The sequence below is a fragment of the Nuphar pumila genome, chromosome 5 (genome assembly GCF_984573655.1).
Source record: "Nuphar pumila chromosome 5, dmNupPumi1.hap1.1, whole genome shotgun sequence".
NCBI lineage: Eukaryota > Viridiplantae > Streptophyta > Magnoliopsida > Nymphaeales > Nymphaeaceae > Nuphar > Nuphar pumila.
Window position 1 is genome coordinate 99,469,932 of NC_143253.1, and position 144,179 is coordinate 99,614,110.

Sequence of the window (144,179 nt, forward strand, 5' to 3'; positions counted from 1 at the left end):
TGAATGTAAATGTCCGGCACCAAAATTTGGACATATTAATTTTAAAAAAATGAAGAAACTTATTGAATTAAATCTAACACCTGATTTTAATGAATCTTCTTTCCACATATGTGAACCTTGTATTTATTAAAAAATAACAAGAAAACCTTTTCCACATAATGTAATTAAAGCATCTGAATTATTAGAAATCATATACATTGACATTTGTGGCCCCTTCAGGATTCAAACTCATAAAGGAATGTAATATTTTATATTGTTTATTGTTGACTTTTCAAGATATAGTTATGTATACCTTATAACATATAAGTATAAAATATTAGAAAAAATTAAAGAATATCATCAAGAAGTCGAAAACCAACTTGGTAGAAAATTAAAGTTTTGCGGTCCGATCGAGGAGAAGAATATATCTCACATGAATTTTTTGAATATTGTAAGGCTAATGGGATCAAACCTCAAACTATGACTCCAGCCACTCCTCAATAAAATGGTGTGGTTGAAAGATTCAATAAGACCCTTCTTGCCATGGTTAGATGCATGTTATATAATGCTTTATTAACCAAAGTATTTTTGGAAGAAGTGACACTGTATGAAATGCATATCATTTTATCACACTTTATACATTTATATATGGTTTTATGGCTTAAGTATCCATGTTTGTGATGTTATAAGTGCAAAGCGCCTTTTGTTCGAATTTCGCTTGAAACTGAGTTAAAATGAGAGAGATACAGTCATTTCAAGGTCATGAAAATAGTTTTTGAAGAGATTTGGATTCAGATCTGACTTAAAGCCTTCACCATGGACCTTGAATCAGATTCATACTCGAACCCATCCAAGATCTGAAGATCCAATGTGAGAAAAGACTAAACCACCCTCAAAGATGACGCCTAGAGGTAAGTTGCAAATTCTAACAAGTTGAAGGTGGTTCTTGAAAATAGCTTAGGCTGTTTTACAAAATAGGGTAAATTTTTTATATAAAAAAAAGCTATAAGAAACCTAAAACTCGTTCAGTAGCCTCGGAAGTCATGCCATCCTCTTTTCTTCTTCTTTACTTTTTCTTCTTCCACTTCTCCTTCTTCTTCTCTATCGTTTTTCTCTTCTTTTCTTCTTCTTTTTTTTGTTTTTTCCATGATTCTCTTCGTATTTTTTGCATTCTCTTTATTATTCTTGTTGTATTTTGTATATAATCACTATAGGTACAATCTTTTTGAGCTTTAAATCGGATTTGGCATGAAAACACTAATTATTGTCGGTAGCCAAGAATCCCATCTAGCAACCATCGACCATCTTTTCTTCTCTATCAATCTTTCCCTTCGTAGACTCAACTACGGAATGTGTGCAGCAAGAAGATATCAATGTTGAAATAAGAGAAAAATGTGGGTACGTGTTTTCAAGAAAGGTGGATTGCTCTCTTCTTTCTAAAACTTGTCGGAAAACCCTTGAGGTAAATCTTTTCACCCACTGCTTGTAGTTAGACATAGAATAGATTTAAGTGGATTTAGCGTATATTTCTTTGTTAGTTTATTAAATTGATTTATTCATTAAGTTGTTTTCCAGTTTTTTAGAAATTTTAATGAGATTAAACTGATTAGAATGAAGGTAGAATAGATTAATTGAATAGTATTAGCGTGTCCTGCGGTTTTGACGTGTCAGTTAATTTTGGTTGTTTATTAATTTTAATTTCATATTAGTCAGATTAAAATTTATTTTCATCTTGTTGTTTTGTGTTAGATTATGCCATCATCATCATTTTTAGGATTAATTTAGTCAATATGAGCCGAGTTCTTGTTCACATTAGCGGTAGGTGATTATATCGTGAGGTTTAGTTTCTTTTTATATTTTTAATTAATTTTCAGCATTTTGTCATTAAGTTAGTGATTATTTCTTAGTTTAGAATTAATTTTAGTCTAGTCTGCATTCTTATTAGTATTTAATTAGATTGAATTGCATTGTTTTAATTAATTTATAATTGCTTTATCATTAAGAATAGAAATTGGTAAAGGGAATTTCACATTTTAACTCATTATTTCATCTGAGTTTTTGTAGAGTTTCATCCAGGAAGAAGGCAGACACGTAACTAGAGGATATTGGCTAGGTCTATGCCAAATTTGAGGAGATTTTGATTTGTTTTGACCCTTTCCATCCTCTGTCCAAAGTTGACAGGTCCTACCGAGTTTGGGTTTTCTTTATTTGCAAATCATGTAGAATAGTTTAGTTTTTTTTATTATTTTCGGGTGTTGCTTTGTGTTATCCGATATATTAGTGTTAGTTAGGTCTGGTTTGTGTGTGTGTGTGTTGAGTTTCGTCAAGAAAAATAGAGGTGTTTTTTTATTTTGTTTTCTTTTTAGTTGTGACCATTATTATAATCTTCTTGTTTTTGTTTTTTAATAGTGATAAATTAGATAGATTTAATGTTGATTATTTGATTAGTTGTTGATTTTCTTTTAGTTATTCTCAAATTTAGTTAGGTTTAATTTGTTTGAGTTTTTAATTGTTAATCCAGCGGCCTTTCTGGTTATTTTAATAATAGTCTTGCTAGTATAGGTATAGTTGTGCTATTTTGTTTTGCAAGAATTTTCTCTTAGAAGTTGCTACTTACGGATAAGGATATCTATCATTGCCTCTTTAATTGAGCCTGAAGAGAGAGAGTCATGAGCTTAGTTTAGGATTTGCTTTCATTTTAATCGTGTTTACTTTTATCGCGTTGTAATTGTAGAGATAGTATAATTTTTATTTTTATTTTCTTTTGAAGTATTAATAAAGTGAGGTTTTCCAGTGAAATATTATGTCTTATTTCTCATTCCCTGAGGAGACGATCTGACTTGCCACTCTACACGAGTGCAAGGACTGGTTTTGAATTTATTATTTGGTATGTAGTTATTGTTTTAAAATAACCATTTGCAAAAAAAAAAATCACACCAAATTTTTGGCATCGTTGCCGGAGAACGACATAGATAAGGTCTAATTCATTACTCACTTTATTGATATTTTTGTTTAGATAGTAAATATAGGCTTTAACTTAGTTAGTAAATATAGGTACATGATTTTTTACATTGTCGTATTTAAGATTATTTGTTTAGAATAGGTAGCGCACTCATACATGACAAAAATGTCAGTGTATGCAAGGGTGTAGATCTTTGGGCTTCCCGTTGCATCATTTTGTTGAAGATCTTGAGAAACTACTTTGTTCTTCTTGAGGTCAAAGTGAAATTGATGATCAAATGGAGCCTACTAGACATACACGCCCTTTGAGGGAGTACTTTCTACCCATAGAGTGCACCCAAACATCATGCATCAAGAGACCAAATGTAGGGGCACCACATTACAAGATTAAGGCCAGTATTATTCAGATGTTACCTTTCTTTTATGGCCTTAGTCAAGAGGATCCCTACAGGCATTTAGATGAGTTCCTCGAGGTATGCTACACTATGAAAATCTAGAATTTTGGGAATGATGCCTTAAAATTGACCATGTTCCCGTTCTCGTTGAAGGACAAGGCCAAGTATTGACTTAAGTCCTTAAATACATAGAAACATGGTCTTGGGATCAAATGCAGAAGGAGTTCCTTAAAAAGTATTTTCTGATAGGTCGTACTAATCAGTTTAGATGAGCCATCACGAGCTTTACAAAGTTCGATGGTGAACAATTTCATGAGACCTTTGAGAGAATGAAAGAACTCCTTAAGAAGTGTCCCCACCACCAGATGACAAAATGACAATTGGTTCAATGTTTTTATGACAGTCGATCTGAACAAAATCATCAGATGATCGACTCTTCATGTGGAGGTACTTTCATGTTAAAGAGTGAGGATGAGGCATGGCGTATGTGTGACACCTTGAGCGAGAATTTGTTACATCATGCCTCCACCTTATGGGCTGAGAGGGCCACAACAAGGATCATGAAAAAAGGTAGTGCTCTTGAGGTGGGTACAACGGTTGAGTTGTAGAGCAAACTGGACTTGCTCACTCAGAAATTGGATTAGTTTCTTGCTAGCCCACCACCTACTCATGTGGTGTGCGCTCTATGCACTAGCCCGATACATGTTCTTGATGAGTGTCCTTTGGTATCTTAGTACTCTAAATTTATCCAAGAACAAGTTCAGGCTGCTTAGAGGTTTGCCAAACCCGTGAACAACCCATTTTCTTCTACTTATAATCGGGTTGACAAAACCATCCTAATTTCTCATGTAAGGATCCACAAGCTTCGATCTCTGTCCCTCCAACACATCAGGTTAGGCATAATGCTTTCACTCAAACCTATCAGAGGCCAAGCTATCCCCAGCCCTCTCCTATGTTTTCCATGGTAGCTCCACAAGAGACCACCCAACAGTTGTCCTTTGAAGAGAGACTTCTTCAGGCATTTCAAGAGGTTAAAACCTCCAACCTAACTGCCTTTGAAAAGTGCAACCAAGTGCTAAACTCTCATATGTAGTCCATAGCCAAGTTAGAGACATAGATGGGGCAGTTAGCAGATGTATTGACTAGGAGGAATGAGGGTAGTTTACCAAGCTAACCTGTAGTAAACCCCAAGGGCAAGGATCCCATGTCTTTTAGTCTGCGTATGACATATCCTCACCAACAGCAGTCTAAGGTAGCTATGATCTTTAGGAGTGTACAAGAGTACCAGTCATTTCCGAGAGAGACGATAGATGAGCTAGGTGAGACCATGCCTTCTACTTCTGCACAGTCGTCTAACCTTGATAAAGGCAATGGTGTCCTCAGAAAGAAGAGGATTCCTCAGTGTATGTCCTGAAACCACCCAATCCTAGAGCCCCAAAGTCCCTAGGAGGCATTAGCAAGCAAGGGGTTAAAATGCAAGAGATACTCAAAATTTTTAAGCAAGTGCAAATCAACTTTCCCCTGCTTGATGCAATTTAGTAAGTGCCTGCCTACGCCAAGTTTCTAAAAATATTGTGTACGTAGAAATGTAAATCAAGAGGCAAGGTTCCTACCAAGGTCTTTCTGAGAGAGAAGGTGAGTTTGGTGCTTCAATACCAAACTCTATAAAAATGCATTCATGATTATCATAAAATACATGCATTTATGTGTCTTTTACTGTGTTAAAGCCCATGTTTATATTGTTTCAAGTGTCACGGAGCTACGATTCAAATTCCATGCAATTCAGAGTTAAAATTATCAAGTTATAACCATTTTATGATTTTAGAGAAAACTTCAAGGCAAATTGGTTCCTGATATAGTCCAAATCACGTGAAATGGATTATGGACCCATTCCAAATGTGATTAGCATGTGTTAAATCCATATTCAAGTGAAAAATATCCCCAAAACCCCCTTTTGGGTGGCTCCAACCTCTTTTTGTATTTTTTAATTAGCTTAGGTAGTATTTTGAAATAGGAACTAGTTTTTGTACTAATTTTGTAAATTATACTAAAACCTAATTAAGTATTATAAAAGCCCACTTAAGGGCTGCGTGAAAGGGGTCTTGAAACCTTCAATTCACGCAGCCCTCTTCCTCTCTCTCTCTCTTCTCCACGCCACCCTCCTCTTTTCTTTTCTTTTTTATTTTTTTTCTTTCCTCCTCTTCTTCTTCCTCATTTCTTTTTCTTTTTCTTTTCTCTTGCAATTTTTGTGTGGGATCCAAGCCGAAGGTGCTGCTGTATGTAGAATGAGGTAAAGACCGCTCTCTCCTCAACCCAGGCCATCAAGAACTCTGGATCTACGGTTTGATAGTTCTTTCCTCTCTTCTTTTTCGATTGTAGAATAATTTTTTTTAATATCGTTTTGATTATCGTGAGTCATTTTTGTGTATTCAATTATATTAGAGTACATTGGTTAATCTGGTTGCATTGTACAAGTTCGTTTTCTGCAATTCATTTATTTTTATTACAGCAAAATTTTAATAAGAATCGATGGTTTGAATTGACCATTATTTAATCCAAAACGTCGATCAAGTAGAATAGCAGTTTTCTTTTTTGTTTTGTCATTTTTAATTTGTAGTTCAATTCTAATTGCTGCAAATTTTTTGATCTACAATATTTTTAGATTCATTCATTTTTTTTAGATTAGAACAAAAAGAAAAAAATAATATTAGATCAAACGTTGGTTTGAATTGATCTTTATTCAATCCCAAACCGCAGTCGATCTTAAATTCTTTCTCGTTTCTTTATTTTATGTTTTCTTTCATAGTTATTTCGTAGATTTAATTACTTTTTGTTTTGAGTGAATAAGTTCCTGTCAAGTTGTAGATCTATGTTGTTACTTTGTTGTTTTATCAAAAAAATAAAAAAAAATCTCAGATCAATGGCTCAGATTGTCCATCATCCAACCCAAGCCTAGATTGATCCTTGGATCATCATTTTTTTAGTGTGTGTTTTTTGTTTTAGTTTTGATTTAATGTTTTAGTTTTCTGTGTTATTTGGTTTATTCATTTAAGATCTAAATTAGTTAGTTTCATGTTTTATTTATTTGATTAATTCAAATTAATTTTCTGGTTTAGTGAAAAGTAATCGTAATATAGATTTTCGTGCAATTCATTCTTGTTTTTTTTCTGTTATTTTAATGTTTTTTTTTTGTATATCTAGAGCTTTCGAATTCCAAATTCTAATCTGTAAAATGTGTTGGATCACTGGACAAGTTTATTTTCATCTTGGAAATTTTTGTCCAGTTCTGATCCCGAATGATAGACTGTCACAGCAGAATACGTGAAGCTATCCAGAATACACATTTTTCTATCATGTTTGATTTTTTTTTTGTTCTTTTGTTCATTTTTGAAGTTTCGCAAGAAATTTTTTAATTTCGTAAATTGGGTTAGGTTTCTGATTGTGTCAAGAACATTCTTACAAATTTTCAGCATGAACCAAACAGATTTATTAGTCTGTTCTATCGATTTCCATAAACCTATTCTGATAGGGAATTGCGAAATCACGTAGGACAAATTTCAAAAATCGTACTCTGTTTGATTTCTTGATGTGAATCCCATACATCGTGTTGTGTCCTGGTACAGAGGACACTCTGTACTAGACTAGATCCCAGTGCTTCCTTTGAGATCTGTGTCTAGAGATTGTAGCTTTCTCATTTTTAAATTTTTTTATTTCTGTAATTTTGTGTTTTCATGTCTTGTGTTTGTTTTTTTAGTTGGCTTCCATAGACAAGTTGCACAACGCTTAAGTGGATAAACAAGTGGAGTCTGCAAGGATTTGGATTTTTGTGCTCGAGCAGAGGCGGCTTCTCCATTTTTATTTTTTTTATTTTTAATTTTTAGTTAATTAAGACCTTAGGCCATATTCAGGGTTGTATTAAATTTACTTTCTGCTCGCCATATTGTAATAGGTTTTTACGCACTTGTGTTTTACATTTTTATTTAATTTTTATTTTTATTAAGGCAATAAAGATGTGTTTGTGTGGAATACAAAGTTTTTCACTTTGTTCCTTGAGTTTGACCTGGATCTCACCCTAGTGTGAGCCGATTTTATTATTGGGTGTCTGGCTTTCTCAAAACATTTTTGTCAAAAAAAATATTTTATTAACATATATTTTTCAAAACTGACACCACTCCACCTAAACTCAAGGACGCTTGTGCTCTTATTATCACATGCATTATAGAAAATATCCAGATGGAGCGAGCATTGTTAGATTTTAGGGCAAGTGTTAATCTCTTGGCAGAGCATTTCTATGATTCATTTGGATTAGGAGATATGAAGTCTACTCCTATGACCCTATAGCTGGCAGATCATTCCATCAAGGTTCTGAGAGGAATCCTTGAGAACGTGCTAGTCAAGGTAAATGAGTTCTATTTTTCAGTCGACTTCATTATCTCAGATATGAAAGGCGTACACAGCCAGCACCAGACTTTGATCATTTTAGGCCGGCCATTCTTGGCAACGACTAATGCATGTATCAATTGTCGTACTCGAGATGAGGCTTGCTTCCATATAGATATTGTTTAGGATTTGATGGAAGAAGACTCTAACTTGTTGTTGATTAGAGATCTACTGGAAGCTTATTGTACAGTAGGAGATAGCCTAGATAGGGAGTCCTTAAATGTGTCATTGATAGTTTTCAGCACCCTTCCTTGGAGAGAAGGATTCGGGCCTCTCCCCGCTTTAGCTGAGACACTGACCAAGTCTTCAATAGAATATCCCCCAGATCTTGAGTTAAATCCCTGACCGGCTTCACTAAAGTATGCATATCTTGGAGACAACCATATGTTACCTGTGATAATCTCTGCAAACCTCATAGAGGATCAAAAGACCAGATTGATTAAGGTTTTGCAAGAGCACAAAGCAGCTATAGGTTGGGTAGTGAGAGATCTTAGAGGATAGATCCATCATTTTGCATGCACATAATCTATTATGAAGAAGGATTTAAGCCTATGCAAGACATGCAGAGGAGACTGAATCCCAACATGAAGACAGTTGTCAATAAAGAAGTGGTCAAGTGGCTTGATGTACAGATAATTTACCCCATCTCGGATAGTTAGTGGGTGAGTCCAATTCAGGTGGTCACTAAGAAGTCTGGACTCATAGTAGTTAAAAATAAGAAGGGGGAGAGTATTCCTATGAGGACCACGACAGGGTGGAGAGTCTGCATAGACTATAGGAAGCTGAATGTTTCAACGCGGAAAGACCACTTCTCATTACCATTCATTGACCAGATCCTTGATAGACTCACAGAATAGAGCTACTTTTATTTCTTGGATGGCTATTCAGGATACAATCAAGTAGCAGTACACACTGATGACCTGGAGAAGACGATATTCACATGTCCCTATGACACCTTTGCTTTTAGGCGTATGCCGTTTGGGCTTTGTAATGCCCCAGTTATATTTCAGTGATGCATGATGACAATCTTCTCCGATATGGTGGATAATGTTATGGAGATTTTCATAGACGGTTTTTTAGTGTATGGTTCTTCTTTCGATGATTGTCTTCATAAGTTGACCAGAGTGTTCAAACGTTATATAGAGATAAATCTAGTTCTCAGTTGAAAAAAGAGTCACTTTATGGTTTAGGAGGGGGTTGTGATTAGACATATTGTGTCTAAGAGAAGGATTGAGGTGGACCGACCAAGGTGGAGTCGGTCTCATGATTGACCTCACCTACTACTGTGAGGTAGGTGCATTCTTTCTTAGGGCATGCGAGCTTTTATCAACGATTTATTAAATATATTAGCAAAATCTCTAGATCATTGTGTGTTTTATTGTCCAAAGATCAACCCTTTGATTTTGATGAGGAGTGTAAGGAGGCATTTGAGACACTCAAAGATTCCTTGACCACTGCACCAATTTTGAGGTCTCTGGAGTGGATGCTCCCATTTGAGATCATGTGTGATGCATCTGCTTATTCCATAAGAGTCATTTTAGGACAAAGGATTGATAGAAATCTCTATATGATTTACTATGCAAGCAGGACTCTTTCTGATGCTCAAATGAATTATACTACGACGGAGAAAGAGTTGCTCATCGTAGTGTTTGCATTAGACAAGTTTCGGTCTTATTTACTTGGCTTCAAGGTGATTGTCTATTTTGATCATGCAACATTGAAATACCTGTTGAGCAAGAAAGACACCAAACCTAGGCTCATTTGGTGGGTCTTGCTACTACAAAAGTTTGATCTCGAGATTCGAGACAAGAAGGGCAGCGAGAATATAGTAGTTGACCATCTTTCTAAGCTGATTATGGATTCCACAATGGATCAGAGACCAATCAACGATTCTTTTCAAGATGAGCATATTATGGCAGTAAGATCATTGCAGTTGCTTTGGTTTGCCAATATTGTAAACTATTTGGTGACCAGACAGCTACCTGTGCATTGGGGCAGGAATGAAGAGACTGATTCCTAGTGCAGGTCAAGCACTATTTTTGGGATAAACTAGAGTTGTTCAAGTATTGTGCCGACCAAGTGATAAGGAGATGCGTCCTAGAAGAAGAGTATGAGTCTATTCTTACTTTTTGTCATTATTTGGCTTGTGGAAGGCATTTCAGTAGTAGGCAGACTGCAGCCAAGGTTTTGCAGTCTAGATTTTATTGACCCACCCTCCACAAAGATGCTCATGAGTTCGAAAAACACTGTGTTCATTGCCAGTAGTCAGGGAACATGTCCAAGAGGGACATGATGTCCTTGCTCCCCATACTTGTGAAATTTTTTTATGTTTGAGGCATTGATTTTATAAGCTCGTTCTCGCCATCGTTTGGAAATGTGTATATTCTTGTGGCGGTTGAATATGTTTCCAAGTGAATCAAGGTCGTGGCAACCAAGACCAATGATCATAAAGTAGTACTTAAGTTCATTAAGTATAATATATTTAGTCGGTTTAGTGTGCCCTGAGCGGTGATTAGTAATAGTGGCAAGCACTTCAAGAATGTGCAAGTTGCCTCTCTTCTGCGAAGATACTTTGTGCACCACAAGTTCGTCACACCTTATCATCCTTAGACCAATAGACATGTAGAGGTTTCAAATAGAAAAATTAAGAGGATTCTTAAGAAGATAGTTCAGCCAAACAGGAAGGATTCGTCTCAGCGCTTTGATGATGCATTATGAGCCTACTGAACTGCCTTTAAGACCACTATTGGCATGTCACTTTATCATTTAGTCTTCAAGAAAGCTTGTCACCTTCCTATTGAGTTGGAACATAAGGTCTATTGGGCAATCAAAACGTTCAATTTTGATATGTCCCAGGCTGACAATTACAGTTGAGTGAGCTCAAAGAACTTAGAAATGATGCATACAAGAGTGCAAAGATCTATAAAGCTCAAACCAAGGCATTTCATGATAAACACATTGTTAGGAAAGTGTTCGAGCCTAGGCAAAAAGTATGGTAAATCAATTCTCGTCTTCAGCTCTTTCTAGGGAAGCTAAAATCAAGATTGGATGGTCCATACGTAGTGCATGAGGTCTTTCTGCATTGTGCAGTGACCCTGTATAATCCTTACACATGAGGTACTTTCAAGGTCAATGGGCAAAGACTCAAGCCCTACATTTCAGATGGCTTACAGGCAAGAGAGTGTGAGGTCTTGAATTTTGCAGAGAAGTAGGACCAGCGCAGGGACTTTGTATCATAATCATAAATTAGGAATAGATTAGATTACTTTACTTTTTTTTCGTTGTTAGTTCATTTTTTAATAAACTGTTATGAATAGTTGCTTTAATATTTTGCGTTTTTTGTGTTTATGAGTTGTAGGTTACAGGACATCATGGAACCTTAAGGGAGCAATTCATATGTCAAACCAACAAGAAATAATGTGTGTGGCGGTGGTGCACGAACGATGCAACATTCAAATCATCGGGTTCTACGCATAAACATGTTGTAGCTTTCCTTTCTCCCATCTTTCTTTTATGTTTCTTAGGTGTGCATGAACATTTGCATTGTAGTATGCCAATGAGAACAATATCATTCAAGCATAGGGGAGGGTATGAGATGCACACCCCAAATTTTTTTGTCCATATAACTGTCTTTGGTAAAAACTCATGAAGTTGGGCTTTTGAGAAACAAGTTGTAGCATTATATGAATGTTTTTACATGATCTGACAATTTAGAGAATTTTTAAGCCCTATATAAAAAATATCTGAATCCAATCTAGAAAGAGTGGTTATTTATGTGGATTTCAAAGAAAATATAGGATATGATTGTTAGAGTTTGTTTTGAATTACATGAATGAATATAAATAGTTATTTTATGAAAAAAATAAGCTATGAAAATATAAAGTGATAAAAATAAAAGCGTATATGTGTAGTTTGTCTTAAATTTTATATTTGTTTCTTAGTAGCTGGGTTAAAGCACAATGCAAATTGCTTGCGCCCACACGAATAGGGAAACTGGGAGGGTCAAACTTCTTTGTCTAGTCAACACTTATGGTCTGGTAGGTTCAAGCAAGTAAGCATGATGGATGTTCTACACTTGGTGCCCTAAAGTTGTCTAGTTTGGGAGTCACCGACACAACACTCGTTACGTGGATCCATTAAGAAGCCTAAGAGGTGTAGGCATTGTACATGATAGGAAGAAAACTATGTATAACTATAAAAATCTAGAGCTTAGTGACTTGAGTGATTAAGTTTGAGGGATACTTTGTATCTGGTATCCTAAGGTTGTCTGGCATTGGAGTCACTGACCCAAAGCTCGCTACATGGGTTGCAAAAACTTGAAAATTGACATAATGTTTGAATTGGAAAAAAAAAAAGAAAAAAAGAAAAAAAGAGAAAAGAGCCTAATGAAAATTCATTCACTACAAGAAAAACGTTAATTAGCAACGGTAATTTGCGACAAAAATAATTCATCACAAATTTACGACGGATTAGCTAGAGAAAACTAGTCGTCCTTAAAATTGGAATTAGTTGCAGAATTAGCGATAAAAAAAATTGTCTCAAAATTCATCGCTAATTAGCAATAGATTAGCGGCGGAAATATTTCATCTCAAACTCTGTCGCAACTTCGCAACAGATGAGTGACAGAATTTTTTCGTCGCTACGTTGTCACTAATTTGCGGCGGCGTTTGAGATGGAATATTTTTGTTGCTACTTTTCGATAAAACTCCTTGTAAAACCCTAATGCGAGCCTCTTTCTTTCTCTTTCTGTTTCATCTCTCGCACGCAGTTGCCGCCCACCGCTCGAGTTATCTCCTTCACCTCCTCCTTTCCTCACGCCATCTCTCTCGCCGTCGTGTGCCGCCATCGAGAGCCCGGTCTGCCATGCCATCTCCTCCCTCTTCTCTTTTGCCTTTCCCTGTCTGCGGCCTCGCTGGAGCAGCGTCATCGCTGACACCCCCAACCGTCTGCGGCCTCGCCCGATAACCATGTGAATGGTGACGTCAGTTACATTTTTGAGTCTGTCTCCTTATTTTATGTACATTTCAAGCGACTTCTGTACCTCCATTGGTTATCTTTGTTAAAGTGTGGGTATAGGATCAGAATGTACTTCTAGCCTGTCCAACCGAGGAACCACTTGCGATTAATCCCCAAAATCGCTCCTCGCCGGAAAATCATGGCTGCTCCTCGCCGATAAATCGTGCAAAACCCCAAACAGAAAGAGTATTTTCATCGCATAAATGGTAAGTTTTTGCTGTGACAAAGGTGCGTTTCCTAATTTTGATGAAAAGCCTTAACCCCCTTCCATTTCAATGATAATTTTGCTTTTCAACAAAATTTTCTTTCTTTTTTCTTTTTTCTTTTTTCTTTTTTTTGTTCAACGTCTGAAGATGCATTTTAATGGTGGAGGAAATGAGGGTTTCTTGGTTATGGTCTTCCGCTATTGCTGTTGCAAATTTGAGGTTGAGGAAGCCAATGTGTGAAGTAGATTCTCTAAGACAGGTTTTTAGCTAGAAGCAGAGATTTTGTTGTTAATATTTAATATAATTCGTCCTGAGGATGTTTCATTAGAAACCTAGGAATATATTTTGCTCTATCCCTGCTCTCTCAAAATAGGCACTCCCTTGCAGGCCCTTTTAGTTGCAGGTCACAATGGCGAATCTTTGTTAAGCTTTGGTTATGCTGCAAGCAGACCTTCATATGAAATTGGTATCTTGTGCTCATAAATTACCGCGATTTTCTGTTTTTCTTGAAGATCTAGGGTGCCAGTCATTATTTAGGATTTTGGTTTTTCTTCTTTTATCTGGCTTATGCGGGATTTATTGAGTATGGTGCTGATTTCACACTCATGAAAGATGCATGTATGGTGGATAACATTTTGTGTAAACTCTTTGGGTTATGTCTGCTGGATCATTGTTCTTCTATTTCTCCTCTTTTACAGTAGGTTTTTAACTTTAATTCTTGTCATTAACCTTGTACTATTTGGCATTCAATACTGTCTAATGGTAGAACATTAAACAAAACTTGGGCCAGCTTACATCTACTGGCTTATGTTTACGTGATGGGGTTTAATCTCAAATTGTTGTTTTGTGTTATTGAACCCTTTCTTTTTCCTTTTTTTTAATTATAAATTTAATTCTGATTATTTTATTCATACAATGCAAATGACAATTTTTTTGCTGATTAATCATGATTTTTTATCATATCGAATGATCACGATTTGCCTAAGAATATAAATGTTGAGGATGGCCGATCTTTTTGCCGATTAGAATACTTCCAGAGGAATTGCTGAGGAAGAGTTTGGCTGCTATGATCCGTGGTGTCATATCCTGGCTTATCCAATTTTCTGGATGAGTTGGTGCATCCGACCATGCACCACTTTGAACTAGAATGAGATAGTGATATTATCTTTGGCATTTATTACTTGGTTTGTTCAAAGTACAGTCACCGGTAGAGGTATTGGGATAACAATGTTGATGCGATAGAGGCACCTGGATAACAATGTTAATGTGATTTACTAGGAGATTTCAAGATAAATTGCTTTTTCAGGAAAAATATTGGCAATAACTATTTCTCAATAGGCTTGAAATTTTATTGCAGCTTCAATATTTTTTTATTTTTTATTCTTTTAGCTTAGATATGTTCTCTTTTCTTCCTCCAAATATATTGTCATTAATGCTCAACTATTGAATTTATCACATTATTATCATGATATATTCTTGTTGCCCAAAAAATCGCAAGAAGTTCCATTGATATCGATTTCATTGGAGTTTTGTTGCCAACAAAGATATCAGTTTTTCGTGGTGAATGTTTGAGAAATATCAGCTTTTGCATCACGATTTGGTCCTTTCTCTTGGTATATCTTGCAAAAGATAATTAGTTGAATGTTTCCTTTATGTAGCTGATATAGTTTGGTATTGTAGGTGATCCTTGTTAGCATGAACACAAACTTTGTGATGTACTTTGTTTTATAAATTGCTTGATGATCTTATGCATACCGGCCTTATTCAAATTGCTTTTCCTTTATTAGTGATTTTGGTCATTTTCTTTCTTTGAATGAACTGAAGTTATCATTAATAGATCAAGAGTTATCTAACTGATCCAAATAACATTTTTATTTGTTAGAATATGGTTCGTGGAGGTCGCAGTGATCAAGGACCAAGTGGAGGTTGTGGGACATCATTAGGTAGATGTCTTTGTGTTATATTTAAATATAGGCATTCATTATGTTTTTTCTTATATGTTGATATAAAAATTGTTACTTATTAATCGTCTTTATAGGATCCCAACTCAATGATTGTCAGTTTCATCCTTCGTCTTCGCGTACAACTTCGATAGGTATATCATTTAAATAATTATATACTTGATTAGTTTAAATGTGCATTGTGTAAATTTTTAACTCATTGTTTTATAGGTAATGTTTTGCCTGCACATGACCTACCTACACCAGCTACTCATACACATCACGAGTCAACGTCAGTTGGTATGTATAGTTCTATAATGGTTAAAGTTGTTTACTCAACATATGTAGATAGAATGTGTACATGAATTTTTTTGTTTTTGTACAACAGTCCAAGAGATTCGTACGGATGTTGAGTCTTCTCAGTCTGATACACGATGACTCATTGAAATAGTGTATATCGATAGTCGATCATAAATATTTTATTGCCACTTGTCTAATACTTATCTTATAAATAGTATATATCGATAGATGATTGTTAATGCATACAAATTTATACGCAATGCGAGGTTCGAGACACAAGAAGTGATTCGAAAAATTAGGAAGTCACTAGTTCAGCATCTTTTAGGACCAATCGCTTAATAAAAAGAGTACTCAAAGGAGGTGTTGGACAAATTATGGTCATCATTCATGGTATACAATCGTTTATCATAGCTAATGTGTTTCATATTTAATTTTTTGTTATAGTCATGTGTACTAACTTTCTGAAATTATTTGTAGGCTTTGAATCGCTTCGCGACTGCGAAGAAGGAGCAGAACGCGAGGCTAGTATGGCAGAAGGTAGTTGTCAGTCGATTTGCCGACATACTTCACAATATGAAGACTGCAGCAATAAAAGCAGCTTGTGGGATAGATGATCCACTGCAGTGGAAAGGTCATGACCCTTCTACTATCATAACAGATTATTGGGATGCAATGTGCGACAAGTGGGCAAGCCAGGAATTTTGAAATCGCTCAGCAAAGGTTGCACAGAACTGAGCGAAGATGCCCGATGTTCATCTACACACAGGTGGTTCTAGGACTTTTGGAAGCCATCAGAAGAAAATGGTAACTCATCAATATATATATATATATATATATATATAATCAAATTTATAAGTATTTTTGCATACTTTTTAATTGATTTTTTTATCATTTAACCTTACAGGAAGCCAAAAAATGAGGCCTCGTGCCTTACATGGATGTGTTTGTTGAAACACATAAACGTAAGAGCACGAAAGAGTTCGTATCAGAGAAGGCAAGAGCGACAACGGTATGTATTTATTGTATTAATAAACATTGTAATATATAAGTTACCATGAATTACATTATCATAAACATTGTAATTCTTAATTATTAATTCATACTGTAATCATTACTTTGTAGGAGTCATACGAGCAGTAGATGGTAGAGCGATATGGCGGTGACTCCACTCAGCATCCATCTTTTGATCCTGCAGCATGGGTGATTGCAACCGGTGAACTCAAAAAAGGTCGTGTGTTCGGGTTTGGGAGTAATATGAACACCACAACAGTGATTGCCTCCTCCAGTCAGGGCTCTCAGAGTTCTCCCGCCAGCATCAACTCTCAGCGTCCGATTGACCCTATTATTTCTTGGGATAGTGTCTGCCAGCTTCTTTAGGACACAATGCGTAACTTTTTATATGAAGTCATTCTCAACCTTGTTTATAATGAGTTGTGTAACTTTTTTTGGGACAGGAGAACTTTGTCTACCTTCAACATAAGCTTCGGTGCCCGTCAGGTACATATAACATTTATTTCAATATATATCTAAAGTTTCATGTCATTAGTTTCATGTCGTTAGATTTCAATACGTATATGCCTATAATATTTCATTATGATTATATTGCTTAGAAAGAATTTTGAAAACTAATTAGAAAACATACATGTGAGTATAGATGGGCAATAATATGAATGTGCTTGATTTTTTTAAGAAAAAAGCATAGATAATGGCAAACTCTAGAAAGGTAGAAGGAAAATCTTTATTACTATGGAGGCGTGTTAGACTCTAAACATGTTATGAGAATGCATTTGCATGAAATATATATTCAAACTCGTTTTCTTGAATGTATATTTTTTGGAAAAGACTATATATTAATAACAGAGATGTTTGTGGATAGCTTTACTGTAAACCCTCACGAGACAAAACTCACCCATCGGAGTAACCCAAGGGTTTAAAGGGCTTGATTCATATGCTAAATAGAATTGTGATTCCTATGAAAGTGAGTTAGGCTAATTAGGACTTGTACTTGTATTGATTTTGAATTTATGCATTGCTATTTTCAGTTTATTAATGTATCTAGTTAGAGGTTGCTTAAGATTGGTTTGCTTAGGGACTAGCAAATAAGCAAGCATGGGGGAATTTGCTAATGCATAAAATGCATATCATTTTATCATACATTCATATATCCATGTTTGCGATATTTTAGGTGCAAAGAGGTTTCAGTTCGAATTTTGCTTGAAACTAAATAAAAATAAGAGAGATAGAGATATTTCAAGGTCATAAGAAGGGTTTTTAATGAGATTTAGATCCAGATATGACCCAAAGCCTTCACCATGAACTTTGAATCTGATTCATACTCGAACCCATCCAAGATCCGAAGATCCAAGGTCAGAAAAGACTGAATCAGCCACAAAGATGGCGCCTAGAGGTAAGTTTCAAATTTTAACAAGTTGAAGGTGGTTCTTGAAAACAACTTGAACTAAGGGCTGTTTTAGAAAATAGGGTAAATTTTTTATATAAAAATAAAGCTACAATAATCCTAAAACTCATCTAGCAACCCTGAAAGTCGTGCCATCCTCTTTTCTTCTTCTTCATGTTTTTTTTCTTCCCCTTCCTCTTCTTCTTTATCATTTTTTTCTTCTTTTCTTCCTTTTCTTTTTTATTTTCTCCGTGATTCTCTTTGTGTTCTTCACTTTTTCTTTTTTCTTCTTGTTGTATTTTGTATCTAATCACTGCAGGTACAATCTTTTGGAGATTTAAATTGAATTTAGCATGAAAATGCCGATTACCTTCATTATCGACGATCAAGAATCCTGTCTAGCAATCGCTGGCCATCTTTTCTTCTCCATCGATTTTTTCCTTCGTAGACTCGGCTCCGGGACGTGTGCCTAAAGAGGATATCAATATTACAGCAAGAGAAAAATGTGGGTACGTGTTTTCAAGAAAGGTGGACCGCTCTCTTTTTAAAACTTGTTGGACAACCTTTAGGGTAAGTCTTCTCACCCACTGCTTGTAGTAAGGCATAAAATAGATTTAAGTAGAATTAACTTATAGTTCTTTGTTAGTTTATTAAATTGATTTATTCTTTAAGTTGTTTTCCAGTTTTTTAGGAATTTTAATGAGATTAAACCAATTAGAATGAAGGTAGAATAGATTAATTGAATAGTGTCAATTGGCGTTAGTGTGTCCTGTGGTTTTGACGTGTCATAGTTAATTTTGGTTGTTTATTAATTTTAATTTCATATTAATTAGATTAAAATTTATTTTTATCTTGTTGTTTTGCGTTAGATTATGTTGTCATCATTGTTTTTAGGATTAATTTAGTCGTTATTAGCTGAGTTCTTGTTCATGTTAGCGGTAGGTGATTATATCATGAGGTTTAGTTTTTTTTGTATTTTTAATTAATTTTCAGCATTTTGTCAACAAGTTAGTTATTATTTCTTAGTTTAGAATTGATTTTAGTCTAGTCTTCATTCAGATTAGTATTTAATTAGATTGAATTGCATTGTTTTAATTAAATTTTAATTGCTTTATCGTTAAGAATAGAAATCAATAAAGTGAATTTCATGTTTTAGCTTGTCATTTCATGTGAGTTTTTGTAGAGTTTCATCCAAGAAAAAGATGTACACATAACTAGATGATATTGGCTAGGTCTATGTCAAATTTGAGGAGATTCTGATATGTTTTTACCATGCCCATCGTCTGTCCAAAGTTGGTAGGTCCTGCTGAGTTCGGGTTTTCCTTATTTACAAATCGGGTAGAATAGTTTAGTTTTTTTTTATTATTTTTGGATGTTGCTTTATGTTATTCGATATATTAGTGTTAGTTAGGTCTGGTCCATGTATGTGTGCGTTGAGTTTCATAAAAAAAAAAACAGAAGTATTTTTTATTTCATTTTCTTTTTAGTTGTGACTGTTAGTATAATCTTCTTTTTTTTTAGTAGTTAGTGTTGAATTAGATAGATTTATTGTTGATTATTTGATTAGTTGTTGATTTTCTTTTAGTTCTCAAATTTAGTTAGGTTTAATTTGTTTGAGTTTTTAATTGTTAGTCCTGTGGGCTTTCTGGTTATTTTAATAATAGTCTTGCTAATATAGGTATAGTTGTGTTATTTTATTTTACAGGAATTTTCTCTTAGAGGTTACTACTTACCGAGGAAGATATCTATCCTTACCTCTTTAATTGAGCTCGAAGAAAGAGAATCTCAAGCTTTGTTTAAGATTTGCTTTCATTTTAATCGCGTTTACTTTTATCGTATTGTAATTGTAGGGATAGTGTAATTCTTTTATTTTCTTTTAAAGTATTAATAAAGTGAGGTTTTTAAGTGAAATATCATGCCTTATTTCTTGTTCCCTGAGGAGACGATCCGACTTGCCACTCTACACGAGTGAAAGGACTAGTTTTGAATTTATTATTTAGTGCGTAGTTCTTGTTTTAAAATAACCATTTGCAAAAAAAATCACACCAAGAAGCAATACATACAACAACATATGTTTTAAATAGGGCTCCTTATAAGGTTATTGTCTCTACACCTTATGAATTATGGACAAAAGAAAACCTAACCTAATTTACATTGGTAGATGGAGTTCAGTAGCTCATATAAAGGTTATAGAGCGATCAAGAGATAAACTCAATACAAGATGTATTTTTATTGGATATCCCAAAGGATCCAAAGGTTATAGATTTTACCACCCTGATAAGGGTTTAATCGAAAATAGGGATGTTATATTCTTTAAAGAACAAAACATGGAAGAAATTATTCCTAAAATAAATATAGATGACCCTCTTGATTTGTATTATAACTCTGATGACTCACAAGAACATTTAAATAATAATGAATCATATGTTAGTTCTTCATCTTCTTCTCATCAGATTCAGGTTGGTCACAAAAGGTATAGAGTTTTCTCGTCTTACTTAGATGACTATTATGTGTACCTGTCGAGTGAGATGTGTTATGCTTTAGACTTGGATGACATGAAAGATAACATGTCATATGATGAGGCAATAAAACCACACGAGTCAATTGACTGGGTAAAAGCCATGTATGAGAAAATTGAGTCTATTGAGAAAAAAACAGGTATGAGAATTGACTGATTTACCTGAGAAAAGGAAAGTCATTGGATGTAAATGGATTTTAAAAAAGAAATTCAAGTCTTATGGTAGTATTGATAAATTTAAGGCAAGGTCGGTAGCTAAAGGAATTTTTTAGAATGAAAGGTTAGGCTATGTTGACATATATTCACCTGTTGAAAAAATTGCATCGATAAGAATAATTATCTCGGTTGTAGCTCACTATGACCTAGATTTACATCAAATGGATGTTAAAACCGTATTTCTTAATAGTAAGCTTAAGAAAACTTTTTTTATGAAACAACCTGAAAGGTATATAATAAAAGGCAAAAAAGATAAAGTATATAGGTTTAAAAAATCTCTATATGAACTTCAGCAATCACCACGCCAGTGGTATTTAAAGTTTTATAAGGAAATTATGTCATTAGGGTTTGTGGCAAATAAATTTGACCACTGTGTTTATGTATGAAAAAGTGAGTAAATTTGTTATTCTCTTACTATATGTGGATGACATTCTTTTGACTAGAAACAACAATGATATGACTGTCAAAATCAAGTCATGGTTAAATACTCAATTCGATATAAAAGACATGAAAGAGACATCCTATGTTCTTGAAATTAAAATCACTCGAGATAAAAATTCTAAACTTTTATGCTTGAATCAAGAAAGACATAAATCATATATTAAAGAAATTTAAAATGAGTGAATGCAAACCTGTTAGAACACTTATGGTAAAAGGTGTCAAATTGAGTAAGAATGATAGTCTTGCTGATGGACAAGAAAGATTGAATGTCCCTTATGCACAAGTTATTGGAAGCATATTATGTTATACATAAGGCCTGATATCCGTTTTGTTGTTGGCCTCGTTAGTCGCTACCAAAGTAATCCTGGTTGGCCTCACTGGCAAGTAGTAAAAAGAATATTTTAATATTTAAAAGGGAGTGTAAACTTGAAACTATATTTTTAAGATGATGCTTTAGAATTAACCGGATATTCTGATGTTGACTTTGTAGGCAGTAGAGACGATAATAAATCCTCTTCTGGATATATTTTTCTCCTTCGAGGAGGAGTCGTTTCCTGATTTTGTAAGAAACAAGGTTACGTAGTTCAACGTACTCAAAAAGCATAATATATTGCATGCAATTGAGCTATCACATTTGTTGTTTTGGATAAGTTATTTCATTGATTATTTGAATCAGGATATAACCAATGGGCTAGTTCAAATTTATTGTGATAATCAAGTTGTCATCTCTCTTATGAAGAGTAGAGTAGACAATTCTAAAAGCAAACATATAATGGTAAAATATCATTATATTCATGACATGATTAAAATGAATGAAATCAAAGCCAGTTACTTACCAACATTTGATATGATTATTAATCCATTAACAAAGGGTATATCAGAGAAAATGTTCTCAAAACATGTATCTTGTATGGGATTAAGATATGTCTGAATAAGTAATTAAAGTACATAACTCATTTCAAGAGCATTGATGCAAGTGAGATACTCTCATAGTAGGAGGTAAAACCGTGATTATTTTTTTCATATAGCCAAGTGAGAGATGTTGGTCATACATGACCGTAGTGGCTATATTTTTACACATGAGGGCCCACTCTCTCTCCAACATATGAAACCGTTCGATAAAGAGCCTTATCCAAATGAAGTACATTTAAATGTGCTTCATTTGGATAAACATAAGGTGAAAATAGTTACCAGTTTTCTTTTCTTAGAAAGAAAATCGGTAAGTCCCAATAGCTGGGTAACTGCTACCCAGGAGGGTGAAAACAGCCTGCACATCGCTTCCTTATAAGGGAGAGGTTCTCACTCAGAAATAGAGACGAGAAAGTGAGAAGACCCCCTCCTGAAGAAGGCCTGTTACATACCTTTTTATATTTGAACACTTAGGCTCATCTTCTCTACAGAAACCACAACACAACCTCCTTTTCAATGCTCCCAAACATAGCCTTAGTAGTTTTACACAAAATAGGTGCATTAGATGGTTGGTTCTCAAGCACAATTTATTTGTTTTAATCCCATTGCACCGAAATTTATAAAAAAAAGGGCAATAAGAACAATAAATCGTCGGAGAATGATTAACTGCAACGGAGGGAAGAACATAACTGCAGTTAGGCAAGAAGTTTTAAAGGATTGGGGCTGTTGCTGTCTTCTAAGGGTATAAATTGGTCGTATGTAATGCAGCAATTAGTAATTTCGTCTAAATTTAAAGGAAAAAAATACGCAGCTAAGTGTAATACCCAAAAAGGTTTCTTGAGTTTTTTTTAAATAGCTGATACGTTCAGTGATTTTTGAATAATTTACCAAACACGTAACTTTTAGCATATTTGTAATTGAAATATTACAAAAAACCGTTTGCTTTTTGCGGCTCTATATCAAGTAACCGCTCCATGTCACCACACCACTGTTTACCCAAGTAAAACATGGGGTTAGTATGAAAATAGGATGATTTTGCCCCTGTTAACCTCTCTCTCTCTCTCTATATATATATATATATAACTGTTTACCCAAGTAAAACATGGGGTTAGTATGAAAATAGGATGATTTTGCCTCTCTCTCTCTCTCTCTCTCTCTCTCTCTCTCTCTCTCTCTATATATATATATATATATATATATATATATATATATATATATATATATATATATATATATATATATATATATGACGGTGATGGTGATGCCCTTGCAATTGAGAGTGAAGCCAACTCTTGTTTTCCAACCTTTACGGGCCTTCAACTTTGATGGTGCTGATTGCGAAGGTGCTGGAGGAAGTGAAGGTAGAGATGGAGTTTCAAGCGACGGGAAAGGGGTTGATAGATAGCCAGTTAGAGGGATTGGGTGTTGGGGAGGAGGGGAGTTTGGTACCAGAAGTGGTGGAATTGAGGAACTGGAGTGGTGGGAGGTTGGTGGCCAAGAACCAGGAAAAAATTATCTTCCGAATGTTGAGAAGGATCGATTGCTTGTTTGAGCAAACTGGGGACATTTAGGTCCAAAGGTTTACAAAGACTTATTTTTTTAATCTGCTAGAAACATGAATTAGAATGTATCAGATCCACTTTTGAAGAGTGAATACGTTAAAAACACGGATTGAAATATATCCTTGTTGTAGAAACCATAGAATCAAATGCAGCGAAGGGGGGGTGAGAGAGGTTAGTGGTTTCAACATAAAAACTGAGTTAGCAGTCAAACCTTCCAAGAATAGGGATAACACGACCATTTCAGTGCACGTTTCCGTCACTCACTGCTGCTCGGCGGTGATTCGAGAACGTGTGCTTAACCAGGTTGTTAATTGTAATATCTCAAAAGGTAGGCGTGTGTTTGTAAATACATCAAAAAACCTTTTCGTAAATTGTTCTTAGATTTTTATCATTTCTCAAAAAGAGACGTCGGTCAAGCACAGGAAATGTGATGGGTGGGTGGAATTTCCCATAGAATTGGAGAGTTGGAATTTCCCACTGGCTAAATATCTGAACAAAACTCTACTCTCTCTGTGCATGGGTGTGTGTATTTGACTCAATTCAAATCTGATTTGTTAGATTAGATAAGGCAGATACCATCCAATTAATAATCTGAAATGGATTTGGTAGGCGGCTTTGCGGTAGAATCTGAATCCGACAGATAACCTGTGAATCCATCAATCTCTCTGTGTATGGAGACAAGGGTGGGTCAGATTTAAACTCTTATTGATTAGAGCCATTTTTATGCACTTAAAATCTCGTTTGGAACCAGAGTCCCCCACAGCAACGAAGAGAAGAGAAAGCCAAGAGTTTTATGCAAAAACAAAACAAAATCAAAATCATTACCATAACAGCAAACCCAGTTCGACTCCAGCCCTAACGTGAAGCGAATTGAATCACACGCTGTGGTGAGAGCTAAACGCAGGGCAGAATCAATGGGAATCAAATAAATGCCAAAGGGATCCATACTTTTGGGTGTGTGAGAAAAGGGTCTGAGAGGCTTAACCAACAACCGATTTCCATCACAAGAAACAGCTGAAAGCTTATTTGCACAAAACCAGATCGAAATAGTACTGCTTAACCAAATTCTTGTTTCGTACACCTTGCATCACAGAAGGTTGAATCTGGGACAATCTCAGACAATCCTGTCAAACCAAGATCTCTCTCTCTCTCTCTCTCTCTCTCTCTCTCTCTCTCTCTCTCTCTCTCTCTCTCTCTCTCTCTCTCCAGCATAACGAAAGTTGTCTCAGACAGCCACCTGAACCCAATTCAGTGAGCGCCATCCACCCTAGATGATGCAAGCCAAGTCAGCATTGTGATAGCATCATTCCAGGGGGATGATAAACAGCCAAAATGCAAGTCAAAAACCCAACACCTCCAACATACAGGACACTCCCCAAAGGTCCATGCTCTAGCCTGACTTCAACTAGAAGGCCAAAACCCGGTGGAAAAGGGAAACCTTTTTTGTCAAATAATGCGCTCTCTCTCTCTCCATATATAAGGGAGACCGTCCAACCAAAGGTCCAAAATTTATAACTAACGATGCTCGGACAGCTCCCCTTCTCCAATGTTTGAGCATCTTATCGATCAAACCTCATATATTTGTTCTTTATAATTTATTTAGTAAGAAATATGCTTTACACAAACTTTACGACATATATGCATGTTTTTCGAAACTTGAAAAATTGGCCGCTCAGAATGCATTTAAAACTTTACAACACAGCATTGTGTGCTGTTGATTTTTAGTGCTTTCAAAAACACATCTAAACATTGAAAATTCATAATCCAAAACATGTCCCTCACTAAATGAATGATAAAAATCTAATACCTGAAAAACGATAGAGAAGGAAAGCAGTCCATAATCAGATTGCAGATTTTGGACCTTCCTTTGGTTGGATGGCCCCCCTTCCTATATATATATATATATATATATATATATATATATATATATATATATATATATATATATATATAATTGACCCCTGCTACCAGCTTAGTGCAGGACAGATAAATGGACAATTTAGTTTTAAGGTTGTAGGTGGTTTCTACTTGATATAACCCTACCGATGGGGTTATTGTTTGTCTAATAAAAAGAACATGTTTTGGATCAAACCATGTTAATGAGAAAAACCCAAATTTTTTGTTGTAAAATAAAGGTGCAATAAAATGTATAAACTCAAACTCTAATCTAATGCATGTTTTTCACTAAGTTGTGGGGATCACATTTGTAGGGTCTGATTTACAAAACATGACAAAATATTGAAAACTAAACTGCTCATTTATTTGTCCGCATTATAAGCTCATGGTTGCTCCCCCTACCAGCTTAAAGTATGGATAGCTTAGTTTTGAATGTCACAAGTGGTTTCTGCTTAATCTGAACTTGCAGATGTGTTTATTATTGCTTCATTACTAAAACAGTGCGTTGTATCAAACTATTCTAATGAGAAAACCAAAACCTTTTCATTGTAAAATCTAGATGCATTAGAGCCACAATTTAAAAAACATATACGCACATAAAATTTCCTAATCTAATACATGTTTTTCTCTAAATAAACTATAGAAACTACATTTCTAGGATCTGATTTATGAAATATGTGATAAAGCATTGAAAACTAAACTGTTTGTTTATCCGTCCGTAATATAAAAAAATATGAACTAGGTTCACACAGCCGGAGATCTGTCACATGGATACGGCTGTGGATATCGGGACAGCCATTTTTATGAAGTTTTCAATATGACTAGTATACAAGTCATATAATACAGGGGCCAAAATGAAGTATCGGTGTGACATAGCCAAGTTTTCATTTCCATAGCAGCAAAATAGGGCAAGATAGAAATAACATGACCAGGAATCAAAGATCCCAGATTATTGCTTATCACAAAGAATGAATAAAAGTTCCGGAAAACCCACTAATACCATCATGCACGGCAGGTCTACTTACATTATAGGCGCAACAGACACCGTCACCCAACTATCGCTTTTGTTCATTCCATGTTTTACCCTCAAAAAATTCATTCAGTATTTGCTCAAGGTTCTCCGGTGTATACCTTATATATTTCTGAGGATTTTTTCCATTCTCAATGAGCGGTCTGCATTCAAAAGATGGACCTAAAGTCAACAAGTGGCAAACATAGAAGATATAGCACTAACAGTGACAAGCTATCATCCAGTTCAAACTAATCATTCATATCACTGACAGCAAGCATATCTGCTAAACCTTTGAAATTCCCTCTTTGATAGGGATGTCAAAGAATCGGATTTGAGCCCAATGTTAGACCGAAACCAGACTCATTTAGTCATATTCAGTAAAGCAAATGAAATCTGATTGATAATCAGATCCAAATTCAGCATGCATTCTTACATCTGAATCTGAATCTAATCTGATTGGCGAGTCAGATCCAGATTCAGTATCACCTCTTTTCCTATTCAACTCCCAATTCAAATCTGAATCTGATTAGGCAATATCCTACTAGGTCAGATTCAATAATCCTTACATCTGAACTGAATGTGGCCCTTTTACATAGGGGTGGGCATCGGGCTGGCCCGGCCCGGGCCCGTTTAGAGCTCGGCCCACCGGGGTTTAAGTGCGGCCCAGCCCAGACATGGCTCGTCACGTTTACTAACGGGCTGGGTTTTAGCCCGGTTCTTAACGGGCTCGGGTTTGAAGATGGCCTGGCCCATTGGCCCAACGGGCCAATGTGAAGCTGGCCAGGTCCAGCTCGACCCGGACCAAATCTATTTGTAAATAGTAATAATTAACAAGTTCCCAACTTCTCATGTACCCAATTAATTATCTTTCTAGTTTTCATAAAATTAATGTAACTAATTAAGTAAATAGTAATAGCTACCAAGTTATTATGCAATAGTTAATTTTTTAATTTTTATATTATTAAAAAATAATAAATAACTCAAGCCCATCGGAGAGGGCCAGCCCAAGCCCGGCCCAAGTATATAATGGGTCAGGTTTCGGCCCAGTACCTAACTGGCCTGGGCTTAAAACCTTGGCCCAAACCCGGCCCATGGCGGGCCAGGTCAGCTTGGCCCATCAGGCTGCCCAGCCCATTGACCACCCTGACTTTTACATCCCTAATCTTTGATGGCAAAATATCACATTGCAACAGCTTGTGTCCAAAATTCAAGCAATTGTACTACCTATAAAGAATAACTACAAACTAATGCAAGCTGTATTCTTCATGAAATATCTTCATAATCAATAAATAATTAATGAGAAAAAGAAAGGTTATGATAGAAAGAGCAAATGACTAACCCAAATCGTTTGATGAAGGATCTGTATGCAGGTAAGAGAATTTCTGCAACTGAAAGCCTTAGAGACTCACGAAGCTCTGCATCCGGCACAGTCCACTGAGATTGTCTTTGATGAAGATCCTCAAACATAATGTTGAAATTCTTAAACCTGGTGCCATCCAACATTCAACCCAAAAGGAACAATAAGAAATATAAATGCAGAAAACCCTTTAGAGATCCTTTTATTTTACCTCTCTTTCACCATCGACCTTGAAACTCCACTGCTGTTTCCACTATCGGGTCCAGCTGCACTACCACCACCTGATGAAGTCAAACCTTGAACCGAGAGGCTCTGTACAATCTGCAGCATATGGAGATGCAAACGGTTTATAAAAACATCTCCAATCTAGCAAGAGACAATTTTAGAGAACAAGGCCTGAAGATGCTTGGTTGGTTCCACAAAAATCAGCGTTCACAAAATTTTAAGGCATTCCAGGACCATGAGACCAAACTTAGTATATTTTCACACTCAATCAAGAAGCTTTTTGTCACAAACAGAATTAACCTCATGGGATTGATGGCAGGGACCTCTGTCATCAAGTAAGCAAAGCTAGAGAAAAAACTGTGCTGACAAAATGAAGGGACCTTGCCTGATTAGGGCTGGACAACAGGCGGGCTGGGCTGGGCTGGGCTGGCCCGGCCCAATTAGTGGCTGGGCTTGACCAGACCATTGACAGGCTGGGCCTGGTCAAGCCCGATCCATTGACCAAAAAGGACGGGGCTAGGCCCGGTTCCGGTCAGGCCAGGGTCTAATATAAAACCCACAACCCGCCCATTTGGCCGATAGGCCTAATTCGGACCAGACCGGGCCGGGCAGGGTTACAAGTCATCTTATATTCACGATATTCTGCATTCATTTCCTTGAAGGCATAGCCTTTTTTAGTAAATTTTTGAAAAAAAAAATGGGACCCAAGTTGAATCCATTTTTTGAATCACATACTTGACTCGATAAATATACAACAAACAACAACAACTACGCTTTCGTCCCAAAACAATTGGGGTCGGCGATATGAACCAAAAAAGAAAATCATTCTGGGTCTTCCACATGAATTCTTCTCCTCCAATCATTTCTATCCAATGCCATGTTCATGGTGAGGTTCAAAGCATTCATATCCTTTCCTATCATCTCCATCCAAGTCTTCCTAGGCCTACCCCGACCTCTTTTAACTAATATATTTTCCCATTTCTCCATCCTACTAACTGGAGCATCATTAGGCCTTCGCCGAATATGTCCAAACCACCGTAAACGATTCTCTCTCATCTTATTTTCAATGGGTGCAACACCTACCTTCTTACGTATCTCCTCGTTCCGAATCTTATCTTTTATTGTATTTCCACACATCCATCTAAGCATACGCATCTCAACTACACTCATTTTTTAAATATGATTTCTCTTGGCCGCCCAACATTCCGTACCATATAGTAAAGCAGGCCTAATAATCGTCCTATAAAACTTTTCCTTCAACCGCAATGGCATTCTACGATCGCACAAGACTCCAGTTGCACTTTTCCATTTCATCCACCCAACCTTTATCCTATGATTTACATCTCCATCAATTTCTCCATTCTTTTGAATGATAGATCCCAAATATTTGAAACAATCATCCACCGGTATTTCTTGCTCACCAAGCGTCACTACACTCCCATCACTACTTCGTTGCTTACTAAATCGACATTCCATATATTCTGTCTTACTTTTACTTAACTTAAAACCTCTTGCTTCCAATGTCTGTCTCCATAATTCTAACTTAGCATTAACCCCAGCTCTAGACTCATCAATCAAAACAATATCATCAGCAAACAACATACACCACGGCACATTTTCTTGAATTGATCTCGTAAGCTCATCCATCACTATAGCAAATAGAAAAGGGCTTAAAGCAGATCCTTGATGTAACCCAACCGTTATAGGAAAATTGGTTGTCACCCCTCCACAAGTGCGAACATTGGTTACTACTCCTTCATACATATCTTTAATTATACTAATGTACTTGAGAGAAACACCTTTCTTCGTCATATATAAAAGGGGAACCTACAATATATGTATAAGGCCCACAAGCCAGCCCGTTAACCTGAAGGCTGGCCCTGCCCGAGATTTTTTCCGGTCAGATTTAAGCCCGGTTCGGGTCTGAACTTCTATCAAAATTTAAGCCCAAGCTTGACCCATTCGGGCTGGGGCATAGGCCTCCCAGCCCGTTGTCGAGCCCTATGCCTGATAATAGAAGGTGAACTCACTAGATAATAGGAGAAACTACATTTATCAAGGAGGCCCAACAGCCTAAGGAAGGAGCCTCATGGAAAATAGAAAAGGAACTTGAACAGATTATAGAAGGAGCTTTGCCAAATAAGTGTTCTTTAAATAGCAAATCCACTGGTAGACAGCCCACGTTTACATTAAAGGAACACAACATAGACATGTTGCCCATCTATTACAATTTCTATGTGGACCACATTCACCAAATCAGAATGTTAAATAATTACTTTTTTGAGAAATCCATAAGTCTAATAATAGAAATATAAAAGGGGAAAATATTTGCTACTAATGAAGGTAAGGAACTACTAAGCTAGAAATCATAGGTGCAAGTTGCATCGACTCAATCTAACCACATACATGTGTTCAGTGATCATGCACAATTTTATGCAATACACATGTTTACGTGCATGATTAATTTCAAAAAGAGATTAATAACCCTTGTTTATCAACTTTTGGCAGGGTACTTTCTATTTTTCAAATAAGAGAAAAAAATGATTAAAGTGAGCCACTTCAGTGTTTTTGAGAATTTTAATTTTTGCTAACAGTGTTTTTTAAATAGTTTTTTTATAGGCTTTTTTTGAAATTATTGAGGTTTTGGGAGTGTTTTAGAAATTTTCTTAAAACACACCCCAAAACGTAATCCATCATTATAAATAGTAATACTCAGAAGAGAGGGGGCATCTTTCCCTTGGGATTCAAGCATATCTCTCTCTCTCTCTCTCTCTCTCTCTCTCTCTCTCTCTCTCTCTACAGCCGGTTTCCCCTTCTTCTTCTCCTTCATCCTTCTCTTCTTCTTTTTCCTTTCTTTTCCTTCTCTCACCAGCTACTTCGTTCCTTCATCATCGGAGTGTAGGGTACACGTGCGATCTCATAGAAGGACCGCTATTTTCTCAACCTCTCCGTCGGAGGCGAACCATCAGGTACGCTTCTTCTCCCTTTTATCTTTGAGCAGTATTGCATGCATTAGTTTTTTTTTATTTTTTTATTTTTCTTTGTTTGATGCATAATAGAAGTCCCTGATTAATTAATTTTTTTAACATAGGTAGTTTGCTTTAAGTTTGATTAAATTGAAATAGAAAAGAAAAAAAATCGAGCAGGCTACTTGTTTTGTTTTTTATTGGCCGATTTGATCACTTGATCAGATTGACCAGATCTGATCAAGGCTGATGCTGGTAGCAGGCAGACTGATTTGCACATTTTCGGTTAGAGCAACCCGGCATAGACCTGATCAAGTCTGCCAAACGTTAAGCCACCGATCTGGTTGGCCAGGCAGCGTTAACAAGCACCAGACCCAACCTGATTTGATCTGCCTGATCAATCAGGTTGAGCCTACTCGGTTTGTCCCATTCGATCAGCGTTTCAGACTTGCTGACAACCGAGCCCAAGCCTGTTGTCTATATTTTTTTCTGGCAGTAACCTGACTAGCAGAGTAGCTGGATCTGTTTAGTCTGCGGGTCAGCGATATTTGCGAAATACGAAGATCAGTGTAGACTGCATCATAGTGTGCGTGGATCAAAAATTTTTAGCAGATTCTTCTTTTAGGTCACGCACACGCATGCAAGTTCTAGCGATTCAGCAAGATCACGCTGATAATCGTGTTCAGTTCAGCAAATCCAGCAGATCAACGTGATCTGTCATTGCCAATTTGAATCCAAGATCACACCGATCACCTTTTGCTTTAGGTCTGCATATTTGAATTGCATGCATCAGTTAGAATATTTTAATTTGTTGTGTTAGGCATTTAGTTTTTTTTTACTAGTTAGATTTGTTTTAAACTTGCGCACGGTCAGTTAGATTAGATGTGTTTTATTTCTGTTCTTTGGTAATTAATTAATTAGTTTGCTTTGATTCTATTATAGTTAAGTCATTGTTAATTAGTTAGGTTGATGCAATTCCTTTAGTCAGTTTGGTAAGTCAATACTTCATAGTTAATTAGTTAAATTTATTTAAGCTAGTTAGATTAGGTCTGTCTTAATTCTTTTCGTTAGTAGTTAGAGTGATTTCACGTTTCTTTTTCCTAGCTAATTAATTAATTCAATAGTCCATTGTTAGTTAGTCAAATTTGTTCTATTTTGACTTTTTGTTAATTAGTGTAGACCACCAGTTGATTTAATGCTTCATAGCTAGTTTGTTACATTGATAGTTGATAGATAGTTAGGTTGGTTTTGATTTGCTTTATAGTTAATTAGTTATGATCTCTATTTGTTACATTTTAGTTAGCTAGTTGAATTATGTTAGATAGTAGTTTTGATTTAGTTGATTTTTATTTTTTTTGTACTAACCTTCATCCATAGAAATTGTTCCCTGCGTTTCCTCTTTTCTTGTGTTTTGTGTTTTTGTTCTTCATGTTTTGCAGGTGGGTTCACATGTGCTAAAGGAGTGCCATCGTTAGGGTTATGCCCTTGCGAAGTAAAAGAAATCGAGTTCGTGAAAGTGAACAGAGCCCTCAAGTTTTTGCTTTTCTTAATTTTAAATATTTTGGGGGGCCACGGGACATTTCATTTGGGTTATAATAATTTAATTTCTGCTCAATAATTGTAATAGGGTAGAACCCAGAGTTACCGGAAACGCATATGCATAAGGGGAAGCGCGCTTCCCCGAGACGCGCTTCGGAAGCGCGAAACGCGGCGCTTCCGAAACGCAAAGGGAAGCGTACGTAAAAAAGAAGAAGTGTGTCCCCCTTTAAAGGGAAGCGCGTCCCCCTTTAAAGGGGGACGCGCTTCTCTTTATAGGGGGATGCGTCCCCCTTTAAAGGGGGACGCGTCCCTCTTTAAAAAGGGACGTGTTTCCCTTTAAAGGAAAATGTGTCCCCCTTTAAAGGGAATCGTGTCCCCCTTTAAAGGGGGCGCGTTTACGAAATACCATTTTTACCCTTTTTCAAAACGAAATTGACACGTGAAAAACAAACTAAAAAAAAATTCTGAATAAGGGCAAAACAGACATTTTAAAAAAATCGTGAAAACTTAAGAACGAAGGCTCAGGGTTTTGCTTTTTCACCCGACTCCTCTCTCTCTCTCTCTCATTTTCGGCCACCGACGACCGGCGACCTCCGACGATCTGCGACCTCCGACGATCGGCGACCTCCGCCGATCTGCTACCTCCAACGATCGGCGACCTCCTCCTTTGTTGACATCCGAAGACCTCGATCGTCGTTGGCAATGTCTTTGTTCAGGTATGTTCCTCTCTCTTCCACTGACGTCTGGCGACCTCTCTCTTTCGATTCGCTCGAGGTCATCCAAAGGCGTACGCCTCAGTACCTGAGGCGTACGCCTCAAAGGCGAAGCGCAGGCTCAACGTCTCGCTTCGCCTCATCGCATTTAACAACCTTGCCCCGAACCCCCGACTGTCACACAATATTTTTTTTTTTGCTACACCCCTGTTTGCCCCCCCCCCCCCACATGAATCCTAGCTACGCCACTGCACTGAATCGATGAGGCGAAGCGAGGTTGTAAATGCGATGAGGCAAAGCGAGGCATTGAGCCTGCGCTTCGCCTCTGAGTACGCCTCAGGTACTGAGGCGTACGCCTCTCACAACACTGGTTCGGAGACAGCGTCCCCGATTTTTTTTTTTGACATAAAATAAAAAATGGCTACAATTATTAATAAAAATCTATTTCATATGGAAAAATCGAACTATTTGCTGCAGTTAGGGCTGGGTAGGACTGGGTTGGGGTACAAAAATGGATAAAAATCTATTTCATATGGAATCAGGGCTGGGCTAGCTGGCTAGGACTGGGCTTTTAAAAGAAAAAAATAAATAACTGTTATGGTAGCCTCCCGAAATAGTTATTTATTTTTTATTTTTTAAAAGCCCAGTCCTAGCCCAGCCCTGATTCCATATGAAATAGATTTTTATCCATTTTTGTAGCCCAGCCCAGTACCCAGCATCCTCGTTTTTTTTTTGAGATAAAATAAAAATGGCTACAATTATTAATAAAAATCTATTTCATATGGACAAATCAAACTATTTGCTGCAGTCAAAGTTGGGCTACAAAAATGGATAAAAATCTATTTCATATGGAATCGGAGCTAGGCTAGGAATGAGCTTTTAAATTTTTTTTTTAACTGGACCGGGAGGACCATATTTTGCTTTGATGAAGAGTTTTCGAGTGATATAGTGTCGGTGTTTGACTTGTGTGGTGTGAGGTTCAGCTCGTGAGTAGAGGTTTGATTCCTTCTCTCTAGAAAGTACATTTAGGGAACAGGGGATTGTTAGAGACTATTTGTTTCATTTTCCCGTTGCAATAACATGATGGTCTTTATCTTTTGTGTTATCAATATGATGATCATTTATATTCTTATTTGAGTCCCATGAATGAACAGTATATTGGTTGAGAAACATTTCACATTTTGTGGTTTAACTGAGTTTATTTGGTCGTCTTTTTTAGAAATAAGGGTTAATGCAGCATTTTTTTATCATTCTTGTAGGTTTTAACTTTTAAGTCATTTTGACGATTGCTTGAATCCTGATTCCTGATCAGATTGACTGGATCACTTTTATTATTCTTTTACTGCTGGATATATATGGATTATTGATTTATTGTTTTCAATTTCAAAGTCAATGAAAAACATGTTCTGCCTCCACAAGTTGTCTTATGGTTTCATTATGGTGTGTGATCTTGCAGACTTCTAGAATCTATTCTCTCCTTGATCTCTTGAAGTGATTTTGCTTTATGTGAATTCTGAACTTACATGTTGATCAAGTGAACCAAGCATGATAAAAGAAACAAAACAAAAGAGATACTTATAAGTATCCTATAATATATAAAAAATATATTATAGGAAAATTCTTGAATTCATATTATAAAAACATATTATACAAAATGTATACCAAGCATGATTGAGCTTATCATCCCTATTAAGTATGAATTCTTTGATATACCGAGCGTGGGCACACCCAGGCTCGGCTCATTTACTCTATCAGAAGAGTGGGGCAACTAGTATGCTGCAGCTAGTTGTTTAAAATTTTAAATAAATATCATTATTGCTAGTAACAGTCGGCCAATATGAATTTTGTTTTTCTTCGTTGTTATGTTATCTTATTTTGACATTTTTTCATAAATGCAAACTTTTGAAAGAACTTTTTTTTTTTAAATTTTGTTTGCTTTATCATAGTATATTATAGAATCATAGATCTTTCACCTCCTTAAATGATGTTTATTTATTTGTTTTAGTAATTGGTAAATTATGAGTACTGATTTGTGTTCTTCACTCTCCATCATTTACTGTTAATAATAGCTTTTTTAAAGTGTTTTAGGCTGATTCTTATACTTTTATGATGCAAATATATTTGCATGTTCTTTGCTTCATTAATGACCATCTCAAGCTATGATCACGATAATTCTGATGACGATGACGATTCTTTGTACAATTTGGAGCATGAATCATCTAGTGGTGTTGGGAAGGGCAAGAAGAGGTCTTCTGCTTGTCCATATCAGTTTGAGGACAGAAACAAAAATTGTTTTGATGAGGAAGATGAAGAAGAATATCACTTGGATGACTACTATTCTGAAGATGACCAAGATGATGAACCACCTAGCATACATAAAACAATAGTGCTATGGCGCCATGTATTGAAACAAAAGAAGAGTGGGCAAGGAAAGCAAGGTGGAACCCAAGTTTTTATGTGCAGGCACTGCAAAAATATTTATCATAGGTCATATACTCGAGTTTTTGCACATCTCATGGGATCTCCAAAGGGACAAAGTGTTGGGATTGCCTTTTGCCCTGTAGTTGCAAAAAATGCAGAATTGGCAAAAAAAAATAAGAGGCAAGTTCGGCGAGTGGAGGTTTCATCAAGTGCATTTGAGTTGAGGAGATCAAGAATTGATACTCCGAAGAAGCCTATTAGTATGACTACATCATCTAGTGGAAGCCGAAAAACAGTTGATATTCGTGATACCTTTAAAAAGGTAGAAAGAGATGATGTAGATCACAAAATTATCAGATTTTTGTGTGCAAATGGCATACCTTTCAATGTGCTTCGATCACCATATTAGAAAGAGATGATATCTGCAGTTAGTAAAGTGCCCGGATATAAACTCTCATCATATGAAAAAGCGCGAACAACGTTGCTTGACAGTGAGAAAGAGTGTCTTCACATGGAGTTAAATGAATTTCGAGAAAAGTTTGAGAAGTTTGGAGTTTCCATTGTCTCAGACGGTTGGACAAATATCAAAAACAAACACTTGATAAATATACTTGCCTCAAACTGTTTTGGCTCGATGTTCTTATATGCAAACGATTTTTCTAATGTGCAACAGTCAGCTGCAAACATTGTCGAGTTTTTGAAGACGGGATTTAAACTTGTGGGGCCTTCTAATGTAGTGCAAGTGATTAGAGACAATGCAGCAAATTGCAAGTTAGCAGGTGAAGAATTAAAACAAACGTACAAGTATATTTTTTGGTCACCTTGTGTTGTGCACACACTTAATTTGATTTTCAAGGATTTGGCACATGAGTTTCATTGGTTGGGAGAAACATATTTGCAGAGTAAAGAAATTGTGAAGTATATCACAAACCATTCAAAAGCACTAGCAATCTTTAGAAGCAATGAAAAATTAGAATTAATAAAGATTGCAAAAACAAGGTTTGCTTCACATTATACTACTTTGAAACACTTGCTTGATGTGAGGGAGAGTTTAAGGCTCACAGTAATTTTAGATAGATGGAGCGATTGGGAGCAATCATGCACGGATGAAATTATGAAAAAAAGGGTTGTTACAACAGAAACAACTATTCTTAATGAAGAATATTGGGATTTTGTACGTTTAGCATTATTGATTACAAAACCCATCTATAAGATGATTAAATTTTATGATCAGGAAGGCCCTATAATTGGTGAAGTGTATAAAGGCATGAACAACATGTTGGGGGAAATCAAAGACAATCTAAAAGGACAACTAGATTTATATGAAAAGATTCATAAGATTGTCTCAAATAGATGGGATAGAATGAATGTGCCTCTCCATAGTCTAGCCCACATGCTTACTCCAAAATATTACGAGTCGGAGTATCTCAAAATCCCAGCAGCAGGAGGGGTCAAACGAGTTTCTCCTGGTAAAAAATTAATTATATCTATTTAATAAAGTTTAAAGTTAAATGATTTAATTATTTTATTATTTCATTTGCATTTTCTTGTTATAGTTACTAAACATTTTTTTTTTGCAGAAAAGGATAATGATATCTTAGACGGTGCAATGCTCGCGCTTAAAGTCATATCTTCTAGAAATGAAGAGTTATCTACACTTTATAGGTCACAACTTGTGGCTTTTGCATCAAGAAGTGGAAGATTTAGCCAAAATGCAGCACGAATAGATGCACTGAATCCTACAATGTCAGTGCTTAATTGGTGGCGTTTTTATGGTGGTGATACACCGGAGTTGAGAGCATTAGCCATTAAGGTTTTATCTCAACCTATTAGCACATCTTCTGCAGAAAGAGTGTGGAGCACCTATAGTTACATTCACAATGTTAAAAGAAATAGGCTCAATGAAGATCGTGTTGATACCTTAGTGTATATTCATTCCAATCTTCGATTGATTGACAGGTATAATTAAACTGTGTTGTACTTTTGTTTTGGTATTTTTTTTTTCTTTTTTTATCATTGATTGTTTATTAGCATTCATATTTTATATTCTTGTTATAAAAGGTGCAACAATCGCTATAAAGAAAAGCCTAGTCGAAAATGGGATATCAATCCAGAACTTCCTATTGTAGAAGAAAATACGTTGAGATTAGAGGATATGCGATGGAGAGATTTGGATGATAGTGCACAACAATCAAACATTATTTCCAAATCCAAACATAAAGATGCACAACCAAGAGCTTCATTACCTCCAATAATTATACGTACAAATGAAGTTGAAGATGATACAAATCAATCCATCAGAGCTAGTAGAACTGCAGATATACAAGAGCGACCATCAGTTCCTCATGGTCAGATTGATCATTTCTTTAGCCAGAGACCTAGGCAAGGTATGTTGATATTGTGTTTTTTATATTTTAAATTATGGTTTTTGAACATTTTAATTTTTTAACGTATTCATTATAGGAAATGAAGGAAGGAGCAGAAGACATGGTCGTGGAGGACAAAAAGCACGTGATGATGCAGAAAGTTCGCGATCTATTGCTGACTTGAAGGGGAAGAGAAAGATGACAGATTAATGAACTCTTGAATTATTAATTGTTTTTTTGATGATGTAGTTGGAATAGTCCAACTTAAAAACTTTTTTGTCATGGTCTTGTAATATTTTTTTGGTATACTTTTATTTTGAATCTTGCATGATGAAGTGAAGGAGTGGATTATGTTAATTTTAGGTTTAGAGTTTAGAACTTTGTAGCTTATAATTTACAATTTAGAAATTTATAGCTTAAAAATTTAACCATATCTCGATGTAATCTTTGAGTTTATTGATTTCTCATTTTTTATGTTGCAGAGATGACAAGATTTACAACATCAAATAACAAGTCATTTGATTCTTTCGTTGAAAAAGGTACGCTTTTTAATTAAATTTATTTGTTTTCTTAATGCATTATTTAGTGTTTGCATGCATTTGTTAAATGGTTGCAACAAGAATGTGAATTATGATCTTCTTTTGATGTATAATTATTTAAATGCTTGACAGTTGCAATATGATGCATTTGTTAGATAATTACAACTTATATTATTTATTGTCTATATACATGTTTTATTTTGTCAATAATGACATAAATCTTAGTTTTTGATAAAATAAAAATATATAATTACATTTTCGCTTCCCTTTCGATTCTTATTCGCTTCTCACTTGAATCCTATGTTGCTTCCTTCTTCGCTTCTTAGGTCACTTCCGGTTCGCTCCCTAAGTCGCTTCCGAGACGCTTCCTAGGTCGCTTCCGAGACGCTTCCTGGTTCGTTCCTAAGTCGTCCCGCGTTTCTCGCTTCCTAAAATTTTAGAAGTGCCTCGCTTCCCGCTTCCGCTTCCCGCTCCCGCTTCCTCAACTGGCAACTCTGGTAGAACCTATGTCACATGGCTGCGGGTACGGGTGCGACACGGGTGCAGAGCAATTTCAAAAATTTTGGACACGGGGACATGGCTATATATATATATAAAAGATCCGACCCCGATATTGTCTTGGATCTGGGTCGGGTCTGGATCCGGACCCGACCCGAGTCCAAATTAATTTTAATAAATGGACGAAAATAGACTTGGTCAAAGTTGACCGAGTCCAAAACGTGGATGGACTCGGCCTCGGTGCGTTGACTGAGTCTGACACTTAGTTGACCGTGTCCACCCCGTGTTCGGGCATGTCGACGCAGGTGCGTCGACCTTTTAGTCGAGTCGGTGTGACTTAAGGTAGAACGTTTGAATTATTTTTTTAGGGCAATAAAGTTTATCTTTGTGTAAAGTACAAAAGTTTTTAAGCACGTTTTCTGTGTTCAAATCAGACTTCGCCACTAGTGTGAATCAGAATTTGAAATTTGATACACGGTTTACACAAGCAAATTTTACTAAAAAACATCTTTTAAAATACTTTCTCGAAAAGTTGCATCATTCAGCATGGTATGTTTGCTAAGGATCAAGCCTTGAATTATGTTTTTATGATGTAATAATGTGATTTTTTGAGTAATGAAATTTTGCCACAATGCGGGCCATTGATTTTTCAACTCCTTTAAAGACCTAATTACTTGTCATAATCACATGATTCATAACAAGTTTCCTACTAAACAAACCATATAGATCACATATGTAACATTTGATATACAAAAAATTGATTTTTTTTATGAAGAGTGATTCTACTCAATAGTTTTGTACCTTCATTAGTACAAAATACTTACCCATAAAAAAGCAAATAGGAAAATGGATTTCACTAATGTCTTTTTACACTAGTAACTATTTACAAACAGAAAAAAGAATAAGAAGAATCATATTAAATAGTATCATGAAATTTAATTCAAAATTTTCAAACTGTTGATATGTTGAGAAATTCAAATTATATCTAAATAGTGCTGCAATAACAGACACTTTGCTCATCATAAACTTATACAAGTTTGGCATCTACAGGGCAGAAATGGTAAAAGCAGACTAAGCAGTGTTTCAAGAATTCTATTACCTTTAATTAACATAAAGGTTTCATGTGGTGACAAAACAAGATTTTGAGACCAAGTTATAGCATAGGACCATTTCAATTCATTTGAAAAGAATTGTTCATCGTTTTAACATGCCTTTCAAGCTCGAAAAAGCAAAAACTGTAAAAGCCATGCTTTATATACATCATACTCAGGCATCGATAAATAGCTAATAAAATTTGGAAGAACAAATGGAATAAAATGTCATATAAGATTCTGATATTCTTTAAGAAATTATTTTTGTTATATTGATGATAAAGTAAAACCTAGAAGCCTTAGCACCTAATCTTTTGTGTAGGGTCCGATTCAGACAAGCAAATAAAGCTATCAAATGCTGGGAACCTGCTTATGAAACATAGAAAAACTGCACCTTGTTCCAAGTAATCCTCTTATACTGGTTGGCATGTTGTTGTACTATCCTGCGATGCCTTTGCACCCAGTCATCACCCAACAAATCCTTTGCCTCAGACCTGAAAAGTATCATGGGCATTCTGTTGATATGATCCTGAACTAAGTCATGCCTTCATTCTTTAAATAACAGGTAAATACTCACTTTCGAACAGATTTGACCATATAGTGAATATTGTTCATAAGAAACAGTTGTGTCAATGCAGGATCCTTATATTGCTTAGATTTTGCATCCAGATTGACCTGAAGGGCAGACATTATCCGCGTTGTTACAGATGCCAACTGAGAATTTGCCCCATCATTGTTGTCAATTTCCTGAAAAAGCTGTTTCAATGTTGACTGGTAGCTGCACATTTTTTTTACTATTGTTGTCAGATTGCAAACCAAGCCACACACACACATATACACACATACAATATAAAATAAAGTTTATTTAAAAATACAGAAGGGATACAAGCTAATTTAATTTCTGTCTTAGTTTAATATGTAATAGCAATCTTAAAGCTCAAGTTCCAAACAGTAACCTAATAACAATTGGAAGTGGCCAACACAGAATAATGTGCACGATATTGAAGAGCACCTTACTGTCACATTTTTTGTTGGAGTATAATAAAGCCCCATACTGCATTTATTTCACTTCATTCTGTACCACAGATTTGGCATCCATGCATGCGGACCCAAGGTTACCCATAGTGTATGTGTGTGTGTTCTCAAGTTATTCTCTCTAATTCTATAAAAACTGACTAAGCAAGATACTTGCTTCTTTTTACTTTTTTTTCCGGACAGTGGGTTGGGGGTGTTGTGGTTGGTGTTTAGGGGAGACATGTGATATATCACAACGAGAAAATTGGTATTTCACAACAAATTTAACTCACTTCATTAACCATTCTTGGTGATTTTAAACTTTGGGTGTGTTCTTTAAAATGCTCACAAGTCACAACCATGGTGCATGTGTGTGTGTGTGTGTGTGTGTGTGTGTGTGTGTGTGTGTGTGTTCTCAAAATACCCTCTCTGATTCTATAAAAAACTGACTACAAGCAGGATACTTGATTCTCTTTACTTTTTTGGGGGGTGGGGTGGGTGTGTTGTGGTTGGTGTTTGGGGGAGACAGGTTTGATATATCGCAATGATAAAATTGGTATTTCACAACAAATTTAATCATAAGGTTCATCACCTTCATTATCCACTCTTGGTGATTTTAAACTTTAGGTGCAATCTTTGAAATGCTCACAAAGTTAGGTATGGAAATTTTCAAAAAAAATAACAATAAAAAAGAAGTGGTTTATATGTTTAAAGATAGACTTACATTCTTCTGTCACGTAATACAAACTAATGACATAGCCTGACAAAAATCTGAGTGGTCAAATGGAATTATATGATATAACATGATTAAAGTAATCTGATGCAGATACCAAAGAAACAAATAGAGAACATGAAATAGTATGCAAAAAAAATATTAAAACTAAAACTAGTACAAGCACTACTTAGCAATGTTGTCAGAATCGGTTTCTGAATCAAATTGGTTTTCTGAAAAAATAAAAAACAAGCCTGAATAGGTCTGAGTCAAATTGAAGCTGAATCATTTTGAATTCATCTATTTAAACAAATGATTTTTTTCATTTAAAAAAAAAAACAGAAAATATATATAGGCCAATTCAGACCATATCAAGCTGAGTTGGCCGAATACGGATTAGTAAGGGAAAACTGAATCAGCTCTGGAATTAAATTGAAAAAGGGCAATTTGATTTGAATCTCAGGCCGATTTGAATTCATTTTGATAATACTGCTGCTAAGGTAGTTGAACAAATTCATTAGGAAAGGAAAGAAATCCAAAAATGGCAACCAAATAACAGAAGAAATGAGAGCATGTGGCCTTACTCAAATAGAAATTTGACGTAATTAATAACATAACTAGTCAATGGATGCACTGTTCCATCCTGAACTGTTGTTTTTGTAGCATCTTTCTCAACTGCCTCCACAAAATCACCAAAAGTTTCATGGGCTGTCTGTGCCAATCGTTTTGTCAAACTTGATGCTAAATCACACATGTCAGTGCACGCTTTGCCTTCAAAAATTGCTTCAAACTGACAAGTAAAACCATGTAATTGTAAGAATGAAGTGAACAAATACACCAGAGCCCTCTGAGTCAGTCACATAAGCAGGTAAACAAGCATTGTTTCTCCAATAAGATCATGAAGAAATGAAGATACAGCACTGACACAATTGAAAACCCAAACAGTATTGGTTCATACTTTCACGGAAAGCATCAAACCTTCAAAGCAATAACCCATAACAATTAGTGGAAGCTTATCTGTTTTTATGACTGTTCCTACTCTGTTGCTTAAGTTAAGCTCTGTTATGTTGATATTTTGATTTTTCTGATTCGTAGGCTTACTAAAAGATGCATATTGCATACAATCATTAAACTTCTTGATGTAGATGCTCAGTAAAATCGCAAGTATGGGCTCTACATTGTTCTAAGAAACATGACCATATGTTCCAGGAAAAAACATCCAACATCCCAATGGGTATCTACGTTGATCAGTTTGCAAATTATGCAAGAGTATCTTCTACAATCTAACAAGAAGAGAAGTCAAACAAGATACCTTCCTAGTCAATTACTTCCCATGCCATTTGATTGTTTTACCAGAGTGCCAGAAATTGGCAATCCATAGCATAGTAAGGTGACTCAGTTCATGCATACACATCAGAACTTTCACAAGTCAATGTCAAATCATTTGACTAAATCTGACTTCCTCAGTTGTTCATTCAACACTTCAAACGAATTTGTTTATCAAAACATAACAAGCTACTAATTTATTGGAGAAACATTCTGAGGATGCTACTGAGCCTAACATCATTTTGACTTGATTGCAGTTCCTAGAGGACGAATAATGCACAATATCTCATGCAGGCTAAACATAACAAGCCAAAAGTCAATCACGTTTTCCAAGACAAGTGGAGAAGGTTTAATAATAAACAATTGGAAACAATCTACTCATGAAACAGAATAGATGACAATCATAAAGGGGAAGCTTCTCAAATGATGTTAAACTCTGGATAAGTGATAAAAGAGTTTAAAGTTTATACATCATCCTAGGATGTTGCACAAAAACACCCAAAAATCATCTAAATATCTTCCAGACAACTCAATTTCTTTATCAACAAACAAATAAGCAAAGCAAGCATGAACTCAATGGTGATACAAAATTTGCTTATGCCATAACACTACCACATACTGCCACATTCTGGGAGAAAGGAGTAGTGTACATACTTCTGGCTGAAGTTCATGCATTACTTCATACATATCCAGGAGTACAAATAACTTCTCTGGTGATCTCTTACTTTTTGCAATAGCCTCTCCAAAACTAAGGAGCATAGCAACACTACTTGCAGTCACTTCTGCAAAGCACTGATCCTTGAGATTGCTCATACCTTCAAATATCTGATCACAAACTTTTCGTTCTCCTGCAAACAGTATCTTCACCTGATCCAAAATATTCAGATAGTTAGGCTGAACAAGCATTTCCAAAAGCAAAAGTTCACAACTTACAGCAATACGCATGAAGTGAATCCAGTTCCCGATTTTAGCCTCCAAAACTTCCCATTGCAACCTCTGAACTTCATCTTTACTTAACCTTTCTACACCAAGCTTCCGAAGGCTCTGTTCCAAAACTGTAGCACGGCTATCCCTGGATGCATATAAGCAAATACCATAGCCATGAGCACTGCTGAATGTTTCACATATGCATGAAGTTAGCAGCAGCAGAGTGACAATGGTAAGAGGCAGCACAGGACATATTTAGGGTTCTTGGAGAACACTAGCAGAAAAAAGAGAAAAAGAAAAGTTCAACAAAAGATAAAACATTTGAACATGTATGTCCAAATGCTTAATAGTCAATACTCAATAGTGTGCTCAGGCACCCGAGATGATGGATGCCCAGGTGCTAGGCCCTAGGCGAGTGCCTAGGAATCTTAGGTGACCTGGGAAAAAAATTAAATTATTTTGATTGACCAATTCCTAGAGTTACAAAAGATCCAGGCTTTTTTCAATTTTTTTTGTTTGACCAAATACTATGCCATTGACTTCATCTAGGCTCTGTTTGGGAGCCAGTGTTGGAGAGGAGATGAGAAAGGTGACAGGAGTGGAGAAGAGAATGGGTGATGACATTGGAATTGTCAACTACACCCTTGTGAAGATGTTGAAATGGGAAGATTGGAGGCCATCTGCAATCCCATCACCACTCACGACTCCCAAATCCAGGCTTCCAAACAGCAACACGGATAGGTGGGATAGGTAGGATTCACTGAATCCCCACCTCCCCTTTCATTGTAGCTCCCAAACAGAGCCTCTGTGTATGCGTGCAAGTATTCATGTGTACACAAGAGAGAGAGAGAGCAATGATTGGAAATATGCAAATATTAAAAAAGAAGAAAAAAAGAAAATACTAAACATACAAAAATCATGTGCTACTACTGGTGGTCACTACACTATTCTAAGAGCAAATAAATAGATTTTCACATTTTATTATAAGGTAAATTTTGCTCTAGACTCAGCAATATATTGGTGACATAATTTCTTGAGATATTATCTTCCAATAAATCCATATAAGATCTTAGTATTTCTGAAAATAAAGGTAGGGAAGTTCTCAAAATATATAAAAACAAGAAATAAGAAAATCCTATTTGAAGTATTAAAAAAAAGAAAACTAAAAGTTAAGAAAAATTATATGATGATATTTTCACTTTTAATTTATTTTTTCATTATACCTTAGTCGTATTGATATACTTTTTTCTGCTCGCACATTTGCAAAGTAGCATGCATACAGACTCACGCATGTGTGTGCACATGCTCACCCACACACACTCCCATGTGCATAAACGAACATCCATGCATGTGCATGCACACATTTACGCGCACACACATATGCACACAAATATATGAGATATAACATACAAACATACATATACAGAGAGAGAGAGAGACAGAGATGCACGTTTTCACATCTTAGACATTCTTCTAGTGTACAACCTCTATTTATATCCTACTAAATTCGCAGAATGAAGCATATTTGCTTCAAAAGTAAAGGAATGGCTAGTGCTACATTTTGGCAGCAAAATTGCTGAGCTTTCTAATCTTTTGATCATTCACAGAGAAAGTTTGCCCAACTAAAGTTTGACAGAACATGGAATCATTTTTTTATGACACAAAAAAAAGATAACTACCACCAGTATTGAATGGAGAATAATGCAGAAAAAACTGCAAAATCAACAAGGCAAAGCTGATTACCTGTACATCTTTATGCATTGCTGCTGGTGGCCTGCTTGTACCATCCGTTCAGCCAAATCATGAAGTGATGGCATTATCCTAGGAGGGATGAGTGTTGGAAGTGTATGCACTGTAGCATCTGTACTTTTCACTTGTTCTGTATGATTTGCATTTGATGCAATCTTGCCACTTGAATCACCATGTGGCCCAGGTGATCCGTTCGATGGCCGCAAAGAGTTGGGAAGACACTCAAAAAGGCGATCAGGCTCCACAACTTTACTGAAATTGAGAGAAAGCCATAATGTTAGAGATAGAGTGAATTCTTAAAGCCTAAAAACTATTCTGCAATGCAATATGAACTATTTGTCACCAAGAAAATAACACATCCATGAGGAACAATAGAATATTTGTATAAACCAAGAGTAAGCTAGGAGATCACATCAGTATGATTATCACTTACATGAGCTGCATCAGCAGACATCTAAAAGGTAACACAACCACAAATAAAAGGACAGCACCTAAAAATTTTTCACCACTGGAAAACCTAATAGAAAGTTGGCAGCATTTTTAAAATGCCCAGCAACATCAAATGCAGGATAATCAAATAACCCCCTCAGAACACACATTTCATTTTGGCATATGAATAACATCTGAGCAGTCCAGAATAAGATTAATAGTGATATCTATCCTTCAGTTTTCAAAAAATACAAACTACTATGAAACAAGACATAAATACCAAAAAATATCAAACTGCATTTTTAGTAAATAAGCAGTTAAACGCACCTATAAGAAGACAGCAGTTGCTTAAACTCTTCTTCAAGCTTAAGCAAGGCTTTAGTTAGCAAACCATTTGCATGGTTAAGAACACCATCATTATTCCTGAAGCTTTTGTTAGAGCTGAAGAAATTGACATTGTTTCTCAGCTGATCCACTGCCTCCAAAAAGTTACTAAGATCATCATGTGGCCCCTTCATTATCTTACTTTCTGCCTGCCATTTTCCAAATGAGACAAACTTAGCTCTCAAAGATTATATCAATACAGCAGAAGTTTTAGAAGACACTTTGCAAAAGAAGATACTCCAAACTCTACACACACAGTGTATATAATGTAATGAAACACAAGTGAAAAGAACAATGTCACAAAGTGATTACAAAAAAGGCACAAACACATAAACAAGATGCCACTAATGAGCAAAATACAATAAGCCACAAAGGGCAAATCACCAAACACACACAAAGTGAGAAGAGAGAGAACTAAAATTAAAGAAACGATATATTGAAAATTCTTGAAAAAGCATTAAGAATGAGGGGGTCTTTGACCCCTATTTATACAACTATGGGTATCAAGGGGAGCTCCCATAGAGTTGTTGGGAGCTCCCCAACGACTCTAAGGGGTGGACCCTTTTACCCTTGGTCAAATGGAAAAAGAAAAAGAAAGAAATAATAAAGAAAAGACAAAAAAGTCCTTAGTGGACGAATATATACATAGGAACAAAAAGACTAAATTTCCCCTAGTGAGCATTACAAAGACATAAGTATATATAAACACACACACACACACATATATATATATATGATAACCATATATTTTAACATATATATATATATAGAGAGAGAGAGAGACTGTTTCTGCTGAGAAAAAAAAAAGTTAGTGGGACTTTTAAGATGGGCAGGGGTGCTTTTTTAGGAAAAGGATTCTCTAGTGTTTTGCATTGGAATCAAAGGGTAATGGGTGCATCATCCCCACAAAGAAAATGCCATTTCCTAGTGGGATAGAAATGCAACCTAAGAATTATATCAAATTAGAATACTAAACATGATTAGACAGTAAGAAAAACATGCTATCAAAGCAAATAAGTAATTCCTTCTATGGTGGAAAAACTATTCCAAATCAAACATCTTTAAATAAATGCTAGAAAGTGGACACAAATCCAGTCCAATCAGTTGACTTTCACTATTACATTTAACAAGGGCTAGTGATACAGTACTTTGTCCAAAATGTGAACAAACTTGTGGGCAGATTAAGATTTCCAGAAATAAGACCCCTCTCTCCCCTTTGTCCAACCAAACCAATTACAAAATTAACTTGAATGCATCCTTTTAAGTACCCATACTAATGATGAAAATATTAGAAAACACGTAACATAGGACTCACAATAAAAGAATCCCGCATTAGTCACCTTGTGGAGTGATGGAGAAAAAGAGACTATATAATAAGCAACTAGTTTGTTGCATTTACATATAAGCTATTATGTCTGAATATCTGTACACCCAAGACTATCAAAAATGTCGTTTGTGTGATTTTATCAAGAAGGAAATTTCTTAAAGGATTACAGAAAATGCCCTTTCCTCAGAAATATATTTGGTAAATTTTATGAAACAAAATATGGGAAGCTGTCTTATCTTTTACCAACAGTTGGAGAATAACATGATAAGCTTGTCACATGATCATAGTGATACTCTACAATGTTGGGTACTGGCTCCCTTTTTTCTCATCTTGGAAAAACTTACTGAAAATATCACAATTTTTTCAAAATATTTGATACAGTCACAAAGAAGATTTTTTAAAGAGGCTGATAGGTTTTTAAATATTTTTCACAAATAACCACCAATGAAAACTGCAATAAATATTTAGTGTAAAAACTGTCTGAAACAAGAGGAAACGAAGATCATTGATGATTCTTGAGGAAAAGGGAAAAGGGAAGTAATATTACCTGAGGATGGCTAAGCATAGTAATTCCATGGAAAATAATAAAAATTCCAGTCCGCACCATGACACAGATAATACTTGTGATTTGTGCAAAAACATGCTGAAAAAACAGGACAGATGAGATATCTCCACAGTAAAATCTGTTATTCATTAAAGAACCTTCCTAACATCGCCAAGAATGCAATATGACAAGACAAATCCTACAATCAGATCCTGGTTATGTTAGATAATTGACAAGGTTGGAGGAAGCAAGAATGATCCATTAAGAAGAGTAAGACAAGGCCTGAAAGTGCCCTTACTAGTTACTATACAGAATATGTAGTCCAAATAAACAAATAAGGAGTTTTTCCATATTGATCCCTACATTATGGGCCAAAGAGAAGTCCATCTATGCCGCACAGATTATTCCAAACAAAATCTTAAGGCATAAAAATCTTACTGTCAAGTGCAATCTAGTTAACCATGGTAAAACATTAATCACAGTTGGTTAAGACAAAATTTCAGAAAGCACCTCCTCCCTTCATTTTAGTATTTTACCTTTCACAATCCCTTCACCCTTCACTTTACCATGGTAAAAGGTCTGAACCCACTCTTATTCCATTACCATTTTCCTTGCTCTCATTTCCTTTTGCCCTCCGTCTCTCACTCTCAGACTCTCAGCGTTCCCCAGTGTCTTCTCTGGCATCCACTTCAGTCATCTCACAGATTTTCATTGCTGCATACTTTCTGGAGAAAAGCAGCAGCTCCTCCTTTATCTGCATTTTGTGTTTAAGTTGAATAATTTTTGTCAACTCTTCCATTTGGTTGGTACATTTGCTGTTTTCAAGGGTGGTTAACTGATTTAGAGGACTGATGTGTTAAGCAGTTCCTCATTGATCTCTGAAAGAAAGCAGCATTAGCATCTGAAATGTGTTTCGTTGTTCTGACTTCTGAACTTCTGAGCAATATTCTGGTGGTGGAGTAGGGGTAGGTTGTCACTGTAGAGTCTCAAGAATGAAAATATAGCATGGAAATTGGGGCATTTACAACTTCTATGGATAAAACCAGGTTAAGTACGTGGAACAACTCGCCGAATCATCAACTTTGATTTATATCTAGTAAATCCTTGCACCTTTCTGTAGTCATCCAACTATTACATTATAGTTGGGTCTATATGAGAGAGTGAAATGTCGAATAGGGGGTTTTCTAAAATGGTCCTCCACATTATTGTTTTTCCAAAATCAAGCTTGACGGTATATGTCATTTTACAAAGGGATGGCAGTTTCCGCCAGCTGATCCAATCAGAGCTAACCCCAAGGATGTTTCCTGAATGATCAATAGAAACTCAGGGATGTATTTAGAATAAGCCACACGGCAGGAACAGATTTGTCATTGGCCGATAAGCTATGTCACAGGGACTCTCCAACTAGGTGCCGCACCCGCACCCGCACCCGAAGCGGTCAACCTGACCCTGGGTGCAGTCAACGCACCCAGGGTCATTTATGTCCAACTTTTGGACTATATATATATATATATATATATATATATATATATATATATATATATATATAATTTTTTATATTTTTGCCGCACCCCCGCACCCAAGTTTTTTGAAAGTGCCGCACCCCCGCACCCGCACCCATGTGACATAGCCGATAAGGTAAGGATGAATATGGAAAAAAGAAAACCAACAAATAATATGCATTAAATGGAAAAGCAATTGAAGTTGCAGCAACTCTGCAAAACCAAGCGAGACAGCCAAACTAGTCCCACAAGGACAAACTTCACTACAGGCAAGAAAACCAAAGACATAAAAAATGGCCTTATAGCACCCATCCTTGGGACAAAGCCAAAATCCTGCACATAATTCCAATAGCAACAATTCACTGCAGTGGCCACAGTGCATTGACTCCCATTCAAGCAACTTCATCATTGTGAAAACAAAATGTTGAAAACCACCGCTTTTAAATGGAAATGATATACCGACTTCTCCATTGCTAATCAGTCTAGCAAGTCTGAGTTGTTTCCATTTCTATTTGTCATAACAAATACACTCATTGGCATATCAATGCCAATAGAATCAATATAGTAGCAGGGCTTGGTTGTCAAAGGCAATGCATAGGCGGCCTAGGCACAGTCCTACAGCCTGGATGATAGGGTTTGGGTGGTAGGGCCCTATTTTAGTGCATGGGTGTCGACTAGCTCGCCTAGGCTGAAAAGCCTATTTTTGTCTTTTTTATTTAAGTAGGTTGACCGCAGATTATAAAAGGGGAAAGAGCCATTTTCACTGTCTCCCTCTCTCGCCCATTTCCCTCTCCTGGTGGTGAACAACAACAACAACAGCTTATTTTTGTAATGAAATGGTGGTCTTCAACAAATGCACAAATAACTCACAAACAAGTGTCTATTGGAGACACTACAAGCATGACCCTTGAAAGGGTATAAAAGGAAGAACACTTGAAAAATAAATAATACTTTATTCATGAACAAAATGCTTAAGAAGCATTGTTTTACATTGAAGGGGTTCACCCCTATATATACAAAAAAGTGGAAGAGAGAGGAGAGCTCATTTTGAGCTCTCCAAAAGAGACGTTGGATTCCAATGTCTCTTAATATAGCTGTTGGACTACAGTCCAACAACATTTATTATTATAGCTGTTGGACTATAGTCCAATAGCATTTATTATAGCTGTTGGACTACAGTCCAACAGCTATTTGCACAGGAACTTGACTGGATCAAATATCTAGTTTCTATTGAACTAGATGCTAAAAAAGAAAATAAAGACAAATAATAAAAGAAAATAATAAAAGAAAATATAATAATATTAAATAATATATATATATATATATTACAGTTTACATTTTAACACTCCCCCTCAAACTTACGGTACAATGAGCGAAAGTTTGTCTAAGAGGAAGTGAAATCTGAGAGCAGCGAGAGGCTTGGTGAAGAAGTCTGCTAATTGATATTCTGATGTAACATATAGCAGATCAATGGCTCCATGTAAGTATTTCTCTCTGACATAGTGACAGTCCATCTCAATGTGTTTAGTGCGCTCATGAAATGTCTGGTTGCTTGCAATGTAGATCGCACTTTTGTTGTCACAGCACATCTTTGAAGCTTATGTTGATTTAGCTCCCATATCCGCTAGCAATCGTCTGAGCCAAACAACCTCCATAGTGGTGGTTGTCATGGCTCTGTATTCAGCTTCGGTGGAGGAAAGAGAGACTTCTGATGTTTCTTGCACCTCCACGAAATTAAGGTTTCACCTAGGAACACACAAAAACCAGTATTTGAGTGTCTATTATTGGGATCACCTCCCCAGTCAGCATCAGTATATGCAATTAAATTTAATGAAGATGAAGCAGACAAGAAGAGTCATCGTGAAAGAGAGAATTTTAAGTATCTAATAATACGCAAAATCGCTCCCATGTGCACGGAGGTGGGAGCATGCTGAAACTGACTGACTGTATGAACCGCATGAGTTATATCTGGCCTAGTAATGGAAAGATAAGAAAGAGCTCCAACAAGTTGTCTATAAGGAGTAGGATCATCAAGAAGTTCTCCATCATCAATTTTCATTTTAACATTGACAACTTCTGGAGTGTCTACTTTCTTATCATCTGTAATTCCAGACCTAGAAACGATATCAAGAGCAAATTTAGATTAAGATATCAAATACCCCCGAGGGGAAAAAGCAACTTCAATGCCTAAAAAATATCTTAATAAACCTAAGTCAGTCATTTCAAAGTGAGTTTTAAGAAGAGATTTGATATTTGCAACTCCCTGTTTGTCGCCTCTGGTGATGATCATATCGTCCACATAGAGAAGAAGAATAATGATGCCTGCATCAGATTTCTTAACAAACAAAGCAGTGTCAGTAAAACAAGGTTGAAAACCAATATCAAGCATAACATGACTAAATCGGTCATACCAGGCTTTTGGAGCATGTTTAAGACCATAAAGAGCTTTTTCTAGACGAAGAGATTTACCCTTAGGGATACTAATACCAGGTGGGGCTTCCATGTATACTTCTTCAACGAGATTCCCATTCAGGAAAGCATTTTTGACATCTAATTGAAAGATAGGCCATGTTTTAATGGAGGCCAAGGCTATTAAAGTTCTAACAGTGGTCATACGAGCCACAGGAGCAAATGTTTCTTCATAATCAATGACATACTCTTGGGCATATCCTTTTGCTACTAAACAGGCCTTATATCTTTCCAGGGTCCCATCACTTTTGGTTTTGACTTTGTATACCCACCTACAACCTATAGGTTTCTTACCCGAAGGGATATCTTGTATCGTCCAAGTATTGGCCTTTTCTAGCGCATCCAATTCTATTTTCATGGCTTCTATCCATTCTATATGATTTTTTGCTTGAGAATAGGATGATGGTTCAACATATGATTGTATTAATGTAATGGTGGCCCTATACGTGGGTGAAAAAGATTCATAAGACACAAATTTTTCTGGAGGTTTAGAGATTCTAGACGTTCTTCTAGGTGAGACTTCAGAGTATTTTTGTAATGCACATGGAAGATTTTGCTCTCTACATCTTGAATATTGTAGACTAACATCCCTATGGATTTGCTCTTCATTATCATCATTTTCAACAACAATAGGACTTTGATCATTGTCAAGGTCACATCCAACATCACATTTATTGGATTTTGAAGTTGGATCAATTAAAAACGAGTATTCAGTGACATCCTTGGATTTTTCAAATTCAAAGAAGCTTTCTTTTTCCAAAAAAGATACATTTCTTGACACATATAATTTGTCATTTTGAAAATCGAAACACCTGTAGCCTTTTTTATTATCAGCATATCCTAAAAAGGCACATGTGATTGCACGAGGAAAGAGTTTGTCATTTCTGTTGGTGAAAACAAAACATTTGCATCCAAAGACTCTTAATCTAGAATAATCTGGAGTTAAATTAACAAGCTTTTCTATTGGAGTTGTATTCTTTAATGAGGAAGATGGCATCCTATTAATGAGGTAGGTGGCAGTTAGGACCGCTTCAGCCCAAAAACTTTTTGGAACTTGATTTGCAATTAGCAATGTCTTAGTAGTTTCCATAATGTGTTGATGTTTGCGTTCGGCTAGGCCATTCTGTTGTGGAGTGTGTGGACATGATCTTTGATGTGTAATACCATGTAAATTGAGATAGTCTTTGAATTCGTTGGACATAAATTTTCCCCCTGAATCAGTGCGAAAAACAGAAATATCATTTTGAAACTTATTTTTAACCATTTTATGAGATATTTGGAAGTTAGCAAAGACATCAGATTTATGTTTAAGAAAATAAATCCAAGTATGTCTAGAAAAGTCATCAACAAAAATGACATAATATGTATAACCACCTTTGGAAATAAATGGTGCGGGGCCCCAAACATCCGAATGTATTAACTCAAGTGGTCGTGAGGAAACAAAAGTTCTACTAAGAAATGGTAACCTTTTCATTTTGCCAAGAATGCAGTCTTTACAAGAAAAAATTTCAGAATTACAAAATTTTTCCAAACTTGAAAAATATTGAATTTTAGACATATGAGGATGGCCAAGCCTTTTGTGCCATAAATTCAATTCTAATTTCTGAATATTATAACAAAATGCATTCTTGGGTAATTCCAAAAAGTCCATGTAATAAAGTCCTCCTTCTCTATGGCCTTCCCCAATCAGCTTCCCTGACTGGCGATCATGTACCCAACAACCATGAGAAGAGAAGGAGATATTACATCCATAATCAGATATTTGCGAGACAGATAAGAGATTCAAATTAAGTTTAGGGATATATCTAACTTCTGGGATAAAAAATCTTTTGGATTTTTGAAGATTTTCAAAACATCCTATTCCTTTTACTTCAAGAGATGTGCCATCGGCTGTAAAAACCTTTGACACACTTGAGTTATTTTTAAGACATTCGGATAGACTACTAACATTTGGGGTCATATGAAAAGAAGCACCAGAATCTAAAAGCCAAGGAAAGTTACCTGGACCGGAGAAAGATGCAACTGTCGCTCCAATTGAGGCTTCGGTTGAGGAGGATACCCCTTTGAGAAGAGGTTGAAGGATTTCCATTAATTGAGCCATAGACACAGGTGCATCTTGATCTTTTGACTCAGATTCAACAGATGCAACTCTTTTTTCTTCTCTTCTTTTTAACTTTGGACATTGAGGCCTATAGTGCCCCGGTTCATGACAATAATGACAAATAACTTTTCTTTTATCAAAGTCGTCGTTTTGCCTTCCAAAATGAGGCGGCTTGTAAGTACGAGTATGATTCCCCGGTCTAGATACAGCTAAAACAGAGTCATCATCAACTTTTGAAGTACTTTTTCTAAGTCTATTTTCCTCTATAGTGAGCTCTTCTATAGTATCAACAATAGAAGGAATTTTTCCACGATGTAAAAGGGCCGATTTGGTGGATTCAAACTCCGGCCTTAGACCATTCACAAATTGATAGAAATGTTCCATATCGAGTTGCTTTTGGCGAAGCTCGATGTCTTTGGCACAATGTCATTTGGGCTCAAGAAGAGCCAACTCTTCCCAAAGTTCGGACAACTCATTATAATATTCTCGAATAGTTTTATCTTTTTGAGTCATTGTCCGAACTTTATCTTGTAAATTGCATACATGTGCAATATCTTTAAGGGATTACATGTTTTTGAGGTATTCCCAAACCTTATCGGCATGCTCAAACTTAGCTAGACTAGAGCATTTTTTAATGTCTATGCTATTGATGAGCCATGACATAATTTTTGCATGCCCTATCCTCCATTCTTTCCATTTCTTTTCATAAGTGACTAACGCCTTACTCTTCTCTTCTTCCGTTAGAGGAACCTCTTTATCACCCTCTTTCTTGGTAAGAGATAGTTTAGGTTCCAAATCGGAACCATCCACTATACCCCATAAACCTTTTCCCTATGTCACAGGGACTCGGCAAAACAGGTGCCGCACCTGTGTCGACGCGACGCGACGCGACACGGGATCGCGTGCGGGTGCGGCACCGGGTGCGGTCAACACGACCCTGGGTGCGGTCAACGCACCCAGGGTCATTTTTGTCCAAATTTTTGGGCGAAAAAAAATTCCCCCCCCCCCGATGAAAAGGAGGAGGATTAGGGCAAAAAAAATTTTTTGCCCTAATCTCTCCTCTCTCTCCCCCTGAGCTCGAGCTCTCCCATCGCCGCCCCAGCTCTGCCGCCCCAGCGTCGCCGCCCTCAGCGCCGCCGCCCCCAGCTCCGCCTCCCAGACTCCTCCTCTCGGCTGGCAGGTATGTCTCTCGTCTTCTTGGGTCGGCTGGGGAGGGGCCGAGCACCCCCCCCCCCTCTCTCGGTCTCTTGTTGGGTCGGCAGGGGAGGGGCTGAGCCTCCCCTGCTCCCTCATTTTTCGGCACAGGAGGGGCCGAGCCCCTCCCCCATCTACCTCTTTTTTTTTGGGTCGACAGGGGAGGGGCCGAGTCCCTCCTCCATCTTTTCTTTTTTTTGGGTCGACAGGGGAGGGGTCGAGCCCCTCCCCCATCTTTTTTTTTTTTGGGGTCGACAGGGGAGGGGCCGAGCCCCTCCCCCATCAGTTTTTTTTTTTTGGGTCGACAGGGGAGGGGCCGAGCCCCTCCCCCATCTGTTTTTTTTTTTTGGGTAGACAGGGGAGGGGCTCAGCCCCTCCCCCATCTTTTTTTTTTTTTTTGGGTCGACAGGGGAGGGCCGAGCCCCTCCCCCATCTTTTTTTTTTTGGGTCGACAGGGGAGGGGCCGAGCCCCTCCCCCATCAGTTTTTTTTTTTGGGTCGAAAGGGGAGGGGCCGAGCCCCTCCCCCATCTTTTTTTTTTTGGGTCGACAGGGGAGGGGCCGAGCCCCTCCCCCATCTTTTTTTTTTTTGGGTCGACAGGGGAGGGGCCGAGCCCCTCCCCCATCAGTTTTTTTTTTGGGGTCGACAGGGGAGGGGCCGAGCCCCTCCCCCATCTTTTTTTTTTTTTTGGGTCGACAGGGGAGGGGCCGAGCCCCTCCCCCATCAGTTTTTTTTTTGGGGGTCGACAGGGGAGGGGCCGAGCCCCTCCCCCATCTGTTTTTTTTGGGGGGGGGGGGGGGTCGACAGGGGAAGGGCCGAGCCCCCTCGCTCTCGCTCTCTTGTTGGGTTGGCAGGGGAGGGGCTGAGCCCCCCCCCCCCCTTCTCCGTGTATTTTCGAATTGATTTGAAAATTGTAATGTATTTTTTTTTTTGTTTTCAGGATAAAAATGACGGATAAAGGGAAAGGACTTGCGTCATCCTCATCCCAACATGTGAGTTCTGCTGCTAGTTTTGCTGATAGTTGCAGTGGGATTGATGATGTGGGGCCACTATGGGTACATGTAGATAACTTGCAAAAACTGGAGAAGGAGGTGGTGGAAACAAAAGATTTCGATGCAAGCTCTGCGAAAAAGATTTTGTTGGGTCTTACACAAGAGTGAAGGCTCATTTGTTGAAGATACCAGGACATGGCATTTCATGCTTGCAGAAAAGTTGATGAGGCAATGCGAAGGCAATACAAGAAAATACAAGAAGAATATGAGAAGAGAAAGGCAATGGCCGATTCTTCTGCACTCAGTGTGCCATTTGCAAGCCACCAAGAAGATGCTAAAAAAAAAAGAAAAGTCAATCTAGGAGGTAGAGGAACGATACAAGCAGCATTCAATACATATGGAAGAGAAGAATTGGATAGAAAAGTTGGGAGGTACTTTTATTCTGGTTCACTCCCATTTAATGCGGCTAGAAATCCTTATTGGAAGGATTTAGTAACATCCTTGGCAAATTGTAATTTGAGTGGTTATGTGCCTCCAAGTTCAGAAAAAATACGAACCACACTTCTTGCAGAAGAGAGGGCAAACGTGGAGAGGTTGCTAGAAATTAAAAAATATTCATGGGAGCAAAATGGAGTTTCCATTGTGTCTGATGGATGGACAGATATTCAAAGGCGTCCATTAATCAATTTCATTGCTTGTTCGCTTAGTGGCCCAATATTCTTGAAAGCAGTTGATGCATCTGGGGAATATAAAAATGCAGAGTATTTGAAGAGATTGTTTATAGAAGTGATAAAAGAAGTGGGTGATCAGAAAGTGGTACAAATCATTACAGACAACGCTCCGGTTTGTAAAAGTGCAGCGTTGAGTTTGGAGAGTGAGTACCCTAATATTTTTGGACTCCCTGTGTAGCACACAGCTTAAATCTAGCCCTAAAGAGCATATGCAACCCCAAAGAAGAAGAAAATTCACAAGCATATGCTTTATGTTCATGGATTGAAGATTTAGAAAGAAATGTCAAAAGCATTAGGAATTTTGTTGTTAACCACCATCGTGCTAATGCTATATTTAATAGGCATTCTGATTTGAAATTGTTGAAGGTCGCTGAAACACGTTTTGCGTCCATCATTGTGATGATGAAGAGGATTAAAAGAGTGAAGAATGCTTTGATTAACATGGTGACTGATGAAAATTGGACATTCTATCGTGTTGATGATGATATGAAGGCTCAAGAAATTAAGAAATTCATTCTTGATGATGAGTTTTGGGACAGAGTGGTATACTTCCTTCAATTTACGCAACCTATTTGGGAAATGTTAAGAGAAGTTGATAAGGATGAGCCCATGCTTCACAGAGTTTATGAAATGTGGGATAATATAATTGAAAAAATACAAGCTATAGTTTTCATGCATGAAGAAAAAAATCCTGCATTGGATGATTCAGATTTTTTTAATCATATTCATTCAATTTTAGTCAGAAGATGGGATAAGAGCAACACTCCTTTGCATTGCATGGCACATTCTCTTAATCTAAAATATTATGCAAATAAGTGGCGGGCTGGTGGTATTGGTCGTGTCCCTCCAAATTTAGACCCAGAGCTATCAAGACATAGAAATATGTGTATGACAAGACTTTTTCCAGAAGCACATCTTCTACATCAAGTCACACAAGAGTTTGGAAAATTTTCATCTTCGAGATTATATGCACCGGCATTATTCGCGAGAGAAGAAGATAATATAGATCCTATCTCATGGTGGTCAACATTTGGATCGGAAACACCTCTTCTGCAACGTCTTGCATTAAGATTGCTATCGCAGCCTGCTAGTTCATCTTGTTGTGAAAGAAATTGGAGCACATATTCTCAAATCCACAACATGAAGAGAAATAAACTCACCAGCAAGCGTGCAGAGGATTTAGTATATGTTCATTCAAATCTTCGATTACTTTCGCGAAGCAATGATGAATACAGGTACTAATTTGCTCTCTTAGTTATTTGATTATTTCTTAGTTTTCATTTAAATATACTTGTATTGTATTTATCATTTTCAAATTGGGTTTATAATGCAGACAAGGAACATCCAAATTTTGGGATGTAAACCCAGAAGAGTGTGACTTCGAGGGAGAACATGAATTCAACGTAACAAACATGGATTTAGCTGAGCCCAGTATTCCTTCTAATGATGCATTTCATGATGAAGAAGAAAATTATTAGCATCCATTACTTCATCAGGATATACTTTGGTATGTAATTTAGTTCTTTTATGCATACTTATTTGATTGATATTTAGGTCGATTTATGTAATTGCTTTACTTATTTGATTGATAATTTGATATTTAGGTTGATATACTGCATGCATGATGAATCATATTATGAGTTTATGACAATGTTTATTGTTAAATGTTAAATTGTTAAAACTTCAAAATTTTATATATATATATATATATATAATTTTTTTTTTACATTTTTGCCCCTGCCGCACCCCCGCACCTGGGTTTTTTGGAAGTGCCGAATCCCCGCACCTGCACCCGCACCCGCACCCGCTCCCGCACCCGCACCCATGTGACATAGCCTTTTCCCCAAATGTAGTGCTTCATAATCGAAGCCCACATTACATAATTAGTATCATTTAGCTTCATAGGAATGATGGTGATCTTATCATTGTCATCCATCTTTTACAAGGGTAAGAGAGGAATAAATAGGAGGAGAGAGAGAGAAAAATAAAAAGAAAGAAAAAGAGTAGATAAAGGAATAAGAGAGGATACAAAACCAAATTTTTTTTAGCACAAGTTCGCCTTTCTTCAAACAAATCTTCTTGAGCCAAGAACAAGGTGATGAAACACCTTTTGTAAATGTGGCACGAAAATCGAGGCAGAAGCACTTCAAGATCTAAGGATTTCGTAGCTCTGATACCATGTAATGAAATGGTGGTCTTCAACAAATGCACAAATAACTCACAAACAAGTGTCTATTGGAGACACTACAAGCATGACCCTTGAAAGGGTATAAAAGGAAGAACACTTGAAAAATAAATAATACTTTATTCATGAACAAAATGCTTAAGAAGCATTGTTTTACATTGAAGGGGTTCACCCCTATATATACAAAAAAGTGGAAGAGAGAGGAGAGCTCATTTTGAGCTCTCCAAAAGAGACGTTGGATTCCAACGTCTCTTAATATAGTTGTTGGACTACAGTCCAACAACATTTATTATTATAGTTGTTGGACTATAGTCCAACAGCATTTATTATAGCTGTTGGACTACAGTCCAACAGCTATTTGCACAGTCAAGTTCCAACAGGAACTTGTCAAATATCTAGTTTCTATTGAACTAGATGCTAAAAAAGAAAATAAAGACAAATAATAAAAGAAAATAATAAAAGAAAATATAATAATATTAAATAATATATATATATATATTACAGTTTACATTTTAACAATTTTATGTCAATTGTTGTTAATTTGTTTGCATACATGATTTTATTTTTTATATATTTGTCATTCACATTGTTAGTTGTATAGTTTGTTTATTCAATTGTTCATTTATTCTTATTTTTTTGAGCAGGTTATTTAATATAATTGCTTTATAGTGTTCGATGACATTGTGTTTTGTCTATTGCTTATTGTTGATTGATTTTATATTGTTTACATGTTTGTTATTAATTTTAGCAGTTTCTTTACATATTTTATGTATTTTTTAAATTCTTTAAATTGGGGTACCTACTATGTCACATGGGTGCGGGTGCGGGTGCGGGTGCGGGTGCGGGTGCGGGTGCGACACGGGTGCGGCACAATTTTAAAATTTTTGGACACGGGGACTCGGCAAAAAATATATATATATATATATATATATATATATATATATATATATATATATATATATATATATAATTTTATTTTATTTTATTTTTAAAATGCCACAGGTGTCTGTGCACAGTCACAGACTGTGACTGTGACTGTGCACAGTCACAGACTGTGACTGTGACTGTGCACAGGCACAGCACTGTGCACTGTGTACAGGCACAGCACTGTGCACAGTCACAGACTGTGCACAGTGCACACTGCAAAGACTGTGCACACTGCAAAGACTGCACAGTCACAGTGCCCTTTTTATATATATTTTTTTAAATAAAAAATATAAAAAATTAGTTTTTTAGGGACATTTTTGGACTCGGTCAAAGTTGACCGAGTCCAAAATGTGGACGGGCTCGGCCTGGACTCGTTGACCGAGTCCGACTCGGCGTTGACCGAGTCCGGGCCGAGTCCGAAGCCGCACCCGAGTCCGCACCCGTGTCGGGGCGTGTCGACTCGGGTGCGGCACCTCCTTAGCCGAGTCCGTGTGACATAGGGTACCTACTAGTCTGCTTAGTCCAGCCTAGTCTTTTTAGGGGCTCACCGCCTACGCTCCGCCTAGCGCCTTTGACAACTCAGAGCAAGGAAGGTCAATCATTCTACCATTAGTAACATATTGCAATCTATGTTGGTTCCGGGGGACTTAAAATTCCCAAACAGTCCATAATAAATTCCCAAACAGTCCATAATCTTCCAAACCAACAACATCCAATCAAATGGATGAGAATCTGAACACTTACATAGTTGGTCGTCCTTTATTGCAACAAATACAGCCAATCCGCCAACCCATACACAAACCTTTATCAGCTTAATGATTCAACCTGGTTGGTTCCAACTCAAGCAGTCATATTCAACAGAAAACGCTTTCATGCGTCATGGACAAGTCGACTTCTCAATTACATGATCCGGTATTCTTCAATGAAGGGCAACAAAACTTGGTGCTAAATCAACTAAGGAAGCTCCAATTGAGCAGTCATTCATTTCAACATTAAGAAACAGCTCGTGCCCAGTTAAAAATCACAGCTTAAAAAGATATTAAAGCTAGATAGCACTACAATCATCAAAGGGCACGAAATGGAGACAAAAAAGAAAAGGCCAACAAAATAAGCTATAACCAAACTCAAGTTTCTTCCTAACTCTTAGTTATTTAACTCCCCCACGTCACACTTGAAGTGATAATTCTTCATCAAAACCTCTTCATTCCAGTTTCCACCAAGACAAGCAACATAAACGCGTCAAATCAACAGAAAAAGGAGAATCAAATAAAGAAAAGGAGATGAAACCTGTCTGCATAGATCGAATTGAGCTAGAATAACCTCAGCCGACTTCAGCGTCTTGTCGATATTCTCGTGCGCCCTCCTGATCGCATGCGTCCTCACCTAAAACCAAATCCAAACAGCAAAAAACACAAAAAAAAACAAAACCGAGCGTCCGTCAAACCCTAATTCGCAACCCGAACAACTAAAACGCCGGATCGACAAAACCCCTTAGAATCGAAGCTCGATGAGCCGATCGAAAGCGAAAGAAGAGAGGAAAGGCAAAAACCCTAGATGCGATCGCGAAGAAACGTCCGAGAATCGAGGAGATCGGGGGGAATAGGGAGAGGTACCTGGGTGGGCCGCATGGCGGACTCGAGGGCGGAGAGGCGGTGGTCGAACGAGCCGAGGATCGAGACCATGCTGTCCGTTATCTCCTGGCTCTTCTGCAAGCTCTCCCTCATGAAGATCGCCCGATCCCTCAGGCTCTCCATGGCGACGTCCACGCCCATCTCCTCCTCCTCCTCCTCTCCACTGTGGATCCTAGGGTTTCACTCCTCCATTCTCGTCCCTCCGACCCTCTCTCTCGATCGACCGATCGATAAATCCCTCCGACGATAGACAGAAAAAACAAAAACAAAAAAATTGAAAAGGAAGAAAACGAAAAAGATAAAGAAAGAAAGAAGAGATATCAGAGAGCCAGGCAGGACCGCAGGAGGGATCGAATATTTATTTTTCGCAACGTATTTACGAAAATGTACAACTTTAGCGTATGATTTACGAAAGAGCCTCGCGCGTGATTGGGTTTTCTCGGCAATGGTTGAAGGGTATTTCTGTCTCTTTCGATTTTGTTCGTATCCTTTTTGCCGAGATCCAACGGTTGGAGATGAGCGATCGTACATCGGACGGTTGAAAACTGAACTGGTGGGAGTCGTGATCGAGGGGCCCTCGTGCGGAGAGTATCGGAGATCCGGGGATGTTGTCTACCGGGAGGGGGAGGTCAAAGTCACAAGGGTCAAAACACGTCGATTGGTCGGATCGTCAAGTAGGATAATGATATAAATCGACTCTCTCTCTCTTTCTCTCCTTCTTAAAAAAAAAAGAAAGATTATTGTGGGGGGAGGGGGTATGGTTGTTTTCAGCATGGTGGGTGATATGGACTGAAAAAACGATATCTTTTTCAAGGGCATCAAATTCAATTTTGCACAGTCACCATCTAGATGATGGTTGTCTTACTCTTATGTTCCTCTCTCATCCAGTATTCAGTTGGATAGTATTCAGTTGGATGTATTTTGGTAATGTTGAATGATAAATGTTCTCGCTCTTTATATATATATATATAGTAATGGGTCCGTGTTAAACCCCTTAGATGTTAAACCGTTTGTTAAATAGGTTTTTGGGGCTCCTTTTATTTTACTTTCAGATTCGACCATACAGATTTTATTAGGATTAGCTCTTGAAGCATTTGATTCCAACACATGGGTGGGTTTTTATAAAGTTTGAAAAATCAATAGTCTAAATTCTTTGTAAATTTTTGAAGCTCCTCATTTTTTTTTATAGAAAACACAAGATCCAGGTGTAGATTCTTAGTAACTTGACCATGACTAACACATTTATGAAGCTAAAACTGCATAAAAAGCACCTGAGAAGCCCGAAAAACCCATTTAGCATGCAGTTTAGCACCAAATGGGTTTAGCACTTACTAATTTTCACACATACACACACATATATATATATGAGTCAAGCTCAAGTTGAACTAAATGACCCTAGTTCTAAATTGGTTAGTTTGTAAAAAAAGGTTTTGTTGCAATATTAGAATTAATAGGATTTGAACTCTAAATTCATTAAACTAAGCTCAAAATTGTCCTCTTTATTAAAGACAATACATTGTTTCAAAGCTTTGAAGCAATGCAAGCCAAATATTGACTGATTTATATGATATAAAATGTGAGAGAGAACTATAAAGAGTCATGCCCTAAAGCCATCTATGCTAATCATGGCACAATTTTCCTTCCCATACATCTAGGTTAAGTTTGCAAACACTGAGGTGGACTTTCTTGAGTTTTCTAAGAAAATGGATGCTTAATCCCAGCTACTTTTTCAAGTACTTGCAAGTTTGATGAAGGGAAAAATGAAAATGTGAATCTTATCCGAGAAAGCTACTCTTCTTATTTTACATAAGAAAGGGAGCCATAGGTGGACCCCAAGGATTGGAAAACAAGACGAGCAGCTTGTGTTCGGCGCTCAAAAGTCTTCTTCAAGATAGGACGTCCATCAGTCATTCCAAGAAGCTTGTTGTTGAAGGGACATGTGAGAAGAAGAAGCTTAACCTAACTAATACTCTTACAACAAAAAAGACTCACCTCAATTATGACTCTCATGTATATAAGAATTCTAAAGAGATTGAAATTAATAGAGTCATCTTAACTCATATATGAAAAGGTTTATAAATACTCTCTCTGGATTAAAAGAGAGAGTGTTTATTCATGGACGCAAGTCACATTGACCGAACCACGTTAAATCTATGTTTTTGCATGTACATGTTTCTTATTCCAAACTTATGAGCCCTCTTTACATTCATTATCCAGAATCAATAAATTGGTCCTCCTTCATAAATTCATATATTCCAATCTTTTTTGAATTCAGGCCTAAAATTTGGGACATAAGCACATATAGGTATTAACCAAATTTTTGAATTTTTAGTGGTATGTATCTTGAGATATGATTTTTCTACTGCAACCTGGTTTCTTATGACTGTGGCAAATTGAACATACCTTAGTATATCTGATTTTCATTGGTAAACCATCAAACCCAACTTCAACCTCACCCAATTGACCAATGACCCTTAGTGATCCAAGTGTAATTGAGTTTTTGTGAGAAGTGACAGAAACTGCTAACCAAGAAAGGTCACCGAAAAATTTCAGGACCTTTGTCGTCCAAGAGAGGATACTACATGCCTTGTCATGAGAGTGAATATCAAAGTCATGAAATAGGCTTGGCAAGCTAAACATAAACAATGAGTGTTCAACTCATCTAAGCTCTTATAAACTAGAAATACATATATTTTATGTACACTTTTACATTATAGAAGATGATTGAAGTGTTTGGCTTATAAGCATAAGCTTAGAGTTCAAATACTATTACTTGAAGTTTTGAAACAATATATTTATTTTTCAAAAAGAATATATTCAATAAAGTTTGTACATATAATCTAGTTGGAATCTCATGATCCAAGTTGTTTTGACTCAAATGTAGATGTGTTTAACATGATTAATTTAGTTGGAATCGATCATGTTTTTTTTAAAGATAAAATATATTGTTTTGAGTTGGAAAAATTAGATGCATTTTACAACAATCGGTTTTCACATCATCAGGAAAACCTGTACACAGGTCGGATCCTGAAATTTAAAGCATGGTTTCGACTAAAAACAACATCTACATTACATCCATAGAGTTATTTTGGCTAAAAAAACAATGTTGGCTAAGTCTTATGTACATGCAAATGATGTAGCAAACTTTAATGCTTTTAAATAAGCCAGTTTTGTGCTATGGTTCAGAGTCCATTTTATCAATCTTAATTTTGATTTGTTTTTAAACAATCCAACTCAAGCTTGACTCATTTAACTCAGGCTTACCATGAGCCAATGCTCAACTCAACTCACCACAAGAATGAGCCAAGCTTGAACACTTCCTGTTCAGTTCTTCGACTTGTTCACCAGCCCTACTTGTGGCACCTTCCTTGGAAAGGGGAATCACAGGATACAAGCTGTACAAGGGGTTGCATGTAAACTTTGTGATGTAATGTTCAACCCATTGATCACCTGCTAACCGAAGCTTGTAGGATTTTTCGAGAGTCCCATTATGTTTTTGCCCAAAAAGGAGCTCACCAGAAATTAGGGATGTCAACGAATCAGATATATGTAGTATCTAACCCGATTCTGAATCTGATTAGTCGGATTTGGTTAAGAAAACTGAATCCATTACTAATCAGATTTGGATTCGGCACAAGGATTCCAGTGAGCTCATTCTGAGCTGAGAAGGGCTAGTCAGGTTTCCAGTGAGCTGCACGTTCCGTTTTTTTATCCAAAGGGGAGCTCGCTGGAAATACATAGCCCTCTTTTGTTAAAGTTGGGGCTCGCTAGAAACCGGTGAACCCCTCTCCACAGAAATGTGAATCAAAGGCAAGCAATTTTGTTTTGAAGCCCCTTCGTGCAAACATGAGAAAGTTGTGCTTTGAAATGTGAGTAATGTGATTCACATTCTAAAGTAGATTCACCTAGACGGTTGCAAACGTGTCTGAAGTGTACAACATTAGCAACAGTTGATTTTGAGAACTGACAAATGGGAAACAAAAGCTTGGGCTTCTAATTTGAATCAAAGAATTGAAAATGATGTGAACATAGGAACACTTCGGTTCACAGAACAAATAATATCGAACTGCACAAACGAACAAGAGAAGGAAAACAAAGAAAACTACGAAAAAAAGCGTTCTGGGTTCCCCGATTTATTCATGTAGCACGTCCAGGATTCGCCTCATTCATTCCCTTCAGGCTCTTTGCCAACCATATTGCAGTCTCCCTTGGGGAGACCTTGTCCTTGCCAAATGGTCTCAGCACCACTGCAAGCTCATCCAAACGCTTCTGCTGTAGCAGATCTGCAGAAAGTTCCAGGAGCCCTTCAAGTGCATCTGCTCTCTGTCTGTACGACTTCACATCCAGTGCCTCTTTTGCCGGACTCTCATCCTTGTCTGCACTCTCATCCTTCTCAGCCTTGTCGGCGATGTTCTCCACCAAGCTCGGTTTCGCAGCTTTAGCTTGCACGTCCTCCCTCACCACATTCAGGAGTTTCCCCACACCCATGTTCTGCACACCCACTTCCACTGTTTCCAGTACTGGTTGCTCGCTTCCTACTCGAAAACTGCTATGCCTTATCACATGTATGACGTCATCAAATGCTGGAGGGAGATGTGCTAACGGCTTCTCAGAAACTTTGCATTCATGTTCAGGTTGCAGGGTCTTTGGTATAGCTGCAATTGAGCAAGCAGCAGTCTCAGGAATAGAGGAACGGAGCTCTGCGACTGTGAATTTGTCGTCCCCAGTTGGCGTTGAAACAGAATTATGTACAGGTTCAGTTTTCACGTCTGGCTCGCTAGATCTGCTTGCAGAAGGTTCCTTTTTCCGAGCACCATACAGTTGAACACTAGGGGGGAAAGGGTGTGAACTTAACTCCACCTCGTCATCAATGCTAGCATTATTTTGAAGATCCGCATTTGCTTGTGTTTCTCTGGTCTTGGATAAGAAATCACTATCCATGTGTGCAGTGCTTTCGATGGACTGGTTTTCAGACCTGGCAACAGCAATACATGAAATAGAACATGCAGATGGGTCAGGTTCTGTGATTTTGGAGCTCAGAACGTGATCTTGACAGTTAGGAACAGAGGGTGTGGAGTTCAGAACACGATCTTGATAATCAGGAATGGAGGGCCCGCAGCATGGATTGCTCATTTTCTTCTCAGTACAAAGTTCAGGACCATGCATCACTGGCTCAGAAGATAATTTCAAGCTGCTATTAGATGTTTGTATTCCAACACTTAGATGCAACCCTGAATTTTCAGTATGTAATGGTTGATCACTCTGACTCGGTATCCTCTGTAGATGGTGCTGCTCATTCCCCCTCATGGCGCCACTCTGTCTACTGACAGAAGAAACATCAGCAGGAATTTCAAAATCCTGAACATTGTTAGATGACGATTTTGAACTTGAAATATCTGTTTGTGTTTCTTTGCATGACTCCATTGGAGCTCTTTTCACCTCCTGGTTGAGTTCACTGGTAGCTTGATACATGCCATGTTCTGTAGGTTTCATCTGTGCAGGACATGATGTTCTTCTTGCCAGACTGGGTGCTGGAGGTCGAAGTTTCGGCTTTCCAGAAAGTGCATCTTCTGCAACAGGCTTTATGGGGCCAGATGTTGGTCCTCCTTCAACTCTAGCTTTACTCTTAGGTGAAGCCTCAAATGCAGGTAACTGTAAAATAAAGAAAACAACATGAAAGATGAGAAATTTTCCCTTAAAAGCTGTTTTACTGAGGAAAACTATTACGGACTGTTGGGGCCAGCTTAAAACTATATGGTAGAATAAAAGAAATAGAGAAAAACATGTGAACATCTCACCATATGCTTCAATGGTTGTGTCGTCAATGCCTTCTTCGCTGGATCAACATTGGTTTTGGGTGCAGCAACAGCAATATCATTGCTAGGTTTCGGAGAGGAAGACACTGCAACAGAAGGCTTGCAAGCTGCAGGTGATGCCTCGGCATTAGTCTTCTGGCTAGGTACACCACCTGTCTTAGAACGGGTGCTTCTCACAGGTGAGCTGTTTTCCCTAGCTTTGGCCCCCTCTTTTAAGGCCATCAATATAGTCCTGACACTTTTTTGTGGCTTGACATCAACTTTAGGTTTCTGATCATCACAAAGAGCATTATTTACATTTTTCTTTTCTTCTGTATTCTTCATGCTTGTAAGACACCCTTGGTTTGACAAACGAGTTGTTTCTGTTGGTGAACAAGTGCAGCTATTAGCACAGTCCAAGAAATCATCAGTTGAGCCTACTGCTGTTTCACTAGCCTTGTGATCATGAAGCCCAATATGTTGACTGCTTGTCCCACAAGAATGCACACTCTCCCTGTCGCTGCTAGACACGATACTGTTTTGGCTTTCAACCATGCCACGATTATGGTGTGTATTGTAGATGGGCTTCTCAGGTGAAGCAGCTGCCACAGGATGGGCAGGGACACAGTATTGATCAACATATGGTTGAAAGTAAGGATGCCTCAAGATTTCAGATGCCTGAAATTTTTAGGAACTTATCATAAGAAGGTCAAGAAGCAACTTTGGCAAAGTTCTTCGTATTAAAATTAATAAAAAAAAGGCACTTTGGCAAAGCATTTTCAGGCAAGATCTTACACTAGGCCGATGCTCCGGATTCTTTCTCAGCATACTCTTGATTAGTGTTTTCCTGCATTTTATGGCACTCTGTGATTCCTCTTGATGAAATCAATGATCTATAAGATAAAAAATTATCAAGGATTCAAGCAACTCATGGCATGGAATCAGTGAATAGATCTGCAGACGTACTAAGTGTTGATGTATGGAACAATCAGTGAGAAGGTTCTTGAGCTAATTTTGATGAGGATGATGTAGCTTAAGAGAAAAGGTATTTTATAAAATTAATTGCACAAGTTATATTTGCTGAAAAGTTGTCTCTAGACAGGGATTCTCCATCAACCGTGCACTGTTTGGAATCACCTTACAATATTGTTAGTAAAAAATAAAAAGTTATTTGGAGTGTAGTAAGAACAAGAAGTGGAGAGGAAAAATAAAGTCAGAAGGCTTAACTAGAGAAATCATGCTAGATCGAAAAATAAAGAGAGGAAAACAGAAAAAGCTATAATTACACACATACTTACAAGGAAGAAGAATAACATGCAGGCAGTGGACCAATTGAAGACCGATTTATTTTGCTTATAAGCCCAGCCATATCCTAAATCAGATGCAAGACCGAGAATCAGACACTTGTAAGATCCAGGGCAAGCATAGGAGCTAGAAAAACATTAACATGACGTAATTGCACTTGTGTACTATATCCAAGCAAACAACTAATAATAATATTCAGAAGAGAATATGACATTGAATTGAGGAATAAGCTCACCAGGGAGCATTTAGCATAAATACTTGGCAAAAATAAGAACAAGCAACTTAAACATTCTTGAAAAAACCATTCTGTTTATGAAAAAGCGAAAAATCTGCTGCAAACGTACAGTGCTGACTTGCATGTAAACTATAACCTAAATTTCCTTCAAAGAAGGTCATAATGAAGGATCTGTATCAGAGGAGTAGCAAATGTTCATTGAAATATTATTTTTTTTCCAAGGTGTACATCACTTCAATCTAAAGCTTAATCAATTCTTTTGAGAAGAAGAATCCAGGAATTTCATGGTATTTCTTAGAGCAAGCTGACTTACTGCATGAATATCCATTATCTAGTATGGAGGAAGGCTCATATTAGCCAACTGGGATTTGGTGGACTTCTTGCTTTAATGTACAGCCTAGGCGTTAGAACATATGGTGTACTTGGCTAAGCAGTGGTCACCAAAGTTCATGGATCATTTTCACAAGGAGGAAATAAATGGCGTGTGAAGAAACTCGAAGCCAAATACACAATCCTCCAAGGTATGTGAGAGAATATGACAAGATTTTGGGCTACTAGATAAATCCCTCTAATAATATCCAAGCAAACAACTAATAATATTCAAAAGGGAAAAGACTGTCATGGAAGAATACTGAGCTACTAGATAAATCCCTCTATTTTCCTCATTTAGCATTATGTGCCTAAAACACGATCAATAAACCTGAACATACAAGACTATTTTTTTGAGATGGTCTTTGGCACATTACACTTAAATGAGTTATTAGGGAAAACAAATTCAAGTGTGATGACAAGATTTTATAGCAAGACTTGAGTTTCTTTTAAAAAGCCTCCCAACATTATTCCCTCTCAGACACACATGCAGAGACCCAGGCAGACATGGTTAGAATGACAATTGATATTAGAGAACCACATGGCCTGCAGTTGAATTTGTATGTCCTAAAATAAGGAAAGACTTTTTGGGATAGTGTTTCTCATCAATCATCAAATCCCCTGGAGCAACGTATATAAGGTGTACAACATTACAAGACTGAAGAATGACAGAAGATATTGCCTGAACAAAACAAAACAAAACAAATATACAGAGGCAGAAGTAGTCAAATAATTTATCAACCTTCAGTAAAAATTTACATAAAGAAAAGAAGGTTAGTTTCCTGGAAACAACAAACACAGGATGGTGTTCAAGAGACAAATTGTAATAAAAAAACACTAAATAGCTTTCAGCAATCAGCAGCATAAGACATAAACAGAAAAAAACACAATCAGCAATCTTCTCTACCTTTCTGTCATTTTGTAGTTAACATGTTTGCTAAGACATTAAGATATAGTTTTTTTTATATTTACATGGAGAAACCACCCCCAGGATAAGAGACCTAGCAACACAGGATCAGCCTGCCGTAATTATAGTCACTGTCCTGGCAGTGTAAAACTCCATGGGCTTACCCCTTTCCCCAGAGAGTCGCCATGATTTGGCTTGCGCAAGGGGTGACACCCATGGGACAATCAAGGGCAGTTGTAGAAAGATACTAGCCATGAGCACGTCTAAAAGTTAAAAAACAGGCCATAGAATGCAATAAAGGAAAATAAGCCTTACAAAAGCTTTAAATGCAGGGCGATGTGCCGCAATCTCATACACACAGCAGCCTGTGAAAGCATAAGAAATGAAAATAAAGTTCTGTATGATAATGATCATGCAATGTGGAGAGAGAGAGAGAGAGAGCACCTAGGGACCAAATATCAGACTTGAAACCATATGGAATATCAGCCAAAAGCTCTGGACACATGTAATTAGGAGTGCCCACTACCTGCAGCAATCATGCAGAGAGAAAAGAAGACTGTTAGCTTTTCCTCTCAGCACTTTCCTGTTTCCAAATTGAGATGAAAATAAAATATTCGTAGGTTTTCAAAAAGTTAGTCTAGGTTTGAAAAGTTTGCCACAATTGTGCAAACATTGTCATGGGCCCAAAAACCAAAAATTGATAGATCAAAAGAATTATCCATTCAATAGAGAGCAAAGTTCTATGAGATGCATAATGAAAAGAAAAGTAACGAAATGTTTTAGTTCAGCTACTAAAGCAGTTAATGTTTGAAGAATTGGTTATTGTTACAGACTGTCCCAGATCCGACCTATCTCAAATCCAACCCTGAGAAGCCATTCTAGATCCAGATCCACCAGAGACCCTTAGACTGGAGGATGCCTTTTCCTATTTGGATTCTTATTTTTGGTCTCTCCTCTTATATATCTTCCTTAGCAGCAGCCCACCTAGAGGGATCGGTATTTTTCCTCTACCCTCGTGCTGACCCTATCTAATGCAGAGCCTAGCCAGATCGGGAACAAATTTCTCTCTTTCCCGGCTTTTCTTTGCGCCAGAACCTTCTCAAGGCCGGATTTGTAGAAACCGCCCATCTCTAGGGGTCAGGATTCTAACAGTTATATGCCCCACTATGCAAAAAAGGTGATTCATTAACTTACCTTCATAACTTATAAAAAAAATATGGAGCCAATAAAGAGCGTCTACACACACACACACACACACACACACACACACACATACATATATATATATATATATATGGGTTAGGTTTATATTTGGTAGTAATGAAGGTACAAAACTATTGAGCTGAAAATAATAACTATATCACCTCAATCTGATTCTGACCCCATAAATGTGTTCAACATGGTTTGCTTACTATCATAGCTTGGATCATGTTTTTTCTATGTAAAAATATGATTTTTTGAGCCATGAAACTTTTGTACATTGTGGGCCGTTGATTTTTGAATCCATTGAAAAACCTGCTTATATGTCACTATCACATGATTCAAAACCCATTTCCTACTATACCAACTTTGTAGATCACATCCCTAGGGTCTGACCTACAAACAACAACAACAACTACGCCTTCATCCCAAAACAATTGGGGTCGGCGATATGAACCAACAAAGAAAATCTTTCTGGGTCTTCCACATGAATCCTTCTCCTTCATTCATTCTTATCCAATGCCATGTCCTCGGTGAGGTTCAAAGCATTCATATCCTTTCTTATCACCTCCATCCATGTCTTCCTAGGCCTACCCCGACCTCTTTTAACTAATATATTTTCCCATTTCTCCATCCTTCTAACTGGAGCATCATTAGGCCTTCGTCGAATATGTCCAAACCACCGTAAACGATTCTCTCTCATCTTATTTTCAATGGGTGCAACGCCTACCTTCTTACGTATCTCCTCGTTCTGAATCTTATCTTTTATTGTATTTCCACACATCCATCTCAGCATACGCATCTCAGCTACACTCATTTTTTGAATATGATGTCTCTTGGCAGCCCAACATTCCGTACTATATAGTAAAGCGGGCCTAATAGTCGTCCTATAAAACTTTCCCTTCAACCGCAATGGCATTCTACGATCGCACAACACTCCAGTTGCACTCTTCCATTTCATCCACCCAACCTTTATCCTATGATTTACATCTCCATCAATTTCTCCATACTTTTGAATGATAGATCCCAAATATTTGAAAGAATCATCCACCGGTATTTCTTTCTCACCAAGCTTCACTACACTCCCATCTCTATTTCGTTGCTTACTAAATCGACATTCCATGTATTCTGTCTTACTTTTACTCAACTTAAAACCTCTTGCTTCCAATGTCTGTCTCCATAATTCTAACTTAGCATTAACCCCAACTCTAGACTCATCAATCAAAACAATATCATCAGCAAACAAAATACACCACGGCACATTTTCTTGAATTGATCTCGTAAGCTCATCCATCACTATAGCAAATAGGAAAGGGCTTAAAGCAGATCCTTGATGTAACACAACTGTTATAGGAAAATTGGTTGTCACCCCTCCACAAGTGCGAACATAAAGGTGATTTTTACTCAATAGTTTCATACCTCCATTAGTACCAATACACACGCATATGTATATGTATATTTATGTAAAATGTTTGATTATCATGAGATTTTGAAAACATCAGTATTCTCAGAATATCAGAAAATATCACAATTCAGCAAATTTTTCTTAAATTATTTGGTTTTATTGATATTTGCCACCTTGTTAATGTTTTTGTACAAGACACCAACAAAAAGCAGATTCCTGTTTTATATTTTTTAATATTATTTTTTATATACACACACTAACAGAGAGTAATGTGTCAAGCACAAAACTAAGAGAACAACCTTCCGACATCTGATGAACAAAAACTTCAATATGATACCTACATTCTTGACATGTTTCACCCTTATTAATAATATAACCAAGTGATGCAAAATGACAAGCAAGGTCATGTTATTTTGCTATGCTCATTGATTTGAGAGCGTTCATGCATCTTGCAAAAAAACAATAACAGTATAACAGCAGTTGATGTATGAATCACATATAAATCATAAAAACATAAATTCAATAACAATATGTTGCTTCATTAGAAAATAAAAGAAACAAAAAGAAAGGATACAGACTACATTCTGCTAATGACAGTAACACACTAAATCATGGTTAAGAGGAAGTCTGACATACAGAAGAAGCCAAATCATCAGCCTTCAAAGTTTTAGCAAGTCCAAAGTCACCTGCACACAACCTGAAGTTAGAATCAGGATGTTCACTCTACTGAAAATAGCAGGTTGGAAGAAAAAAATGCAGCTATGGAAGAGTTGTTATGGAAGCACTTACCTAGGCGAACATCCTGATCCTTAGTGAGGAATATATTTGAGCACTACAAGCCAGGGATAAACAAAATCAGCCAAATGTTCATTCATGTAATAGATGCATTTTCTAACATGTACTGTGTGCATAAATTTCTAGTTCGGCTTTGAGAAAACATGTCCATGCATCAAATATTACAATAAATAACTCTGTGATTTTGAATTTCTTATGGTTTCTGTCACAGAAACATGTTTTCTCACCTCATGCATCCTGGGTGAGACAAAATAACAACTGGAATGCCAAGACAGGATCTGGGCATGGTCAAAGCCAAGTCTAATACTTGAAAACTATTTAATTTTCAAAACTTAAATTCTTAAACAATGAATTGTACAAATTTTGAGGTAAAACTTTTGACCCCATTGACAGAATGTCATTTGCATGAATGATGAAAGTGTCACATGTAAAAAAGACATTAGAATAAACTATAAGTAGTTTATTTACAATATCTGTAAATTTCTAATAGATTAAAAACTTATACATGTACCCATGTCCAAATTTTGATAAAAACCTGCATTCATGTTCCATGTATGTCATGTCCATATTTGTGTCAATGTGCACATCCATGCCTATCTGGCATGGCTGATGACAATCTCTGCAGCTTCTATGCACAAGAAATTCAAGAACCATTTCCGGAGAACCCAAAGTTTTAAAGTTATGTTAACATTTGAAAGATCTTGTTCCCAACAAATTTACGAGTCCCATGAGATTTTGCATTATATTCTCAAAGTTAAAACTTAAAAGTAAAAGCAAGAATATTTTCCAATTCCTTTATTTTTTCTTTATTATTAAATCATACTGTGCTTTTTCTAGAGAAAATGCATGCCTGTATAAAGGCCCCCCCTGATGGCATCCCAAAAATATGTTTATTATGATACCAAAGAAATCTCATTAATGGACTGTACACACACAAAAAAAATCTCATCATTGACTCATGGATAGATCTGCCACTTTCTAAAAATGATGGAGTGCACTAAATACTATCAAACTTACGAGTCTTGATTCCCAGCTACAAACCTTGAGATCTCGATGCATAACAAAATTTGAATGCAAGTACTCCACAGCCAATAATAGTTGTGTGAGCCATTTGCACAATTTCTGACAAGTATTGACAAAAGATCATCAGTACCACTAATTGAAATTAAGGATGGACATTGGCAAGAAATAAGTCCAAGCATTAAGCATAAATGACAATCTCATTTACAATATCCTCTGGATAAATCAAGATGAGAATACCTCCTCTGGGAACAGTGCACCATTTGATCTCTTCATTAACTCGGCCCTAAAGGCAAAAGACAATTACATCACTAATAATAAATTATGATTTCGAATTAATATGATCATTTCCTGTGGTGGTAGTGAACCATTGCTGGTTGGAAGTTGCACTCACATGTCTCCGCCTTCACAATATCCTGTAATAATGCAGACATAACAACCCTACATCCATGCAAAAGCTCACATAAGCTTCCCATACAAAACTGAAATAGATACACAAGAAAAAGAAAAAGTAATTGTAAAATATAAAAGAGCAGCACCACAGCTACGGAGCTAAGAAAAGAAATGTTGTCTATGTTAAATTATGTAATCTAATCATGCAATGTAATATATATATTTTATATATATAAGGTAATACATATACATATATTAATATATATGTATATGTATCTACTTATTATATATAAAATATACATTTCTAACTGTTTAGCCGTAGGGGTAGTTTAGTGTTTTTATAACATATTCTTTTTAGAATATGTTTTTGTAATTTCCTTTTATTCTTTTTCTTTTTTCTTTTTGTTGTTTTTTGTAAAATGTGGAAAGCACCTTGGAGGGGCCCACCATCTAGTCATTGGGCCCCTTCCAATGGTCACATTTGTGACCGTTGGAAGGGGCTCCAACGGCCAGAGGTGGAGCCTCTCCAAGGACTCCACCTCTTCTATTTAAAGGGGCTCTCCCCTGTGTATTCCTCAAGCTTTTGGGATTATAGCCCAAGCTCCTTTTCAATCTTATGACTCTTGGGTATGCTTTTGCGCATTTGTGAGTTTGTGTTGTGCTTTTTGTGCACAATTGTTTCAAGTGTTCCTGTTGTGTGCATGCTATGTCACATGGGTGCGGGTGCGGGAGCGGGTGCGGGTGCGGGTGCGGGTGCGGAGATTTGGCACTTCCAAAAAACCCGGGTGCGGGGGTGCGGCAGGGGCAAAAATGTAAAAAAAAAATTATATATATATATATAAAATTTTGAAGTTTTAACAATTTAACATTTAACAATGAACATTGTCATAAACTCATAATATGATTCATCATGCATGCAGTATATCAACCTAAATATCAAATTATCAATCAAATAAGTAAAGCAATTACATAAATCGACCTAAATATCAATCAAATAAGTATGCATAAAAGAACTAAATTACATACCAAAGTATATCCTGATGAAGTAATGGATGCTAATAATTTTCTTCTTCATCATGAAATGCATCATTAGAAGGAATACTGGGCTCAGCTAAATCCATGTTTGTTACGTTGAATTCATGTTCTCCCTCGAAGTCACACTCTTCTGGGTTTACATCCCAAAATTTGGATGTTCCTTGTCTGCATTATAAACCCAATTTGAAAATGATAAATACAATACAAGTATATTTAAATGAAAACTAAGAAATAATCAAATAACTAAGAGAGCAAATTAGTACCTGTATTCATCATTGCTTCGCGAAAGTAATCGAAGATTTGAATGAACATATACTAAATCCTCTGCACGCTTGCTGGTGAGTTTATTTCTCTTCATGTTGTGGATTTGAGAATATGTGCTCCAATTTCTTTCACAACAAGATGAACTAGCAGGCTGCGATAGCAATCTTAATGCAAGACGTTGCAGAAGAGGTGTTTCCGATCCAAATGTTGACCACCATGTGATAGGATCTATATTATCTTCTTCTCTCGCGAATAATGCCGGTGCATATAATCTCGAAGATGAAAATTTTCCAAACTCTTGTGTGACTTGATGTAGAAGATGTGCTTCTGAAAAAAGTCTTGTCATACACATATTTCTATGTCTTGATAGCTCTGGGTCTAAATTTGGAGGGACACGATCAATACCACCAGCCCGCCACTTATTTGCATAATATTTTAGATTAAGAGAATGTGCCATGCAATGCAAAGGAGTGTTGCTCTTATCCCATCTTCTGACTAAAATTGAATGAATATGATTAAAAAAATCTGAATCATCCAATGCAGGATTTTTTTCTTCATGCATGAAAACTATAACTTGTATTTTTTCAATCATATTATCCCACATTTCATAAACTCTGTGAAGCATGGGCTCATCCTTATCAACTTCTCTTAACATTTCCCAAATAGGTTGCGTAAATTGAAGGAAGTATACCACTCTGTCCCAAAACTCATCATCAAGAATGAATTTCTTAATTTCTTGAGCCTTCATATCATCATCAACACGATAGAATGTCCAATTTTCATCAGTCACCATGTTAATCAAAACATTCTTCACTCTTTTAATCCTCTTCATCATCACAATGATGGACGCAAAACGTGTTTCAGCGACCTTCAACAATTTCAAATCAGAATGCCTATTAAATATAGCATTAGCACGATGGTGGTTAACAACAAAATTCCTAATGCTTTTGACATTTCTTTCTAAATCTTCAATCCATGAACATAAAGCATATGCTTGTGAATTTTCTTCTTCTTTGGGGTTGCATATGCTCTTTAGGGCTAGATTTAAGCTGTGTGCTACACAGGGAGTCCAAAAATATTAGGGTACTCACTCTCCAAACTCAACGCTGCACTTTTACAAACCGGAGCGTTGTCTGTAATGATTTGTACCACTTTCTGATCACCCACTTCTTTTATCACTTCTATAAACAATCCCTTCAAATACTCTGCATTTTTATATTCCCCAGATGCATCAACTGCTTTCAAGAATATTGGGCCACTAAGCGAACAAGCAATGAAATTGATTAATGGACGCCTTTGAATATCTGTCCATCCATCAGACACAATGGAAACTCCATTTTGCTCCCATGAATATTTTTTAATTTCTAGCAACCTCTCCACGTTTGCCCTCTCTTCTGCAAGAAGTGTGGTTCGTATTTTTTCTGAACTTGGAGGCACATAACCACTCAAATTACAATTTGCCAAGGATGTTACTAAATCCTTCCAATAAGGATTTCTAGCCGCATTAAATGGGAGTGAACCAGAATAAAAGTACCTCCCAACTTTTCTATCCAATTCTTCTCTTCCATATGTATTGAATGCTGCTTGTATCGTTCCTCTACCTCCTAGATTGACTTTTCTTTTTTTTTCAGCATCTTCTTGGTGGCTTGCAAATGGCACACTGAGTGCAGAAGAATCGGCCATTGCCTTTCTCTTCTCATATTCTTCTTGTATTTTCTTGTATTGCCTTCGCATTGCCTCATCAACTTTTCTGCAAGCTGAAATGCCATGTCCTGGTATCTTCAACAAATGAGCCTTCACTCTTGTGTAAGACCCAACAAAATCTTTTTCGCAGAGCTTGCATCGAAATCTTTTGTTTCCACCACCTCCTTCTCCAGTTTTTGCAAGTTTATCTACATGTACCCATAGTGGCCCCACATCATCAATCACACTGCAACTATCAGCAAAACTAGCAGCAGAACTCACATGTTGGGATGAGGATGACGCAAGTCCTTTCCCTTTATCCGTCATTTTTATCCTGAAAACACAAAAAAAAATACATTACAATTTTCAAATCAATTCGAAAATACAGGGAGAAGGGGGGGCTCAGCCCCTCCCCTGCCAACCCAACAAGAGAGCGAGAGCGAGGGGGGCTCGGCCCCTCCCCTGTCGACCCAAAAAAAAAAAAAAACAGATGGGGGAGGGGCTCGGCCCCTCCCCTGTCGACCCAAAAAAAAAAGATGGGGGAGGGGCTCGGCCCCTCCCCTGTCGACCCAAAAAAAAAACTGATGGGGGAGGGGCTCGGCCCCTCCCCTGTCGACCCAAAAAAAAAAAAGATGGGGGAGGGGCTCGGCCCCTCCCCTGTCGACCCAAAAAAAAAAAAGATGGGGGAGGGGCTCGGCCCCTCCCCTGTCGACCCAAAAAAAAAAAAACTGATGGGGGAGGGGCTCGGCCCCTCCCCTGTCGACCTAAAAAAAAAAGATGGGGGAGGGGCTCGGCCCCTCTCCTGTCGACCCAAAAAAAAAAAACTGATGGGGGAGGGGCTCGACCCCTCCCCTGTCGACCAAAAAAAAAAAACTGATGGGGGAGGGGCTCGGCCCCTCCCCTGTCTACCCAAAAAAAAAACTGTCGACCCAAAAAAAAAAAAGATGGGGGAGGGGCTCGGCCCCTCCCCTGTCGACCCAAAAAAAAAAAAGATGGGGGAGGGGCTCGGCCCCTCCCCTGTCGACCCAAAAAAAAGAGGTAGATGGGGGAGGGGCTCGGCCCCTCCTGTGCCGAAAAATGAGGGAGCAGGGGAGGCTCAGCCCCTCCCCTGCCGACCCAACAAGAGACCGAGAGAGGGGGGGGGGGGTGCTCGGCCCCTCCCCAGCCGACCCAAGAAGACGAGAGACATACCTGCCAGCCGAGAGGAGGAGCCGAGAGGAGGAGTCTGGGCGGCGGAGCTGGGGCGGCGATGGGAGAGCTCGAGCTCAGGGGGAGAGATAGGAGAGATTAGGGCAAAAAAAATTTTTTGCCCTAATCCTCCTCCTTTTCATCGGGGGGGGGGGGGGGGGGGAATTTTTTTCGCCCAAAAATTTGGACAAAAATGACCCTGGGTGCGTTGACCGCACCCAGGGTCGTGTTGACCGCACCCGGTGCCGCACCCGGACGCGATCCCGCGTCGCGTCGCGTCGACGCGGGTGCGGCACCTGTTTTGCCGAGTCCCTGTGACATAGTGTGCATGTGTACGCATTTGTTTCCAAGAATATTGTAATATTGCTATTAGTATCTTGTTGAAGATACTTTTACATGGTATTAGAGTTTAGTTGAAGAAGGACGTTTGTGCATTTATTTGTTTTTTGAGTGCCTCGAAAAACATGCCTTCAAGCTATTGGTGTTTGAAGTGAATAACCTTCTTTGGGCAATATTTTGATGAGAGCTCTTTTGTTAAGGAAGGCGTGAAAGTTTCTTGAGGTACATATTATTTTTCAACTTCTATCCTCTCTAATGGGCAAAAAAAAACTCTCATTTCTCTCTTGGCTTCAAATTGAATGGCTCAAACTATCATGTTTAGGCCAGAAACATGGAAGCTCAAATAAAAGGTAAAGGTCTTTGGGGATACGTTCTTGGTTCTATACCGGAACTCGAACCAAAGATTATTTTGGTAGAGAAAGGCGAAATCAAAATTCTCGAAGGAGAAGGAGAAATAAAGCTCTTGAGGAATACTCCAAGAAACATGAAGAATGGGAAAAGAAAAATTTCAAGATTCTTTCTTGGAATTTTTCAACGGTTGAAACAAAGATAAATGCCAACATTATTAAATTCAAGAAAGCATCGAAAGCTTAGCATTATCTAGAAAAAATGTACACGTCAAGAGACTTGTCACACAAGTATTATCTCCAAAAAAGGGCTTTGACCCTTCAACAAAATGAGATGTCCATAAGGGAATACTTTACGGAATTGTCGTCTATATGGGATGAACTCGCAATGCTTGAGCCTAAGTGAAGTGGAGAAGCTATTGAGCTTAGATACAAACAATTGAAAGAGGACCACTTTTTTAATTTTTTGAATGGCCTTAGACCCGAGTTCGAGCAAATTCGGTCCTCTCTCCTTTCCTCTTTCGTTTCCCCCTCTCTTGAAGATGTCATTACAAAGCTAAGTGAAGAGGAAACTCGTATGAACTTTAGCAAAAACAATTCAAGTATTCTTACTACTTCTAGTAATGAAGAAAATGAAGGCGCTAATGTCATATCAAGAAAGGGGAGCAATTTGAAAATTTATAAGCCTCTTCACTTTAAGAATCAAAACTCAATTGGTCAAGGAGTGAAGGACTATAGCAAGCTTACATGTTGTTTTTGTAAAGAATCGGGGCACATTAAACCTATATGCCCAAAATGGAAGAAAATACTTGCTATGGCCATGACATCTCAACAAGAGGAACGACCATCATCGTCAAATGGGTCTCTTTCTCTTCATCAAATTGTAGAAGCTTTGCAACCTCTTCTCAAGGGAGGAACTTCCGGAGCCGCTATGTCTATCTCTTCACCTTCCGGTAAAATATCTTGGCTTTTAGATTCCGACGCATCTTTTCATATGACTCCAAGTGTTTGCTCCCTTTCCGAATTTTCTAAAAATCCTCTTCCATCTTTTGTCTCAACGACGGATGGTACACCTCTTGAAATTAAAGGAATAGGAAATTTTGAAAAATAAGTTTTTTTTATCCCTACAATTCGTCTTATACCAAAACTAAATTTAAATTTACTTTCGGTCTCTCAACTCTCGGATCATGGTTGTGATGTATAATTCACTTCTGATAAATGTTGGATTCAGGATCGCCAGTCCGAGAGATTAATTGAGGAAGGCTCTAGGAGAGGCGAACTCTACTACGTTGACTTTCTTCAAGTTCACAAGAATCAATTTTGTAATGTTGTTCAAAACAAAGATATTCATGTATGGCATAAGAGACTGGGACATCCCAACATTGTTAAAATTTCTTATTTGCCTTTTATTAAACATCTTTGTAAATGAGATTTTGTTTGTAATGATTGTATTCTTGGGAAAATTAAAAGTCTACCTTTTTTTCAAAGATCCATGTTTTCAACAAAGTCCTTTGAAATTGTTCATTCCAATGTATGGGGACCTGCTCGTGTGATATCTAAAGGAGGATTCTCGTATTATGTTATTTTCGTGGATGATTACACTAGGTTTTGTTGGATATACTTTCTTAAACATAAACACGAAGTTTTTTTAATGTTTAAAAGGTTTTATATGATGATTTTAAATCAATTTAATGAAAGTTTAAAAATTCTTAGGTTTGACTCTGGTGGTGAATACCTTTCAAATGAATTCAAAAGTTACCTTGAAAGCTATGGTATTATCCATCATAAATCTTGCACGAAAACCCCACAACAAAATGGGTTAGCCGAACAGAAGCATATGCATATTATTGAAACAACTAGAACCTTGCTCATTTCGCAAAACATTCCAAAGAAACTATGGGCTGAAGCCGCCCTTACCTCGGTATATTTCATAAATAGACTTCCATCGAAGAATTTGAGTAAAATTTCTCCTTTTGAAAAGTTGCATGAAAAAGAACCTGATTACAGCAGGTTAAGGGTGTTTGGATGTAAGTGCTTTGTCCTTACATATAAAAATGATAAGCTTTTCCCAAAGACCATTCTGTGTGCCTTTCTTGATTATTCTGAAACCCAGAAGGGTTTTCAATGTTATGACATTAAAAATGACAAACTTTATGTTTCCAGAAATGTGATTTTTTTGGAAAATCTTAGTGGTTTTGAAAGTCCGGAATTACATAATGAAAATGTTGATTATTCTTTTTTGTTTGAACTATTAGCCAAAGATGATCATTTTAGTGATGATGAGTCAAATCAGAATGACTCAAGTGATATTGATATTGAGGAAATCATTTCTCCGCTTTACTCCTCTCACCAATCTATTGATGAAGGGCCATCTAGAGATCCCATCAATTATACTCATAGAAATAGGAGCACTTTTAGAAGTGCTCTTGAAAGATATGATGATAGTCAGACTATTCCTCAAGGTGTAGAAAATCAAGGTGAGGGTATTTCTTATCTCAAACTAAGCTTGCTTTTGAGATCATTGACAGGTAAAGTATTATAGATGAAAAGGTTTGTGAAACTCCTGTCATAGTGGGAACTAAAACGAAGATTGATGATGGTGTTCCTCTTTCGGATCTTACTCCCTATATACAGCTTGTAGAATCATTGATGTATCTGAGTATTACCAAACAGTTTCAGCATGCACCAACATCCATCAACATGAATGCTATCTTACGAGTCGTAAGATACATTAAGGGTACTCTAAACAAGGGAGTTTTTTTATCCTCTTCGTCTGATTTAAAGTTAATTGCTTATACTGACTCTGATTGAGGAGATAACCCAAATAATTGTCACTCCACCACTGGTTTTTGTGTGTTCTTAGAAGATTCGCTAATTTCATGAAGATACAAGAAACATCAAAAAGTGTCTCTACCATCAACTGAAGTCGAATATCGTGCCATGACAACTACTACCATGGAAATTGTATGGATTCATCAGTTGCTGGAAGATATGGGGATCACAATCAAAGGACCTACCAAGCTATGCTGTGACAATAAAAGTGCAATTTATATTGCTAAGAATCACACTTTTCATGAGCGGACCAAACACATAGAGATAGATTGTCACTATGTTCGTGAGGCGTACCTCAAAGGAGTCATTGACCTTCCATATGTCACGTCAGAATATCAGTTGGCGGATTTCTTCACCAAAGCTTTGTGTGCTCCGCGCTTCAACTTCCTTCTTAGCAAACTCTCGGTCATAATGCCCTAAGTTTGAGGGGGGGTGTTAAATTATGTAATCTAATCATGCAATGTAATATATATATATAAGGTAATGCATATACATATATTAATATATATATATATGTATCTACTTATTATATATATAAAATATATATTTCTAACTATTTAATCGTAGGGGTAGTTTAATCTTTTTATAACATATTCTTTTTAGAATATGTTTTTGTAATTTCCTTTTATTCTTTTTCTTTTTTCTTTTTGTTGCTTTTTGTAAAAGGTGGAAAGCACCTTGGAGGGGCCCACCATCTACTCATTGGGCCCCTTCTAACGGTCACATTTGTGACCGTTGGAAGGGGCTCCAACGGCTAGAGGTGGAGCCTCTCCAAGGACTCCACCTCCTCTATTTAAAGGGGCTCTCCCCTTGTGTATTCCTCAAGCTTTTGAGATTATAGCCGAAGCTTCTTTTCAATCTTATGACTCTTGGGTATGCTTTTGCGCATTTGTGAGTTTGTGTTGTGCTTTTTGTGCCCAAGTATTTCAAGTGTTCCTGTTGTGCGTATGTATATGCATTTGTTTCCAAGAATCTATGTCACAGGGACTCGGCTAGCAGTGTGCCACACCCGCGTCGACGCGGGTGCGGCACCGGGTGCATTGATTGCACCCAGGGTTATTTTGGTTCATTTTTTTTGGTTTTTAAAAAAAAAACAAATTTTTGCCCTATGAAATGGGCTGCGGAATTTTAAAAAAAAATTGGGGGGGGGGGGGGGGGGGGGGGGGCGCTGCCCCCCTATAACCCCGCGTCAGGGGCGGGCCCCCTGGACCCCCGCCCACTGACCGTGCAGCGGGACCCGCGCCGGGGGGACCCCCCTTATATATATATATATTTACATTTTTGCCCCTGCCGCACCCCCGCACCCAGGTTTTTTGGAAGTGCCGAATCCCCGCACCCGCACCCACACCCATGTGACATAGCCAAGAATATTGTAATATTGCTATTAGTATCTTGTTGAAGATAATTTTAGAGTCTATTCCCAACAATTCAAATTTTATTACACTTATGATGTTATTTGAATATCTGCTCCCTCCTCTCTACAGTCTATGCAAATTAGAAATTCCCAAGAATAGTTGAATGAGACAAGCCATCTCAGCGTCCTTAATCCCTATCCCAGATCGGGAAACCATAGATAAATGGTACACATGGTTTGCAAACAATATCAGATAGTTCTGGCACTATACATGCATAGCGTGCTTTTACCGTTACATTTTCTCAAACATTTACTAGGGGTTCCTTTCAAGTTCTTGTTTGCTTCCTTGCTATTATGAGAGCATTATATCATCCACAAGCATACATCATGGGACATATTCTTATACTGCAATGTCTCACCTACGATTACTGCAACTAAGCATTGCCAAAGCAAGCTCAGTAGTTGCTTAGTTGACTGGAAACCCCTTGGTACCTAGTCAACCCTGATTCTGTTGACTAATTTCAAGGAAATTATGAGACCAACTAGCTGCTAATTGCCTAGATTGTTTTCTAGTAGTACTTAGTTCTTGTGCAGACACGATATGATGGTTTTATGTTGGTATTTTCAGGTTTCATTCTGAATTTAATCAATTGTTATATTCTATTATTTAATTGAAAAAGTACCTTTTAACAATTTTCACCTATTCACGACTATGAGTAGTGTCATGCTTGCAGCCTAGACAAGCATGTGGCATTCAGCACAATCTATCCTCTAGGCTGAACAATCCTTAATTCATGTATTTTTCTTATTATACACATGCTGGCAGAATCACTGATTTTTTGGCCTTTTGATGCGTCCCTTGCTTAGTGATGAAACAATTGATTGATGACGCAGCCTGCATATACAATATATGTTTTGGTGCTAAGGCCACTTGTATGGCTGCTAATTGTAATACTGGACAGTAGTTGCCTGCTGTAGAATGAATGTCTCTTCCATCGTGTTCCACTTTTTCTCGGCAATGTTGTGCACAGTATGGTTAATTTGCTTATGTAACCACTTATGCTTGCTATTGTTAAGATCAATGTACTCTTTTGTGTGTATATATATATATATGTATGTATATTGTTTGTACATATACATGCATATATTTGAATATATTATATATATATAGATAGGGGACTATTAAAATGTATCTAATATATATATATATATATATATATATAGTATATTACATCAATACCCCATAGGGGTATTTTTGTAATTTCACATAGTTGTTTTAGAAAACAACTATTTTCGAATTTCATAAAATGTAATTTTCTTTTTTTATTTTTTAGAATTCTTTTTTGTATTTTTTGAGGACTAAAAGGGGCTCCAACCATAGAGTCGTTGGAGCCCCCAACGGTCACAAATGTGACCGTTGGGGGCTCCCAACGACTCTATGGGAGCCCCCTTTTGGCTCTCCTTTTGAGGCCCTTTGGCCCTCCTTTTTCCTCCTCTCCCTCTTGTATAAATAGGGGTGAACCCCTTGTGTATTTTTCATTCTTGAGAGCTTTCTCTCTTCTCAATAAGAAGCTTTGTATATTGTTGCCTTCTTAAAGGCTTGTGCTTGTATTGTCCCTTTGTTGACTTGTGATATTGTCTCTTTTATTCATTGTTGTAAGTGCTTGTATGCACTCTTTATATTTCCGCAATATCTCATTACATGGTATCAGAGCCACTCGATTCTTGAAGGAAAGGTGTGGTTCGTGTATCTCATATTTAGTGGACATCTTCTCACTTCTTGGCAACATCATGGAGACAAAGATTGACCTATCTTTCAAGCTTAATGGAAAGAATTATATGATGTGGGCATCGGCAATGGAAAATAATCTCAAAGGAAAGAAGCTTTAGGGTTTTGTCATGGGGACCGTTCCGGAACCAAAGCTTATGCTCACGAAGATGGAAGAAGGTCAAGAAAAGGCTCTTGAGGGAGATGCTTGCCTCAAGGCCATTGAAAGTCATCAAAAGAAAGTGGAAGATTGGGAAAGCAATCACACAAAAATCCTTGCGTGGTTTATGAACAATGTGGAGCTTAAGGTATGTACTAATATAGCTAAATTTCGTAGAGCCAATGAGGCTTGGTCCTTTATGAGGGGTATGTATACCCAAAAAGATCTTGCAAGAGCATACTTCTTGCAAGAAAAGATTAGAACCACCAAGCAAGGTGATTCTAGCATTCAAGACTATTATAGTGCCCTAAACCCACTATGGGATAAATTGGCTCTCTTGGAGCCAAAATGGGTTTCTATGAAAGATATTGATTTAAGGCAAAAACAAATGGAACAAGAGCGATTGTTTCAATTTCTTTTTGGGCTACGTCCCGAATTTGAGCAAGTGAGATCTTCACTTCTCCATAGATCTATTTTTCCTCCTATTGAGGATGCTATTGCCGAAATCACTTAAGAGGAGACAAGGCTTGGCATGAGTAAGCATGTTGATGAAGTCCTTGCCGTATCAAAACCGAGTAACAATGTTAGAACCTATAAGCCTCCTCATTTTGGGAAACAAGGAAACTACAATGGAGGAAGAAAAATGATTGTTTGTCATTATTGCAATGAGCCGGGTCACATTAGACCCACTTGTCCAAAGCTTATTGGAACCTTCAAGCCTAAAGTGGCCACTCTTGAAGAAACCACCACCAAGGAAGATGAAGGCAAGAACAATGACATTAAAGAAACTCTTGGACAAATATCTATGGCTCTCCAACAAATGCTAAAAGTTTCTTCCTCCACATCGGGTGCGGCTATTGCTTCATCATCATCACCCGGTACGTATTCTTGGATCCTTGACTCTGGAGCTTCTTTTCATATGACCCCTCATGAAAATGCACTTAGTGATGTTTGCACCAATTCAAATGACTCTTGTGTCTCTACGGCCGATGAAACTTTTTTTAAAATTTCAAGTATTGGCTCTTTTAAAGATTCACAAAATTTTTGTGTTCCAAAAGTAAGAGTTGTTCCCAAACTAAATTTAAACCTATTTTCGGTTTCTCAAATTGCCGACCATGGATGTGAAATATCTTTCTCATCTAATGGTTGCTTTGTGCAGGATCTCCTGTCCGGGAAGCGGATTGGGCAAGGTCATAGAAAGGGAGACCTCTATTATATGGACCATCTTGATCTCCCTACAAACTTTTTTTGTTCTTATGTCCAAGAAAAAAACATGGAAACTTGGCATAAAAGACTTGGTCATCCAAGTTATTCCAAAATGTATCTCTTTCCTTTTGAAAACAAATTTTGTAAGGAAAAAGAAATTAATTGCAAAGATTGCATTTTTTGAAAAATGAAGTCTATTCCATTTCCAACTAGAACTTTTCTCTCATCAAGGCCTTTTGAATTGGTGCATTCGGATGTTTGGGGGCCTTCTCCGGTTATGTCTAAAGGGGGCTATTCATATTATGTTACGTTTATTGATGACTTTACTCGGTATGTTTGGGTTTATTTCCTTAGTCATAAGTCGGAAGTATTTACTTTCTTTAAAGACTTTCATAAAAAGGTTCAAAATCAATTTCAAAGTAACATATCTATTTTAAGATCCGATTCCGGTGGCGAATACTTATCTCACGAATTCCAAAGCTATTTAACCCAAAATGGCATTTGCCATCAAAAGTCATGTCCTAGGACTCCTCAACAAAATGGCCTAGCGGAAAGGAAACATAGGCACATTATAGAAACCGCTAGAACATTACTTGTTTCTAGGAATATTCCAAAGAAGTTTTAGGCCGAAGTCGTTCTAACCTCAACCTATCTAATCAATAGAATGCCCTCTTCTAAGTTAAAAAATGTTTCTCCCTATGAAAAACTCTTTAAATTTTCACCCGATTTCAATCGTCTTCGTATTTTTTGTTGCAAATGTTTTGTCCTACTACATAAAAGGGATAAGTTATCTCCAAAAGCTATTGAATGTGTTTTTTTGAGATATGGTGAAAATAAAAAAGGGTATAGATGTTATGATTTTAAGAATGATAAACTATATATTTCAAAAGATGTAACATTTCTAGAAGAAGAAAATGGTTTTGATAAAATAGAAGAAACAAATGAAATTGATTATGTATTCTTATATGATCTTATTGATGACATACAAGAAGATTTTTTTGAAAACATAGACGATACTCGTGAGGTATCCCCTCTTGACATAACACTCTCAAATGATAATGATTCAAATATAAATGTTCATGATAGTGATACCAATATAAATGTTTACTCAAGAAGAAATCAAGAAAATCTTATTAGTCCCCTCGAAAAATACTCTCAAATTTCTAAATCCACTGAGGAACCACAAGTTAGGCATTCTTCTAGAATATCAATACCCCCAAATAGGTTTGTATCCTATGATTCCTTAACTCCCAACTATCGGGCATGTCTAATAACCCTACATTCTTATTTTGAACCGGCCCACTATAATCAAGTTAAATCTATACCTCATTGGGTTGAAGCAATGCAAGTTGAACTAAATGCTTTAAAAAAGGCCAATACTTGAGAAATAGTTAATCTACCCTCACACAAAAACCTATTGGTTGTCGCTGGGTCTTCAAAGTTAAAACTAAAAGCGATGACTCTTTAGAACGATATAAAGCTAGATTAGTTGCTAAGGGATACTCCCAAGAATATGGCATTGATTACGAAGAAACATTCGCTCCCGTAGCTCGAATGACTAGTGTCAGGACCTTAATAGCTGTCGCATCAACCAAAAAATGGCCTATTTATCAACTTGACGTAAAAAATGTCTTTTTAAATGGAAGTTTAAGTGAAGAAGTTTATATGGATCCGCCACCCGGAATAAATATTAAGCAAGGTCAAACACTTCGGCTTTTGAAGGCCTTGTATGGTCTTAAACAAGCCCCTAAGGCTTGGTATGATCGTTTCAGTGATATTATGATAAAGTTAGGATTTCACTCTTGTTATACTGACACTGCTCTTTTTGTTAAACGTGCAGGTTCTAGTATCGTAATTTTGTTGTTTTATGTTGATGATATGATTATCACTGAGAATGATCAAAGTAATATTATCAATGTTAAAAATATGTTAAAAGATAATTTTGATATGTCTGACTTAGGTTTTCTCAGATATTTTCTTGTCATTGAGGTTGCATATTCCCCTAGAGGATATATTTTGTCACAGATGAAGCTTGTTGCAGATATATGTTCTAAGTCTGGGATTTCTGATGATAAGAAAGTAGAGACTCCCGAGATTATTAATGCCAAATTGTGGTTAGAGGATGGGGTTCTTCTGGAAGATCTCACACCTTACAGACAACTCATTGGGTCTCTTACCTATTTAACCATCACCAGACCAGATATCACTCATGCGGTTCACTCAGTTAGTCAATTTCAGCATGCTCCTACAACTGTGCATATGAGTGCTGTTCTCCGAATCATCCGCTACATTCGGAATACTATCAATAAAGGGTTATTTCTATCCTCCTCTTCTTCCTTGAATCTTCTTGCTTATACTGATGCGGATTGGGGAGGTAATCGCAATGATCGAGTCTCAACTACTGGTTTTTGTGTCTTTTTAGGGGACTCTTTGATTGCCTGGCGATGCAAGAAGCAGCAGAAAGTTTCACTATCATCCACTGAAGCTGAGTACCGGGCTATGGCAACCACGACAATGGAACTTGTATGGCTTCGCAGTTTGCTTAAAGATATGGGAGTTGATATTACCGAAGCCTCAAAGCTACGTTGCGACAACAAGAGTGTCATCTACATTGCGAGCAATCATACTTTTCATGAACGTACAAAACATATCGAAATGGATTGCCACTATGTTCGTGACGAATTCTTACGAGGAACTATTGCTCTGCCATATGTCACTTTAGAATAGGGGTGGCAATTTCTGACACGACCCGCCAACCCGCCTCTTAGGCGGGTTCGGGTTGGGCTTAAGCCAACCCGTTTAATAAACGGGTCGACCCGTGTAACCCGTTTATTAATCAGGTCGGGTTCGGGTTGGGGGTATGCCAACCCGCCAACCCGTTTAATAAACGGGTTAGGTGGGTGGGTCGACCCGCCAACCGGACCCGCCAACCCGGCTCCCAACCCGACCCGTCAACCCGCCAACCTGCCAACCCGATCCATCAACCCGCCAACCCGACCCGCGAACCTGAAAACCTGTTTACCCGACCCAACCCATTTATTAAATGGGTTGGCGGGTCGTGTCGGGTTACCCGTTTATTAAACGGGTCGGGTTCGTGTTTGCCACAGCCGACCCGTTTAATAAACGGGTCGGGTTCGGGTTGAGGTATGCTGACACGCCAACCCGACCCGATTGCCACCCCTACTTCAGAATATCAGTTGGCGGACTTCTTCACTAAAGCTCTTCCGGCTCCTCGCTTCATGTTTCTTCTTGGCAAACTTTCCGTCATTTCCCCGTAAAGTTTGAGGGGGGTGTTAAAATGTATCTATATATATATATATATATATATATATATATATATATATATATATATATATATATATATATATATATATATATATATATATATATACTGTATATTACATCAATACCCCATAGGGGTATTTTTGTAATTTCACATAGTTGTTTTAGAAAACAACTATTTTCGAATTTTATAAAATGTAATTTTCTTTTTTTATTTTTTAGAATTCTTTTTTGTATTTTTTGAGGACTAAAAGGGGCGCCAACCATAGAGTCGTTGGAGCCCCCAACGGTCACAAATGTGATCGTTGGGGGCTCCCAACGACTCTATGGGAGCCCCCTTTTGGCTCTCCTTTTGAGGCCCTTTGACCCTCATTTTTCCTCCTCTCCCTCTTGTATAAATAGGGGTGAACCCCTTGTGTATTTTTCATTCTTGAGAGCTTTCTCTCTTCTCAATAAGAGGCTTTGTATATTGTTGCCTTCTTAAAGGCTTGTGCTTGTATTGTCCCTTTGTGGACTTGTGATATTGTCTCTTTTATTCATTGTTGTAAGTGCTTGTATGCACTCTTTATATTTCCGCAATATCTCATTACAGGGACTAAGTCAAATGAGTTAACTTAGTCCCAACGGCTAGAGTTTGTTTGACTGGGCTCCCAACGGCTAGAATTCTAGCCATTGGGAGGTCTCTCCCTTTTGTTATTTGAGAGGACTTCTTCCCTCTTTTCCTTTACTTATTCCTCTCCTTCTCCTCTATAAAAAGGGATGTGTGTGCATGTGTAAGAGTATGAGAGTGATGGGTAGTATTAGGTTTGCGTGTTGAGTGTATTTGTAGTGAGGTTTATATGTATTTTTTCCTTCTTATTTTTAGTGTCCATTATAACTACAGTTGTTCAATCACCAATATAATTTTCCGTTATTCATTTACTTTTTCATGTATCTTTTTAATGTTTTTATCCAAATATTTTATGTTCTTGGAGTCCATTATGGATTGTATTGGGATCCATGTCATTTCATGACAGCTATCACACATTTGCTATCATTTCTTCCTTCATGCATGATTCTTGTAACCTGTGTTTTTTTTTTACCACTTTTCACAGTGCTACGTCAGAGCAAACTTAAACTTGTCCCAACTCTAATTGAAGCAAACTATCCCTTTACACAGCTCTTATATGTGTTCCACCCCCGAAAGCATGTGTCAAAAATCTCAACCCAGACTATTTGGAATTCTTCTTTCCTTCATGATTCTGGTCATCTGTGCTTTTGTAACCACTTCTCATGGTACTATACTAGACTATGTCACACGGACTCGGCTAGGGGGTTGACGCACCCGCGTTGACACGCCCCAACACGGGTGCGGACACGGGTGCAGCTTCGGACACGGGGTGGACACGGTCAACCAAGTGTCGGACTCGGTCAACGCACTGGGATCGAGTCCGTCCACATTTTAGACTCGGTCAACTTTGACCGAGTCTATTTTTATCCATTTTTAAGGCAAAAAACTAAAAAAAATTGATTATATATATATATAGCCGAGTCTTATTATTGTTATATATATAGCCGTGTCCACTAATGGGCACAACTTTGATCGAGTCTTATATATATATATATATATATATATATATATATATATATATATATATATATATATATATATATATATATATATATATATATATAACCGTGTCCCCATTTCCAAAAATTTTGAAATTGCTCCGCACCCGTACCCGCACCCATGTGACATAGATAGTAGAGCTAACATAAGCTTCCCAACTCTAACTGAAGCAAAATAGTGGCTTCACATATAGGTATCACACTTGTTCCACCCTCAAGTCCTTGTGTCAAAAAGTCTCAACATCACCTATTTGTAATGTTTTTCCTCCCAAGGTTCTACGTAAATGACTTGGCTTAACACCAAGCCTAACACAGATCAATAAAAACAAGATACAAATTTCTCTTTAATAAATTTTCACGTACTTAACAGAAAACAACATTAGCTGTTGACTTTCTTTGTTAAAATCACATTGGTTTGCAATGACGTTTAATTCTCTTCATACCTGTTGCTTTATTTGTCTTTACCAAAGGTTACAAGTTCAACACAATTAGTTGTCATGATTTTAGTGCTCCCATATCTAATGGAGAGGATCCCATTCATGACGCATTTTTTTGGTCAACATCCTATTTAGTAATCAAGTTAACCAGCAAACTCTTTTTTTGTTCAATAAAATCTACAACTCAATTGGTACGCCAATCAAGAATGCCTTATTTCTCTTTCGCCTTTGCCAAAGCTATTGGCTTCTCTGTACTTCAAGCTTTTTATCATGTCAATCACTCATAATGACTACAAGTACCACTCTGATATGCATCTCATCTCTCAGCAAGTTCCATCTCACCTGCAATTCATTGCATTTGGTCCACACCACCCATTATCTAGGAAAGATTCCACCATATAGCTTGTTTAGAGTCAATATTTACCAGGTCCTCGGTTCAGTAAAGTCCTTACATTTCGAGAGTAACACTCCACTGGGACACATATGGATCTACTAATAAATTCAGAAAGTGGGGAAGTCATTCGAGGCAAAGAATCACAATGATGAAAGGAAGCACTCATTAGTTTGCATAAGATGACCAAGAAACTACAGCATCAGTTATGTTCATTAGTTAATTGATAATCATCCACAAAGTTAATCTAAACTATGATGCTCAAACACAATGTGCACATACACGGCAACAAGATATTGCATTATAAAAAGCCCTGATCTACTTGGAGTTCCACAAGATTTTTATACCTTCTCTACCCACGCTTCTTTGAATTCCACAATATAGGGATGTTGAATACGTGCAATGAGAGCCATCTATCAACACACAAATGACAACCACAATAAAGGAATACAAACAATAGCGATTATGATGAATAAACAGTAAACGTGCCTTATATAATTATGCCTTACTTCCTGATGAGCTGACCTTCGGCACCGATCAGTTTGACGTGCTAGACGAATTTTCTTTAAAACATACCTGAAATTCAAAATTCAGAAAACAACCTATAAACTTAAAGAGGAGGAAGAAATAGAAATAAAATGAAACGAGCAAGAGATCAAAATGGAAACACCGACTTCTTCTTCTCTGCTCTGTGATTCACAAGGATTGCTGCTCCAAATGCTCCCCTGCCTATCTGTTCCATTATCTCATACTGATCCATTCTCGATTCCATGATGCCAATCAATAGCAGACCCAGAATTTAAATAGAGGATGAATTTCTTATAGAAATCGAGATGAGATTGCAGGAACTCTTTGAATTCTCAAAGAGAAAAAACAGACTTCCTTTAGAATTGCACGAATGCGTAACATCTATCTGAAGACAGTACCTTCGGTCCAATTACACGCTAAAACACCAAATGAAATATTCAAAATTCTCAAAATGAACAAGAATTCCACTGAAACTGCTAGAAACCACACATGAGAAACGCCGATTTCTTCTACATGTGCTCAGGTTTACAAAATCTGCCCCGAACCCCCAATCCCACCACAAAATCCTCAATTCAACGCCAGATTCCACCCCGAAAGCAATCGCTTTATTCTAAACAGCGAAAACACCCCCCCTCATAACTCTGCCTCAGTTCGCTCTGAAACGCCTGGATCGCCGAAATCTCCACACGGGAAACACATTCCCTCCGAGACCCGCAATAAAACAGAAACTACACGAGTGGTGAACCCTCGCCAAAAACGCAGGCACTGTCGGAAACTCCCAAAACTCTTCAAACAACCTGCTAAAAACTCGAACTCCGATAGCGATCAGCCGAAACTGATCAATTTCGTACCAGACGCAAACTCGTCACCGCGATAACCCAAATCCCCGATCCAGAATGCCCGGAATCAATGAATCCCCTCCCTAAACGCAAACTTTGCAAGCTCGTTACCGCGGGAAGACGGCGAAGAAATGCAATCAATACCTTCGCATTCCTTCGATCCCTTTCTTCCCAGAGCAATTTGCTACCGTGAAGAGAGAGAGAGAGAGAGAGAGAGAGAGAGAGAGAGAGAGAGAGATCTGAGCTTGGTTTCTGGTCGTCAGTTGAGAACCAGTAAAGGATGGGTTGAGCCAGAGCGTCTTTGTGCTGATTGCTGCCTCCCACGCCGACACTTTCAGCTGCTTGCTCTCTCTCTCGGACGTACCCTTCAATTCCGTTCTCTCTCTTGCTGGCCAACTCTTGGAGTGAGTAACCGTCTTAATGTGGCCACTCTCAGTCTCACCAGTGTCATGAGTACACTACCTTTGAGTCAAAACCACGTTTCCATTTTTTCTTCTTTTCATGTCAAGGACGAGCGTGAGCTTCGTTGAAAGATATCATGGATCCTCCTCTTGTAAATTACCAAATTAACCATGTAAACGGGTCGGATGTGCTACATAAACGGATTTGCTCCATGAGTATCCGTGTTCAAATGCCAATATGAGACAGACAGTCCGAAACCAAATAGGTCGGCTTCCGTAATGCCTATATCTGACCATTTACATTCCTATGACTAGGGATGCACAACCAGTTCGAGCTTCTCGGGCTCTGATCGTCTCATGAATGAGCCGAGTTTGAATTGTGCTACGAGACTCGACCCAGCAAATGAGTTGAGCTTGGCCAACCGGGCTCGATAAAGCTCGACTCGTATTATATTTTATATAATATAAAATATAATATATATATTAATAAAAAAAACGCTCTCCACCCAGCCTCAAGCCCCTGCCCACCTGCCTTGATCGCCCTCCACCCTGCCTCGGCCCCCTTCCCTCTCTCTCTATTAAGCCCTGGTCGACCAATAACTATCCTCCGAACTACCCTTTCATCAGGAATCACCACCAAGCCCACCACCACCCCCTTTCATTGGCATTGTTGAGGGGCGCCATCATCACCCCCTTCCACCAAAGATCGCCACCACCACCACCACTTTTTTGTTTCCACCACTACCCGTTGAAGATTGACACCGTTACCTTTCTGTCTTTGATCAAAAAATAAGTTTTTCTTATCCCTCTCTTTTTTTTCTTTCTTTTTCATTCATCTCTTTATTTATATATCACTCTTCCTACATGGCTTCCTTTTACTTCTTCTTTTTCTCTCGCTTGACTGGGCTCGAGCTTTGAGATAAGCACCATTTTACGTGTAGACGAGCCTAAGCTTGAACATGCCAAGCTCTGCTCATGTGCATCCCTACCTATGACCACTAATGTCAATACATTAGGAATCATACTGTGACCCGATTTAAAGGAAATTAGGTGTTTATAGATACTAAGAGTGCTTTGGCAGCCCATGAAGCTTAAAACACCATGCTTCCTTTCAAAAGAAAAATAAAGTGTGGAGTCTCAATCGTGAAAAGTAATCTTTATGTCTTTCTCCTGCTCTTTAACTCCAAATCTGAATTCAAATCCAAATTATTGTATACTAGTTAGGGTCGGGCAAAAAGTAGTCCGGCAACGAGAGAAAGATCCATCTCCCCAATAAGGAGTGTGGAATTTTGGATGGGGTCCAAACACATTGGCGTAGAGTGAAAGCATGTGTCAGAGTAGGCCATGTGGTGCGCGTCGAGAGAGGTGCATCGCATAACACCAATGAGCGTTCCACTTCCACTGCTCCCCTCCCCGTCCCGCCCATCCATGTGCCCCCATATATATTAATTATTAAAGGTTTCAGCACCACGCTCGTGCCACTTCTTTTCAAGAGACCAGGACACGGACACGACCCTGAAACCTGTCCGACTTGGTCCGGTCTCGGGCTAGTCGGTTAGGTCGAGTTGGGGTCTATTTTGTTCAGTGGTGTGGTTTTGAAAATGTCTGAATTAAATGGGTTTGTTAAGTTTTTTTTTTGTTTTTTTATATCTTAGGGCATTAGGGTCATGAATTATTCTTTGTAATGTTACTAGTACTTTGAGAGTCTCTGCAATGTTACTACTTAGTCATCAACTGAAGTGTTATAAAACGTGGTAACCAGTATCAATGATATTTTGATATCATTAAGCGGTAAAATCTTGATAATTTTGTGACGTTTTTAGTAAAATAAAAATATCACAATTTATTGCAATATTATTTTGACATTAACACAACTGTAATTGTTTTAACATTTTGCTGTGCATATTTCCTTTAAATTTAAAATATTACATACGCTAACAGTTTTTTTGGAGATTTTCTAATGATGAGGTTTTTAACCTATTGTTATATTTTTTTCCCTTAAATGATAAATTCGTGGTACCAAGATTTGCGACATTGAGATAAAATAAGGATATAGAGAAGATTTCTCCATATTTTCTTCGGGACCCATTCTTGTTTCTTAGTCTCTGTAGAAAACTCTATTTGTGTTACTTATGAGGGCTCTGCCCTCTTGGTAAGAGGCAACCGACTTAATATGTGATGGTCATAGTTCGAAACTCAAATTGAGGCATCCCTTGCTGCAAGGTCAAATCTAGGTATACTCTACGATAGGCAAGGGGGATCTCAAGGGTTTTACCAACCAAAGGTCTGCCAATGGACAGTCACTGACCGACAGACCCCCTAAAAAAAAAAAAACCAAAATAAGAACTTAATTTTGTCGCATTAGTTGCTATAATTGAAATCAAGTTGTGTCTTGCTTGTAATAAGAGCTAGTTGAATGAATTAGAATCGGATAACACCAAGTTCGGTTTGCACCAGGACTCAGTTAAGCTAATTGAATTCTCACTGAGCCAACCATCATGCTACGTCCATGCTTGGAGTTGGCTGATTGGTCCAAGTTAAGTTGGTCTACTTTGTACAATGCTTGGTAGGTCAACATATGTGGTCCAAGCATGTGCTCCAGATCAAGCAGTAAATGCCATTAGTATTGCAATTAAAACTGGTTCTTACATTTGTCTTACAAATTCATAGCAAGAACATAAAGCTTCATGTTCAAATAATATGAAGGCCAGGATAGCCTTTTGGAAAATGACAAAATGAGATGGACTCGGTAGGTCAATACAACAGACCTAATAATATCCATTATGTTAGCAAGTGGGCCACAACATTTGTATCATATGTGTCCAATCTACATTTTTTTATTTTAATATTGTTGATGGTATCTACTATGATAATCATTGGCATACACACCCTGGATTTTTGGCAAGCATTTCTAATTGGATCATCTACATCTGACTGTACCCTTAAATCTTACACAAAGTTTACTGTTCTAATAGTTTGGGTCAATTGACCTGGACCCACCAAGTTGGTCCACTAGACCTATTGTGTCGAATGAAGTAGAATCCAAATTTCACCTAAACGTGGACCCTGTCTGGGTAGGGTCCCGTGATCCAAGACATTTATATAAATGTAGTAAGAACCAGTCGGTCCAATTTGGATGGATGCCAATTATCTAACCTAAACAATCCAAGCCATGAATTAATATGTGGCACACAGGCACATTTGCTTTGGTCACAGGTTGGTTGAGCCGTCACACTTGAGAAAGTTGGTCATGTGTCAGTCTTGTGCTCAACTTTCTCAAGTTTCAACAGAGGAACATTCTCAATTGAGGATCACAACTTGCACTTTTCTCATGTTTGTAAAAAATTGAGAAAGTGTTGTGATTTGCATTCACAAGATCTTGAAAAAATCTGATTTTCATGGGCATTGCAAATCAATGTGACATGTTTTCTAGTTAACCTCCTTTTCCATCATGCCGATTCGGCAATAAACATGATGCAATGAGTTGTCTTTTTTTTTTTACAGTGAAAGCTGGGGTTAGGCAGACCCCTACCAGTTATACAACCATACCATTGGGATTCGAACTTGCAACGTCTCAACACAAGGTGACATGCACTAACTGCGACCAGCAGAGTCCCCGTTGGTATGAGTTGTCTTTTTGTTGCATGCGTGATAATAGTAATGTGAGTTCATGTCGCTTTTCCTTCAGTTACATCCTTTGCATGCCTTTTTCACGAGGGAGGGCGGATCAGGTAAAACAGTGGGTTACAACCAGCAGGGGCTCCACTTGTTTGGTAGGAGCTGTCATTGCACATCACCTTGTGTTGGGATGTTGCAAGTTCAAAACCCAATGGTACGTTGTATAACTGGTGGGGATCTGCCTAACCCAGCTTGCCTATCCAAAAAAAACAGTGGCAACGTTCAAGTAGCTAGGGGTCCTCCAGCTCGCTCATAAATTGTTCGTTCGAACTCATAAAATAGGCTCAACAAGCTGAACATGAATAACAGGTTTTACCATAGAGGTGGTATCCCATGTGGTAAGCGGGGTCCTGTGCCAAGCTCATGAAGGTCCAGGTTCGATCGAGTCCTTCTGCCACATGGGGCTTAAGATATATATGGTAAGGGTCTGCCTAATCCCAGCTTGCCTTTAAAATAAATAAATAAATGAATTACAGGTGTTTGGATCAACTTTCATAGACTCATTAAGCAATAATAAATATATGTTAGATATATTTTGTGCTATATAATACATAGTATAGAACAAATGATTGAAGTATTTGGTTTGCAGGCAATAGCGTTAGATATATTTGTGCCACTTGTATGAGCTTATTAAGAAATAATAAATATATTTTAGATGTATTTTATGTTCTATAATATAGTATAGACCAAATGATTGAATCATTTGGTTTGCAAGCAACAGGTTTTGAGATAAAATATTTTTGTTTCCAGCTCCAAAACATTGCACTTTTGTGCAGTCTTGTTACTTTCAGATCTAAAACAATGTATTTTTTTCCGTAAAAAAGCCAGCTCAAGTTTGACTTATTTAGCTTGGGCTAATTATGGCTCGAACTCAGCTTGGCCATGCTGCAAGAACGAGTCAAGCTTAAACACTTCAAGCTCGACTTGTTTGTCTCATTTACCAGCCCTACTTGTGAGACCATGGTCTCTGTTACTAAAGTAGGATTCAGCTCCTGCACCCTCACACTTAAAACGTACATTAGTGAATCTAGATCATTGAAATTTCATTTCAAAGAGATGGTGACTTTTGATCTACCAAAAATATTATGAAGGGGACTCATTAGTGTGTGGCTACCAGGAGGTTCCAAGACAAGTCTTCATCATGACAATGACTTCATAGCACTATGAGGGTGCGTTTGTCACCACGTTTACCTGATGACGAAAACCATAAACTGACATATTTCAAGAAAAAAAATATTGGAGTTCATGAACTGGGACATGTTTCAACAAAAAGGAGCTGAGAATCATGAACTTGGTCATGTTTTCATCCCATCTCCAAAACAATGAATGTTGAAGTTTGATGAAACTGGCCACGTTTTTTGTCATGTCAACTGAGGGCCCTAATTAAGATCCTGCAAAATCTTACATGGATGGTCACTACCAGATTATGCATATTGAGTCAAGATCCAATAATAGAACTCTCTTGTTACTATAACGAGAAAGAAATTTAACATATGTATCAGGGTTGATATAAGTCATATTTTGGTTGTAGAGTGTCAAAAGTTAAACGAGAATGGCTAGACTTCTTTTTTTTTTGGTTGTTGCTACTGCTATTTGAAAGTTCCAAGATGTAATAATTCCTTGTTTTTCACTTGTATCCCATACAAATTTCTTTTTTTTAAGGGGAATACAATGTCATTATGTGAATTGAATAGGTCCACCATGGGATGACATGCCACATTTTTTGTAGAGTCCACTCTTTTTTTTGGAGTTCGAACACTTTTCTATTTCATAAAGTAAAGTGGGGAGACAAGTGGTGTTGAACTCTTACTACTATGGAAATCCTCACCTATTTAAGTGTGGTGTGGGTTTTGGAGTTGTGTAAGAAACATAAGAGAGTTGTGAAAGGAAAAAACGTGGGTTCTTTGTGAGAGCTGTACTCAATTGAAGGCCATCAAGAAGGTGTTTTTGAGTTATTCTATCTTGGTGGTAGAGAGAGAAATGTTTGGCTGCATACAATAATTTATTTGATCGATCAAACGATAATTGCTATTGTTTCTCTTTTGTGGTTTTTCATATTTTCTTATAATGTAATTGTTTCTCATTAACAAGATCATCTTGGACTCTTCTCATGGACGTATGCACATCGCCAAACAATTTAAATCTTCTTGTCATGTGGTTGATTGCTTCTTTGCTTACGTTTGGGTAATTTGTGTTCTTTCTTTGAAGCTTTATCATATTTGAACATCTTTTCATATTTGTGTATGAGCCCTAAAATCACAAGTCATGATGCATAAAATGCATATCATTTATATACATAATTCATGCATTTTCACGTATTTTAAAGGTTTAGAACTCATGTATTGATGTATTTAGGTACCAAGAGGCTACAATTTGAATTTCACTCGAATCAGAGTTAAGATGAGGGAAATAGAGCATTTTAGGGTTTTAAAGCGATTTTCGAGGCAAATCGGATCCAGATCCGACCCAAGAGCCCACTTTTGGATCATGGATCAATTCTTAAAACTGTTCTAATCCAATCCACACGTGATCCAAGGTCCAAAGGGTGAAATATTTTAGAAAACCTCCTCAGGAAGTGGTGCCTAGCAAATATTTTTATTTTAAACCTATTTTTGAATTTGCAAAAAATTGTGTAAGTTTAAATAGTTTCTGAAAAAACCTAGATGACGTTTTTTGGCTATAGAGCTGACATCCCTCTCTTCTTCTCTCTCTCCATTGTCTTCTCTCTTTTTGAATCCTTTCCTTCTCCCCCATTTCTCACTCTATCCTCCATTTTGTAGTCATTCTTCTTCCCAAAACGCTCACTTTATTTTTCTTTCTCTTCTTTACTTCGATTTCATGCTTCATTAATGTATTTTACCTTGATATTGTTGTTGTATTTTTGCAGATTGCAGCCCTTCAAGTATCACCTTCAACTTGGATTCGGTTCACCGTCTACCAAATCTAAAGATCGGTCATGCTTCTCCTTCAACCAATCTTCTATCTTCGCTTCCACCACTACAAGAAACTTGTGGATTAGCGACGACCTAAATCCGTCACTAATCCGCTGCTATCAGCGACAAATTAGCGACGAATATCTTCCATCGTGAATTTTTCGACGCTAACTCGCGACAGAATATATCTGTCGCCCATTCTGTCGCTACGTGACGATAGAATGTATTTGTCGTCAGTTTTGTCCCTAAGTTGCGACGGAATAACGAATGACAACATCCATTGCAAGGCCGTCGTTACTATACGGCGACTTTGGTTTGGCAACGAATTTATAGTCGTCGCTAATCTGTCGCTACATTCAATGCTAGTATTAATTAGCGACAAATATATCTGTCGCTAATCTGTCGCAAACAAGGAAAAAAATTTTAAAAAAAATATTTGAAAATTAAATATCGAGAAAAAGTTTCTCGTGATACAATTTATATTTCCTGTACAATTTATATTTCCTGTGAATAAAAAACAAAGTACACATCAAAATACATATAAAAGGAAACTAAAATAATTAATCGATCCACTTTAAAATTCGCAAGTTCTAATTTTTTACAATTCAACATTTACATTTTTGAAATAAAAAGAAGGTAAAACAAATTCAACACATGAATCTAATCATCGCCAAGATTTTGTGCATCCTCTTTTTCATTGTCTTGATCTGTCCCTTAAGCTCCACTACATTGATTATCGCCAACAACCTACACAAGAAAAGAAAGGTCAGTATTGATAAACAAAATATATTGAAAAAAATTATACTCTATATGTGATTCTTGTTGAGAAACTCTGTTTTGATGTCACATAATATGATACACTGTCGTATTTGATTTCATATAATATGATAATATGTCCTCTTGAAACATGTTATATTATGACTGAATATGTTTTGCCATACATCTAACGAGTATTTGATGCAAGGGTATCTCACCCAAAACGGATGGAGACTTCCTGTTCAAGTACAACTATAGTGCAATCATACTCCTTGAAGAAAAAGCTTGATGAGCCATGCATTCCTAAAGTTCAAGTGAAGAGATTGGCTACCTCAAGATGAAGATTTTTTTCTTCTTTAGAGTCATATGTAACAGAACCTTCAGGAACATGCATATTGCATATTACATACTCATTCATAAAAACTATATCATAAAAGTATACGATAGTTTCAAAAAGCTCCTTTTTGAAAACTAATAATTGTACCTTCTTACAACTCTTTTATGAAAAAGATATTTTGTCATGTAATAATTGTACCTTACACTATATACAAGACAACATGAAAAAGAAATGTAGGAAAAAGACAAAAACATAAAATCGGCTACATAGAGAAAAACAAATATAATATGTTTTTGAAAAGACTCTAGTTACCTTCTTTAAAAGAAATGTTTTTAATATAAGAAGAAGACAAAAACATAAAATCGGCTACACAAAGAAATACAAATATAATATGTTTTTTTTAAGGACTCTAGTTACCTTTTTACAAAACCATAGAATGTCGACTTACTTGAAGTCATCATTCTCTTTGTACAAGCATTAAATACTTCCTGTAACAAATCCTTGTTAATATCCTTCTCAAAGAATGTCGACTTTCTTTTAGTCCTCATTCTCTCTGAAGACTTTGAAAAACACAACATAAAGAAAACACTTGACATGACTATGTACAAATATATATCTCAAAGTACTCAGTGTACTTACACCCATTTAAAGTAAAGAAGTACTTATGTACCTTAAATCATTAATTAGAATAAAGACAAAACTACAATCCAACGTTCAATGTACTATTGTAAGAAATAGACTTTTTACATAAAATATGTATTACCTAAAATATTACAACGACTAATGTACCCTATATTTTTCATTTATAGAAAAAGGCATTCTCGAATTTCTCTAAAGATATTTTTGAAATGACATAACATTTCACATTTCAAAAAAGGCTACGATTTCAAAATGTAACGACTACTTTTTTAAAGCTATATAAACACACTCAAATAAACTATTCAACATGGAATGGAATAGACGTGTGAGCTTACAATGAGAAAAATTCCTATTCGATATTTGAAAAGAGAGCCTTGAAAAAGAAAGAGAAAAAGAAAAGAAAGAAAAGAGAAAAAGTCAAGTTCAGCTCTTTGACAAAGAGTATCTTTTGAGTGACAAACAGAACATTCTGAGAATCCTTCATTCGTGCATTCATATTGTTCTGAAGGTTTTATAGGAAGTATTGTAACTTTCTGTTATTCACTGTATTCCTTCTTTGTTGAAAGAAGTAGACCTCTGTGAAAGAGAGTGTTGCCCTTCTCTGTTGAGAGAAGTAGACCTCTGTGAAAGAGGGTGTTGTCCTTCTCTATTGAGAGAAGAAGACCTCTGTGAAAGAGGGTGTTGCCCTTCTCTGTTGAGAGAAGTAGACCTCTGAGGAAGAGGGTGTTGTACTATTTATCCGGTGACTCAGATGTTATAGTGGAAAGCTCAAGTGGTTTGCTTGGGGATTGGATGTAGGTCTGGGTACTGACCGAACCAGTATAAATTCTGTGTTTTATGTGTTGTGCCTTATTGCCTGATTATTTTATTTTTATCGATCTTTATCGTATTTCACTATTCACCCCCCCTCTAGTGGAATTTCATTTGGTATCAGAGCAGATTTGCTGGTTTCAACGTAATAAGTCTTCCAGCACAAATGGCATCTACATCCTATGCTCGTGATATTGAAGGTCAACACGCATCTCGTCCACCTTTCTTCAATGGCTCCAACTATGGATACTGGAAGTGCATAATGGCTATATTTCTCAAATCCATAGATTTTGCTGTATGGAAAATTGTTGAGCATCCATACACATCTCCATCCGCAGACTATAGCTTATGGTCTGATGAAGAAAAGAAAATGACAAACCTAAATGCAAAGGCTATGAATTCCTTATATTGTGCCATTGATCAGAACGAATTCAATAGAATATCTATAAGTGAATCTGCATATGATATTTGGCATTCTTTGGAAGTTATTCATGAAGGAACCAACAAAGTGAAAGAAGTCAAAATCTCATCTCTTGTTAGAAAATATGAGTTGTTCAAAATGAACAAAGATGAACCCATCACAGAGATGTTTACCAGATTCACCAACGATCTAAAATCTCTGGGTGTAACATATTTCCAGACTGAAAAGGTGAAGAAAATCTTGAAATCTCTCACAACTGATTGGGAGAAAAAGACTACAGCTATTGAAGAAGCTCAAGATTTATCTAAACTTACTTTGGACGACTTAATAGGCAATCTTATGGCTTATGAAGTCCACATGAAAGAAAGAAGGGAAGAAGAGCAACCAATAAAGAAAACTTTGGCTTTTCCAGCTATATCTGAGAATGAAGACTCAGATAAAGAATCCGAAATTGCGCTACTAACCAGAAAATTCCAGCGCTTCATGAAAAGGAACCGGCTTCCAAACAAGCACAAGGAAAGAAAAGATCCTAAGGAAGATCCCATGTGCTATCAGTGTAACAAGCCAGGTCACTTGAGACGTGACTGTCCCCTTCTCAAAAGAAAGTCCAAGACTGAGAAACCTAAGAAGAGGTTCTTCAAGAAAAAGGCTCTGCATGCTCAATGGGATGATTCAGAACCATCCAGCAGTGAAGAGTCAAGTGATGATGAAGCCGAAACTGCAAATATGTGCTTCATGGCAAACGAAAGTTCGGTAAGTGAAATCTCTAATTTTTCCGTTGAAGAACTTCTAGATGCTTTTCAAGAACTATTTGAAGAATCTAGAAAATTGAGTTTAAAAAATAAAGATTTAAAATCTGAAAATCTAGAGCTTTCCCAGAAAAATGAAAAACTCAGCAGTGAAAATTCTGAGTTGAAAAAGAAAAACTTAATGCTTATGTCTGAAATCTCTTTTACTAGCTCCAAAACTAAAAAACTGCAAGTAGAAATTTCAGAGCTAAAAAGTAAAACTAAGAACCTCATGAAAACGGTTTTCAAGTTTACTAAAGGTAAAGAGAACTTGGATAAACTCTTATCCTCTCAGAAAGTCTCTTTCTACAAGAATGGTATTGGCTACTCTCATTTCAACAAGCCTTCTTGTATGAATCAAAAGACCACGTTTTTAAAAAGTTTGTCTGAACCAAATAAGGAGTATTATAATGCTAATTTTTTTAACTCCTCTAAGGTTGTAGACAAACCCAGATCCAAATGGATATGGGTTCCAAAGTTTAACAAAAAGGGACCCGATTGGGTACCAAAAAGAAATTTTACTTAATGATTTGCAGGCTCCAAACAAGAAGAACAGATGGATACTAGATAGTGGATGTTCAAAGCACATGACAGGACATCCAGACCTTTTTGTTGTTCTTCATCATAAAGAAGGAGGAACCGTCACCTTTGGAGATAACAACAAAGGTTTGATAATTGGCATTGGTAATATTGGTAACATAGATAAACCTCTTATCAAAGACGTTCTCTTTGTTAAAGGCTTAAAACATAACCTACTAAGTATCAGTCAAATGTGTGACACAGGCTATAATGTTAGCTTTAATCATGATGCATGCCTCATAGCAGACACCAACGAAAACATCATCCTAAAAGGTATAAGAAAGAATAATATATATGAACTATACCTAGAAAACATCACAGAACATTGCCTTATAGCTAATAATGACTCTCAACATCTATGGCACATGAGAATGGGTCATGTAAATTCTAAATACATGTCTAAATTAGCTAAAGATAAGTTAGTACGTGGGTTAACCAAAATATCTTTTAAAAAGGATTATTTTTGTGATGCATGTCAATTAGGAAAACTGTCAAAATCATCTTTCAAATCAAAAATTATCATTTCAAGTAAAAGACCTTTAGAGCTTCTTCACCTGGATCTTTTTGGTCCTTCTAGGGTAGCTAGCCTTAATCATAATAGATATGCTTTTGTCATTGTAGATGACTACTCAAGATTTACTTGGGTAATATTTTTGAAAAACAAAAGTGATACGTTTTGTCAATTTGAAATCTTATGTAAAAAATTACAAAATGAAAAATCTTGTTCTATTGTTAAAATCCGTAGTGACCATGGAGGAGAATTTGAAAATGAACTTTTTGAAAATTTTTGTAACTTGCATAGTATTTCTCATAACTTTGCCTTTCCTAGAGCTGCACCTCAAAATGGTGTAGTAGAAAGAAAGAATAGAACCCTTCAGGAATCTGCCAGGACTATGCTCCAACACAATAATCTTGCTAAATCTTTTTGGGCAGAAGCTGTTAATACTGCATGCTACATATCAAATAGAGTTCTCATTAGACCCTTATTAAATAAAACTCCCTATGAACTATTCTATGACAGAACTCCAAGAATAGACTATTTCAAAGTCTTTGGATGTAAATGCTTTATCCTAAACACAAAAGATAGCCTGGATAAATTTGATGCAAAATCCGCTAAAGGCATATTCTTAGGATATTCAAGTCATAGTAAAGCATACAGAGTTTTCAATAAGAGTTATAATACTATTGAAGAATCTATGCATGTTAGTTTTTGTGAATCTATTGATCAATCTGTTCATAAGCAAACTAACGATGATGATATTGAAAGTACAGATTTATTTTTAGATAACACAGCTAAGTCTAATGAAGATGATAATCAAAGAATATTTGTCGATATCAAAGATCATCCTCAAAAGCAGATTTTGGGAGAACTGACAAAGGGGGTTTAGACTAGAGCTCAGTTAGAACGAATTGCAAATATGACATTCATTTCTCAACTTGAACCTAAGAAGATTAATGAAGCCATCATCGATGAGTTCTGGATGCTAGCCATGACTGAAGAACTGAATCAATTCCAAAGGAATGAAGTTTGGGATCTTGTACCTAGACCAAAGGATCATCCAATCATTGGGACAAGATGGATCTTCAGAAACAAGCTAGACGAAATAGGTAATGTTATAAGAAACAAGGCCAGACTAGTAGCTCAAGGATACAACCAGGAGGAAGGTATTGATTTTGATGAAACATTTGCTCCTGTTGCTAGACTTGAATCTATTAGAATGTTTTTAGCATATGCAAGCTATATGGATTTCAAATTATATCAAATGGATGTTAAAAGTGCTTTTTTAAATGGTTTTATAAATGAAGAAGTTTATGTAAAACAACCTCCAGGATTTGAAAATGAACTATATCCAGATCATGTTTTTAAACTTAAACGTGTTTTGTATGGTTTAAAACAAGCACCTCGTGCTTGGTATGATAGACTTAAAACCTTTTTGTTAAAAACTGGTTTTTCTGTAGGCAAAGCAGACTCTACATTATTTGTTAAAATAGTGAATAATCATACCCTAATTGTTCAAATATATGTAGACGATATCATCTTTGGATCTTCTAACAGCACTCTTTGTGAAGAATTTTCTAAGTCCATGTAGAAAGAATTTGAAATGAGTATGATGGGAGAACTCACCTACTTTCTTGGACTGCATATTAAGCAAACCAATGATGGAGTTTTCATCAATCAATCTAAGTATGCTCGTGAACTTCTGAAGAGGTTCAACATGAACTCAACTGCTTCAAAATCTACTCCTATGAGCACTACTACTGTTCTGGACAAAGATGAAGATGGTAAGTCTGTTGATACAAAGGTATACCGAGGTATGATAGGATCACTTCTTTATCTAACTGCTAGCCGTCCAGATATTATGTTCAGTGTTTGCTTGTGTGCTAGATTTCAGTCAAATCCAAAAGAATTACATCTTAAAGCTGTAAAAAGAATAATGAGATATTTAAAAGACAGTTGATTTTGGATTATTCTATTCAAAATCCTCTACATTTGATCTAATCTCATACAGCGATGCTGACTTTGCTGGAAGTAAATCTGACAGAAAAAGCACAAGTGGAACATGTCATATGCTAGGGCACTCACTAGTATCATGGTTCAGTAAGAAACAAAATTGTGTATCCTTATCTACTACTGAAGCCGAATACATTGCTGCTAGCCTAGCCTGTACTCAAGTTATCTGGATGAAACAAACCTTAAAAGATTTTGGTCTAAATTTTGAAAATACAACTATTTTCTGTGATAATACTAGTGCTATAAACTTATCTAAGAATCCTATTTTACACTCACGAACTAAGCACATTCAAATAAGACACCACTTCTTAAGAGAACAAGTCTTAAACAACATTATTAAACTCAAATTCATACCCACTAATCAACAGTTAGCAGACATATTCACTAAACCATTAAAACATGAAGACTTCACACGTATTAGAAGAGAACTAGGAATATGCAAACTAAGTGACTTGTAAATTAATCACACTTATTAAGAGTATTGCTTTTGATAAAATCTTATTTTAAAAGTTTCTTTTATCGATTTTTTTGTGTTTGTTTTACTATTCAAAGTCAAACTATGTTTTCGTATACTCACAATACTCATAGAAATTCATTCATCATAACACATTCTTTATGTCTTTCAACATGTCATCTTTCAAGTACACTCTCATAATGTCTTCTTGTCCTATCTCCTTTTACGTATATCCATAAGAAAAGAGCTATCATGACTTGGATCACATCACTCATTTCATTACACCTTTTACATCTTTTGTCTTTTTGTGACATCCTCTCATACAAAAAGCTAGCCGACCTCCAAACATGACTCCTCATTATTATTCTTAATAAATTATATTCATGTGATATATTTTCTTTTTTATGACCTCTTATCAATGTACGTATCTAAAATCTTAAGACCTCTTATTAAAAAAAAAAAAATCAAAGTGATTATTATTTTTGTATCACCTCTTAAGTGGTTATATTTCACGTAAACTTTTACTATATCATCGGTTATTTCATAGCTTACGTATAATCTATTATCATCTGGTCATCCTTCACATCTTGTATGAAATCATATTCTAAACAACTTGTCTTATATTGTTTTTCATACTACTAGTACCACCTTTTTATTTCCTCTTTCTCTCTCTTTATCTCATATGAAGTGACTTTCCATCCGTGACCATGACTCTCTCTTATATTGTATATCTCTCTAAAATCAAGAATCATTAATGTCTTGTCTCCAAGCACAACTTTATTTATTCTAACTCTACTTTATGTCATATCTAAATCAAGTGAATGTTGTCCTTTATAACCTTTCTCTTTTCTCTACACATCCGTATCATCCTTTTATGTCTTTCACTCTCCTTTCACGCTTATCAATATATATACTTCTTAAATAAAAATTATTGTCTCTCACTCATACCCCATGGGTTGTCCTATTCTAAACTCTCCATTCACGAATTAGTAATACTTCCATATAAAGTAAAAAGTTGCTTGTTTTATTAGGCCATTATTTTTAAAATCATTCACTCCTTTTTGTTCAACATGACACCCCATACTCTATTAATGGCTTCTCTCACTAGTCGATAAACTCACCCATAGTAAAATTTATATATATATATACAAATTATTTCAAAACCATGTCCTTCTCAACCCAATATAATACACTATCTTCAAACATTGATTTGATTTGTCATTCACAAGTCTCTTAACTTACTACTCACGGATTTCCTTATTTGACTAAATTCTAAAAATCACTCACTTCCAATGTCATTCAAAACCTATCAAAATTATTTTCATTCTTTTATTTAATGGATTGGTTCATCACACACCAATTCCACTCGTATCTATCTATCATCCTACAAACTATTACCCACTTCAAACTCGCCCTTCTTAGTCCTCCTGTTTCCTTACAAACTCTTGCAATGGTCTCTTCCTCCTCCAACAATGTGATTACTGCAGCAGATCTAAGGTATCCAGATCTGTTTCACGATTACAACTTACTATGCTCTCGCCCTATTCATGAAGGTAAATTGGTTAACTTCGACGACTTCATGCTATTTGACTTAGACAACTATCTCCCTGAACTCAAACCTCTACTAGGATCTTTATCCCAAGCTACCTACTATCCTGAACTAGTTCGACTTTTCTATACAAACTTTTCCACTGATCATGAACAAACTACAATCACCAGTAAAGTCCGAGGAAAGCTGATGTTTTTCGATGCTTCCGACCTAGGTAGAATTCTAAACCTACCTTCCACCGGCACATACCTTAACACCATAGTACCAATCGAACGATCGGTACTCTAAAAAATTCTTCTCTGCACCAACTGCTATCCACTTCCCTGGCACATGAGGAATCTCCAACCTCATGCTCAATTACTTGCCCAGATTCTTCTCTACAACATCTATCCCAAGCTTCCTCGCAAGGGATTAGTTCCACGAAAAATCTCTCTTCTTATATACGCAATTTTTTCTTCTACTCCGATAAACTGGTCCTCCATTCTTTTCAACCTTTTTATTCATTATCAGAAATTCAAGCCTCTTCTTTTCGGGTGTTTCATAACTCCCATTCTCAAATACTTCAAAGTACCCCTTCACAATGAAGTCATCCTCCATCCCTCTCAGGTCCTCGATGCTACCACCATCAATCTAAGGTCCCTGCACATGCCCGGCTCTGATGAAGAAGATCCAACATCCACCTTCAATTACTTCCCTACTCTGATGGATGTCCAGCGCTCTCAGGATCGTATCCTTCGCAATCAAGCACTGTTGCAGCAGACTCGTCAAGCTCACCAGCAGAATCATGCCGACCGAACACATCAACCTCCTCCACCTTCGGGATAAACTTGTTTTTTTTCTTCGGTCTGTAATAACTCTCTTACTCTGATCCCTTCCTTTTTGTCCATGACAAAGGGGGAGAAAACCTGTCTCCATTATTGGAGAAATACTCTCTTTAAACTTTTTTTCAATATTTTATCATATTATTATTTCTATGCATAATGTCTTTTTGACAGGGGGAGCATATTTTGTCATCATAAAAAAGGGGGAGAATGTTGAGAAACTCTGTTTTGATGTCACATAATATGATACACTGTCGTATTTGATTTCATATAATATGATAATATGTCCTCTTGAAACATGTTATATTATGACTGAATATGTTTTGCCATACATCTAACGAGTATTTAATGCAAGGGTATCTCACCCAAAACGGATGGAGACTTCATGTTCAAGTACAACTATAGTGCAATCATACTCCTTGAAGAAAAAGCTTGATGAGCCATGCATTCCTAAAGTTCAAGTGAAGAGATCGGCTACCTCAAGATGAAGATTTTTTTCTTCTTTAGAGTCATATGTAACAGAACCTTCAGAAACATGCATATTGCATATTACATACTCATTCATAAAAACTATATCATAAAAGTATACGATAGTTTCAAAAAGCTCTTTTTTGAAAACTAATAATTGTACCTTCTTACAACCCTTTTATGAAAAAGATATTTTGTCATGTAATAATTGTACCTTACACTATATACAAGACAACATGAAAAAGAAATGTAGGAAAAAGACAAAAACATAAAATCGGCTACATAGAGAAAAACAAATATAATATGTTTTTGAAAAGACTCTAGTTACCTTCTTTAAAAGAAATGTTTTTAATATAAGAAGAAGACAAAAACATAAAATCGGCTACACAAAGAAATACAAATATAATATGTTTTTTTTAAGGACTCTAGTTACCTTTTTACAAAACCATAGAATGTCGACTTACTTGAAGTCATCATTCTCTTTGTACAAGCATTAAATACTTCCTGTAACAAATCCTTGTTAATATCCTTCTCAAAGAATGTTGACTTTCTTTTAGTCCTCATTCTCTCTGAAGACTTTGAAAAACACAACATAAAGAAAACACTTGACATGACTATGTACAAATATATATCTCAAAGTACTCAGTGTACTTACACCCATTTAAAGTAAAGAAGTACTTATGTACCTTAAATCATTAATTAGAATAAAGACAAAACTACAATCCAACGTTCAATGTACTATTGTAAGAAATAGACTTTTTACATAAAATATGTATTACCTAAAATATTACAACGACTAATGTACCCTATATTTTTCATTTATAGAAAAAGGCATTCTCGAATTTCTCTAAAGATATTTTTGAAATGACATAACATTTCACATTTCAAAAAAGGCTACGATTTCAAAATGTAACGACTACTTTTTTAAAGCTATATAAACACACTCAAATAAACTATTCAACATGGAATGGAATAGACGTGTGAGCTTACAACGAGAAAAATTCTTATTCGATATTTGAAAAGAGAGCCTTGAAAAAGAAAGAGAAAAAGAAAAGAAAGAAAAGAGAAAAAGTCAAGTTCAGCTCTTTGACAAAGAGTATCTTCTGAGTGACAAACAGAACATTCTGAGAATCCTTCATTCGTGCATTCATATTGTTTTGAAGGTTCTATAGGAAGTATTGTAACTTTCTGTTATTCACTGTATTCCTTCTTTGTTGAAAGAAGTAGACCTCTGTGAAAGAGGGTGTTACCCTTCTTTGTTGAGAGAAGTAGACCTCTGTGAAAGAGGGTGTTGTCCTTCTCTGTTGAGAGAAGAAGACCTCTGTGAAAGAGGGTGTTGCCCTTCTCTGTTGAGAGAAGTAGGCCTCTGAGGAAGAGGGTGTTGTACTATTTATCTGGTAACTCGGATGTTATAGTGGAAAGCTCAAGTGGTTTGCTTGGGGACTGGATGTAGGTCTGGGTACTGACCGAACCAGTATAAATTCTGTGTTTTATGTGTTGTGCCTTATTGCCTGATTATTTTATTTTTATCGATCTTTATCGTATTTCACTATTCACCCCCCCTCTAGTGGAATTTCAATTCTATCATCCTCATATGTATTCTAAGGCAGTAAAAAAACTGTATATGTGATTCTATCATGCTCATATATGTTCTTAAGGCAGTAAAAAAAAACTTATATGTGATTCAATCATGCTCATATGTGCTCTAAGGCAGTCAAAAAACTGTATATGTGATTCTATCATGCTCATATGTGTTCTAAGGTAGGCAAAAAACTGTATATGTGATTATATCATGCTCATATGTGCTCTAAGGTAGTCAAAAAAACTATATATGTGATTTTATCATGCTCATATGTGTTCTAAGGCAGTCAAAAAACTGTATATGTGATTTTATCATGCTCATATATGCTCTAAGGCAGTCAAAAAAATGTATATGTGATTCTATCATGCTCATATGTGTTCAAAGGCAGTAAAAAAATTGTATATGTGATTCTATCATGCTCATATGTGTTCTAAGGCAGTAAAAAAACTGTATATGTGTTTCTATCGTGCTCATATGTGTTCAAAGGCAGTAAAAATATTATATTGAAATATTATATAAAAGGTCAGTATTGATAAACAAAATATACTGAAATAAATTATATTCAATGCACCTAAGTTAAGGCAATCAAAGTTATATGAAATCTAACGACATGCAATATATCACGTGAAACTTTCATACCTGAGAGGCACCTGCAATCGAAGTTCCTCTGTTCTGCAAAAAACTATTGAACTCATCTCAGAGAATGTCGGCAATTGTTTCATGAAAGTAGTCACGCATTGTGTCCTTAACAATCTGGCGTACATCATCACCAGAAAAAATAGGATGCTTGGAGCTGATGTCGATGGGAGAAGTCTATGAGCCGTGACTGGATGAAGCAACGACTGGTGAGGTGTTCATATTACTCCCAAACCCGAACACACGACCTTTTTTGGGTTCACCTGCTGCAGTCACCCATGCTGCAGGATCAAATAATGGATGCTGAGTAGAGTCATCGCCATATCGCTCTACCATCTGTTGCTCATATGCCTCCTATAAAATAATGTTTACAATATGCATTAATAATTAAGAATTACAATGTTTATGATAACTTGTATATTACAATGATTATTAATACAATAAATACATATTGTTGTCGTTCTCGCCTTCTCTGATACGAACTCTCTCGTGGTCTTACGTTTATGTGTTTCAAGAAACACATCCTTATATGACATAATGCCTCCTTTTTTTGCTTTCTGTGAAGTGAAATGATAAAAGATTTAGTTAATAGGTTTGCAACAATACTTATAAAATTGACAATATATATTGATAAGTTACCATTTTCTTCAGGTGGCTCCCAAAAGTCCTAGATTCATCTGTATGTAAATGGGCTTCGGGCATTTTCGCTCAATTTTATACAGCCTTCGCTGAGCGGTTTCAAAATGCATCCCCCGCTCACTTGTCGTACATTCCCTCTCAATAATCTCTCCTGACAGTAATAGGGTCATGGCCCTTCCACTGTAGTGGATCATCTATTATGCCAGATGCTTTTTTTCCTGCAGTCTTCATATTGTGCAGCATGTCTACAAATCGATTGGTAGCCACCTTCTGTCACACCTTCCTTGCATCATTTTCCTCCATCATAGTCGCGAAGTGATTCGAAGCCTATATATTTTCAAAACGTTAGTAGACATGACTATAACAAAAAAAATAAATATGAAACACATTAACTATGACAAACAACTGTATACCTTGAATGAGGACCACAATCTGTCTATTACCTCTTTTGGATACTCTTTCCATTGAGCGATCGATCCTGGTAGATGTTGAAGTAGTGAATTTCTAGTATCGCGTACTACTTCTTGTGGCTCAAACCTTGGGCTGCACATGAATTGGTACACAGTAAATATCAATATACAATATTTATAAGATATGCAATAAGTGAAAACAAAATACTTACGGTCGATTATCGATATACACTATTCGAATGAGTCTTCTTGTGCCACACTGAAAAGACACTGCATCCTGTGTTGGCTCCTGACTTGTATGATCAACAGGTGTAGGTGGGTTATATACAGGTGAAACATCATTTATAAAAAAATACGTTAGAAATTCTCAGAATGTGCATTTCAACTAATCAAACATCCAATTAGTTAAATGATATACCTATCAAAAGAGCTCGTGAAGATGAAGATTGAGCCTAGATACTACTGGATGAACGACCACTGTAAGCTCCACGAACCATATTCTAACAAATAAAAAATGTCATGCAATACATTTAAATTGTTTCAAATCATTCACATCAATGCAATACATTTCAATACATTCAAATAATTCAAATCAAGTATTGCAATACATTCAGATCATTGGAATACCTGCAAATCATTCACATCATTACAATACATTCAAATCATTCATATCAAGTATTGCAATACATTCAAATCATTCACATCAAGTATTGCAATACATTCAAATAAAAATAGTAGTTCATATTTCTTGTTTTTTTTTGTTTTCTCTCTGATCTTCTCTGTTTGATTCTTGTTTTTCTATTTTGATTCATCGTAATTTTCTGTTTTGCATTCTATTGATTTCTTGTTTTTTTTATTCGTTGATTTGATTTTCTATTTGTTTTATTTCAGCAATTGCTTGTTTCGATTTTCATTTTTATCGTAACATTATAGATACAATCGATTTTCATTTTTATTTCTTGTTACTAATTTTCTTTTTTTTTCATTTTCATTTCCTATTACTGATCTTCTTTTTGATTTGTATGAAATCTGGTGATCGATGATGTGATTTTCAGATCGATCATTTAAATTCTAATCTGTCGTAATTCTAGAATGAATAGTTTGATTTGGGATCGATGATCAGACTTCTAATTACATCTAACTTCTAACTAACTAATTACAAACTAATTAACATTGCTAATTATCTTACTTAACTAACAACTAATTAATACTCAATTAACTAATATCTAACAATAGAGTAAACTAATTACGAAAACAAATCAGGAAATTAGAAATTCAAAAATTAAAAGACAAGAAAATATAAAAGAAGTAATGAAAAGCAAGAAATTCAGAATATAAAAGAAAACAGGAAATTAATAAAAAAAACAAGAAATCAAGGAGTTGAAAAACAGTAATTCAAAGCATGAAAGAAAGCATGAAAAGTGTGAAAAACAAAACTGGAAAAATTGAATATAAATAAAAGACAAAACAAGAGATAACTTTGTAAATAAAAAAATAAAGGATTTAAAGAAAATGGGAAATGAAAGGAAAACCAAAAAACAAGAAATGAAATACAATGAAACAAATAGGAAATCTATTTTAAAAAAAAACTGAAAAACGAAATAAAGGAAAAACATGAAATGACTTTGTAAGAAAAAAATAGGAAATGAATTAAAAAAAACAAAAAATACTGAAATACAATTCTAAAAAATATAGAAATCAATAGGAAGTAAATGTAATGAAGGGAAAATAGTAAATGCAAAAAATAGGAAATTAAAATTTCAGAAAACAAGACATGCGATGAATAAAAAAAACAGGAAAAGAAGAAATGAAATCACAAGAATAAAAAAAAATAGGGAATGCAATGCTAAAAAAAAAGCAGAAAATTTAAGAATAAAAAAAATAGGAACTCTGGAAGTGATTCAAAACAAAAAATTATGATCAAAACAAATAGAAAATTAAATTGACAAATGAAAGGCAAGAGATCTGGAGATGAACAACATAAAAAAAAACATGAATGAAACAACAGGAGATGACTTAGAAAAAAAAAACAGAATATGTGATGAAAAATAGAAGTTTAGAAAATAGCAATGAAAATGAAAATTATGCTCTTACAGAACTTAAAAGAATAAATGCTTAAAAAATTTAAAACAGAAAATATGTGATGAACAAGCAGAAATTCGAAAGATGAAAGAAAAAAAAAAACAGAGAACAAAGAAAAATAGAAATCGGAAAATGAACTTTACAAAATGCACACAGCCATGAAAATCACAGGCACACGTTGCCTTGAGGATGAAAACAAAATTCAGGTGTCGTGAGTGACTCCGGTGTGTGGTAAAAAGAGGGTTCCAGCAGCTTCATAGTGAATCATGATTGGCAATCATGATTCTGCAATTTATATAAATAGTTCCTCAGAAATTATCAGCGATGACCTGGAACAGAACTACAATTCACCGGAGAAATGACAATGAATCAGAGACCTCTGATAGCTGCCGAAATTTTCAGAGGAAAAAAACATTCACCGGATAATATTTTGGTCGATCCAGAAGATCAATACTTCTTTTAGAAGCATTTGTTCATCGATTCAGATAATCAATGTACACAAGTATCCGACAGTTCGCCTTTACAGTAGATCCATATCAAACCACGCACATTGCTCAAAAATTATTTCAAAAAAAATTCACCGGCAATTTACGAATCACTATCATTCAGAAAAAAATCTGACAGAGCTTCTATCGATCTCTAGAACTCCTTCGATCAGCAAACCGATGTTGTCACATTGAAGTTCAAAACATTTTAAACCAATAGTCCCTTGAATATACTCGATCCAGACAGCTGATCGATGATCGATTTAGTTTTTTTCTTAAAACAACGAGGCAGGGGGGTCGCCCCCTTGTTGGAAAACACAAAACGCTGTAGGGGGTCGCCCCATCTGTCAAAAAATACAAACGAGGCAGGGGCGACTCCCTATTAGAAAAAATAAAAGGGGCATGCGCCCCTTTTATCGAAAAAAAAAAATAAAGAGGGATTTACCTGAGAGACACCGGGCGACAAGCGGGGGGCGACGGCTGAGCGACAAATCGAGGAGCGACAGACAGCGGGTGGCGGACCGAAGAGTGCGTCGGGCGGGCGGGAGAGATGAAACAGGAAAGAGGAAAAAGGGCTCTGATTAGAGATTTACGGAAAAATTAGTGACGAATTTGGCGACGGCCTAATCTCGTCGCAAAGCCATCGTAAATTTAGATGACAGTTAGCGATGAAATATTTCCGTCGCTAACATCGTCGCTAAGTAGCGACGGAAAAATGTTTGTCGCCAAATTCGTTGCTAACGGTCGCGTGTGTTGCGACAAAGACCTGCCATCGCTAAGCCGTCGCTAACTAGCAACAAATGTTTTCCGTCACTAGTTCCGTAAATATTACAATCTTAGCAACAGATTATTTTCTCTCGTTAATCTGCCAGAACTTTGCGACGGAAAAAATCCGTCGCTAATTGGAAATTTTCTTGTAGTGCACCACGTGTCTTCCTCTTTGTATTTTGGGTCTTACTTTGAAGCAGTAGCCATTAGAGGTACAACAACAACACCAAGGTCGTGCGGAGTGTCGTTCTGCACCAAAGACTGCTCTACCCCTTCCTTCGTCGGACTGCCCTAGAGGTTAGTCTTCTTCACCCCTCTCTTTTAGCATAGATTGAGTCACCCCATGTGAGCCGAGTTGTTTATCCAGCCATTAAATGTGTGTCAGCCCAATTTTTATTCTTGTTAATGTTTAAAATCCCGATCTGATCAAACTCTTGGCTGAGTGAGATTCGATCTTGCAACCATTAACCAACCGATTGAATTAGTGCAACCGATTTCATATCTTTGAATCAATCGGCTGGCTATTGTGCATATTGTAATCTAATGTTTTTTCTCATTTTCCATTTGTTGTGTGCTTTAGATTAATTAAGGTTCGGATTGTAGGTCTTGTTTATAGTGATGTTGTGATCTAGCTGCAGCTAGATCCGACATATACTTGTGAATTAGCTTAGTCTATTAGAATTGGTGCTAGATGAGTATGAGTAATGTTAGCCGACTAGATTAGAATATGTTAGCATTGTTTGCATCTGCAGCGTTAATATTAGTTTTAGATTTTCATCTGATTAGTAGCAGTGTGTTATAGTCAGTTAACGTATCTAGTAGTTCATTGTCAGGTTTCATAAGTAGAATTAACATAGTGCAATGTTAGATATAATAGTTAATTTCTTTGGTACATCGAGTAGACTACTTTTTCTTAATTTTAATCTTTAGTGTAGGCTTTAAGGTAATTAGATTAGATTACAGTAGGTTAGACTTAGGTCTATGTATTTTTTTTTGTAAAGTAGCATATGAAGTAGCCTTGAAATTCGTTTTTGGTGTGTTGACTTTTATTTATGATTTGAAAAGAAACCGTGTATAGTATTACTTAAGGTAACGTTTCCTTAGAATTAATTTGATATCCAATGTAAGTTAGGTGAGCTTTTGAATTTTTAGATTGCTATTCAGCTATATTTGCTTAGATTAATTAGGTTAACATATAAATAGTATTTTTGTTTTTAGTAGCTATTGACTTTTAGTCATGGTTTTCAAAATCGTGTATGGTAAACTAAGTTTTTTTATTACTTGTTTGGTTCTAGGTAAAGTGCATATTAGAATTGCTAGGTTAACTATTAAAGTTTGAGTCTTTGTGTAATTTTGGTAAATAGTAAATTTTGGTATGATAGCAGAGGTAACTTTTACATGTTATTTTTTAGCAAGTATTGACCTTTTAGCTAGGAATTCAAAATAGTAAAAACTCTGTTTTGATGTCACATAATATGATACACTGTCGTATTTGATTTTATATGATATGATAATATGTCCTCTTGAAAAATGTTATATTATGACTGAATATGTTTTGCCATAAATCTAACGAGTATTTGATGCAAGGATATCTCACCCAAAAAGGATGGAGACTTCCTGTTCAAGTACAACTAGTGCAATCATACTCCTTGAAGAAAAAGCTTGATGAGCCATGCATTCCTAAAGTTCAACTGAAGAGATCGGCTACCTCAAGATGAAGACTTTTTTCTTCTTTAGAGTCATATGTAACAGAACCTTCAGGAACATGCATATTGCATATTACATACTCATTCATAAAAAACTATATCATAAAAGTATACGATAGTTTCAAAAAGCTCCTTTTTGAAAACTAATAATTGTACCTCCTTACAACCATTTATGAAAAAGGTATTTTTGACATGATTTCAAAATGTAATAATTGTACCTTACATCATATACAAGACAACATGAAAAGAAATGTAGGAAAAAGACAAAACATGAAATCGGCTACATAAAGAAAACAAATATAATATGTTTTGAAAAGACTCTAGTTACCTTCTTTAAAGAATTGTTTTTAAATATGGGAAAAAGACAAAACATGAAATCGGCTACATAAAGAAAACAAATATAATATGTTTTGAAAAGACTCTAGTTACCTTCTTTAAAGAATTGTTTTTAAAATATGGGAAAAAGACAAAACATGAAATCGGCTACACAAAAAAAACAAATATAAAATATTTTTGATAAAAGACTCTAGTTACCTTTTTACAAAACCATAGAATGTCGACTTACTTGAAGTCATCATTCTCTTTGTACAAGCATTAAATACCTCCTGTAAGAAATCCTTGTTAATATCCTTCTCAAGAATGTCAACTTTCTTGTAGTCCTCATTCTCTCTGAAGACTTTGAAAAACACAACATAAAGAAAATACTTGACATGACTATGTACAAATAAATATCGCAAAGCACTCATTGTACTTACACTCATTTAAGGTAAAGAAGTACTTATGTCCCTGAAATCATTAATTAGAATAGAGACAAAACTACAAATCCAACGTTCACTGAACTATTGTAAGAAATAGACTTTTTACATAAAATATGTATTACCTAAAATATTACAACGACTAAGTGTACCCTATATTTTACTTTTATGGAAAAAGGCATTCTCGAATTTCTCTAAAAGATGTTTTTGAAATGACATAACATTTCACATTTCAAAAAGGCTACGATTTCAAAAAGTAACGACTACTTTTTTAAAAAAGCTATATAAACACACTCAAATAAACTATTCAACAAGTGGAATGGAATAGATGTGTGAGCTTACAACAAGAAAAATTCTATTCATTATTTGAAAAGAGAGCCTTGAAAAAGAAAAGAAAGAAAATAGAAAAAGTCAAGTATAGCTCTTTGACAAAGAGTATCTTCTGAGTGACAAACAAAACATTCTGAGAATCCTTCATTCGTGCATTCATATCATTCTGAAGGTTCTATAGGAAGTATTGTAACTTTCTGTTATTCACTGTATTTCTTCTTTGTTGAAAGAAGTAGACCTCTGAGAAAGAGGGTGTTGTTCTTCTCTGTTGAGAGAAGAAGACCTCTGTGGAAGAGGGTGTGCCCCTTCTCTGTTGAGAGAAGAAGACCTCTGAGGAAAAGGGTGTTGTACTATTTATCCGGTGACTCAGATGTTATAGTGGAAAGCTCAAGTGGTTTGCTTGGGGACTGGATGTAGGTCTGAGTATTAACCGAACCAGTATAAATTCTGTGTTTTATGTGTTGTGCTTTATTGCCTGATTATTTTATTTTATTGATCTTTATCGTATTTCACTATTCACCCCCCCTCTAGTGGAATTTCATTTGGTATCAGAGCAGGTTTGCTGGTTTTGACATAACAAGTCTTCCAGCACAAATGGCATCTACCTCTTATGCTCGTGATATTGAAGGTCAACACGCATCTCGTCCACCTTTCTTCAATGGCTCCAACTATGGATACTGGAAGTGCAGAATGGTTATATTTCTCAAATCCATAGATTTTGCTGTATGGAAAATTATTGAGCATCCATACACATCTCCATCCGCAGACTATAACTTATGGTCTGATGAAGAAAAGAAAGTGGCAAACCTAAATGAAAGGCTATGAATGCCTTATATTGTGCCATTGATCAGAATGAATTCAATAGAATATCTATATGTAAATCTGCATATGACATTTGGCATTCTTTGAAGGTTATTCATGAAGGAACCAACAAAGTAAAAGAAGCCAAAATCTCATCTCTTATCAGAAAATATGAGTTGTTCAAAATGAACAAAGATGAACCCATCATAGAGATGTTTACCAGATTCACCAACATCACCAAGGATCTGAAATCTCTGGGTGTAACATATTCCCAGACAGAAAAGGTGAAGAAAATCTTGAGATCTCTCACAACTGATTGGGAGAAGAAGACTACAGCTATTGAAGAAGCTCAAGATTTATCTAAGCTTACTTTGGACGACTTAATAGGCAATCTTATGGCCTATGAAGTCCACATGAAAGAAAGAAGGGAAGAAGAGCAACCAGTAAAGAAAACTCTAGCTTTCCCAGCTCTATCTAAGAATGAAGACTCAGATAAAGAATCTGAAATTGCGCTACTTACCAAAAAATTTCAGCGCTTCATGAGAAGGAACCGGCTTCCAAACAGGCACAAGGAAAGAAAAGATCCTAAGGAAGATCCCATGTGCTATCAGTGTAATAAACCAGGTCACTTAAGGCGTGACTGTCCCCTTCTCAAAAGAAAATCCAAGACCGAGGAACCAAAGAAGAGGTTCTTCAAGAAAAAGGCTCTGCATGCTTAATGGGATGATTCAGAACCATCCACCAGTGAAGAGTCAAGTGATGATGAAGCCGAAACTGCAAATATGTGCTTCATGGCAAACGAAAGTTCGGTAAGTGAAATCTCTAATTTTTCCGTTGAAGAACTTCTAGATGCTTTTCAAGAACTATTTGAAGAATCTAGAAAATTGAGTTTAAAAAATAAAGATTTAAAATCTGAAAATCTAGAGCTTTCCCAGAAAAATGAAAAACTCAGCAGTGAAAATTCTGAGTTGAAAAAGAAAAACTTAATGCTTATGTTTGAAATCTCTTTTACTAGCTCCAAAACTAAAAAACTGCAAGTAGAAATTTCAGAGCTAAAAAGTAAAATTGAGAATCTCATGAAAACGGTTTTCAAGTTTACTAAAGGTAAAGAGAACATGGATAAACTCTTATCCTCTCAGAAAGTCTCTTTCTACAAGAATGGTATGGGCTACTCTCATTTCAACAAGCCTTCTTGTATGAATCAAAAGACCACGTTTGTGAAAAGTTTGTCTGAACCAAATAAGGAGTATTATAATTCTTTTAACTCCTCTAAGGTTGTAGACAAACCCAGATCCAAATGGATATGGGTTCCAAAGTCTAACAAAAAGGGACTCGATTGGGTACCAAAAAGAAATTTTACTTGATGATTTGCAGGCTCCAAACAAGAAGAACAGATGGATACTAGATAGTGGATGTTCAAAACACATGACAGGACATCCAGACCTTTTTGCTGTTCTTCATCATAAAGAAGGAGGAACCGTCACCTTTGGAGATAACAACAAAGGTTTGATAATTGACATTAGTAATATTGGTAACATAGATAAACCTCTTATCAAAGACGTTCTCTTTGTTAAAGGCTTAAAACATAACCTACTAAGTATCAGTCAAATGTGTGACACAGGTTATAATGTTAGCTTTAATCATGCTGCTTGCCTCATAGCAGACACCAACGAAAACATCATCCTAAAAGGTATAAGAAAGAATAATATATATGAACTATACCTAGAAAACATCACAGAACATTGCCTTATAGCTAATAATGACTCTCAACATCTATGGCACATGAGAATGGGTCATGTAAATTCTAAATACATGTCTAAATTAGCTAAAGATAAGTTAGTACGTGGGTTAACCAAAATATCTTTTAAAAAGGATTATTTTTGTGATGTATGTCAATTAGGAAAACTGTCTAAATCATCCTTTAAATCAAAAAATATCATTTCTAGCAAAAGACCTCTATAGCTTCTCCACCTGGATCTTTTTGGTCCTTCTAGGGTAGCTAGTCATAATCACAATAAATACGTTTTTGTCATTGTAGATGACTACTCAAGATTTACTTGGGTGATATTTTTGAAAAACAAAAGTGATACGTTTTGTCAATTTGAAATTTTATGTAAAAAATTAAAAAATGAAAAATCTTGTTCTATTGTTAAAATCTGTAGTGACCATGGAGGAGAATTTGAAAATGAACTTTTTGAAATTTTTTGTAACTTGCATGGTACTTCTCATAACTTTGCCTTTCCTAGAACTGCACCTCAAAATGGTGTAGTAGAAAGAAAGAATAGAACCCTTCAGGAATCTGCTAGAACTATGCTCCAACATAATAATCTTGCTAAATCTTTTTGGGCAGAAGCTGTTAATACTGCATGCTACATAACAAATAGAGTTCTCATTAGACCCTTATTAAATAAAACTCCATATGAACTATTCTATGACAGAACTCCAAGAATAGACTATTTCAAAGTCTTTGGTTGTAAATGCTTTATCCTAAACACAAAAGATAGCCTAGATAAATTTGATGCTAAATCTATTGAAGGCATATTTTTAGGATATTCAAGTCATAGTAAAGCATACAGGGTTTTCAATAAGCATTCTAAGTCTATTGAAGAATCTATGCATGTTAGTTTCTGTGAATCTATTGATCAATCTGTTCATAAGCAAACTAACGATGATGATGTTGAAAGTACAGATTTATTTTTAGATAACACAGCTAAGTCTAATGAAGATGATCATCAAAGAACATTTGTCGATATCAAAGATCATCCTCAAAAGCAGATTTTAGGAGAACTGACAAAGGGGGTTCAGACTAGAGCTCAGTTAGAACGAATTGCAAATATGGCATTCATTTCTCAACTTGAACCAAAGAAGATTGATGAAGCCATCATCGATGAGTTCTGGATGCTAGCCATGACTGAAGAACTGAATCAATTCCAAAGGAATGAAGTTTGGGATCTTGTACCTAGACCAAAGAATCATCCGATCATTGGGACAAGATGGATCTTCAGAAACAAGCGAGATGAAACATGTAATGTTATAAGAAACAAGGCCAGACTAGTAGCTCAAGGATACAACCAGGAGGAAGGTATTGACTTTGATGAAACATTTGCTCCTGTTGCTAGACTTGAATCTATTAGAATGTTTTTAGCATATGCAAGCTATATGGATTTCAAATTATATCAAATGGATGTTAAAAGTGCATTTCTGAATGGATTTATAAATGAAGAAGTTTATGTAAAACAACCTCCAGGTTTTGAAAATGAACAATATCCAGATCATGTTTTTAAACTCAAACGTGCTTTGTATGGTTTAAAACAAGCACCTCGTGCTTGGTATGATAGACTTAAAACCTTTCTGTTAAAAACTGGTTTTTCTGTAGGCAAAGCAGACTCTACATTATTTGTTAAAGTAGTGAATAATCATACCCTAATTGTTCAAATATATGTAGACGATATCATCTTTGGATCTTCTAACAGCACTCTTTGTGAAGAATTTTCTAAGTCCATGCAGAAAGAATTTGAAATGAGTATGATGGGAGAACTCACCTACTTTCTTGGACTGCATATTAAGCAAACCAAGAATAGAGTTTTCATCAATCAATCTAAGTATGCTCGTGAACTTCTGAAGAGGTTCAACATGAACTCAACTACTTCAAAATCTACTCCTATGAGCACTACTACTGTTTTGGACAAAGATGAAGATGGTAAGTCTGTTGATACAAAGGTATACCGAGGTATGATAGGATCACTTCTATATTTAACTGCTAGCCGTCCAGACATTATGTTCAGTGTTTGCTTGTGTGCTAGATTTCAATCAAATCCAAAAGAATCACATCTTAAAGCTGTAAAAAGAATAATGAGATATTTAAAAGACATAGTTGATTTTGAACCATTCTATTCAAAATCCTCTACATTTGATCTAATCTCATACAACGATGCTGACTTTGCTGGAAATAAATCTGATAGAAAAAGCACAAGTGGAACATGTCATATGCTAGGGCACTCTCTTGTATCATGGTTCAGTAAGAAACAAAGCTGTGTATCTTTGTCAACTACTGAAGCCGAATACATAGCTGCTAGCCTAGCCTGTACTCAAGTTATCTGGATGAAACAAACCTCAAAAGATTTTGATTTAAATTTTGAAAAAACAACAACTATTTTCTGTGATAATACTAGTGCTATAAACCTATCTAAAAATCCTATCATGCACTCACGAACTAAGCACATTCAAATAAGACATCACTTCTTAAGAGAACAAGTCTTAAACAACATTATTAAACTCGAATTTATACCCACTAATCAACAGTTAGCAGACATATTCACTAAACCATTAAAACATGAAGACTTCACACGTATTAGAAGAGAACTAGGAATATGCAAACTAAGTGACTTATAAATTAATCACACTTATTAAGATTATTGCTTTTGATAAAATCTTATTTTAAAAGGCTTTTTCTTATCGATTTTTTTGTGTTTGTTTTACTATTTAAAGTCAAACTATGTTTTCATATTTTCGTATACTCTCAATACTCATAGAAACACATTCATCATGACACATTCTTTATGTCTTTCAACTTGTCATCTTTCAAGTACACTCTCATAATGACTTCTTGTCCTATCTCCTTTTACGTATATCCATAAGAACCATTTACTTTAAGTAAAAGGCTATCATGACTTGGATCACATCACTCATTTCATTACACCTTTTATATCTTTTGTCTTTTTGTGACAACCTCTCATACGTTAAGCTAGCCAACCTCCAAACATGATTCCTCATAACTTTGATTATTATTCTTAATTAATTATATTCATGTGATATATTCCCTTTCATGACCTTGTATCAATATACTTCTCTAAAATCTTAAAACCTCTTATAAAAATTCAAAGTGATTATTTTTTTTGTATCACCTTTTAAGTAGTTATATTTTACGTAAATTTTTACTATATCATCGGTTATTTCATAGCTTAAGTATAATCTATTATCATTCTGTCACATCCTTTATGAAATAATTTTTTAAACTCTCCTTTTTCGACAACTTGTCCTCTATTGTTTCTAGTACTACTAGTACCCACTTTTTTATTTCCTCTCTCTCTCTTTATCTCATATGAAGTGACTTTCCATCCGTGACCATGACTCTCTCATATATTTTATATCTCTCTTAAATCGAGATTCATAAAAGTCTTGTCTTCAAGCAAAACTCTATCTATTGGCTAGTCTAACTCTACTATGTCATATCTAAATCAAGTGATTGTCGTCTTTTATAACCTTTCTCATTTTTCTACATATCCGTATCATCTTTTTATGTTTATTCACTCTCCTTTCACGCTTATCAATATATTTACTTCTTAAATAAAAATTATTATTGCCTCTCACTCATACCCCATGGTTTGTCCTATTCCAAACTCTCTATTCACGAATTAGGAATACTTCCACATAAAGTAAAATCATGTAGAAAAAGTTGCTTGTTTTATTAGGCCATTATTTTCTTCACTCTATAACTATTCTTTTAATCTTTTTGAATTATTCACTCTCTCAAGTTCAAAACATGACACCCCATACTCTATAAATGACTTGTCTCACTAGTCGATAAACTCACCCATAGTAAAATTCATATATATATATATATACAAATTTGTTCAAATCTATGTTCTTCTTAAAATACACACCAATATAATACACTATCTTCCACCATTGATTTGATTTATCATTCACAAGCCTCTTAACTTACAACTCACGAATTTCCTTATTCAAACTACAATCCAAAAATCATTCACTTTCATTATCATTCATTTCTTGTCACCATTATTTCTCTTCTTCTATTTATTAGATTGATTCATATCTCATTCCCATAATTTTTTCTATTCTCTTACAAACCCTTACTCAGTTCAAGATCTTCTCTCTTGCTCGTTTTTCTTTTTGCTCTTGCAATGGCATTCTCTGGCACATCCGACTTACTTCAAGCCTCTGAGTTGAGATTTCCTGATCTCGTTCACACTTATCACTCCATAAAATCTTTGACCATCCTACCAGGCAGCTTGATTCACCTTGAAGCCCTTCCAGCATTTGACTTACAAACTTCTCTTTCTGAACTTATTCATGTTCTAGCTTCTCCAAAACAAATGCCCATCTATCCTCACCTTATCAAAGTTTTCTACACCAACCTTTTTATCGACCATGATCACTCTTCTATCACTTCCATGGTACATGGAAAAATTTTCTCCTTTGACATCTCTCAGCTAGGCAATATTTTGAATATTTCTTCTTACGGTATTGAACTTCCCAACGTTGTTCCTCTCGATCATTCTGTGTTTCAGAAAATCCTCCTCTCCACTCGCTCCACTCACTTCCCATGGCATGAGAGCAATCTCCAACCTCATGCTTTGTTGTTGTCCAAAATTCTTTCCTCCAATATCGTCCCCAAATCGCCCACCAGGGGATTTATTGCAAATGAAGTCTTCCTTCTTCTTTATGCCATCTTCTCTGCCTTTCCTATCAACTGGTCCAGTGTCATCTTCCACAACATGATCAACTTTCGTTCTTTTAAGTCTCTTCCCTTCGGATACTTCATCTCACTCATTCTTGAATTCTTCCAGATTCCTCTTGCAACCGATATCGTCTACTACTCAAACAATATTATTGATGACTCCTCTCTTCATGAAGAAGAGTCCTCTCCTCTAAACTCTGACGACGAAGGCCCTCAAGAAGCGGATCAAGTAGCAACTTCTGACATCTTCACAGCTATTGTCAATATTCAGAACACCCAGGATCTCCTTCTGAAGAATCAAGCTTCACTACAACTCGGCCAAGATGCACTACTCCAAAAGTTTCACCCTTCCTCCGACTCCACATAAACTTTTTTTTCTGCAATAACTTTTACTTACTTTTGGAATGTAATATTTATTATTGGTCTGTAATAACTCTCTTACTCTGATCCCTTCCTTTTTGTCTATGACAAAGGGGGAGAAAACCTGTCTCCATTAGTGGAGAAATACTCTCTTTAAAACATTTTTTTCAATATTTTATCATATTATTATTTCTATACATAATGTCTTTTTGACAGGGGGAGCATATTTTGTCATCATCAAAAAGGGGGAGAATGTTGAAAAACTCTGTTTTGATGTCACATAATATGATACACTGTCGTATTTGATTTTATATGATATGATAATATGTCCTCTTGAAAAATGTTATATTATGACTGAATATGTTTTGCCATAAATCTAACGAGTATTTGATGCAAGGATATCTCACCCAAAAAGGATGGAGACTTCCTGTTCAAGTACAACTAGTGCAATCATACTCCTTGAAGAAAAAGCTTGATGAGCCATGCATTCCTAAAGTTCAACTGAAGAGATCGGCTACCTCAAGATGAAGACTTTTTTCTTCTTTAGAGTCATATGTAACAGAACCTTCAGGAACATGCATATTGCATATTACATACTCATTCATAAAAAACTATATCATAAAAGTATACGATAGTTTCAAAAAGCTCCTTTTTGAAAACTAATAATTGTACCTCCTTACAACCATTTATGAAAAAGGTATTTTTGACATGATTTCAAAATGTAATAATTGTACCTTACATCATATACAAGACAACATGAAAAGAAATGTAGGAAAAAGATAAAACATGAAATCGGCTACATAAAGAAAACAAATATAATATGTTTTGAAAAGACTCTAGTTACCTTCTTTAAAGAATTGTTTTTAAATATGGGAAAAAGACAAAACATGAAATCGGCTACATAAAGAAAACAAATATAATATGTTTTGAAAAGACTCTAGTTACCTTCTTTAAAGAATTGTTTTTAAAATATGGGAAAAAGACAAAACATGAAATCGGCTACACAAAAAAAACAAATATAAAATATTTTTGATAAAAGACTCTAGTTACCTTTTTACAAAACCATAGAATGTCGACTTACTTGAAGTCATCATTCTCTTTGTACAAGCATTAAATACCTCCTGTAAGAAATCCTTGTTAATATCCTTCTCAAGAATGTCAACTTTCTTGTAGTCCTCATTCTCTCTGAAGACTTTGAAAAACACAACATAAAGAAAATACTTGACATGACTATGTACAAATAAATATCGCAAAGCACTCATTGTACTTACACTCATTTAAGGTAAAGAAGTACTTATGTCCCTGAAATCATTAATTAGAATAGAGACAAAACTACAAATCCAACGTTCACTGAACTATTGTAAGAAATAGACTTTTTACATAAAATATGTATTACCTAAAATATTACAACGACTAAGTGTACCCTATATTTTACTTTTATGGAAAAAGGCATTCTCGAATTTCTCTAAAAGATGTTTTTGAAATGACATAACATTTCACATTTCAAAAAGGCTACGATTTCAAAAAGTAACGACTACTTTTTTAAAAAAGCTATATAAACACACTCAAATAAACTATTCAACAAGTGGAATGGAATAGATGTGTGAGCTTACAACAAGAAAAATTCTATTCATTATTTGAAAAGAGAGCCTTGAAAAAGAAAAGAAAGAAAAGAGAAAAAGTCAAGTATAGCTCTTTGACAAAGAGTATCTTCTGAGTGACAAACAGAACATTCTGAGAATCCTTCATTCGTGCATTCATATCATTCTGAAGGTTCTATAGGAAGTATTGTAACTTTCTGTTATTTACTGTATTCCTTCTTTGTTGAAAGAAGTAGACCTCTGAGAAAGAGGGTGTTGCCCTTCTCTGTTGAGAGAAGAAGACTTCTGTGGAAGAGGGTGTGCCCCTTCTCTATTGAGAGAAGAAGACCTCTGAGGAAGAGGGTGTTGTACTATTTATCTGGTGACTCGGATGTTATAGTGGAAAGCTCAAGTGGTTTGCTTGGGGACTGGATGTAGGTCTGGGTATTGACCGAACCAGTATAAATTCTGTGTTTTATGTGTTGTGCCTTATTGCCTGATTATTTTATTTTATCGATCTTTATCGTATTTCACTATTCACCCCCCCTCTAGTGGAATTTCATTAACTTGCATTTCTTTCCCGTAACTTAGGTATTCATGCTAGATTTAATCCTTTAGTGGAATTAGCTTTATTTCATATAGTAGAGGTGTTTAAGTATGTATCGCATGTGTTTCAATTCATTAGGGCATAAATTGAATTAGTAAAAATGAATAGTGCACTGGAATTCAAAACCGGATTTTGCACCATTTTGCACTCATTATTTTATGTGTATTTTTCTTGAGTTTTTATGATTTTTTTGCTTTATTCTCTTCATTGGAGTGTTACTGTCAACAAACAAAAAATTATCTCAATTAGAGTTGATTTGGTCTAAGTTTTAAGCATTTTGCGAAAATAGGTTTTTAGGATTTTTGAATTCTAGGACAAATGATTTTCAGGATTTTGTCAAATTTTAAACGCTTATATCTGGAGTTTTCGGATGAATTTTTCAATTATGTAAAATTTGACAAATTCTTGAATCTGTCATAAAGAAAACAAAAGAAATTTCATCAAATTCGGACTTCGTTTTTCCCTCCAAACATTCTATTTTCAAAAACCTATCAGATTTTAATTTTACACTATATCGAGGGCAAAACAGTCTTTTTGTTACTTATTTGGTTTTTGATAGTTTTTCTTGTTTTTCTGCATATTAGTTAGTATATTTACAGTAGTTAACTTAGTTAGATTTTATTTAATTAGTTAGTTTAATTAGAAATTGCATTTTATTTATTTTTTATTTTAATTATAATTTAGTTTTAGTAATTAACTTTAGAATTAGTTTGAGTGTAATTTTTAGATTCAATTGTCATAATTGCTTACTAACTTTGTATTTTATTTTATTTAGGTTGATAAGTTCACTACAGGTTACAAGGTTAATTTCATCAAGCACGAGAAATGCATATGTGGTGAAATGATAGAAATGCCCTTGGCGATCTGGAGAAGCTTGATCAACTTAGTTTAGGATTTGTTTGGTTTAAAATTTATTCTGTAACTTAAATGTAGTTGTTTTAGCTTAGTTGTAAACTTTTATGATATTAATGAATTTGATTTTTTTAGAATTAATTTGAATATTCTCCCGTTCTCTGAGGATTCGACCCGTACTTGCCACATTCGTGGAAAGTCGGTTTTTATATTTTTGGTTAACGATTTTTCAAATCTTTTAGTGAAAAATAATTTTTAAAAATACTATTGCAAAATGATCAACCATCAAGTGTCAAGTTTAAGGTGGAGAAATTTGATGGCAAAGGAAACTTTAGCCTGTGACAAAGAAGGGTAAATGATCTTTTGATCCAACATGATTTATATAAAGCCCTTTCAGGTAGAATGATGAAACCGATGGTGGCAGTTGATGGGCAAAAAACCACTACTTTAACACTCACAATGAGTGATGAAGATTGAGAGGAGTTCAATTTTATTGTTGCGAGCACAGTCAATCAGTGTCACTCTGATGATATCGTGTCTAATGTGCTCGAAATTGAATCGGCTAAAGAGTTATGAGAAAAATTAAAGAGTTTGTATATGACCAAGTCGCACCTAATAAGTTGTATTGAAAACAACAACTTTATGGGTTTCAGATGAAGAAAGACACTAATGTTCTTGATCACTTGAATGCCTTTAATAAGATTGTGAGTCATCTTACGAGTATGGATATAACGTTTGATGAAGATGACAAGTCTCAAATTCTTTTGAAGTCTTTGTCCTTTAAATATGCGAGCTTGAAGACCACACTTTTCTATGAGAAATACAATATCAAATTTGATGATGTTACTACTGCATTACTTTTGAATGAGATGCTTGATAAGACTTCTTTGAATGATAAGAAAAATGAAGGCTTGATTGCGAAGACACTAAATGAAAGTAGGGGGCGGCCTAAGAAACATGCACAATCACAATATCGTAGCATGTCTAAATCAAAAGACAAATTTAAATTAAGATGCCATTATTGCAAGAAGTTGAGACACTTTATAAAAGAGTATCACAAACTCCAAGAGAAGGCCAAGAAAGTAACAACAAACGATTCTAATCAAGCAAGTGTAGTGTCAGGTGCTAAAGATTTGGGAAATAGCATTTATGTTTCTTCATGTATGGATTCTTTTCTTGATTTATGGATTTTAGACTATAGATGTTCTTTTCATATGTGCCCCAATAAAAATATTTGATTCCTACATGCCATATAATGGTGGTACCATTCTCATAAGGAACAACGCTGCATGTAGGACTGTAAAAATTGGTAGTGTGAAGATTAAGATGTTTGATTGGTCTAGAGTTACGAAAGAATCTCACATCTTTGAGTGAATTGGATTCCAAAGGTTGCACATTTAGTGCAACCAATGAGATTTTGAAAGTTATATTGATTGTGTAAAGCATGCATAAGTAATGATTTAGTTTCACTTATCCCATATGTCATCTTCATTGTCATACCCCATTGTGGACCTCCTTGATACAAGTTGTTTTGAACAAATTTGAACCCATAGATGGATTAAACATGGTCAATTTCATAAGAATAAACTCTTGAACTCTATCTTTTTAACATAAAAAAAGAACTTTTAAATCAATAAAATTTTTTGAGGAAGTAAAATTATTTCATTTATAGTGATAAGCAATCACAACAAGTGATATATATATACAAGTCGAATTTTGGTGATTCAAATGCCAATATTCATTAAATGGACATATAGATCACATCATTGAGGTCAGACTTGATCAAAACAACTTGCATAAGATCCTAAGAGGAGGTATGAGAATAGAGATAACATAGGAGATGAATGGAACTGAATTGCGTGTGTAAAGATAATACTACCACTCAAAAACTTTTAATAGCAAAAATAAATGGTTATGATACAAGGTGTGGTCAATTCTGTCAAAGGAAAAAAGATAAATGTGTTTTTAGAGAGGCTAAGAATTCTTCAAGTGTCTATGTTATCTCATACAAACAAGTTAATCAATTTTTTTCTTAGTTTAACCATGATATTTTTTTTTTAAAATTTATATCGAAGAAACCACATCTGACACAAAGATCTAGTCAGGCTGGCTCAACTTGCCATACTTACGGTCATCATGTCGGCAACATAAAACTCTTAAACTAGGACATGAAGACCTAGTCACGCTAGGCATTGTCTTGCACAGAAGGGTGACACTCATGAGGATCAAACCTTGACTATTGTCTAGTAGTCAAGGCCCCACCCCACTACGCCAACCCACCTTGGGGCAACCATGATATTGTCTGGAAATTAACGTTAAGAGGTTTGGCACCAAGTTAGAAAAAAATATACATGATTTTCCTAATTAGGTCTATCAAGAGGATGATTGAGGAGTGCCTGAATCCAAATCTTACCAATACCGGCTTCTGAACATCATTTTTATTTTCTAGGTTTAAATGCCACAAGGTGGATGAGGAGTATAACTACATTGCTTGTGGTTTGGCTAGATTGTGCTTTACCGACAATGAAAGGATTTGGAAGGAGAATGGTATTCAGATGTTGAATCTTTTTTTGTAATCTGGTTGGGGTTTGCCTAACCCCACCTTGCAAATAAATAAAAAATCAATACTTTGTTGGTAAAAATAACATGGAGAATGATACTCACCAAAAGTCACCATCATCGGTCTGGTCGAAGCTTGTGTAGACATGGGTGGTTGGCGTTCTCCTTAACCTATCGATGCCCTCGATGACCCCAGGCTATCAAGTCGAAAGGTAAGCAGGACCCTTGAACCTAATGTGTGAGAGAGAATGCCTTGGTTGCTCCCATCAAGTAACCATGCATCTCTTTATATAGAGGAGAAAAAGTGGGGGTTACATGCATGACATTGAACCACTCACATTCTCACATTGAATGTGAGCTCTTCACATTCACATAAAAACCTTCCCTCACTCTCATCCTTTGTCTTTTGGTGTACCTTGTGTCAAACCTGGTCACCTCTAGTTAGACCTGCTCCAAAAGTCCAACATTCTTCCACTTGACCAATTGACACGAAAAAGCACATAATTGAGGTTCTTTACCATTATCTTGATTCAATTTTCATATGGGTTCACATATTATCCTATATCACAAGAATGAATCATATCAGTCATGGAGATGAACACCTCTATACGAGATGTCATATTTTCATGCATTACAGTATTATTCATTTTCAGTGTTTTAGCATGTTTAGATTATCTTTATAAATGAGTTAGTCTCTAACCCATTCTATTGGTCATTTTTAATATTGTTATTCTACTATTCTCTCTACCCAAACAAGAGATACTTTACACAAAATCAACGATGCTCAAAACCATAGAGAATCAATTTAGTTTCATAAATGTGATCACATATAACCATAATGTATTGTAATACATTAGAAGAAATCAAACAAACCCATCCCCATTACATGTTGAGAATATAATCTTGGTGCTAGCCCTTTAGTAAGAGAATCCACAATAATTTCCTTCATACTGATTGTATCAATACCCACTAAATAATTCTTATTCATGTCTTTAACCACAAATTACTTTAACTTCATGTATCGACATGAGGCGGAGCTCTTGCTATTCGAGAATGACACAATAACTTCATTATCACACAAGATCTTTAGTGGCGTCTTAATGGAGTCTACAATACCAAGACCCGTAATGAAGTTTTTTATCCAAATGGCTTGAGATGAAGTCTCATATAAAGCAATAACTTTCGCCTCCATGGTATGAGTTGCAGTTGTAGACTGCTTTCTGCTTCTCTATGCGATGACACCACTTGTCAGTAGAAAGACGTATCCAATAATAGATTTTCTATTATTGAGACATCTTCCTAAATTCGCATTAGAATATCTAATGACCTCTAGGTGGTCAACCTTTTTGTAGGTCAACATATAATCCTTCATTCCTTGCAAATAGAGCATGACCTTCTTCGTTGCTTCTAGTGCACAATGCCTAGATTAAACTAATATCTACCAAGCATTTCAATAACAAATGCGATATCTGGTCATGTGCAGGTCTGCGTATATTGTAAACTCTAAATTGCTGAAGCATACAAGACGCTTGCCATTTGAGCATTTTCATTATCATCCTAAGGAGTCCTTTAGGCTCAAGTTATTCTCTTTTACTATAGGTGCAAATCTAAGAGAGCAATTCTCCATCCCATATCTTTTAAGAACCTTAAGGATATAGGATTTTTGAGAGAGGCCATGGACACCCTTAATTTTATCACGACGGACCTTAATTTCAAGGACACATGCGGCCTTACTCATGTCTTTCATATCAAAATAAGAAAAAAGAAAATCTTTTGTGTCATATAGCATACTCAAATAATTAATTGTAAGAAGAATATCATCAACATATAAAACCAAAATTATGAACTTACTCTCACTAGCCTTAAGGTATATATATTGATCCATAATATTTTTAGTGAATCCAAATTTCAAAATCACTTGATTAAACTTTTTATACCACTAGCGAGTGGCTTGTTTAATTTCATAGATTGATTTTTTCAATTTAAAAATTAAATTATTTGAGTCATCTACAGTGAAACCAGAAAGTTGTTGCATATATAACTCATCTTTTAGATCCCCATTCAGGAAAGTCGTTTTCATATTCATTTGATGTAGTTCTAAATAAAAATGAGCTACAAGGGTCATGATTGTTCTCAATGATTTCTTAGTTGAGACAGAAGAAAAAGTCTCATTACCATCAATGCCCTTCATTTATGCAAATTCCTTTAGAATGAGCTTGGCCTTGTACCTCTCCACTTGCCCTTTGAAACCTGTTTTGGTCTTAAAGACTTGCTTACAACCAACAGATCCTTGTAAACACTTTAAATTTTCCACCTTCACTCAAAAATCCTTTCCTCTTGCCACTGGGAGCCGCTCTCTAAATCCTTTAGGAAACCAGTTGGTGGACATCTGAGCCAGGGCTATTCAAAGCCCAAATTTTTCCTTAAATTTAAATATTTCATCCTACAATCAAGATTTACTCTTTATTTTGGCTCAATTTCAGTTATCAACCCTCATCCTCGAACATGAATGCTCAAATTCTTTGTTTCTCTGTCAGGGGTCTGAGATTTCAAATCCCTCATCTAGGGTTTGCAATTTACATCTCGTACCATTTTGTATTATTTCATAACATTTCATTGTATTTCATGACATTGCATGTCATTCTCAAGATCCAACACTCTGGTTTTCCAAAATCTTACAATCTAGACTCGATGTTAAAACCTCTCTTTCAAAATCAATTTAAAAAAACTTGGGTTTTAAATCAACATTTTGCCATTTGTCAACCCCCAAGATCGTATATTTCAAAATATTTTCTTTAGAAAGCGATCTGGATTCACTTTAAAATCAATTTTTAATTGATCTCAATTCTCAGATGAGACCCATCTAGGTGGTGTTGCTTCTGGATCCCTTCTTACATCCAAATTTTTCAAATTTCAAAGTTCTAGTTGAATCATGACTCTATTTTTTTACGTTTTAAACCTTTTTCAAAATTCCATTTTGATTTTAAACCAAAAGTAGTCTTATTCCTCATCAATTTCTTTTATTTTGGCCAAAATTTTAGAGTTTTAGTCGGACTAGGACTCTATCACAGAGTTTCAGTCAGATTAGGACTCACCTTTCATTTCTATTTTTTACCCATTTTCAAGAAAATCTTTCAAAATATTTCGAAAGAAGTTAAAATTTTAGAGTTTTAGTCAGATCAGAACTCTGTTCCAGAGTTTAAGTTGGATTAGGACTCTAACCCTACTTCATTTTTGATAAAATCTTTCAAAAACTTCTTCATTTATCCTTAAAAAAATCAAATTTCAAAATTTCAGAACTTTATTTTAGAGTTTCAAAATTTTAAGACTCTATCCCAGAGTTTCAGTCGAGTTAGAACTCTACTCTGATTTCATCTTTTTACTCTTATTTTACTTATTTTTCGAAAGCAGATCCAATTCTAAGAGTTTCAAAATTATAGGACTCTAATCAGAGTTCCAGTTGATTAACACTCTAATCCTGATTTCATCTTTTTGTTTATTTTAACTAATCTCTGAGAAGATCTTTCAAAACCTCTTTGTTTGTCTTTCAAGAACCCAAATTGTAGAGTTTCAAAATTTTAGGACTCTAAAAAGAAGTTTCAGTTGATTCAGGACTCTAATTTTCTCGAATTTAGTCTTCGTCTTTATTTCCATCTATTTAAAAAAAACTCTTTTAAAATCTTTATTCTAACCCTTTTCGAAAACTCAAAAGTGGGGCCCACACAATTGATGCCACATTTGGGAGAATTTCAACTCGTTTAGGACTCTAGTTGATTTAAAACTTTCAATTTCAAACTCATCTTTCATTTTTAACTTCTGTTGAAAACCTTTATTTTCAAAATCGTTTTTTGAAAAACAAGTGGGGCCCACACTAGGTGGCGCCACATTTGAAAGTGTTTAAGTTAGTTTAGATTTACTCAGTGTTTTACTCAGGTTAGAATTTTGAAAAAGTCAAAATTGATTTTTAAAAGTCCATTTTCACCTTAGTATTTTAAACTTTGTTTTTAACTTCTAATTAAAGCTTTAAAAACCAAATGTAGACCCACATAGGTGGCATCATATTTGAGATTTTTCTTAAACCATTAGGAGTCTTAGTTAGGCTTAATTAAGGCTAATTAGGTAGAGTCTTTTAGGGTTAGAATTCCACCAAAAATCGCCCCCCTTAATTGAGTTAATTAGGAAGAATTTTGAAAAAATAAAACTCTAAAAAAACAAACCTAACGAAACTCTATAAAAGGAGCACCTAGGAGGTCGACCTCCACATGCTTTTTTATCCTCTCTCTCTCAAATTCGTGGCTCCCTCTCCTTCCAAGGTTCCTTCATTGCTTTCCAAGGCAAGTTCTTCTTCTTTTTCTATTTTATTCTAATTGTTTATTATTTTCACCATTGTCGCCTCCCTATGCATGAGTTCTTTTCATTTTTTTTGTTCATGCCCCATGCTTCATGATTCAAGATGATGATCCACTGTTCATCTATGATTTTTTTTACATTTTTGTTCCGTTAGATTTGTTGGAAATATGTTTATTATGCTAAATGCCCGAAAAAGATCGAGATTTGACCTTTCGATAGGTTGAATCCCTCTTTTAATGACTAAATCAAATTTTCAACCATATTTTTCCTGGTTTTTTTTTATTTCATCATATGCATATTTGTTTTACTTATTTAAGCATCAAATTATGATTCATTGCATTATTTACATGTTTTTTTATATTTTTAGCATAAATAATCAATGTTATTTTGTTCTAGAGTTTTAGATTCGTTATTTATAATTTTGTCCGTCTGTTAATATATTTATTTTGCCAATTTATGTTTATTATAAAATTCTGATTTTTTTATGGTTGAATTATGCGTGTGTCAGTAACTTTTAATAAAAAAATTGGATTATTTTGATTCTGTAACTCTGCTTAAAAAATCAGAAACCGAAACCTAATTTTTGTACCATGAAAACGCTATGCAGAATCAGGGACGACTTGTCGAGGTCATATCTCCATCATCAGGGATTCGATCGGTGATCTGTAAAAATCAGTGTGTTTGTCAGAATGTCTATCATATTCTTTGAATTTTCCAGATTTGTCTACAATTGTTTAGTATTTTTACTTTATCAGAAATCATAATCTATTTATCAAAGACCGTTATGCATGGTTTAAGCTTTGGGTCAACCTACATAGATCATATCTCCCTAACCGGAGATCATTTGTCTGATCCATCAAATGCCATGGATTCAAAAGCATGTCTAGTTTTATCAGTGTGATTTTGATTATTTTTAAACTCTGTCTACTGTTTTTATTTAAACCAAAATTAGAACTGCCTTTTCTCAAGCCATTATGCGCTCGCCAAAATCAAGCATATATTGCCAAAACGATATCTCCCTAATCGAAGATGCTTTTTCTGACTTGTAAAAAAAAATATTTTTGTTCATCTGTCTAGTTTCTCCATGTAAAATTTTATATTTTTTTATTACTATTTGTTGCCTGATTTGGGTCTGACACTATGATAGATACGTGCCCATATGCAAAATTGCATATTTTCTTTTCTTTATTTAATTTTCATACCAAAATAATGCAAAAATTCTATTTTTCAATTTCATATTAATTTTAGGGTTATTAGAAGTGCCTATGTCATTTTTTATAGATTTTGGAATTTATTTAGTGCATTATTTGGTTAAATCGTGAAAACAGGATGCCCGCAGAATTTTGATTTGATTAAAACACAGGCAAAAGTTGATATTTTTCCAATATTTTAAAATTTTTATGAAAAGTTTTATATTTTTAGGGTTTGATCAAGTTTATAATCATATTAGGGTGCCCTCCACCTGATTTTTCATCGTTTTGAATTCGTTTGATCCCCGGATTAAACTATTTACCAAAATTATTTTTTAGAAACCCTAATTTCAACCATATTTTATAATAAAGGTCAATTGTAAAGGGTATTTTGGCTATTTTTCTCAAAATTCAAAATTTTAAAATTATTGATTTTATTATTTATTCAATTATGCATTATCCTTTATTATGTTTATTTCAAGAAAACATGGAAAAAGGCTTATATTCGGATAAATCTCTCAATTTCAGTTATTGTTGGATAAATTCAGAAAAGCTGACATATCTTCACTCATAAGTTTGCCAGTTTTGTACGGACACTCAAGGCTGTATTTTCTTTATTTTTCTTTTCTTTATTTTAATTTATTATTGATGTAAATTGCAAAAAAGTTAGAATAAGAATTTAATTTCCTGCTTAGAATAGGGTTGCATTGCATATAGTTTATTTTTTTTAATAATGTCAATATGTGATGAATGATGATTCACGCATATTCAAATCCATAATGTTATAAATGAATGACACGTGCACTCACTTCTAATGAGTTAATAAACTCGATTGAGCTCGTATTTGTGGCCATAGTCAGAATACGAACAATATCCATATTTATCATCTTCTTTTAAGCCACAATCAGCCTACACTCTTAGGCTATCTTAAAAAATTATTGCATTTTTTCAAAACTTTCCCAAATATTTTTCCCTTTTAGAACCAAATAAGATATAATTCAATGCATATTCGTGGCCATAGTCAGGGATATGTGCTAAATCTATTCCATCTAAATTCTATAAGGCACAAAAATTCTTTTTACCAATGATTTTTCTCAAAATTTCTTCAAAAAATATTCTCTCAAATTGCATTTATGCATCATTTAAGTTTAGATTGCATCATGAATAGTTTTTCATAGGGCTATGCCCATCCTTTTGATCAATTCCAAAATCCTATCTCAAAAAAATTGATTTTCTCAAAGTCACCTGAGTTTTTCTCAAAATCGATTTTCACAAAACCCTTAGTTTTTCAAAAAACTTCCAATCTTTACAAGTTCAATTCATGATTCTCCAAAGTTCTAATACTTCTCAATTTTAAAATTCAAGTTCAGAGAAATCAACTTTCTCAGAGTTATTTGAATTTTCTTCAAAGGTCGATTTTCTCAAAATCTCAGGATTTCTTTAAAAATCGATTTTCCTTTTCTTCAAAAGTATTTTCCAATGCAATTCACGATTTTCAAAGTGTTTCTTTTCCAAGTATTCTCCAACATTTGAAGCATACATCATGTTTTCAATCTGTATCTTTCAAAAGTTCATAACACATGTCTGATTCTTTATGCATTTAGGAAATAGAACATCGATTTAGACAAGTTGAGCAAAGCAAAGCAAATGATTGATCCATGGTTCGATTACCCCTGGTTAAGGTGTCAGAAATGGTTGAACCTCGTACTGACAGGCGAGTCTCATTCCTCAGATTTTTTTCATATTTTAAAACAGAGGCAAGTTATTTTCAAAAACTTTTTCAAAGGTTAGTTTGACTTGCAAAAGTAAAATTTTACAATGATAACAGTCCTACTTCATTAGGTCGAGGTACAAGATCCCACACTCAGTTTTTTGTCATAGAGTCAAGTTATTTTTTCATGATATTGATCCAATGTGTCAATCTTTCACTTTTAATGGCTTTTGCAAAAGATACAAGATCATCATCAATGCCTATGAAATCGTTGATCTCTTATAAATACATCATATAGTCTGAATGGATATAAAATTTCTTAGTCCTTGTAGATGTCCATACAGGTACTATGGGTGGTTCAAAATGAATCTTTGCATCCTGTTGTTGCTGCATATAATCATCAATAACTTGTTCTACTTGAGATTTATGTCCATAGACCAGATTTTCTTTAATATCATCCAAAGGGATAATAATTGAAAAAACTGGGTATTTTTCCTTCGCAGGTATGAAAACTGAATCCTGTAATTCCTCAAATGAAAAACTTTCAGATGTATCTACTCCAATAAAACTATTTTCAAAAAATCTTGTTTTATCTATTTTCAGTATTTGTGGTGTATGAGATTGATAATAAGACCTAAAACTCTTTGAGCTTTCTGGATAACCAATAAAAAATTTACTAGTCATTTTAGGATCAAAGACTTTTATATGTGGGTTATACAACTTAGCTTCAGCTGGACATCTCTATATGCACATATATGAAAATGAGGGTTTTCTATCCGACCATAACTCATAAGGAGTCTTTTGAATAACCTTCATAGGAACCTTGGTCAATATGTGCATTGTTGTCCTAAGAGCTTCACCCCATAAGGTTAAGAGAATGTTTGAGTGATTTAACATCGCTAAAACTTTCTCTTAAGCATACACTTTTTTCTTTTAGCTATACTATTCTAGTAAGCATTACCAGACATGATGTATTAAGGTATAATGTCTTTCACTCATAGAAACCATGTTAATGGTCATTTATTTTATCCTATTTCAGTGAAACGATCATAATATTCACCACCTCTATTAGACCTAATCACTTTTATAACTTCATCGGTCTATTTCTTAACTTCTTTCTTGAAGTCTTTAAAAACCTGAAAGACTTCAGATTTCTCAAGTAATAAGTAGAGATACATAAACCATGAGTAATTGTCTATAAAGGTGATAAACTAATTTTCACCCGTGTAACACGATAACGATAACCCGCAAACATCCGTATGCATAATCTCTAATTTTCTATTGCCGCATTTGATATCTTTTTTATATGTGTTGGACTGCTTAGCTTTTATGCAATCAACACATGATTCTGTATTCGTGAAATCAAGGGATCCAATAATCCCTTATTTCACAAGTCTTTGGACTATCGCTTTCGAGATGTCTCCTAACTTTTAATGCTAAAAAAATAAGATTAAACATCCTTTAGACCACATTTATTATCAATCATTGTATTATCAATGGAGTGGGATTTTTGAATTTGGAATTTGGTTTTTAAATGATACAAACCATCACACACATATGCCGAACCAATAGAAATAAATTTTTTAATAATAATTTAGACTTTTCAAACTTAAATACAAACCCAAACTTATCAAGTTTTGAAATATAAATAAGGTTCTGACTATAGGATGAAACATAAAAAGTATCAATCAAATTCAAAATAAATCCAGACTCTAACACAACTCTATAGATCCAAATGTTCTTGACATGAGAATGCATCTTATTTTTTGAAAAGATGCTTCTTTCATGCACCATTGATTCCCTTTTATTCAGAAATGTCTGCAAAGAGACCGTGACACCAGAATCAATCTACTTACTATGCAATAGAATATAGATTAAATTGCACTCATGAGAAACAAAAGACTTGTTAGCTCGATTCTCGAGCTATTTTTTATGCTGAAGGCAATCCACCTTTTTATGTCCCTTCTTGCAGAAGAAGCACTTTATAGAAGAACCTCATGCCTAGGATTTGACTTTTGCTTGAAAGTTAAAACTATCTTCAGATGTTTTTTTCTTGTTCTTCTTTTTGAAAAAACCTTTCTTTGCCCCCGACTTGTATTTTCCACGATGAGAAACCATATGCGCACATGACACCTTCTCATCCTTCAATCTTTATTCCTCTTCAACACACTTGGTCAAGATGTCATTAAAGGACCACACATCATTATGTGTGTTGTAAGAGATCTTGAAGGCTCTGTATTCAATAGGCAACACGGTCAAAATTAGATTGTCTAAAAAATAATATGAAATAGTAAACTTCATGCCATTCAATTAAGGTGTAATATTTTTTATTTTCAAGATGTGTTATTGGATGTGACTATCACCAGAATATTTTATAGACACTAACCTGAACATCAGGGTACTGGCCCTAGCCTTAT

At 36.1% G+C, this 144,179-nt stretch overlaps 3 protein-coding genes across 5 annotated transcripts; 1 reads left to right on the top strand and 2 right to left on the bottom strand.

Moving 5' to 3' along the window:
- Positions 1-26,045: 26,045 nt before the first annotated feature.
- Positions 26,046-62,383, bottom strand: LOC149837903 (exocyst complex component EXO70A1-like). Of its 3 annotated transcripts, none has more exons than XM_090006265.1 (12): positions 62,030-62,383; positions 61,704-61,799; positions 46,389-46,594; positions 45,627-45,884; positions 43,890-44,028; positions 43,611-43,823; positions 42,215-42,420; positions 40,482-40,682; positions 40,299-40,398; positions 27,758-27,867; positions 27,529-27,675; positions 26,046-26,350 (listed from the first exon to the last, which is right to left on the bottom strand). In XM_090006265.1, exons 1-12 carry the CDS (start codon positions 62,186-62,188, stop codon positions 26,233-26,235), a joined length of 1,953 nt encoding a protein of 650 aa, XP_089862391.1. In that variant the 5' UTR covers positions 62,189-62,383; the 3' UTR covers positions 26,046-26,232. The 3 variants fall into 3 exon arrangements, with proteins under 3 accessions (XP_089862391.1, XP_089862390.1, XP_089862389.1); XM_090006264.1 differs by having other exon boundaries at positions 43,890-44,064; positions 62,030-62,379; XM_090006263.1 differs by having other exon boundaries at positions 43,890-44,067; positions 62,030-62,379.
- LOC149837904 (uncharacterized) lies at positions 57,350-58,913 on the top strand. Its single transcript, XM_090006266.1, has 2 exons — positions 57,350-58,539; positions 58,638-58,913. Exons 1-2 carry the CDS (start codon positions 57,704-57,706, stop codon positions 58,780-58,782), a joined length of 981 nt encoding a protein of 326 aa, XP_089862392.1. The 5' UTR covers positions 57,350-57,703; the 3' UTR covers positions 58,783-58,913.
- A 3,635-nt stretch (positions 62,384-66,018) lies between the features above and the next one.
- Positions 66,019-94,538, bottom strand: LOC149837905 (serine/threonine-protein kinase Nek5-like). Its single transcript, XM_090006267.1, has 14 exons — positions 94,040-94,538; positions 93,875-93,941; positions 93,713-93,778; positions 75,473-75,519; positions 75,319-75,364; positions 75,100-75,180; positions 74,053-74,095; positions 73,900-73,949; positions 71,103-71,184; positions 70,974-71,023; positions 69,141-69,214; positions 68,638-68,689; positions 67,846-68,520; positions 66,019-67,699 (listed from the first exon to the last, which is right to left on the bottom strand). The coding sequence occupies exons 1-14, from the start codon at positions 94,135-94,137 to the stop codon at positions 66,185-66,187; spliced, it is 2,946 nt and encodes a 981-aa protein (XP_089862393.1). The 5' UTR covers positions 94,138-94,538; the 3' UTR covers positions 66,019-66,184.
- Positions 94,539-144,179: the final 49,641 nt, after the last annotated feature.

Coding starts and splice junctions, on each gene's coding strand:
- LOC149837904 (XM_090006266.1), top strand. CDS start 57,704: ATGATGAAGAGGATTAAAAGAGTGAAGAATGCTTTGATTAACATGGTG. Junction 58,540..58,637: donor CGAAGCAATGATGAATACAG/GTACTAATTTGC, acceptor TTTATAATGCAG/ACAAGGAACATCCAAATTTT.
- LOC149837903 (XM_090006263.1), bottom strand. CDS start 62,188: ATGGGCGTGGACGTCGCCATGGAGAGCCTGAGGGATCGGGCGATCTTC. Junction 43,824..43,889: donor TTCACTTCATGCGTATTGCT/GTAAGTTGTGAA, acceptor ATTTTGGATCAG/GTGAAGATACTGTTTGCAGG. Junction 26,351..27,528: donor TCCTTCATCAAACGATTTGG/GTTAGTCATTTG, acceptor TTTTGAATGCAG/ACCGCTCATTGAGAATGGAA.
- LOC149837905 (XM_090006267.1), bottom strand. CDS start 94,137: ATGGAATCGAGAATGGATCAGTATGAGATAATGGAACAGATAGGCAGG. Junction 93,942..94,039: donor CACAGAGCAGAGAAGAAGAA/GTCGGTGTTTCC, acceptor TTTGAATTTCAG/GTATGTTTTAAAGAAAATTC. Junction 68,521..68,637: donor ATCCGGAGCATCGGCCTAGT/GTAAGATCTTGC, acceptor TAAAAATTTCAG/GCATCTGAAATCTTGAGGCA.